This window comes from Melanostigma gelatinosum (assembly GCF_949748355.1).
Source record: "Melanostigma gelatinosum genome assembly, chromosome: 13".
Lineage (NCBI taxonomy): Eukaryota > Metazoa > Chordata > Actinopteri > Perciformes > Zoarcidae > Melanostigma > Melanostigma gelatinosum.
The window spans coordinates 3554976-3699154 of record NC_136646.1 but is presented as its reverse complement, the minus strand read 5'-3'; the positions used below and the strand labels follow the sequence as shown (position 1 = coordinate 3699154).

The 144179-nt window shown below is 43.6% G+C and overlaps 4 protein-coding genes across 7 annotated transcripts; 3 read left to right on the top strand and 1 right to left on the bottom strand.

The window, feature by feature from the left end:
* Positions 1–46458: 46458 nt before the first annotated feature.
* On the top strand, positions 46459–53205 carry LOC306787509 (fructose-bisphosphate aldolase A-like). 2 transcript variants are annotated; one of them, XM_079282664.1, is made up of 8 exons: positions 46459–46516; positions 47660–47773; positions 48158–48424; positions 48654–48814; positions 49027–49110; positions 50305–50479; positions 50571–50770; positions 52407–53205. In XM_079282664.1, exons 2-8 carry the CDS (start codon positions 47665–47667, stop codon positions 52497–52499), a joined length of 1089 nt encoding a protein of 362 aa, XP_079138790.1. In that variant the 5' UTR covers positions 46459–46516; positions 47660–47664; the 3' UTR covers positions 52500–53205. The 2 variants fall into 2 exon arrangements, with proteins under 2 accessions (XP_079138790.1, XP_079138791.1); XM_079282665.1 differs by lacking the exon at positions 46459–46516 and adding an exon at positions 47537–47555.
* An 11989-nt stretch (positions 53206–65194) lies between these two features.
* gps1 (G protein pathway suppressor 1) lies at positions 65195–76085 on the bottom strand. Of its 3 annotated transcripts, none has more exons than XM_079282069.1 (15): positions 75936–76074; positions 74706–74770; positions 73533–73625; positions 72599–72780; positions 71020–71184; positions 69562–69697; positions 69274–69351; positions 69070–69130; positions 68859–68944; positions 68410–68504; positions 67065–67170; positions 66868–66948; positions 66320–66457; positions 66076–66210; positions 65195–65583 (listed from the first exon to the last, which is right to left on the bottom strand). In XM_079282069.1, the coding sequence occupies exons 2-15, from the start codon at positions 74736–74738 to the stop codon at positions 65509–65511; spliced, it is 1464 nt and encodes a 487-aa protein (XP_079138195.1). In that variant the 5' UTR covers positions 74739–74770; positions 75936–76074; the 3' UTR covers positions 65195–65508. The 3 variants fall into 3 exon arrangements, with proteins under 3 accessions (XP_079138195.1, XP_079138196.1, XP_079138194.1); XM_079282070.1 differs by having other exon boundaries at positions 74709–74770; XM_079282068.1 differs by lacking the exon at positions 74706–74770 and having other exon boundaries at positions 75936–76085.
* Positions 76086–81396: 5311 nt separating this feature from the next.
* Positions 81397–96723, top strand: LOC306787419 (mitochondrial adenyl nucleotide antiporter SLC25A23-like; the record flags this gene model as incomplete). The annotated part of the gene is made up of 10 exons (XM_079282538.1): positions 81397–81558; positions 89776–89899; positions 90024–90111; positions 91162–91273; positions 91448–91606; positions 92647–92799; positions 92959–93072; positions 95680–95847; positions 96311–96461; positions 96542–96723. The coding sequence occupies exons 2-10, from the start codon at positions 89869–89871 to the stop codon at positions 96721–96723; spliced, it is 1158 nt and encodes a 385-aa protein (XP_079138664.1). The 5' UTR covers positions 81397–81558; positions 89776–89868.
* Positions 96724–111829: 15106 nt separating this feature from the next.
* Positions 111830–140961, top strand: pdxdc1 (pyridoxal-dependent decarboxylase domain containing 1). Its single transcript, XM_079282062.1, has 23 exons — positions 111830–111968; positions 113663–113756; positions 114035–114103; positions 122867–122950; positions 123298–123447; positions 123579–123768; positions 124147–124215; positions 124307–124385; positions 124508–124592; positions 125025–125073; positions 125715–125816; positions 126969–127094; positions 127303–127353; positions 129891–129951; positions 131116–131186; positions 132693–132798; positions 132923–133097; positions 134183–134301; positions 134383–134504; positions 136088–136180; positions 136341–136437; positions 136592–136690; positions 137858–140961. The coding sequence occupies exons 2-23, from the start codon at positions 113683–113685 to the stop codon at positions 138127–138129; spliced, it is 2343 nt and encodes a 780-aa protein (XP_079138188.1). The 5' UTR covers positions 111830–111968; positions 113663–113682; the 3' UTR covers positions 138130–140961.
* The last annotated feature ends 3218 nt before the right edge of the window (positions 140962–144179 follow it).

Below are 144179 nucleotides of genomic sequence, written 5' to 3'. Positions count from 1 at the left end.
GTCTATAGTTAGCCAACACCTCTGGATCAAGAGTGGGCTTCTTAAGACGAGGTTTAATTACAGCTCCTCTGAAGGACTGTGGGACATGGCCTGTTAGTAAAGACGTGCTAACGAACGGTAACACTTCTTTAAGCAGCCTAGTCGGTATAGGGTCTAAGAGGCAGGTAGAAGGTTCAGAGGTAGAAATTGTTGAAGTCAATTTGTCAAGGTTGATGGGAGTAAAGCCATCTACACATATATCAGGGTTTACAGCTGTTTCTAAGGTTACTGTATTTGAGGAAAGATCGGTACTGGTTGAGGGCAGGAGATTATTAATGTTCTCTCTAATAGTTGTAATCTTATCATTAAATAAGTTCATGAAGTTATTACTACTCAGGTCTATAGGAATACTTGGATTTATATTGACCTCTCAGCGAGTTTGTGTGACTGAACAAGTTGGCAGCAGGGCAGACTTAGACAGAAACTGCTCTCAATCTGAATTTCTACCAGTCTGCCAGACTGGAATGTGTCTGAAAAACTCTCATAATATCAACAGGTAACATTCAATACCTTGGTATTAATATTTCTACCAAGTGGTCAGAGCTTTTCTCTCTGAATTACTCGGAACACCTCATCCTACCTCACTACTACCAAAAATAGTTTTTGTTCTATTACACCAGTCTTATCTATATCACATCGGTTCAACACAAAAATTCAAAGACCATGGAGGACATATGCTATCATCAATTAATGAATTCCAGTATATTTTGTAGGAGCACCTTTAATTTGTTTACTACTTTTTCAACACTTTGCTTTGGAAGCATTTATGGAGAAACTAAGAGAGTGTGTTGATGAACTCATTTTATTTGTTTTTGTTTTTATGCAGATCCATGGGTTTTGGACCCACAGCCGGCAGTGTCTGGAGTCTTAAAGATTACCTCTCTCTCCCTCCCTCTTTCTCCCCAGTGTAAATGTCTTTTTGCTCTTTACCCTGACTAAGCTGCAGGGAGCCGCAAAAATAGCTTTGGCTGATTATATTTGGTCTTGTTTGTTTGATGTTTCTGAGTGTGTGTGTGTGTGGCCTGCAGTGTGAGAGAGAGGACTAGTAGAAGCAGAAGCTAAATGTTCTGAGAGAGGAGGGTTGTCAGCTGATTTAGCTCACCTGGGCTCAGGCTTCAAAAGCTGGTCCTTGTGCTTCGTCCTATCTTTCTCTTCCAGCAGCAGACATCCACCCTGCATCATCTTCTTTTCCTTTTGTACCACCCAGCGCCTTCTCATCACACATGTCACTCCCCAGTGAGCACCAACCGGGATTTCAACATTGGTTTCTGATTGAAAACTGGTTGAAATTGGGTCTGAATGTCTAAGACCTATTTTCTGGACGCACATGTCCCAGGTCATACGCAGAACAGCCAATCTGTAATGCTGGAGTCTCATGAGACGTCTGAGGCTCCCGGCTCGACTATATCTGCTGAGAGGATGCTAGAGAATGTGTGGGTGTTATAATATCCATGCTGAGCTTCCTGGCCTTGTCCTTGAGTGTGCACAAACACCCCAAGAGGGAGACAAAGCATCTCAGTAAATCTCAGAGTCAGCGAGCCCAGCTCCCACTATCCTGAGGATGCTTCGATAACCCTGGCTGTTACGATCAATAGGTCAACAGAATAGCGGAATGAATAATTACCCGACATCGCCCAGGTGTGCCAAATGGCCAGTCCACCCCTGCTCATACCTACAGTACAGGTAATTCAGACAAAAAAAACCATGCAATGACTCGAATGATACTCTGACTTACCCAACATCCTGCTGCTCTCACATCTAATCCTGGTATGTGTATGGCTGCTTAGAGGAGTTAAACAGCATGAAGGCTGGCTGCTGTAAAAATGGAGCAGCGAGGTTAGATCACATAGATACTGTACCAGCTCCCAGACAACGACAAACAGGCCTTCAGTCTCTGAGGATTGCAGATAAAAGGAATACAAAATGGAGATGGAAACTGGAGAGGAACCAGCCTTCAGGGCAGACAAACACCCAATCATGAGCACATTACACAGAGTCACAAGTGTGCAGCCATGCAGGCAATGGTCACACAAATAAACGAAAGCACATTACATTACAGTCATTTAGCAGACGCTGTTATCCAAAGCGACTCACAATTCAGATTCTATCACATTTCTACACTGTAGGCGCAGCTACGGGAACAATCTTTGGGGTTCAGTGTCTTGCTCAAGGACACATCGACATGCAACTAGCGGAGCCAGAGCCGGGGATCAAACCGCCGACCCTCTGATTGAAAGACGGCCTTGCTCTCCGCTTAGCCACAGTGGCCCACACACTCACATACAAATGCACAAATACATCCAGAAACACACACAAAGACTGCACCACTGTCCCACACCGAGATACTCACCGTCTCCGCACACAGTCACACAGATATGCATTCATACAATTACATGCACAAACACACACACACACACACACACACACACACAGAGGAGCGATTGATAGAAGTATGATGAGCCAATAAGGAGGCTTTATGGGGCATAAAGAGACTTATCACAGTGGGATGGTGTGGAGGGAAAAATCTCCCCACGATGAGAGTGAAGCGAGCCAGCACACGTGGACTGCTAGCTTTGCAGTCACACGGCGCTAAAAACGTTACCGAAACTGGTTTACCGTTAAAAGGAATTTAATCCTGCTGATGCAAGTACAGTTATACAATGGAGTACATTGCTCCTATGAAATATTACACTATTTTACCCACTTTGGAAAAAACTCTTCCCTGGTCCCATGAGACACAACCGTCGCTGGAAACTCAATCTAACAGAAGAGAAAAACACTTCCTATCCCGCCCTCATATCCGTTCAAAACTCCTCCCCTTCCGTCTATCCCAATTTCTATTGGCTAACTTCCAGGAGTGTATTCGCCTGTCTGCCTCTCTGTCCCTGAGTTCTCCAACACATTCAATGACTGTCAGTTATTGCTTAATCCCTTCTATGATAATCCTTCAGTATAAAAGTTAAGCCTCTGCAACTTTGGCCAAAGCTTCATGTCTTTAGTTCTACTTTTAGCTACTAATCCTAAAACACTTTATGCTTATCTTAATTATGCATTTCCTAAACACTTATGATTATGACTAAATATGAATTCTCAATTATGAATCATTAAACACTTTTATTATAACTACTAAACACACAGTTCTACACTCAAATGTCCTACAATGGTGTGCAACACACATAAAGGCACACACATACACAATGAGAAACCTACACATCAATGCTGTCATGCTAGAGGTCAGTTCCCTGTGTACTCATCCTTGGAGGGCAGCATACCTATCTCTCTTTCACAGTCACTCTTTATCTCTCCCCTTGCAGAGTCAGAGGTCATACTCCTCCACAGGAAGTAACATATCATTTTGAGAGTGTCATACAGATAAGGTTATATGTACCTTGACATGGCTGTGGGCTGCACTTATGTCAGAGCTGAACGATCAGTGGTCCATCACTAGAAGATTGCATCTTCACATTAGCTCTGTGCGGGACAGCAGAGAGGACATTTATTCAATGTGTGTTTTCTCAATTAAAAAACTTTGCAGCAGCACAATCAGAGCTATTAGCAATTTAGAGTCACCAAATAACCTAACCTGCATGTCTTTGAATGGTGGGAGGAGGTAACAGTGCTTGCTAACTACTGCACCACTGTGCCGCCAAAAGTAACGTCAAAATGTCAACAAGGTTAGGAACTATGTAACCACTTACTGAGGTTATTTGAGAGGGGATGTGCCACTTAAGCCCGAGCGCCCCCTTTTTTGGGGGCTGTGGAGAAAGTTTAGCATATACTGTCGGAAAAAATGAGACAGACACGACACCTCAAAATAAAGCAGACACTCCACAGATTCCGCACATATATATAAAATCCAGCTACAATACAGCATACGCGAGATATGAGCCAAGGAACACCAACAACAGAAATCGCTTCATCAAACGATAGTTATAAACTTTCTTACCTTTGCTGTTTTTCATCGATATATTTATTTTCCTGATAATTCCAGACAGAAATACGTTACAACTACATCCTGTGTTACACTAAATGCTTCAAATGAGGTGGCAATCACTGAAATCGACCAATGGGTTGCTGAGATAGAGCCCTGCGTACTACTCACATCGAGAAAATCTCCAGTACGCAGAGAGACACAGTCAGGACTCAGAGAGGATTCTGGCTTTTGTCGAGAAGAGTTGACCTCACGAGAGCTGCCTCGAAAACATGCATACACGATCAGGGGAAGGTCAGGATATAAAAAGCATAAAGCATATACTCAGAAATCAATAGTTAAAGTGTAATCGAAAGATAAAGTGTATGATCGTTACATAACAAATGTTTAATACATAGAGTGATTTAACAAATGTAAACCTGATAATAATAATAAGTGTATCTGAGTATAGTGCAGTCTGAGTGTAGAAAGTACGGCGAAAGAGGAAGTAAGCAGGGTGTTGGCTTCAAGGGATGGGGAAATAATGATGGTTGAGAAGAAAAGACACAAAGCACAATAGTGATGAAGGATGAGATCAATAATCATTTTATAAGCAAATGTGTACTAAGTAAACTGATTATAACAACTGTAACTGATTATAACAACTGTAAACTGTGATTATGATAACTAATCTGTGTTAGAAATGTGTGAGTGTAGGAAAAGGGGAAGTGCAACAGATGTTGAACACCCAGACACGCGCAGAGCTTGATTGAGTAAGCGCCCAGACAGGGAAGTTGGGGTGATTTCCTCATGCACACACACACACAAAAGTTAGGTACTTTTCGAAGCACTTGCACCAAATCAATGATGTCATGTTAATCACGGGCTGAGGGACCCCGTGTTGAGGAAGAGGGGGGAGAGACGCGAGAGGCAGCCCAAAAGTGTGAAGTAACTTGCAAACAGCAAGACGGGATTTCTACACGAGAGCCGTCCAAGTGCTCTGAGAAGAAGATACGGACGATCGTAACTGAAGTATTCGAGGACTTCGTCTGTTCACGGAAAGAAGACCGCAGTTCGTGGACAAAGAATTGAAAGACGGAGATTTTCCTCTCCCCACTGCTCGCCTTTAACAACTGAACAACGGAGAAGACTTTGTACTGAGTTTTGAGGACTGTTGAACGGACTCTGCTGCAAAGCAGGAGGACTGAGGGTCTGGCCAGACCTTCGATCCTAACAACTCCAAAAGAACCTTTTCATCGCACCTTTGGAAATCCAGCTCCAACCGAGCCGTCTCGGCATCTAAAACCAATGAGTATAACCTGAGAAGAAAATTAAAGTAACGAATCAAGTGTAGTGACATTTTATGTGAGCTGTAGCTTAACCCTTGCAAACTAACTAAATATAACCTGCAATAAATATCTAATCTGCATTTAAAGTAAAATTCTCAAGTGCATTTATTTGCTTAGGTAGTAAAAGTTCCTCGTGGCAGTAAAAAGTTAAATCCATTGTATGTCTAACACCTGAGTTCTGTAAGGTTATCCTAGAGACCGAATCCACTTAACAATCCCTTACGGTTTTAGAAAGAAGTAATCCTAGCCGTTAAAACCTAACCTGGCATTTACCAAGAGCACGGATCCAGAAGAGGGAAGCTGCCATAACCGACGCGACTGGTAGGAGCGCCCGGGGTCAGGGTGGCCCCTCGACCGAGTGCACTCAGACCGGAGGAAGCAGGGTAGACGTCAGGAGTAACGGCAGTTAGAAGAGCCAGGCGAGTTCCCTCGCAAGAACACCAGCTCGACAATCTTTTAATAGAGAGCTGAGTCAGTAAGTAGCCCCGTATCGGGCCAGAAGTACCCCAGGATCTAACACTTTCAAAATGAAGCCCAAACTACTGTATTTGGATGTATTGAACACCATTCGTGATAAAAGTGAAATATATAGTTTGGTCCATGAGAAAATTCAAATGGCACACATGGTGCCAAAATGACCATTTTGGAGACCTCGCCTGAACTCTCTGTACCATCTCTATCAACTGCCCAATCTTTCACATCAACGTCCATGAAACAGTATTTGTAGCCACACAAGGCCTGTACATTCAGAGAATGTTTCCCGTTTCTGTAGATGTAATCTTTAGATGTAGCATGTTTTTGTTTCACTTCGATATGTGTACAGTCAATGGCAACCAGGCATTGTGGCATACTGTGTGTTTGGTCGAAGTTGACAACAAGATCACTCACTTTGGGCTCTGTACTTGGTTTTTGGATGTACTCGGGACCCAGGAAGACGGTAATGGCCTTACAGACTTGTCAGATGATGACCGAAACACCTTGTTGAGATAGTCCAAATGCATTAGCTGCCCTCATCATTCAACTAATACAACGTACATGCTACCTTTGTTTGTGCATCCACGGGCGCCCTCATCATTGTTGTTGCTCCCTCCACATCCGGACGTAACATTTCGCAAATCAATGCTGTTGGGAATCTAATGGAGCGTGTTTGGGTTATCAGCATTTAAGAAACTGAATTCTTGACATCAACAGAATTATTAATGGAAGTAACAATTATTAATGATTGTTAATAACAACGGGGCACCACCCTGCGAACAGGGACCAATAACCAAACGATGAAACTAAGTCTCATAATTAGTAGTCACTCATAATGTCAATAGTGTGCGTATGACTATACATTCAGTGACAGTGAAGGTTTTAAGTTCGAGCACAGGCTCCTTAAAGTATAACATAGTTTATTAAATCAAAATAATAAATGATCAGATCAATTAATATTGCAACCAATAAACGTTATCACACAATCTTATATGCCTAATACCTAAAGTCAAATGAATAAAATGGATGAGGATGTGTGTGTGTGTGAGCAAAATGGGGGGGGGGGACCGAGGGAACAGCTCAGCGACGTGTGACGTAGTTAGGACGTGGTGACGTCTCTCATGCGTGCGACCCAAAATGGCGGTTAGCCAACAGGGGACCCGGCGTCTACATGTGGTGGCTGTTCAGCACGTAGCTAGATTAGCTCAAAGCTATATGTGTGTGTGAGGCACTCGAGGGCACGGGGTTACCCAAGGGCTGCTGACTATGTGTGTGCAGGTTAGTGAGAGAGAGGGAGCGAAGAGAGAGAGAGAGAGGAGGGGGGTCATGGATCAAACTCTGTGTGTGGGCCGCGTTGTAGTGAGAATGGAGAGCGCTGGCCGTATCGTTATGTACGATAGCCGAGATTCCACATTTCACTCACAGAGCTGATTTAATGAGGAGAGAATATCACACGGAGTGTGGTAAAACAAATCCCAAATAAAACGGACACTTATCACTGCGGTGAGATGAGAGCATTGTTTCCTATCACCCCGAAACTCGGTCGGCGAGACAAAGGTCTGGCCACCATAGGTTCAGTCTTTCAGTGATAATACACAAACTCCCATTCACTAGCAGTGACGGATCTAAATGCAGGCAGTTACAGCAGGCAATACACAATATAGCGGGGGTCCGTGGTCCGCATTGATTGCGCGATGGCGCGGTGTAACAAGACAGTGATTTAACACAACAGGATGCGGGAATAATAACACATAAATGAATAAACTATGCTAAGCTATGCTAAGCTAAGCTAAGCCCAGATGCAATGAATCTTACTGTGAGAAGCTTCGTTCGATGGGGCTCGTTCCCGTGATGGGAATCGATCAGTCCTCGAGTGTTGACTCGGGATAATTATCATAAATTATATAAATTGTCAATATTTGTGTTTTTGAACTATGGAATGTACCCAGTAATGTGTGTAAAGTATGATATCTGCGCAAAATATATGCCTTTCCTGCTCGTCCTCTCCGCCTGTCTGCTCTCTGCTCGTCCTCTCCACCTGTGTGCTCTCAGCCTGTGTGCACGACACTGAGAACGCGCAGCTTGGGGGGCCTGATCGTTTTGGCCCAAAAGAGACGGGGCTATGAAGCAGTTTAGCCAATTGCTGATTCAAGATATAAATGAGTGACATACAATTTAGCCAATCAGCGCCCTCAAATAGATTCAGCTTGGGGCCAGAACGATCAGGCCCCCCTCGCTGCGCGTTCTCGTCAGAGGAAGTCTCTACAGGCGCCCGCGCCAGCGCGAGCACTCCTCCTCCAACCCCAGTTTGAGAGGAGAACTTTGGCGGAGATCCTGCAGCCAAAGAGCTGATATCAGATCAGCCTGACCTCACAATCAGACAGCAGACTCGCGGGAAAGGGAAGCAGTACATGCGGAGCTTCTGTATAGCTGTACACCAGACAGGTTAGGCTAGCTGGATGACGTCATGTTAATAACGTATTCAGCTTTTTAAAACAACGGGGACGGATCCAGCACGGACAGTTACGGGAGTGAGGGATGAGGAGGTAAGGAAACATGAGAACACCAGGACACACATGAGAACTCTGTCAAGCTGCATATCAGACAAAGTGAACATCTTTTCTTCTACATAGCTGTCCTCAGTCTCATCTGCTTAACTTGGTCATGGAGACATCAACATGTAATAGAGATGTTAAATTAACAGTGAAAACTCATCATAGCTTAATTTAACATCAGTATTCATAATTACACTTCATGTTTACTTCTCCTGATCTTTACCTCCTATAACAAGGTCCATAGGGGCATCTCAATAAATGAACATGTTATATTATGTTATATAAGTGTTATTTACTGATTGTTTTCGTGTTGGAATACATGTTAAATATTTAACTGCCAAGTAATAATGCATGTTTGATACTTACATTTTTTTTGCATTAAATCATACTGGGATGTTTGCTGAAATTGATAGGATGGCCCTACCTAGAACATTTTCAACCAGCCGCCACTGGGTGTAACAATACACGTATTCGTATTAACCCGTTCGGTACGAGGCTTACGAACCGAACAATACATTTGAATAATACCAGTGCATTTGTAAAATGCAGAAGCTTAATTTGTGGGAAATATAATGTTTTCGGTGGACTGCACTCACGTAGGAGACAACGGGCTGTGTGACCTCTGAACCCGGAGCAAAAAAAACACAGCTGAGGCACTGCACGTGTGTTCTGGGAGGCTATGCTAAACTAGCTTAACGGGAAAACAACAACAGCACACAAGCTACGAAGCCCCGCAGAGTTTAGCTGTTCCCTACTGATTCAAACAGGGCTGAAGCAATTGCCACACAATCCCCATTTCTCCAGACCATCATTCTTACTTTGTAAAAGAAAACAGCCCAAACAGATTAAATTGTCCCGACAATAACTCCGTGCTTGACGGTATGCTTCGTAATTAACGGACAATGCATATAGTCCAAATCAATATAATTAACACAATGACAACAACAAACTCACAAGAACCAGTCACATATATTCATATGACAACAAAGCAACAAATCAATCCAGCAGACCTGCAGCGGAACACACATTCTGCTCCACACTCAAGGGCCATTCAGATATTAAATGTAAAAAAACAAACGCAGTTGACTTACCAAATGCTGTTCACTTACCAAATGCTGTTCACTCAAAGACAAACTCCATCCTCCTTTCTTTATTGACAAAGAGTTTAATCCCACGGTTAAATCCCAACTCACAAATCTGTTGTGTCTGTGTTAAAAAAAACAAAGCAGGTAAAAAAAAAAAGAAATCTACACCAAGCAAAATGCAAAAAATGTCATAATTTCTTCCATATCTTTCAATTTGAACTCTTACTACTCCGACTACGCTCTGCTAGCTACCTTAAGTTTCGTTTCACGTTAGTCACGTGCTCGCCCACTGACCAATCACAGCACACGCTGCACCTCACTGCAGAGCTGCACCTGGAAACTGAGCTGCACGTCAAAGAATACGCCCAACATGTCAAACTAAGGAACGAAGGAAGGAAGGGATCCAATGAGGGAGGGAAGGCAACACACTGAGATAATTACAAAATGGGAAAATACAAATTGAAAGGAAGAGAAAATTGAAGGAAGAAAGAAAGAAAGCACCCTAGAATGTAAAGAGAAAAGAGAGTGATGGAAGAGTGGAGTGAACCGAGGCGAGAGAGAAAACAAAGCTGCTGATAGATGCCTCTGTGGGGATGAGCGAGCAAACAAACACAGGAGGAAACGAGTGTTTCATGGAGCCCCCTGGTTGTTCTCTGCCCGGGTGGAAGGCAATGATAAGGGAAGGAGCCAGACGGAGGTGTGTGTGTGTGTGTGTGTGTGTGTGTGTGTGTGTGTGTGTGTGTGTGTGTGTGTGTGTGTGTGTGTGTGTGTGTGTGTGTGTGTGTGTGTGTGTGTGTGTGTGTGTGCAGAAAGGAGTAAGGAAGAGAAAAGAGAAGAAGGGAGGGATGACAGTGAGGAGGCTGAAAGCATGATAAAGAAATTCATATTCAGTCATATTTACACTCTGGCATGCTAGGAATACACACACACAAACACAGTCACACTGATCCAGGTGTTTTACCTTTATCACACTGGCTCCCTATCACTCCATAATATTATGGAGAGTGATAGGTTATTTGTGCACCTATATTTAACAATAAAAACACACAAAATGAATTTCTTCATATTTTTATGTCAATATCTAATCATCATTTCTTCTTGAAAAACTAAATTGTAGGTGTGCTGACGTAAGTTAGTATCAACCAATTTCAACCAATGATATTATGACATTTATCCATCAATCAATCTGCAATTTGCAGTGACACGGTAGATGTGTGTCCATATTGTTACTTTCTAAGCCCGCCCACTTTTCTAAAGCTCCAATCAAAAGCAAAGGATTTGATATAAATTCTCTTATAACTGTACCCTGCTCAAATATTTAGTTCATCGTGGGATACAGAGTACAGAAGTACAGAAGTTAAAGACACAGACTTCCATTTCACTGGAACTTTAAGGGTGTTATCCTTAAGATTTTCATTCAATAGAACCCCATATTTGATATGTATTTTGGTTCAGCATCTGTTTCTATGAATGTATATATATGTATTAATTACTTCTTTATATTCACACACTTCTTCGCAGAGCAGACACTGGGCGAGAGGCAGGGTACAACCCATCAATCCCAGGGCTGACACGAGACAGACAACCATTCACAATGTGGTGTTACTGTTTGTAATTGATTTCAGTCTCACTGTATACTGTTCATCCACTTTACAGCGAGTAAGAGCTGTATAAACCTACTGCTAATCAGTGGTGGAAGGTAACTCAGCTCATTTACTCGTGTACTGGGCTCAGGGCTGGAGCGGGTCGTCTTCCAATTGGAAGGCGGTTCAATACAGTCCATGTCGATGTGTCCTTTGGCAAGACGCTTAACCCCAAATTGCTCCTAAAGGCTGCGCCTGCGGTGTGTGAATGGGAATTTAGTTTACATGCTGATGTGCAGGTGACACCTGACATGGTAGCCCCTGTCATCAGTGTATGAATGGGTGAGGAAGGGTGAATGATGACATGTTAAAGAGCTTTGATTGGTCACTATAACGGTATTATGTAAATACAAGTCCATTTACCATTTAACTAACTCTCATGCTGCATCGAGGGGACGCTGGCGTGTTTTTCGCCGCTCTTCATGCCGACACTTAATTCTCATTTCCTACCACTCTCTGCCGTTAATCTATTCAATCCTGAACATAGTCTGAAGATTGTCCTGCCCTGGTTTTTGTGTTTCTACCATTTCCACTGCTCAGCTGATTACCTTTGGCTGGTGTTCGGCTCCTAGCCTCTGCCGACCTACCACTAGCATACAAGCTATCCGACGCCGCTCTTAGCTCTTAGTAAAACAAGCTATCCGACGTGCTCTGCCATCCGTGGAATCCCCGATCCGGAACACTCCGACTGGGCTCTTCTCTGCCACACTGCCAGGAACTTCCACGAACCCTCCCTCAGTCCTGCCAACGCGACTTCGCTGCTTTCCATCGCCGCTGCTGAAGGTCGAGGTCCGGTGTCTACCAGGCTAATGGTGCCGGCTGCTAGCTGGCTCTCTGTTCTCTTCATGGTGCTCCTACAATACTCTCCGCTGGAACTCCTAAACTTTTCCAGCCACACCATCCCTGACTGCCTCGCAGTTATCAAGTCTCTCGGACTACTGCGTCGTGCCCGCTACATACACCGGGCATCCCGACGCAAGTTTTTCTACTCCAAAACTCCTATTCCCGCAGTTGTATCCGACAGTCGGTCCGTCGCACTGCGATGTCGTCATCACAACAATCGACGTCATCCGACCAATCCTCACGTTCGCTCTATCTACCTGAGGTCCCTGGTCTGTGCTGACAGTGTGCTGGTTTCTCCCTCCTCGTCCTCCCCAGCATCTACGAACAACACTGCAACATTTATGCTGCTGAATACTCGCTCCCTCAACAACAAAGCATTACTCATTCACGACATTATCACTGACAGAAGCATTGACATTCTATGCCTAACAGAGACATGGCAAAATCAGCAGGACTTCGTGACACTCAACCAAGCCACACCCCCAGGCTATGTATACATCCAGAAGCCCCGCTTCCTGGGTCGTGGCGGTGGACTGGCTGTTATCCACCGAGCCGGCATCCTGGTCAAAGAGCTCCCAGTACCTACAACCTCCTCATTCGAGTGTGTTGTCTTCAAACTGGCTGGGTCTGCTCCGCTCCTGGTCGCCCTCATCTACCGCCCACCTAAAGCCTCCACTACCTTCCTGTCTGAGCTTTCTGAGTTGCTCACCTCTCTCTTCTCCATGTCTCCATCAATTTTCCTGCTTGGCGATTTCAACATTCATGTGGACTCCAGCAACTGCAAGTTTGCTACTGAATTCCTGTCACTCCTGGACTGTTTCAGCATCAAGCAACATGTCAAGGGTCCCACCCACAACAAAGGCCACACACTGGACCTGGTGTGCTGTACCGGCCCACCACCCCCCGACCTACAGCGTCTGGACCTGGCTGTATCTGACCATCACGCCATCCTCTTCACTGTTCCTGTCTCCCTGCCCAGGCAGCATCCTAAACGCACCATCATGTTTAGGAACATCAAGACTGTGAGTGCACCAGCCCTATCCAACCTGATAGCTACCCACATGGCCTCGGCTCCCTCCGACTCCACCGTGGACGGCCTGGTAGCCCACTACAACGCTGCCTTATCCCTCAGTCTCAACTCTCTCGCCCCCATCAAAACCCGGACTGTTTCCTTCACCCGCCCTGCCCCCTGGTTCACTTCCGAACTCCGCAGCATGAAGGCCTCTGGTCGCCAGCTGGAGAGGCTTTCTAAAAAAACTGGCCTCACGGTCCACCTCCTGGCCTTTCGTGACCATGTGGAAACCTACAAGGAAGCTCTCTCTCAGGCCAAAACAGTATACTACTCTCGTTTGATCGGTGCCCAGCAAAGCAACCCTCGATCATTGTTCTCCACCATCAACCGCCTACTCCGCCCCATTGACGCCCCCCATCCCTCTGGTGCTCCCGATCTCTGCTCCAAATTCCTCGACTTCTTCCAGGCGAAAGTCGACTCCATCCACCAGCAGCTCCTGACACCAGCCCCTCCCCCTCCACCCGCACTTCAGCCACCTGGCAACGACCCCTCAGCGCCGCACCTCTCCCTTTGTGACCTCTCCTCCTTCTCCCCTGTGGATGCTCCCCAACTGGCCAAGTTGGTCAGCTCGGCCAAGACGTCCACCTGCTCCCTGGACCCCATGCCTACAGCCCTGGTCTAGGACTGCTTACCCACCCTCTGCCCCTACATGGTGGACATCATCAATGCTTCTTTGGCATCTGGTATTGTCCCTACCAGCTTCAAAACTGCCTCAGTCACCCCCATCCTCAAAAGGCCTGGCCTGGACATTGATGACCTCCACAACCACCGGCCGATCTCCAACCTCCCCTTCCTCAGTAAGACTCTGGAAAGAGTAGTCGACGGCCAACTCCATCTCCACATGTCCAACCATGAGCTCTATGAGCCCCTCCAATCCGGCTTCAGACTCCAACACAGCACGGAGACCGCCCTCATTAAGATCATCAACGATCTCCTCATTGCTGCTGACTCTGGCCGCCTCAGCATCCTCATCCTCCTGGACCTCTCTGCAGCATTTGACACTGTCTACCATCCTCCTCAACCGCCTATCTGACCTTCTAGGGGTCACTGGCACCGCCCTCTCCTGGTTTTCATCCTACCTCCATAACAGGGAACAGTTTGTTTCCATCAACGGCTCTATTTCCCCCCTAGCCCCAGTCAATCATGGCGTGCCCCAAGGCTCTGTGCTTGGCCCCCTCCTCTTCACCATCTACATGCTCCCCCTCGGCAAGATCATCCGCCATCACGGACTGAACTTCCACTGCTATGCTGATGACACTCAAATCTATCTCAGTACTACTCCATCCTCCCAGTTCCCCCCTCAGTCCCTTGTCAACTGCCTGCATGAAATAAAAACCTGGATGTCATCAAATCTCCTCAAACTCAACACCAAGAAGACAGAGCTCATGGTTGTGGCACCCAAGGCGCTGCTCCGGAAGGTTGGTGACTTCATCCTCGAGGTTGACGGCTGCTCCATCTCCCCATCTCCTGAAGTCCGCAACCTGGGTGTCATCCTGGACTCCACCCTTTCCTTCGAGTCCCACATCAAGTCCGTCACCAAAACTGCCTTTTTCCATCTCCGGAACATTGCCAGACTCTGACCGTCACTCTCGGAGTCTGTTGCTGAAACCCTGGTCCATGCATTTGTCACCTCCCGCTTGGACTACTGCAATGGTGTCCTGTTCGGGGTACCCAACAAAACCCTGGACAGGCTCCAGTATGTACAAAACTCTGCCGCCAGGGTTCTCACGCACACAAAGCCCTGGCAGCACATCACCCCCACCCTCATCAACCTCCACTGGCTCCCGGTCAAGTCCCGCATCTCATACAAGATCCTCCTCCTCACCTACAAGTCCCTCCATGCCCATACCCCCCAGTACCTATCGGACCTCCTCCGCCCACATGCCCCTCCCCGGAACCTGCGGTCTTCAGACTCTGGCCTGCTTGCCACCACCCGCACCAAACTGCGAACCTTCGGGGACAGAGCTTTCAGTGTGGCAGCCCCCACCCTCTGGAACTCTCTCCCTGCGGTGATCCACAACATCTCCACTCTGGACGCCTTCAAAAGGGCCCTCAAGTCCCATCTGTTCGCCAAGGCTTTCGGCCCCTAGTTTACTTGTTCTGTTTTTCTGACTGTCTAAACTGTTTTTGTCTAAACTGTTACTCTTGTAAAGCGGCCTTGGGTCCCCTGAAAGGCGCTATATAAATTAAAGTTATTATTATTATTATTATTATTTAAAGGTGACCTGTGGAGTCTTCTTGTAAAAAAACAAAAGTTATGTGTACATCCATGTTACTAGCTTGTAATCTTCTCCCCTGCATTTCTTGGTGCATTCCCACCACATGATGATCAGTTAACATTGTGGTGTCATCAGCAGGTGTATTTCATCCTGATACTTTTGCTGTGAATAGGCTACTTCTGTACTTTTGCCTGAAATGTTACAAATATACAAATCCATAAGACTATAAGACTCAGGGCGATCTGAGGTGCTATTTCAGTGACTGGGGTTATGGCAGTAAGACTTACTGTCCAAGAGGTCGTTGATGTAGTCTTCCAAGATGAGCAAGCAGACAGTGATTTGGAGGAGGACTGTGATTACAACCCGTTAGATGATGATGACTTCAGGCAGCAAGGGAGACTTTTATGTACAAGTATGGTTGAGAATGAAAGACAATGGATGTGACTGACCTTCATGCCTACAAGGGCCTTCTACTACTGGCTGGTGTGTATTGGTCCTGAGGTGAGGTTGCTTCTTGTCTTTAGAATGCTGATATGGAAAGACCATTTTTCTTGCCAGCGTGTCTCTGGAAATGTTCCATACCATATTTGACTGTGAGTCGATGGATTTAGCAGGAGATTCCAACAGGGGACATGGTCCGGAACACTTGTTAAACTGCGACAGCAGGGATTTGAAACTGCGTTCCCCTCAACATATCTGGCGAACGCCCGCTCTCCGGCCAACAAGATGGCCGAGCAGCTGTTTCTCAACAACTTTTGCAGATTTACCGCGCTGTGCTTCACTGAAAGCTGGTTTGGTGAGCACATTACATTACATTACAGTCATTTAGCAGACGCTTTTATCCAAAGCGACTTACAATAAGTGTATTCAACATCGGTTTTCGAGAGAACAACTGGTCACCAAAAGTCATATGTGCAAACAAGCATCTAAGAGCATAAACCAGAGCCAACGTACAGTGCAGGAACAAACGAATGCAATAAGTGCCACAAGCTAGTATTAATAGAATAGATGCTAAGTAAGTGCTAAGTGGAAGGCTAAGGGCAGGCCTTCTTGAAGAGGTGAGTTTTCAGCCTGCGCCGAAAGATGGTCAGTGACTCTGACGTCAGTGGGGAGTTCATTCCACCACTGTGGGGCCAGGACAGAAAACAGCCGCGACCGGGTCCATCGGCCGTAGGGACCTCTGAGCGACGGGGCAACCAGTCGCCCCGAGGTAGCAGAGCGAGGAGGTCGGGCGGGTGTGTAAGGCTTGACCATGGTCTGGAGATAGGAAGGAGCGGTTCCTTTCACTGCCCTGTAGGCTATCACCAGTGTCTTACACTGGATGTGAGCTCTTACAGGGAGCCAGTGTAGAGAACGGAGAAGGGAAGTTGTGTGGGAGAACTTGGTGCGATTGAACACCAGGCGAGCTGCAGCTTTCTGGACAAGCTCCAAAGGTCTGATGGCCGACGCCGGGGTCCGGCAAGTAGTGAGTTGCAGTAGTCCAGGCGAGAGATGACAAGAGGCTGGATGAGCACCTCCTCAGTGAGGAAGGGGCAAATCCTCCTGATGTTGTAGAGCAAGAATCTGCAGACGCGTGTAACCGATGCAATGTTTGATGAGAACGACAGTTGGTCGTCCAGGGTCACACCCAGCTTTCTCGCAGTCCGAGTTGGAGTCACCACGGTATTGTCAATGGTGATGGACAGGTCTCTGTGCGGGCAACCCTTCCCTGGGATGAACAGTAGCTCGGTTTTGTCCAGGTTGAGCTTGAGGTGGTGTGTCGTCATCCACTCCGAGATGTCAGCCAAGCATGCAGCGATGCGTGCCTCCACTTGAGTGTCACCGGGGGGAAATGACAAGACCAGCTGGGTGTCCCGGACACTTCACTCCACCTGCTGGGCTTCAAAGTCCTCCAAAGCGTAACAGAACTATAATAATAATAATACATTGTATTTGTATAGCTCTTAAAAAAATTTACTCAAAAGCATTTTACATGGTAAAAAAAGAAACAATAAAATAATTACAATATAAACAAAATAAATGACGTAACAGTAAGAAACAAAAACATTCATAATAGCATCACAGGTTAAAAGCAGATTTAAATAGATGAGTTTTAAGTGCAGTTTGAAAGTGTTGAGTGACGGAGAATGTCTGAGATACTGGGGGAGAGAGTTCCAGAGGGAGGGGGCAGCAATAGAGAAGGCCCTGTCCCCCCAGGTCCGATGCTTGGACAGAGTAGGGGGGGTAAGGAGGTTGGCGTCTGCAGATCTGAGGTTGCGGTTGGGAGCGTGTAGGTGCAGGAGGTCTGAAAGGTATGAAGGGCGAGGTTATGAAGGGCTTTGTATGTGATGAGGAGAATCTTGAACTGGATTCTTTGCTGTATGGGGAGCCAGTGGAGGTTCTGAAGGACTGGGGTGATGTGGTCTCTGGTGTGGGAGTGGGAGAGCAGACGGGCAGCTGAGTTCTGGATGTATTGTAGTCTGTTGATGAGTTTGGTGGATGAGCCGTACAGGATGCTGTTGCAGTAGTCCAGTCGAGAGGTGATGAAGGCGAGGAGGAGAGGGAGGGGTGGAGACGGGCGATGTTTTTGAGATGAAAGAAAGATTGGGAAAATTAGGAAAGGCGGAATCTGCTTTTACATTGGTGGAGGTTGGTGTACAGATGGCACAGTTATGAAGAAAACAGACAGCCCTCACTTCGAAACCATTTTCATAAACTGCAAAACGTTTTATTCACAACAGGAGTTTTCCTCATTCATTCTGGTCTGTCAACCTTCAGTCCTGAGTTATTGAGGCGTTACAATACCTGGCTGACCAGACTACCAACGTGGAGCACAAACATTCAGGCTCCCTGCTCATTGTTCTTGGGGATTTTTAAGAGAGCAAACCTCAGTAAAAACTTAAAAAATACATCAAGCATATTAAGTGTTCCACCAGGGATAATAACACACTGGACCACTGGTACAGTAGATTAAAGCAGTGGTTCTCAACTGGTCTGGCTGCGGGACCCACCATCACCCCTTAATGACAAAACCCACGCCAAACCCACGACCCAAATTATATATCTACATTCAAGAATTTGAGTAGTAGTAACGTCTCTGTGTAGTAAACAACTGCCAAATCAAATAAAGAAATTACACATTACACATTCATCATTGAGATTCAATTCATTCCAAAACCACTTTATTGTCTCCCAAGGCAATTTGATTTTAGACAAGAAAAAACAGGCAGGAAACAGATCACCAAAGGAGCTGTTTAGGACTATGTTCAGCAGATGGTGCAGTTGCTTTAGAAAAACAAATGTGAAATACAAGTCACAATAAAATACTGATAGTAAATAAAAAAGGAGTAATAATAAATAAGGAAATAGTCCATATGGCAGATTTTTTCATTTCATTTTACAAGACATTTAAGTATTTCATGTTTCACTTGCTAAGCTCCAGAGAGCACAGAATTGTCCTTCAGTTCGTTGTTTACTAGGCAGATGGCATCTGGAATGATGCTCTGTGCCGGTTGGTAGAGCACCTGGGGTGCACCATGCATATTTAGTGAACCACACACATTGGGAACAAGGAAGTAGGAGGTGCTAAGGCCTACCCAGTCCTACAGTAGCCAAGGAGGGACATTTCATTACCGGCTACATATGCAAGGGCCACACACGCAAGGTTCCCAAACCGCTGCTTTCAATGCGAAGACTAGTTTGCAATAGTTAGTTAATGTTGAATTAATCGTTAAAAGTTAGAATTAGATAGTAGTTATGATGATTTATTGAATGATAAAATGTATTTAGATCATTATGGCTGTTGTGTTTTCAAGTCTTAGGTAGACTATGACATGATATTGTGTGATAGCATTTGTTTTCTTTACAGTTGTAAATAGAGCAGAGGGTAATGGAAGCAGATACAGTAAACTGTTACATGAAGCTTTACACCAGCAAGCCAACCAGCTCTGTTGTGTGGGAAATGACTCGCTTGTTTGCCGCATGACATAAAGATTATTCATGGTGAAAAGGTAACAATTACTGACTGCCCTCTTTGTTAAAACAATGTGAATTTGTTTGGCTGCACTGTAAACAGATACACCAGCTGCTCTTCTGCTGTAATTCTGGCAAAGTAATCATGTTCATTGTTTGCGTTGATTATGATCAGTTGAAGTGAGAGCTGGTGGTGCTCTGTCATGGACTCCAGCAGCAGTCAGGCAGTGTGTTCTCATGTGTTTTGGGAGAGTGGCTTTGGAGGGAGATCTGAAAGATCTGAACCTATAGTAATAGTATACTTCAGTCTACTATCTACTACTAATCTACTAATCGACAAATCTAAAGAAACAGCGTTCACTCTAAATCCCCGCACGCTTGTTTCCATAACAACACTGCGTACTGGCAGCTGCCCTAAATTGTGTTGTTTTAGCGTAAACTAGGTTAGAGAAAAAATATTTTCTGAAGGTGACATCATTATTTCTGCAATGTTTACAGAGCCTCTTTATTGTCTTCTGAAGCCTAATCACAGTTTAGTTTAGTCAACAACTTACTTAAGTAACTAAGTTCTTGAGCAACGTTCAGCTGCGGTTGATCCAAACGTTAGTTACGTCACTCTGTGTTGGACTGATTTGGCAGTGACACAGACAATAACCTACAGCAGAGTAGCAAAACATGTTGATGTCAACATTCATTAATTTTCCTTACATATATTTGCACGTCCGTTCACTTATTCGTCATACCAGCGCCAGGCAGAACAAAGTGCTGTCAAGGTGATGAGAGGACTTCAGTTTAGCTTTTTATGTGTTCAGATGTGCATTTTTAATAACATGAATTTAAGGTTGATGGAAAATAAAGAGATGTCTTTTTGCCGTGCTAATCAGCTCTTTGTCTTGAGATATGATCTCATTCAGCTGTGAGGAATTAGTTGTAAACTGATTGACAGGTAGCTCCAGTGTGTGTTGACTATTTCTGTTGAGTGAAATGATCATGGCAAGCTGCCTATTTATGAAGCTTAAGCGGAAGTTCAGTCAGGAAGACTCTGTCTACACTCCTTTTCATTCATAATCACTCCGTCTCTCTCTCCCTGTGATTACTCTGTCAGCTGATTGTGGGCGTTCACTTTAAATTAAGCCAATTACTGTCAAACTTAATAAATGTTTTCCTCTCTGCTGCTGTCAGTTGTCATTTCAGCTCAAATCAGATGCGACCCTCCTCCACCCCATCACCTCCAGTCAGCATCACAGTCATGCTCCTCATTCATCAGGAAATTATATTTACCATTCCCAAATATTAAATAAATGATTTAGTGATGATTTGTAGCAAAGGATATGCTTACAGCCTATATTTGAACTATAAGATAAAAAGCTGAATGTAAAAAACAATCTATACATTTTAGTAAATCCCCGAGCCATAAAGGGCCAAAACGATGTCATTTTTCATTTTTCAATCACTGTGACTATTTAAAAATAAAAGTATCATAAAGAGACACAAAATGACTAAAAAGAGACACAACTATAAAAGGGCAAAACAACCACAAAGATTCACAAAATGAACACAAAGAGCTACAATCTACAGAAGATGCGTTTTCCAAAGATAATAATCGAATCTGCTCCTTGTTCTGATTTGTTGCCGTTCTTACAACACAGCAGTTTTCCCGCCCTGTGTAGAAAGAGCAGAGGTAACACCAGACTGCTGATTTGCATCTGATGTCCTTTACAGATGTAGAATAGCACCACGCCACTGCTTTGCTCAAAGACACTTCAACACTGGCCGTTATGGAAACAGAACCTTTAAGTCCTTAGCAAATATGAATCATTGTAATCATGAATCCTAGAAACACAGACTGCACACAAACACATTTCAGAGTCATTATTGATCACATTTATTCAGTCATTTAAAAACATATTTTTGTCCTGGGATCTTATCCAGCAGTGCACATAAATACATCATCAGATAATTTGGGGATTACACAATTTTCATCATGAACTTTTCTGCCAATAGAGAGCCATAAACATACCAACATAGTAAATAAATAAACCCTTTTGATTTATGATGTATGGTGATGACAAATAATATCCAAATTTGCTGGTTTTTACATTTTCAAATAAATTAAGGATTAAATGCTCATGCATGTCAAGAAAAAATGTCTTAAAACTCTCTAGATTGAATGCGTAAAATTTGACATTTTGGAGAAAACAGTTTTCATCAGACAAAGATGACAATAACAGTGTAAAGTGCACTAAAGACATATGTACATTGTGTATTTCTTCATTATATCTAATTCTGGTTTTGAGTAATGTGCTTATTCACCTCATTATTCACCAAGTGGATGTTTGACAGGATTCAAATGAGCTGTAACTTAAAACCGGTGCTTATTCAAATCAAACACCTGTCTGTCTCTGTGTGTGTGTCGCTTCTTATTGACGGACCTAAACAGACTGTGAACCAGATCTTAGTCTTTTACAAATATATTTCTGTATTTTATAATTTATACCGCAATCTGTCAATCACCGTGACTGTTTGGTTAATATTGCTAATTTGGATTTGGATTGAGACATGTAGCAACCAGGAGACTCAAAATTACCACAAAGAAAATTGAATTCTATATAAAGAGACATAAAAGGACAAAGCAACTCAAAATGACTATGAGAAAGCAGCTACAGTGGAATGAAAAATGACTACAAGTGAAAAAACCACAATAGACTTGACTACAAGGAGACAAAACAACCACAAAGACGTGCAAAACGTCTGCAAAAAGAGGCAAAACAAATACAAAGAGACAGAAAACAGCTACAAAAAGATGCATAACTACTACAGAAAAGGGAAAAACAAGGACAGGCGGACACAAAACACTTCTGAGGGGACACAAAATAAATACAAAGAAATGTAAAACTACTACAAAGAGGGGAATAGCAACCTTGAAGAGCGGCAAAATCATTTTAAAAAGACACAAAACAAGTTAAAGGAGATTCTAAACTACAAAAAAAAATTGCCAAAACAACCACAGACTAAAATAACTATAAGAGACAGAAAAATTACCACAAAGAGATACACTATGCAGATGATGCATTTTCAAGGAAAAATAATCTAATCTGCTCCTTGTTCTGATTTGTTGCTGTTCTTACAACACAGCAGTTTTCCTGCCCTGTGTAGAAAGAGCAGAGGTAACACCAGACTGCTGGGCAAAGAGAACCACGGCGTTGACATCCACACATGACTACACTTTTCAGAATCCAACAGATGAGGTGAGACATAAAGAGCAGAGTGACCTACAGTCCCCCCAAACCTAAACATCAGCACTCCCAGCATGGCCATGATGGTGTAGAACGCTCTCATCTTTGATGGATCAACCCGTTGTCTGCCCTCACCCCCTGCCCCTGGCCCTGGACGAATCAGAACATAGAGAACAGAAAGGCTGCAGAAAGAGATGATGACAAAGATGAAGGCTAAGGTACAATACGAGAAGATGAAGATGAATTTGGTGTCCACGAATAGGAAGCCTATCAATGAAAAGGACAGCAGCCAAACACATCCGTTGGAGATATTTCTGATTCTGATCCCCTTCGCCGTCCTCAGGCCCAGGTAGGTGATGGGATGAACGACAGCCAGGTAGCGCTCCACACAGGTCAGAGTGTGAAAGAACTGCTGTCCAAATATGTTGATGGAAAAAAGGAACGTACCCACCGTCATCACTTCTGGGAGACGAGTGAGAACACCACAACAGGATAAAGTGGACCCTACAATGTTCATCAGCTCTAGAACGACCATGTGGTAGGTAAAGATGTCGGAGTGCCTCATCGCCGCGCCGGAGCGCTGTTGCCGCCATTGTTGGACACCCAGGTAGATGACGTGGAATCAGAGAGGGAGGACGAGGAGGATGCTGGTGACGGTGAAAGCGGTGACGCTGAAGGCACCGGCTGTGCTGTTGATGCAGTTCTGCAGAAAAAATTGGACATTGAAGGAGGAAGAGTTGGAAGAAGGAAAAGAGAAGTTGACTGACATGACTTTGGACGAGAGGAAGGGATGGAGAGAAAAATATAGAAAAAGATGGGAGAGTGAAAAACAAGTGGAATTAGTGAAATTAGGTAGATCATGACTGAGAATCTTAGCATCTCTTTGAGGCTAAGTGGTGAGGCTAGCATGCTAAATGCACACAATGACAATACTAACACGCGGATGTTTAGCAGGATATGCTGGAATCTTGGAAATAAAAATAGGAGTAGAACGTACATTCCCAATCAAGTCAACGTAGCAGGATGGTCAGAGTGGCAGCCATTTGTCTGGATCTGTAGTAACGACTAAAACAAACTGTGTAGTAGTCACGTAATGAAGAATAGATAGCCAGAGTAAATTAGTAAAACTTAACTTAATGCTTCATTCACCCACTCTTGTCACAGTGTAGGAAAGCACATTGCTATCACCAGATGTGTGACAACTTTGTTTGGCTCATTTTCTGTAACCAGTGTAGCATTAAAGCATGGTGGAATTAGCCAGCAGGCTAACTGTTAGTTATTAAGACGCTAGCTCGATAGATAGCTGGCTATTTAGCTAGTTTGCTAATTCCAGCATGCTTTAATGCTACACCGGTTTTAGAGGATGAGCAGAACAGCAGGCTGGTGGCTCTGCCTCACTGCCCACCGACGCTCTGGAGGACAAGCTATGTAGCTAACTAGCTAGCCATCTGTCTCGGCAGCTGACATTTGCTAATTAGAACTAAATATAAAGCAGGTACAAATTGAAACTTTGACCTAAGTGGCACTAAAACTGAAAAGTCAGAGGATCACTTAAGTTATTACAATTCATCATTAATTTCATGTTATTTCCATCCAAAGCAGGATGGACTAACATTGCCAACCCTAGAGGTATGCCGAGTGTGAATAAAGGTTAAACCTTCTCGCACTCATGTGTATGAGAATAACTTTCCAACCTTGTCTCCAAGAAAGTACATTTAATATATTATTGTTCCAGTTGTGCTTCATGTCAATTTTAACTTTTTTCTATTTAGCAATGATCTTTCCCTATAACTTAACCAAGAGCTACCGGTGTCTGAACATATCATTAAACATGACTTTAATATTTGCTATCAGCATATATAGTTGTGTAGAATCGGATATTTTGGTTGAAAATATTTCAAATACACTGTCAGTACATATTTTACAAAATCTAAAGTACAAAAGAACTTATGCAACTTGCCAGATACATTATCAACACATTGTGAGTATGTTTCCTCTAAAACATAGATTTTTTCATGTTAATAAAAATTAATGTTTTGCTTTTTATGTGCCACCAAAGCAGTCAAATAACAGCCAGCCAGCTATATTTGACAATGAAATACATCAACATGTCAGGTATGTCTTTGGAAAGATCAGTATTGAAGAGGCCTAGTGGGCACAGTCCCAGGGTCCAAAGGGGTCAGGGGGCCCGACTTACAAAATGTTGCTGAAAAAAACACAAAATGATTTGAATTGAATGCAAAACAATCACAAAGAGAGGCAAACTTATTGAAAATAGATGCAAAAAGTCTACAAAGGATGTAAAAAGTAAAAAATAGTCTGACACTCTTAAGTCTGGGACCCTCTTATACTGTCTCATCATCTGTCCATGGGTACACTGTGTAGGTTAAAAGGGTTATTAAAAAAATGTGGACATGAAAGCATCTTCTTTAAGATTACCTTCAAAAGCCTTTTTCAGATCAAACAAGGATATTATCTGACAAATCTAATCTATTGAAGATTAAAACAGGAAATGAAGCAGTGTTTTTAAAAAAGTAAGAAAAACCACATTGAATAAAATTCACCATCACATGAAGAGTGTTAAGTAACCCCCATCATTTTTATTATGTTATTTTAAGGACTCAAAATGACAAAAATGATTAGATTACATCCATCGTAAACTCATTAAAATACACTCACTTTGTCCGTAGGTCTTAGATTCTGATCTTTCTGTTCTTCTGTCTGCTGTGTCTCTGGACTGTGAATGGGTGTGTTGTCCATAAATACAATAGAAATGTTCATCTGTTTGTGTGTGTAGGTGTTTTGCATATTATATAACCCCAAGAACTGCTCATTCACTTTGCATTGCTTTTGATTTGCAGCTTTTGGTGGCAGTTTATCATCTGTCTCCTTCACAGATGCAGAACAGCACCACGCCACTGCCTTGCTCATTGGAACAGGAACTATAGGACCTCACGAAGTAAACATCACAGTAATCATAAACAGAGATAGCACACATCAAATTTGAGTCAATATTGATTACATTTATTCAGTAATATAAATATATATATATATATATCAGGAATGTATTCATCAGTGCACAAAAATGTCTTAAAACTAGGTTTTTTAAAATGCCGTAACGTTGACATTTTGGAGAAAAATGGTTTCCATCAAACAGAGGAACCAACCACTGGCTAAAGTGCATTAAAGGCAGATATACATTGTGTAATTCTTTATTGTAAAACATTCAGATGTCGAGAAATTTGCTTATTTACCTCATCATTCACCAAGTGGATGTTTGACAGGATTCAAACAAGCTGTAACTTAAAACCGGTGCTTATTCAAATCAAATCAGTCTCTGTGTGTGTCGCTTGCTATTTTGATACCTAAACAGGCTGTAAACAAGACCTTAGTCTGGTCTTTTGCTAATATATTATTGTATTTTACAGAATTAACAGGACAAGTATTATGTCACTTGACTTGGAAGGCATGGTTCCATGAACCAGAAAGAACAACTTTTCTTTTTTTTTTTTTAAGCCAATGTAGCTGGATGACTGGCATGAACTCTTTCTAGGTCTTCTTCCAAAGTATTAAAGTGTGAGTATTAGTGCTGTAATGGTGCTATTCTAATTATTAGCATTACAGAAACATATGTGTTTAAATCTGATACCTTTTATTTATTATTAGGCTGAATCTAAAAATAATGTTGTTCAGGTGTCACTCACAGAAACATTGGTGTTGTTCTGTTTGTTGGCTAACCCTAACCCAGCAGTACTTTTACCGTAGACTGCAGGAATGCTGGGTTGGCTTTCTCTCGTAGCTGCTGTCTTCACTTACTGTACTGCTGCATTCTGGACTGCTCATCTGTGCCGCATGGTGGTTGGTTTAACGTAAGCCTTTTCGTGTTAGGATTTTACTTGTCTTATGTTTTAGGGAGCATGCCTTCAGTCACACTCAGACATACAGACACACCCCATCTGTCACACACACACACACACACACACACACACACACACACACACACACACACACACACACACACACACACACACACACACACACACACACACGAGGAAATTCAATTCTCAGCTGAATAATACCAGCAGGGTGGAGAAGAAGAAAATTAGACAGAGAGGAGGGGAAAGTGAGAGAGAAGCGTCTGGAACGATGAAAAACAAGGAAATGAGTAGGAAGACATGAAAAGACAAAAAGGAAAAGATCCCCGAACAGAGGTTAGTTGAGACAATGCCCTAAAAATAAATGTAGTCTTTACATTACATCTCTATTCAGTAGGTTGTAATGGATTTAGAGTAGGCCTGGAAGAGCATTGTCACTGTTATAACAGAGACTCTCCTGCCCGCTAATGAAGAAAAATTAATTTAAATTATCCATATCTACAGTTTAGTAAAGGAACTCAAAGTGTGGGTGTTTTTCAACTTTTTGATCAAAGAAGGAATTAGGAAAAGAGAGGTGAGGCAAGGACACACGAGTGCACACACACACACACACACACACACACACACACACACACACACACACACACACACACACACACACACAAATGAAATGAATGCACCACAAGTGAAAGAGAAAATAATAACAACTCAGGTATTTGTAGTTTACAGAGCATGGGAATTTTCATTGAAAAAAAAACATTTAATCATTTAATAATTTGTGCTTTCAATTTAATTTCGTTTTTGTCATGAGAAAGCTGCTCTCAGGAGCTGTCGCACAAAGCCACAAAGTCGCTCCATGACAAACGTACAGTCACTGCACCATTAACTAGGCTGCCTCCTCACACAGGACCACATCTAAACGTCACGCTTTTCTCCTCATTCCAGCTCCAAGACAAACGCCACCATTAGTGCAGCTTTGGTAAGCGCACACACAGACCTCTCAGAAATCTCTACAGATGTCATATATTGTGCTCAGCCTCTTTCACTTGCTCTACAGTTTCACAGTCTGAACGGCTGATCGGTACGATTTATTAATGAATAAATCGTACCGATTTATTTCACATGTAGCTGAATAATCCGTTTTAATGCCTCCGCACCGACGATGGCATCATGTGTTCAGGTCGTCTGTCCTACCTTCCATCCCATTCTTGTTAATAATTCATTTTTTTAACTTAACACTTCCTGTCTCGATTTTAAATTAAACGCCCCCTCGCGTTTTTGTGGATGGAATCCCTTCATTTGTTAACAATGCTTTTACTGATGGTCATTATCATATCTTGTGGCTTCTGATTGTATTGTGTTCCTTGTGGCTGGTCTTTTCATGATTAATGCTCCTTAATTGTTCTTATGTGTGTACAGGCTGTGGATACAACTTTCCTCTAACAGAGGACAATAGATTCTATCAATCTTAAAGATAATGAAAGACAAGTGAGTCACTCTGCCATGCTTAAGACAGAGCGTCAGACACCTGACTCACTTTGACTGTCACTCCAGTCTATTGTTTGACATCATTGCAGTCATTTCACTTGTCTCTCTTTCTCTGTCCTCCTCTGCCAGTCCTTTTCTTTTTCTCCCTATCTGTTGTCAGTCAGTCTTTCTTTTCCAATCTGTGACACTGAAAGCATTTGACAGAAGCTGGCATGACATCATTCCCCTGTTTCCTTGTGTTTCCTCTCTTGGAACATGGATTTGAGTGCTCTTGCTCAGCCAGGAACTTGACTGTTCACTTTTTGATATGCTTGAACTCTGATTTTGGTTGTTTCCAGAAGAGGTGCATCTACGTGAGCCATGCCACTTCAACCACTTAGCTATGACTTTTTGATCATGGCCATGCTAGAGGTGAGACCAGTAGTTTAGCATATACAATCTCAATACTGAGAGCGCAGGAACAAATACCTTCTCTTCCCAACCTGACACATACTTGTCGTCACTGTTTAACACATTGGATGCTGAATTCTCCTCCACAATAATTCACTACATACTTAGAATCAGGCAGGCAAACTCATTCAAATATGCATTCATTTAGATCAGTGTATATCAGCTGTGGCTCAGGTAGAGTCCCGAACCCCGAACCCGTCCACTAGTTGGTGGATCAGCGCTTCCCACCAGCTTGCATGTTGAAGTGTCCTTGGGCAAGATACTGAACCCCAGATTGCTCCTGAAGGCTGTCCCACCAGTGTGTGAGTGAATGAGCATTAGTTTAGATCCTGATGAGCATTTGGCACCTTGCAAGTGTGGCGAGAGGTGAACGGGCTGTCGTTCAAAGTTACGTGAACAGCCAATAGTTTAGAGAGCACAACAACGCCACCCTAGGAGTTGCACCTAAGGATTCACTTTTCCCCACACAGTATCAGGTTTCCTAAGACACTCAGGTTCATGATACAAATTAGCATGAGACGTGGTTCCAATACAAAATAATCTTTATTCTATTAAAAATTTACCGTTACGGTTTATACACAAAATACTAAAAGAGCCATTGTATATTTATTTAAAAGAGGACTGCGGCTTACCAGTGGCGAGGTGGACCAGTGCAGGGGAGGATCCCGAAAGAGGAGGCACCCCGATCACACGTGTACTGCACTGCCTGTTACAATACAGTGTAGACTTCAACTTTTTGGTGTCATATTTGTGAAAATTAAAGATGGTTTAGAATTTTTCAAAAACACCTTCACGGAGGTGCTGTGGCTTAGTTGGTCAAAGTGCCTGTCTTGTAAACAGGAGATCCTGGGTTCAAATCCCATCAGTGCCTCAAAGACAAAAATTAGCTGAGCACTAAAGGATGAGACTGAATCTTTTTGGTGACTCACTGCCTGTTACAATACAGTGTAGACTTCAACTTCTTGGTTTCATGTTTGTGAAAATTAAAGATGGTTTCGAATTTTTCAAAATGACCTACACGGAGGTGTTGTGGCTTAGTTGGTTAAAGTGCCTGTCTTGTAAACAGGAGATCCTGGGTTCAAATCCCAGCAGTGCCTCATAGAGAAAAATTAGATGACCACTAAATGAGGAGACTGAATCTTTTTGGTGACGCACTGCCTGTTACAATACAGTGTAGACTTCAACTTTTTGGTTTCATATTTGTGAAAATTAAAGATGGTTTAGAATTTTTCAAAAAGACCTACACGGAGGTGCTGTGGCTTAGTTGGTCAAAGTGCCTGTCTTGTAAACAGGAGATCCTTGGTTCAAATCCCAGCAGTACCTCAAGGAGAAAAATTTGTTTAGCACCATATGAGAAAGGATGAGACTGAATATTTTTGGTGATGGTGTACACAACACTCACACACACACAACCACACGTGAGGGTCTTAACCAGGGGCACACCAAACAACACAGCACACAAAGGGAGACACCACTACCTGGAAGCACCAACCCCACCACCTTGGCTTGGCAGCTCCTACAGGGACAAAGAACACAAAAAGGCTGTGGTTCTCAGGAAAGGAAATCAAACAAAAGGGAAAAATAAGCAAAAGACAAACCAACAAAAATAGCTCGGGTTGGCTGATCAGCCAGGGGGGGTGATCAGTAACCCAATTTATACAAACTAAAGGCCAGAGTGGGCCTTAACATCCCTTGGTCAGAATACACAGAATGAATGGCTCAGGCTAAAAAGAGGTTGTTCTCATTAAAACAAGGGTGCTGCTAACAACAGCACAAGACAGGGGCGCAGTGCTGACAATAGCAGAGTCAGACCCTGTCAGACAGCGCAGGTCAGAGTACACGAACCCCATAGGCCAAAGCCGTTAGTTGAGCAAGGCCGTAGGCAAAACACCGGTAAACAAAACAGCAGCGTCCTTCATGTATGCCGAGTTATCTGTAGCCACTTTCTGGCGGTGTTCCGCTCGCACCCAACCAAAAGTCCCCGATGAGGCAATATGCGTCGGCTCCAGAAGGGGGGAGGAGGGCATGTAGCATACCTAGCGACAGATCAGCAGGTGAATCACCTGTGCAGGAGGGGAGACCCAGAGATAGTCTGTACCCCGGCGGATGCCCGGCAAACCGGAAGCGGGACACGCGTTTGACGTCAGGAGGGGCAAAAGGAGGAGCAAAGGGAATCCCCGGCGTATTTATATGATGCCCTCCCACTGTTATTGGCCTTGTAATTAAAGGGACACCGAGGCCCTGCGAATGGTAACGCTCCCTTCTGCTACACAAGGCAGCCACTGCCATGTGTGTGAATGGGTGAATGATGAAATGGGAAAAGTGTTTTCCAAGGGACCAGAATTCACTCACAAGGGTCAAACTAGTAGATTAGAGATTAAAAAGACTGATTCTTCATTAAGATAAGCAGCATGATAACAATAAGCCATTAAAACTTGTAAAACCAGCAGAATGTATCAAATTAAAGGGATGATTTAGGCCTAGGCCAGTCATTGTCCTTCTGGTAAACTAAAGATTCTTCCGGAAAAGGCATAATTGTAATTGGTAGGTGTGTTAAAGTCAGTAAACATCCAGCAACTGACAAACAAAACAAAGTGGAGGGCAGCCAGAGACATCAGACTATTCCTTTTCTACGATCTATACCATGGTTACGCCCCTGTTTGTTACGATGTGAGGAGCTGCAGCTCTATCAGCAATTTGAAAACCAACCGGAAAAGTCTTATAATGTATATTTTAAATTCTCCTTAGAACCGAATGAAGCTCGAGCGTAAATTCAGACAGGAAGACTATACTCTCCCATGCCTAAGCCCATAGCTTATTGACCATACATCTGCCATCACTCCTCATGCAGGCACACTCATTATTTCCCGGCTGTTATTGTTCGGGGCTGTCAATCATGATATCAGCTGTCTAGATCAGCTGGTCTCTCTAGCCAATAGCACAACGACACAGGACATCTTTAGCCTATCATCTTGCTGCTGTCTCTTTTTAAATATAATTGTCTCTCTACCTTCAGTTCGTTCAAGCTGCTGTTGCGCAACCCTCCACCTCCCCATCTCAGCCCAATCTTCGCAGATTCATCAACTTCATCAACTCATCATTCTATCAACCTCATCAGCACCATCACCACCAGTGTCTGGACTCCACGGGGGATTTATATTGTTGACGCTCAGGGCAATCACAACTCGATCACAAATCTCCTCGTGGAGTTCAAGTGCCAAAGGATTTCTGTGTAACTCATTCACGCATCATCTGTCATAATAAATGTTAACTACTATCACAATTTGCCTCCTTTTTTACTGACAAAATTCAGAAAATTAGACAAGCAGTCAGTGCCTCCACATCAACCACAGGATATGTGTTGTCCCGATCTCTGAATAACATCCATTCAAATATCATGACACAATTTCATTCAATCGACCATAGAAGCCTAGAAGACATTATACAACATCTGAAGTCATCCTCCTGCTGCTTGGATATTCTACCAACACACTTTTTCAAAAATATTTCAAACTGCGTGACCACTGATCTCTTACTAATTGTAAACACATCCCTTCTCTCAGGTGTCTTCCCACAAGCCATAAAAACTGCAGTTATTAAACCACTCCTAAAGAAGGTTAGTTTAGACTCCGCAACGATGAAAAATTATAGGCCAATATCAAACCTCCCATTTTTGAGTAAAATAATTGAAAAAGCGGTTTTCCAACAGCTGACCAACTTCTTGACCGTAAATAACTGCTTTGATGTTTTCCAGTCAGGCTTTCGACAGCACCACAGCACTGAAACTGCTCTTGTTAAGGTTTTCAACGACATCCACTTTGTCAAGAAAAGTTGAGCCCACAGAGCTGCCTCGAAAACATGCATACACGATCAGGGGAAGGTCAGGATATAAAAAGCATAAAGCATATACTCAGAAATCAATAGTTAAAGTGTAATCGAAAGATAAAGTGTATGATCATTATATAACAAAATGTTTAATCAATATGTAACGAATGTTTAATACATAGAGTGATTTAACAAATGTAAACCTGATAATAAGTGTTTAAGTGTATCTGAGTATAGTGCAGTCTGAGTGTAGAAAGTACGGAGAAAGAGGAAGTAAGCAGGGTGTTTGCTTCAAGGGATGGGGAAATAATGATGGTTGAGAAGAAAAGACACAAAGCACAATAATGATGAAGGATGAGATCAATAATCATTTTATAAGCAAATGTGTACTAAGTAGAGTGATTTAACAATTGTAATAAGTGTTTAACAAATGTCCTGTGTAACCGGAGCTGCGATAAAAGTGTTTTGTCAGGATGACTTGGCAGAAAATAGGAAAAGACTGTCGCAAGAGATGAGTCATAGAGGCATGATACAGGATGAAGCCTGGACATGTCCGGACATGTTCGAACCCAACACCCTTTCCAGAGGGTGGGGGGGATGAGATCATGTATTGAACAGGAGGGGGCTGACAGCCCAAAAGTGTGATAAAAGAAGTAACTTGCAAACAGCAAGACGGGATTTCAACACGGATGCCGTCCAAGAGCACCGAGGGAAGATACGGACGATCGTAACTGATGTATTGAGGACTTCGTCTCTGTTCACGAAAAGAAGACCGCTGTTCGTGGACAATAAGATTTAAAGACGGAGGTTTTCCTCTCCCCACTGCTCGACTCTTAACATCTGGACCACGGAGAAGACGCAGCAGCCCGAGAAAGACTTTGTACTGAGTTTTGAGGACTGTTGAACGGACTCCGTTGCAGAGCAGGAGGACGGAGGGTCTGGCCAGACCTTCGCTCCTAACAACTCCAAAAGAACCTTTTCATCGCACCTTTGAAAATCCAGCTCCAACCGAGCCTTCTCGGCAACTAAAACTAATGAGTATAATCAGAGAAGAAAATTAACGTAACGAATCAAGTGTAGTGACATTTTATGTGAGCTGTAGCTTTAACCCTTGCAAACTAACCAAATATAACCTGCAATAAATATATAATCTGCATTTAAAGTAAATTTCTCAAGTGCATTCATTTGCTCAAGTAGTAAAAAGTTCCTTGTGGCAGTAAAAAGTTAAAGCCATTGTATGTCTAACAACTGAGTTCTGAAAGGTTATCCTAGAGACCGAATCCACTTAACAACCCCTTACGGTTTTAGAAAGAATTAATCCTAGCCGTTAAAACCTAACCTGGCATTTACCAAGAGCACGGATCCATAAGAGGGAAGCTGCCATAACCGACGCGACCGGAGGAAGCAGGGTAGACGTTGGGAGTAACGGCAGTTAGCGGAGCCAGGCGAGTTCCCTCGCCAGAACACCAGTTCGACAATCTTTTAATAGAGAGCTGAGTCAGTAAGTAGCCCCGTATCGGGCCAGAAGTACCCCAGGATCTAACAACTTAAACATAGACAATGGCAGAAGTTCAGTCTTATGCTGCGTTCACACCGGTCGCGTTGATTTTTTGACGCGCGTCGAGATTACATACAAAGTCTATGCACAGACGCGATGAGACTGGCGCGCCGCGATTTTGCGATGGCGCTGCACGTTGGACGCGTTATTGCAGTGCGGTGGACGCGTTGGACGCCGCAAAATCGCCAACGCGCGAGTTGAAATTTTTCAACTTCAGCGACATAATCGCGTGACGCTGTGGCGCGATAGCCTATCAGCGTTGAGTTGCTCCCCCTGTCATCACTGGCTTCCTGCCGTTGTTGAATCAGGAAATAAATCCTGTAGCCGTCTGTGTTCACCTAGAGCTCTACGATACCTCATATCAACAGAGACCGGACCAAACTATGTCTATACATGTGTGTGTGTAAACCATACGGTACAAACAATGAATAGACGCTGCCGTATTTACGTCTACGTGACGTTATTGAGTGCTGGTGGAGCTGCTACGATGTTAGCATAGCCTAGCACCGATCCATCAGAGCTCCACTGAGAAGACCAGTAACCTACAAATCGGTATCATTACGTAGTTATTTCGGAGTCCCTTTTTGTCGGAGAAGACAAGTACAAATCGGCATCATTATGTAGTTATTTCGGAGTCCCTTTTTGTCGGTTTATTGCCGTTGAATCACAGCCAAATCAGTTTATTTTGTGTTCCTACAGCTGTAGTAAACAGCGACCGGTGGCTTGCTAGACAGTGAATACAGCTCGATACAATCCACGGAGCTCCTCTGAACAATATTATGAACCAGACATGACGGCGTTTGGCATTCCGATGTTTGAGGGACTTCCACAACACATACAAAGCAGCAATTGTCCTTATTCCTTTCACGGTTGAAAGCGGAAATAAATGGCGGCCAGGTGAACGGCTTCCAGGACGATAAACCACGCCCCCTCTCCGGCGCTACAAGATTTTGCGGCGTTTGGTGTGAACACGACCGGCGGCGCGTTGGACGCTTTTTTGCAGTGCGTCAAAAAATCAACGCGACCGGTGTGAACGCAGCATTAGTCTTACTTGATCTCAGTGCTGCATTCGACACGGTCGACCATGCCATACTCCTAGAAAGACTAAAAATCTGGGTGGGACTCTCTGGCACAGCACTTAACTGGTTTGAATCCTACTTGAACGGCCGAGAATACTTTGTGTCTGTGGCTCATTACACATCGGAGCTGACTAAAATGACATGTGGTGTTCCCCAAGGTTCAATACTGGGGCCTCTTCTGTTCAACATCTACATGCTTCCACTAGCTCAGATTATGGAAAACAACAAAGTGTGTTATCATAATTATGCAGACGACACACAAATCTACATAAATATGTCACCAGGGGACTATAATCCCATACAAGGGCTGGGTAACTGAATTGAACAAATCAACAACTGGATGTGCCAGAATTTTCTTCAATTAAACAAAGATAAAACAGAAGTAATTGTTTTCGGTACCAAGGACGAACAATTGAAAATCACCGCTCAGCTTCAGTTACTGATGTTAAAACCCACAAACCAAGCCAGAAATCTAGGTGTAGTTATGGATTCAGATCTCAACCTGAACAGCCATATCAAGACAATTACAAAATCAGCCTACTATCACCTGAAGAATATATCAAGGATTAGAGGACTTATGTCTCAACAGGATTTGGAAAAACTTGTCCACGCATTTATCTTCAGCAGACTGGACTACTGTAACGGTGTGTTTACAGGTCTCTGTAAAAAGTCCGTCAGAACGCTGCAGCTCGAGTCCTCACTAAGACCAGGAGGGTGAATCACATCACTCCAGTTCTGAGGACTTTGCACTGGCTTCCTGTCCAACAAAGAATTGACTTTAAAATCCTGCTGTTGGTTTACAAAGCACTGAATGGTTTAGGGCCAAAATACATCTCTGATCTGCTGCTACCTTATGAACCATCCCGACCCCTCAGGTCGTCTGGGACCGGTCTACTATCTGTTCCCAGAGTCAGAACTAAACATGGAGAAGCAGCGTTCAGTTTTTCTGCTCCACATATCTGGAACAAAGTCCCAGAAAGCTGCAGGTCTGCTGAGACCCTCAGCTCATTTAAAGCAAGATTGAAGACTTTTCTGTTTGCTGCTGCCTTTAATTGAACCACATTCAATTCATATATTAATCAATTTCCTGCATTTCTGCATTTTACGACTGCACTTTATTTTTTGCACTGTTTTTTAATGTTTTAATGAATGTTCTTAATTGTTTTTAAATCTCCTTTTCTTTTGCCTTGTGTTTTGATGCTTTTAATGGTTTTATGTGAAGCACTTTGAATTACCTTGTTGTTGAAATGTGCTATACAAATAAACTTGCCTTGCCTTGCCTTGCCTTACTAATCATTCACTTGTCTCTCCTGATTGAAATACAGAAAGGACAGCTGGCAAGAAACCGCAGACTGTGTGAATGTTTAAATGAATAGATTTAAAATACCACTGCTTCATCTAGAGCAGTGATTCTTAACCATAGGGCCGCGAAAAACTTTCAGTTTTGCACCTGTGGGCCGCGAGGGCCGCGGGACCGCATAGGTTATCAATTGACGACACCAGAGATATCACTGTTATCCATGAGACGCTCAGTTACAATACAGCTTCCCACCACCTGGTGGCGGTAATGCGTCAGTCAGTTGTTTAACAAGCTGCAATAAGCAGAAGAAGACACTCAGCTAGCCGCTAGCCTGTAGCAAAAGTTATGGATAAGTTATTAAAAATAAAAAATTAAGACGACAGTGGTGCCATACCCCCCAAAAGTCTAAATGTGTGTGCAAGTACAACCCTGACTTTCTTAAGTACGGCTTTGTGAACGGAGGCAACGAGGCAGAGCCGAGTGCTCAGTGTGTGGAATGTGGGCTAATGCTATCAAACGAAGCTCTGAAGCCTTCGAAAATAAAGCGACACCAAGCGACGAAACATCCAACGCTCGTGGGAAAGCCTGTTGGACTTCTTGTTGTGTATGCAGGTTTACACACACATGATAATAAATGTCTTTGTGATCATCACATTCTATCATCTCATTTATTTAACAAGGGTTTTGCCTGTTCAACACCGGCATCCTCGATCCCCTCCCCTTCCGTTCCTACGGCTTGTTTGCGCAAATACGTCACAAAACATGTCCGTGTATGGTATCCCAGCATGCCCAAAATCCTCATCTTTGCAAAGAAATCATCGATTTTCTTTCATTTCTTATGGTTTCTCCACAAAAGGAGCCCACACACACTGTCCAATGTCGCCATAACCGCTGCAAGTCGTATCTTGCAGCATTTCGACGGAAAAAGACACATTACAGACCCGACAACGTGCTCGCGGATGTTACCATGGAGCTACTGCCTTCAGAAAACACTAGTACTTATAGTACAAACCTTATCCTCCTCTTCCATAAGCCGTCAACCAACGTTTGCGTAACTGAGCTATTCTCATTCTCGTTCGTGCGCTCGGTCGCAGCCATTAAGCACAGCAAGTCCGCTACTCACACACCATGTCTTCGACCATATATACATAGTTTTTGCAATTTGCAAAGGCTAAAAATAAAAGGGAAATAATATAATATCAAAATATAAAGGGAGAAACACCTTTAGTGTGTCAGAATATCATGTGGTTACCATGTGTCCATTTGGGTCTCCAAATGTCCTTTTAGAGCTCCGCCTGGATCTCTTCATGAAGAAACTCTGTAGAATGGTCATACTTTGTCCAATCTTCTTCAAATTTGAGGCAGTTGTTCACTGATAGTGTAGTTACAGCCCTATACTGTCCTTTACCTGTACAGATACAGCCACCGGCAGTTATTTATACTGAAAGATACTTTTTTATTTTATGCAGACAAAAATCTTAAATTTGTACTGACTCCAAAGGCCCACTGCTCTGTTTCTGTATGACCTACAGGTTGTCTGACACTTTTGATGCATATAGTCAGAGTGGGCCCCGGGACACTTTGTACTTGAAAAGTTGGGCCCCGAGGTCAAAAAGGTTAAGAACCCCTGATCTAGAGCACCTATGGTGACTGTAAGTACACGTGTGTATTCTGGTCAATGAATGTGTTGCAGACGGGACGACTGTGCCTCAGTGGTAGAGCAGGTCGTGCTTCTATCAGAAGATCGGTGGTTTGATCCCGGCTCTGCTAGTCCATGTCCATGTGTCCTTGGGCAAGACACTTAACTGCAAGTTGCTCTCGTAGCTGTGCCTACTGTGTGTGAATGGTGTGTGAATGTTAGTTAGTCTTGATGGACAGGTGGTACCTTGCATGGTAGCTCCTGGCGTCAGTGTATGAATGGGTGAATGATGACATGTAGAGTTAAAGAGCTTTGAGTGGTCAGAAGACTAGAAAAGAGAGAAACAAATTCAGTCCACTTACTATTCACAGTGACCAGCTCATCTGCACAGAGCCAAACAGCTACAATCATGGAGGTTACAATGACTTGTATTATAATGCGTTCAACCTTCATGTAGTAAAAATGAGTAACGGTAAATTCTAACACTATTATGATGCAAGTATAACTTTGTACAGTCCATTTACCATTTCACCATGTATTCTAATGGCGTGTATGAATATATTTTTGCCTTTTTCTTTCAGCTGCAGTGTGATACAGACAGGTCATCCAGGTTTGTATGTCCTCAAGGCTGCTTGAAGTTTAGCAAACTGGTTGGTTTCGTGTGGTTTAATCAGTGGATATCATTGGGTATCATCTGGGTAACAATGATAGTTTCATTGATTAGCACAGAACCTTTATGGAACTCCATGACAACCTTTCACGTCCATATGGGACACATCCATAAAGGATATAATAAGACAATTTGCCACCATGTTTTTGGATAAAGAAGATGCAGGATTGTGGGTAATCCCTGGTAGTCATGGTCCACCAGCACAGCAGCCATTTATTCTTTTAATCTTACTGGGTAAATAACATGGATCATGACACAGTTAGTGTGTTAATTATGAGCACAGCAACAATGTGTATGACCATCTTCAGGTTTCTGAGCTTTAGTATTTATTATATTATATATTTATTATAATGATATTAATGCTCTAACCTGTAACTAAACTGAAAGTATGTGTGGTCATGGATCTATAACCAGTTATTTAAAGAACTGATTTACCAAGCGGTAGGCTACTTTGAAATAATAATAATGGAGATAATAAGCTGAATGTATGGAAGCTTCACCTCTGATATGATGAAATAAGCTTGTAAGACACTATTAATTATAATCAAAGTGTTGATTGTTGATTGTCATTCCAAACAAACCTAGGACCGATCAATAAACCACTTTAAACATATTCTCATGTGATCAGTCTCTGTGTTTGTTTGACCCATCCATTCTGCTGCAGAGGGGTTTACTTTGGACTGTTACTTGAAAGCCAGTGTGTCTCACAGACGGTAAAGGGTGCCTTGTGCATCGTATCAGATCCCGGGGTCCTGGGTATGACACCGGACTTTGTTCCAGTGAGAAGTTGTGTCCTGCTCTGATTCGATTAGAAAAACTTTATTAATCCCCAGTGGGGAAACTCTTTTGCCACCCAAAAACTCATACAGACGACACAGTCCACAGAGCACAACAACACAGTACACAGCAGACAAAAACATATTACAAAGGATCAATAACACCAGACAATGCCATATAAAACATGATCGACATCAGAAAGATAAAAACATCTAAAGGTGTGCCTTAAAAAATCGGACTGCTGCTGGAACGAAATACCTTCTTAGTCGTTCAATAGAACACTGAGGCATCCTAAGTCTCTCACTAAATGAGCTTCGGAGTCCATTGAAGACACAGTGTAGTGGACGGCCTTCATACAAGACAATTGTTTTTAACTTGGCCCTTGTTCGCTTTTCAACAGTGATTTCTAGTGAGTCTGGGATAAGACCAATCACTGAGCCAGCCTTTTTGATCATCTTATTGATCCTGTTTTTATCATCCACAGTGATGCCGCCCCCCCCCCCCCCCCCCAGCAGAGCACAGCATAAAAAGGAACACTAGCAAGATCCCCTGATAGGAAACATGAAGAAGCTTCCTGCTGATGTCAAAGGATCTGAGCTTCCTCAGGAAGAAGAGTCTTGACTGAGCCTTTTTAAAAACAGCATCAGTGTTCTTCTTCCAGTTTAATTTACTGTCCAGATAGACCCCGAGATATTTATAGGACTGGACTATCTCTATCTGCTGACCTGCAATAGTCACTGGGGAGACCTCCTCCTTCTTCCTTCTAAAATCAATGACCAACTCTTTGGTCTTTCCAATATTTAGTTTTAAAAAGTTTTCATCACACCAGCTGACAAATGATTCAACCTCCCGTTTGTAGGCCAGGTCATTGCCTCGGGTAAGTAGACCAACCAGAGCAGTGTCATCTGAAAACTTCTGGATGTTACAGGACACATGGCTCTGCCTGTAGTCAGCTGTATAGAGTGAGAATAAAAAGGGGGATACAACTGTTCCCTGTGGTGCTCCAGTTTCAGTTAAGATGGTGTCAGACAGTTTGTTATCAAGCCTGACAAACTGTGGTCGAGACAGAAGGTAATCCAAAACCCAAGCAACAGTTGTATTGTGCTTTGTATTGTGCTTTGTGTATTTTCTTTGGGATTGGGACGAAACAAGATGTTTTCCACATTACTGGAATTTTCAATGAAGACAGAGACAAGGAAAAGATAAAATGAAGGACTGAGCACAGCTGGTCGGCGCAGACCTTAAGGGTGCATGGATGGACACCGTCAGGGCCTGCTGCCTTGTTCACCTTAAGGCGCTTTAGCTGCAGTCGAACCTCCTCAACATTTAGTACAATAGCTGGGCTACAGTCCTCAGGACTACTCAGTGCAAGAGAAGAGATGATGCTCTTGTGAGATGCAGAGAAATCAAATTCATCAAACCTTGTAAAGAACTGGTTTGCTTCATTTACATTGATCCCAGCACCAGGGACGCTGGCAGAGCTGGTCCCATAACCAGTAATATATTTCATGCCGTTCCAGAGGCCCCTTGTGTTACTGTTGGACATCTGTCCTTCAACCCTTTCCTTATATTTACGCGTACCCTGTTTGATAATTGCTTTTAATTCCTTTTGGGCAGTTTTAATCATGTCTTTGTTGCCGCTGAGAAAAGCAGTTTTCTTCCTATTAATAGCAGCTTTAATCTCCCTTGTCACCCAAGGTTTGTTATTCGGGAAAGTTTTTATTCGTTTACAGGGAATGATATTCTCGACACAGTCATTAATATAACTGGTGACTTTATCAGAGATGCTGTCTAGATCATTGTCATCCTCCAGAAACACAGTCCAGTCAGTGCACTCAAAGCACCCTCTTAACGTTTCACATGCATCCTCCGTCCACACACCAACAGACTTGGACATAACTGGCAGCTTCCGAATTAAAGGAGAGTAGCTGGGTGTCAATAATATCGGATTATGATCCGATTGTTCAAGAGGGGGGAGCATCTTTGAAATAAAAATGTCCTTAATGTTTACGTAAAACAAATCGATCGTTGTATCACCCCTCGTAGGGCATGACACCATTTGTTTAAAAGAGGGTAGGGTGGCAGAGAGAGAGCAGTGATTCAAATCCCCATTTATAATAACCAGCGCATCTGGAGAGGAGCGTTGCAGGTCATGGGTGACTCTTGATATAGTCTCTGTGGCCAGCTTCCCGTTACCCGATGGAGGAATGTAGACAACTTGAACGATCACATGGAGAACTCCCTGGGCAAATAGTAAGGTCGGCAACTTACCGCGAGCAGCTCAATGTTCGGGTCACAAACGCTCTCTTTCACCGTGACATGACCAGGATGACATCACCGGTCATTCACATAAAGGCAAACACCACCACCTTGTTTTTTTCCAGTCTTCGCTGGGTCTCTGTCCATCCTGTGTAGTGAAAATCCTCCATTTTCACATGGGACTCAGGTATCCTGTCAGACAGCCAGGTCTCCGTAAGACACAGCAGGCTGCTCTGTCGGAATTGGCGATCGTACCTCACGTAGGCTGACAACTCACCCGTCTTATTATGCTGCATTCACACTGGACGCGTCGATTTTTTGACGCGCGTTGAGATTACATACAAAGTCTATACACAGACGCCATGAGACTGGCCCGCCGCGATTTTGCGATGGCGCGGCGCATTGGACGCGTTATTGCGTTGGACGCCGCAAAATCGGCAACGTGCGAATTGAAATTTTTCAACTTCTGCGAAATAATCGCGTGACGCTGTGGCGCGATAGCCTATCAGCGTTGAGTTGCTCCCCCTGTCATCACTGGCTTCCTGCCGTTGTTGAATCAGGAAATAAATCCTGTAGCCGTCTGTGTTCACCCAGAGCTCTACGATACCTCATATCAACAGAGACCGGACCAAACTATGTGTATACATGTGTGTGTGTAAACCATACGGTACAAACAATGAATAGACGCTGCCGTATTTACGTCTACGTGACGTTATTGAGTGCTGGTGGAGCTGCTACGATGTTAGCATAGCCTAGCACCGATCCATCAGAGCTCCATTGAGAAGACCAGTAACTTACAAATCGGTATCATTACGTAGTTATTTCGGAGTCCCTTTTTGTCGGAGAAGACAAGTACAAATCGGCATCATTATGTAGTTATTTCGGAGTCCCTTTTTGTCGGTTTATTGCCGTTAAATCACAGCCAAATCAGTTTATTTTGTGTTCCTACAGCTGTAGTAAACAGCGACCGGTGGCTTGCTAGACAGTGAATACAGCTCGATACAATCCACGGAGCTCCTCTGAACAATATTATGAACCAGACATGACGGCGTTTGGCATTCCGATGTTTGAGGGACTTCCACAACACGTACAGAGCAGCAATTGTCCTTATTCCTTTCATGGTTGACAGCGGAAAGAAATGACGGCCAGGTGAACGGCTTCCAGTCGATAAACCACGCCCCCTCTCCGGCGCTACGAGATTTTGCCGCGTTTGGTGTGAACACGACCGGCGGCGCGTTGGACGCGTTTTTGCGGTGCGTCAAAAAATTGACGCGTCCGGTGTGAACGCAGCATAAGCCAAGGAGCGGACATTCCCCATAATAGCGGAGGGTAGCACAGGTTTGTACCCCCGCCGACTGTTCCTGACCCGGACCCCACCTCTACGGCCTGTCTTCCTGGTCCCGGGCTTGGTATCCGACAAATCGAAGTCACGCTTCTGTCCGCTTGATGCAGGAAGCCGCAGATGAAGAAGCTCCTGCCGACTGTAGGAGATAAAAAATGGGCCTGTTTCGCTCCTAACTTGAAGTGTTTGAGCGGCTTTCCAGAAAAGGATAAAACAAAGCCACAGAAGGCAAACTAAAGTGCCATTGTTAAGTGCAGCCATGGTCTCGTCGTCAAAGTTTGATCACGCTGATGATCATGAATCAGAAGGCATTTAAAAGATGTAAAAAACATAAAAACACAGACACACAGGTAACAGAGTCGCACAGGTGACAGAGCCGCCAGCAAAGGGGCGGCGCCTCAGCTCTGGTGCTTGCACCTGCCTGTGTTGTTGCAGAGAGTGGAGTTTCTTTACCTTAGAGGCAAAGCAGCATGGCATCAACCATACAGGCACAACCAAACATGCCTCAACAACTCTTTCCAATGAGAGTCTTCAGTGCTGCTCTTAGCTCTTCTTTCAATGCAGAAACACTGATACAAACTGATGCCATTGCAGCAGCTACGCTAATCACTAGGAGCAACCATAATTGTTCTGTCAAACAGTCACCTCTCTGTGTCGTCACACACACCAAAGTCACGCCCTTCGCTGCAACTAGCTCCACACAAGACGCTGATTGGTCCGGCCACTTGCTGCCTGGACACAAACTTGAAGCCTGAAAAGCTGAATATTCTTGTGACTTATTGTGTGATCCAGTGAGAAGCCAGCTGCCGTGCTCGGTAAGCATCATCCCTGCATTATCTTAATTTCCTTTTGCACCAGGCAGCCTTGACATCAGCACTGGACACAAGCACATCAATGCATTGCCGGCATGGCCAACACAACTGCTTTCCACAACCCAATGTTTATTTGTGTTCATTCATTTTCAGTGAATTCCATTTGTTGATGTATAATTTGCAGAGCTCCCTCCTTGTACCATTTCCTGAGTCAGTTGTGACTCAACTTATCAGCCAATGTATTTATCCACATGGCAAAATATGCCAAAACTACATTTAGTTGTGCAACCTTTTGTTGTACAGTGAGAATAAATGAGCCTTGAACCTTGAAATAACATTCCTGAACCCTTAAATCAAATAAAAATGATAACCAGCAATAAAGAAAATGTTACTCACCCCTGATACTCTTTGTCTGTTGGAGTCATTTCAGTACTGTACGAATACGGTTAGGACTGGACTGATGTCCTTCATGAGAACCGTTTATTTTCCAGAGTATGTTGCACATACAAGGAATGAGACTGTAGTAATAGTATTTCTAACTCACCTAGACCAAATTATTGTGAATGTACAGGGTTCATATTTGACGTCTTCCTACGTATATCTAGTTAATGATGCTGTGCAGTTCAATTGAGGATGTTTTTTAAAAGGTCCAAAACATATGTAGGAAATGATTTTAAGGGATCACTTCAAAGGTTTCAAACTAATCCGTGATGTAGTGAGGCCAGTTATTCTCCAAGATGTCAGTCCAGAAGGTGTTGTTAGTGCTTCCCAGAGTACAGTCAGGCACTGCCACCAAGTGGTACAGCTCTATAGCATCACACAGAGGATCCATCTGTCCACACACACACACACACACACACACACACACACACATTGTCTGAGGTATTTCTCTTGTTCAGGGTCTTGAGGTCTGCAGCAAATTACTGTGGATCAGATTGTGGGATGTCTTGTTCAGTAAAAATAAATGAGAAGCTAATAAAAGCATCGGTAACTTAAAGCTGAACAATATTGGATATATCAGCAATGAATCACATGACTATGTGTATAATATGTGCATAATGTGAAAGGTGTTGCTTGTAGTGGTGAACCCACAGATGATTGCTGCCGTTCCCCTCAGTTCTACGTGGCTTTTTAGTTTGTTTAGTACTCTGATACACACACACACACGCACACGCACACACACACATTAAAGGCATGTGAGGCCATTCATGCCACAGGCTCTGAAAGCTGGAGCTGAGGCTTCAATTTCAAAATAAAAGTTAATATTGTTTCTGATCATTATCCTATTCTTCTGATTTCCAACTAAATCTTCTTAATCAGCAGCAGTTAGGGGTTCAGTATCTTGCTCTCGGACACTTTGACACTCCCTCTGGAGGAGTCGCGGATCCAACCAGGAACCCTCTGATTGCAGTGCCACCCCATCAGATGACCATATCAACAGATCTATCAACTCAGATCTTCTCTAAACTGGACCGTCGTGGAGACCATGTTCAGAGAGACTTGAAAAATGAAATGATGAAGACAGACAACACTAGAATATTTCTTGCCTTGCTGGTACCTCTACGAGTCAGGTGGTCCAGGTAACCTTCTGCAAACAGTACCAGAGTTCTGCGTTCCTTCTGAGCAGTTTAAGGAGTTTGCAGGAGAATTTATTGACACTAACAGTGAGGAGAGCAGCCGTCTTTTTGGCCAGATGAGATGTGAATAAAAGTCAATAGAGAAAGTATCTGGTAGTATAAGGTTGCATTACAGTATTAAAATAAATAATACAAAAGAAAAACAAAAAAATAATTTTGTTTTCACGGTTCACGAATATTTTGTCCAGTTTTTGGAGGATGCAAAAGGGCATGTTCCAGCTTCATATTGGTTTGAACAATGGAGGACAAAAATCTTTCAATCTGACTAGCCTCCCATAGTATGCAGTGGGCTCTGTCGTAACGACCTCACTGCACTGAACCCTGGTCTCTTTCGCCTGAATAGAAAGAGCAGCACTGAGGTTGTGTAACTGAGTCCTTATCCAGCCAGTGATGCTCATATGACAGATGTGACTCTACTGAGACAGCTGGACACATCATCAGTATGGCAAAGCATGAGCCAATGAAGTTATTCTTTTTGCTTGAAGGCCAGAAGCACAACCTGTGATGGAGAGGTCACATATTTACATATTCACATCATACTGTACATCCAGCTTCACCTACAGCCGTGAGCTGGTGTCAGATCAAAGTAGCTGTATACGTGATTAGAGACATTATACTAGCTCTGCTCTGCAGCAGTGGGATTTCCTCAGTGTGATGATGCTCGAGTCACGTATCATCGTGCATGTGAGGATCCTCACGTACGCCCAAAGCTGCCTGTCAGGGGTTTGTAGGGCCTCAGCGCTGTCTCACAGGCAACAAGCCCTTCCTTTGTAATTTAGAATGCAGAAGAAAACACAAAGGCAGAAGTCAAAGCAACAACTGCAGTCTGTTAATTTAAAGTCTTCCATGTCAGCTTGTGAAATAAATCACAGCATGATTCTGGGTGATGTAACAGTACAAAACGTCTCCAGCTGGGAACCCTCACCTCAAAAGGCAACAACTGACAACATCTGATCATTAAATGTAGTTTTTTTTTCTAGAAGTGAACAAGACAAAAACCTCCGATGTATTTGTACCAAGCTGAGCTGCTCTTTCACCATACTTTCTGTAATCACCCCCAATGTTTGTATCGGGGTTATCTGAAACATGGATTTGGTTTGGTTTTGGTCATGGAGGTGGGTTACTGGAACAGCATACCTAAATCTGAGGACCTGGTTCAGTAATATGTGACTCAAGTAGAAGACGTCTGTAGAGCTGTGTAGCAGGATGTTTGATCAACCTGTGAACCGTAAGACAGCACTGAGGGTTAAGAAACCCCTCTCATTCAGCATAACCGGAGTCATTGCGGCATTCATGTTGCGAGCTGAGCTCTGATTGGACAATCTCCGCTGAGGTCCCGCCCCTGTACGGTCTCCAGCTGTGTCCTTTTTACGACAGCAGCTTCCTGCATCTCTCCGCTGTTTCCTAACGCTGCACGACCAACAAGCTGGTGAGTTTGATTTTCTCCATCCAATCATTTCAAACGTTTGCTCAGCAGATGACATCTCTGCTCGTATTTTCTCATATGGAGCTCATTAGTCCAGCGCGTTGCAGCTGTTTTAATGTTTCCACAATAGAGGATAAATACAAATGAAGGGTTTTCTGGAGGCCATTTGTGTTTGGGAACTCCAAGTAAAAGTCCTTCAGCTGGGTGGCAAGGACGCGGAAGTGTCGTCACGAGAAGCTACTGCATTCTATTGACGTTACTACTGTATTAATACTAATATTAATACTGTACCATATAACACAAGCCGGAAAATACCGTCGGGAAAATTGGTAAGAATTGCTGAAAGCCAGCAATGTGACTGCTAGCGTCGTGACACTATTCACTTTAAAGTATCCTTCTGAGATACTAATGCCAAGTACAAGTGGTAATACAAGGAAATACTCCACTTCATGCATTCACGACCCTTGAGACTGTGTCGCAGCTCGTTTAGAGAGATAGGGGGCTCAAACCTGGGCGCCGGGCCATTCAAAGGGTCGTGAGGTGATTCCTGAAGAGGAAGGTTTATATTCACGAAACTAATACTGGATTATGTAACAACTTTCATCCTCCAACAATAACTGAAACGAAACCATGTGAGGAAGTGTTTTTCCTTGTTGTATTTCTATTACTACTGTGATGATCATCAGTATTTTATTCAGATATGTTTGTGGGGTTCTGCTCTTCTGTTTTGGTTTTCATCATTAAACATATAGAGAGTGAAATACATAAATATATACTCGTGAATAAACCAGAGTGTACACAATAACAACTCTATTATATTTAGGGGAGAAAGATAAAGAAAGGTACTATGTAAATGAATAAATACAAGTTATTTCTCTCACTAGAATTAAACTCGTCATGGTAAATAGCTCGTAGAGCTTACAGAGAAACTTTGGGACACAACAAAAGTTTTTAAAGAAAGAAAGAAAGCGTCCTGGGCCTCTCTGAATACTTCCTTCTCAGATGTGGAGGAAATGGTGTCGACATGTTGGGGTTGGGTTGAGTAAGACTGCACAACATCCTTCTGTTTTCGTTAGACTGACTTCTGGAGTTATTAAGAAATAAGTCAATATTAATATCTCTCTTCCCTCCTGGTGTCCATCCCAGTCACCATGACTCACGCGTATCCCCTGAGCGCTGAGCAGAAGAAGGAGCTCAGTGGTATCGCTCAGAAGATCGTAGCGGCTGGAAAAGGCATCCTGGCAGCTGATGAGTCCACAGGTACGACTGCAGCGATGGATGACTCGGCATCCTGTTCCACACAGACCCCCCACAGTGACACACCACTCACACTAACAACAGTCTGCATGTCGCTCTGCTGGTGTGATATGAAAGACAGTCGGATGTTTCTGAAATATATAACTGCTAAAAATGCTAAAGTACAAACAATGTATTCTGTCCTCTACTTCTCTCCGCACTAACAGACACCTTATAGAACCTGATACCTGATTCACCAGCATGCTCATCAGTGGACTAGAGAGCACTGAGAGCTTTATTATTATAACAATCCCGGTATCATTCACACTCACTTACCAAAATGTAAGTTGAGAGTGTGTGCCTCCCTGACTGCTAAATGGCCATGTGTTCATGTGTTTTCAACTCCAGGCAGCATGGCCAAGCGCTTCCAGGGCATCAATGCTGAGAACACGGAGGAGAACAGGAGGCTCTACCGCCAGCTCCTCTTCACCGCCGACAACCAGGTCAACCCCTGCATCGGCGGAGTCATCTTCTTCCACGAGACGCTCTATCAGAAGACGGACGACAGCAAGCTCTTCCCCCAGCTGGTCAAAGAGAAGGGCATGGTGGTGGGCATCAAGGTGGACAAGGGCGTGGTTCCCCTCGCTGGCACCAATGGAGAGACCACCACTCAAGGTACAGAGAACCAATCAGAGCTGTGGTTCTGGAACACAAGCTCGCTGAGTAGTGCTGGGCGTCAGCATGTGAAGATGAGAATCAACATGAGCATGGACTCATGTATGACACACACAGAAGGGCGTATACAGCTCAGTGCTTAGTTTCTGCTAAATAGCTCAACATTAGAACAAGTGAGCAGATTGAATCAAGCTCATGTCTGAGTTCAGATCCTCTGTGTCTCTGTCAGGTCTGGACGGGCTCTACGAGCGCTGTGCTCAGTACAAGAAGGACGGCGCTGACTTTGCCAAGTGGCGATGTGTGTTGAAGATCACCTCCACCACCCCGTCCCAGCTGGCCATTATGGAGAACGCCAACGTGCTGGCCCGCTATGCCAGCATCTGCCAGATGGTGAGCGACCCTGACAGGACACACGTTTACATCAGACGAGCGCTTCTGTCAGCGCAGGGATGCAACACAAGCAGCTGTTACACAACTCGGTACACAGTTGGCCCATCAGGCTCCTGACAGTTGGTACACAAGTCACCAGCCCAGGACAGGAAGTGCTATTGTCTCTGTCGTCATGATGCTGGTTGTTCTGCTCTCTGCCCCTCCCCCCTCAGCATGGCATCGTGCCCATCGTGGAGCCTGAGATTCTTCCAGACGGTGACCACGACCTGCAGCGCTGCCAGTATGTGACTGAGAAGGTGGGTGATGGTGGTCAGCTGGAACAGATGGGTAACTGGTCTGAGATATTAGTCCGTCATAGAGGTACAGTGCAGGAACAAGTCAGCATCACCCTCAATTTGGCATTTTCTCAGAAAATAAAGAGAATCTGCTAACGTGGGGCATATTTTCACTTTGATCTGAGTTGTTTTGATCGTGTCTGATCATATCATGTCTTCTGCTTCTTCTGTGGCAGCATGAACCGACTGACGGTAGAGAGACAGTCATATCTATTCTCCAATATTCATGGGAATCTCCAATAGCTGCTATTTGATATCTCATGTGGTCTCCAGCGGGGATCACCAAAGTCAGTCAGGGCACTTTTACGAGCCAACAGGGAGAGTGTTTGAATGTAACTCTGGTGAGGTTTGTTCAGGCTGTAGCTCACGTGGACACAGGTAAGGACAGGTCAACATAGGACAGAGGACTGACTGGATGAGGACAGACAGGATGTGCGGACTAAAGTTGATCAAGTCATTGGAGATGAACTGGAGGAGAAGGCTTGGTGTGCTCAGTAGATCAGTGCCGAGTCAAAGACAAGAAACTTGTGAAACCCAACCAGACCAGACTGCATATGAAATGATGCCGACATAGATCAGCTGCTATCAGATACCATTATGTTTATAAATAACAATTCAGCACATTTATGTCTATGTATTTATTTATGACATTTTGTCTTACAAAGTTAGGAAATCCTTTTTTTAGTCTCGTCTGATGTTGCCTTACACAGTCCCAGCTTATTGGTGTCTGATCTCTACACAGCAGTGGCCAATGCACAAAGTCCCGACTTCAGACTCGCCGAACGGACTAAAGCACCCTACTCATCCTCTGGGGAGCATGAATATCTGTGCTATATTTAACAGCAATCCATCCGACGCTTGTTGAGATATTTCTGTTCTCTCTTCAGCCAAATCTGCTCGGGTATAACGTAAATACAACATCGTAGAAACAGTACTGTTAGTCAACCTTTAAGAACCTGTATGTGTAGCTTTCAGTCCGTCCATCAGTTCCTTCAGGCAGTGAAGTGTGTGTGTGTGTGTGTGTGTGTGTGTGTGTGTGTGTGTGTGTGTGTGTGTGTGTGTGTGTGTGTGTGTGTGTGTGTGTGTGTGTGTGTGTGTGTGTGAGACACACCGTCCTGCTGTCACATCTCTGACTGTGCTTATGAACTGTGTCAGGTGTTGGCAGCGGTCTACAAAGCCCTGTCTGACCACCACGTCTACTTGGAGGGCACGCTGCTCAAACCCAACATGGTGACTGCCGGCCACTCCTGCCCGAAGAAGTTCGTCCCTCAGGAGATCGCCATGGCGACTGTCACCGCCCTGCGCCGCACTGTGCCCCCCACGGTGCCAGGTGAGCTGGACACGTAGCTACCTGCACACATGCTTATCACAAGTATACCTGGTTTCTACCTGGCCTTCCTCCTGTGCATTCTCCTCCCCAGGTGTGACCTTCCTGTCAGGCGGTCAGAGCGAGGCGGAGGCCACCATCAACCTGAACGCCATCAACCAGTGCCCCCTGCACAAGCCCTGGGCCCTCACCTTCTCCTTCGGCCGGGCCCTGCAGGCCTCTGCACTGAAGGCCTGGGGAGGCAAGAAGGAGAACGGCAAGGCCTGCCAGGAGGAGTACGTCAAGAGAGCCCTGGTGAGGAGGAGGAGGAGGAGGAAACAGAGTAGACAGGCCCAGGTGTGGTTTAGGGCAGTGATTCTTAACCATAGGGCCACCTAGAGGGCCGCGAAAAACTTTCAGTTTTGCACCTGTGGGCCGCGGGACCGCATAGGTTATCAATTGATGACACCAGAGATATTACTGTTATCCATGAGACGCTCAGTTACAATACAGCTTCCCACCACCTGGTGGTGGTAATGCGTCAGTCAGTTGTTTAACAAGCTGCAATAAGCAGAAGAAGACACTCAGCTAGCCGCTAGCCTGTAGCGAAAGTTATGGATAAGTTATTAAAAAGAAAAAATGAAGACGACAGTGGTGCCATACCCCCCAAAAGTCTAAATGTGTGCGCAAGTACAACCCTGACTTTCTGAAGTACGGCTTTGTGAACGGAGGCAACGAGGCAGAGCCGAGGGCTCAGTGTGTGGAATGTGAGCTAATGCTATCAAACGAAGCTCTGAAGCCTTCAAAAATAAAGCGACACCAAGCGACGAAACATCCAACGCTCGTGGGAAAGCCTGTTGGGCTTCTTGTTGTGTATGCAGGTTTACATACACATGATAATAAATGTCTTTGTGATCATCACATTGTATCATCTCATTTATTTAACAAGGGTTTTGCCTGTTCAACACCGGCATCCTCGATCCCCTCCCCTTCCGTTCCTACGGCTTGTTTGCGCAAATACGTCACAAAACATGTCCGTGTTTGGTATCCCAGCATGCCCAAAATCCTCATCCTTGCAAAGAAATCATCGATTTTCTTTCATTTCTTATGGTTTCTCCACAAAAGGAGCCCACACACACACTGTCCAAAGTCACCATAACCGCTGCAAGTCGTATCTTGCAGCATTTCGACAGAAAGACACATTACAGACCCGACAACGTGCTAGCGGATGTTACCATGGAGCTACTGCCTTCAGAAAATGCTAGTACTTATAGTACAAACCTTATCCTCCTCTTCCATAAGCCGTCAACCAACGTTTGCGTAACTGAGCTATTCTCATTCTCGTTCGTGCGCTCGGTCGCAGCCATTAAGCACAGCAAGTCCGCTACTCACACACCATGTCTTCGGCCATATATTCATAGTTTTTGCAATTTGCAAAGGCTAATAATAAAAGGGAAATAATATAATATCAAAACATAAAGGGAGAAACACCTTTAGTGTGTCAGAATATCATGTGGTTACCATGTGTCCATTTGGGTCTCCAAATGTCCTTTTAGAGCTCCGCCTGGATCTCTTCATGGAAGAAACACTGTAGAATGGTCATACTTTGTCCAATCTTCTTCAAATTTGAGTCAGTTGTTCACTGATAGTGTAGTTACAGCCCTATACTGTCCTTTACCTGTACAGATACAGCCACCGGCAGTTATTTATCCTGAAAGATACTTTTTTATTTTATGCGGCCAAAAATCTTAAATTTTTACTGACTCCAAAGGCCCACTGCTCTGTTTCTGTATGACCTACAGGTTGTCTGACACTTTTGATGCATATAGTCAGAGTGGGCCCCGGGACACTTTGTACTTGAAAAGTTGGGCCCCGAGGTCAAAAAGGTTAAGAACCCCTGGTTTAGGGGATGGTGGATACAAACCCATGTTTGCTTTGTGTTTCTCCACAGAATAACAGCAAGGCAGCTCTGGGGAAGTACGAGTCCTCTGGAGAGAAGGGAGCAGCTCAGGAGTCTCTGTTTGTGGCCGACCACGCCTACTGAAGTCAGCCAGTCACTCCACTCCTTTCCACCACATCCTCAGTCACACAGATTAACCGTTCAGTATCGTCCCGTTAGTGATCAGAGCCCAATGAGTTCCTAGATAGAAAACCATTCGAATACTACAATACCCAAAAGCCCAGTACGGATACTCCAGCTCTATCCTCCCTCTGAGCTTGACTTTGCACTTGTTACGGGTGTTGGGCCCAATCCTAATCCCCACACTCTCGGACCTTGAGGTGTGTGAGGGTTGAAGGCTGCCCAATGTTTGAGGGCTCTCTAGCAGACATTATTTTCTGCATCCCTGCTTACCGGGGGAACTAAACTCACTGAGAGCATTTCACTCAGAATATATAAATATAAAGTCTTCTACCCACAACTGTATGGAACATGTTCTCCGTCGCTGCAAAGTGTTGTCCCATTCCTCTTTATACATTTTGAGCCCTTGAAGCCTCTCAGTTAAGTCTGTGGGGGGTCCGGGTTTAGGACTAGGCCCTACTGTACTGCCTGACTTAGTGTGCTGTGCCACTTTATTTTGTGTTTGTGCACTTAAACCCCACACAGCGACAGAGCTGTCCTCAGTTGGTGAATCTGTCTTTCGTACATGTGCCTTCACTACTGAACTGCTGGAGGACACTCTGTAGAGGACGGTGTAATGAATATACAGTATTCGTGTAAACACTGGAAAGACATTCAAATTAAAATATTACATAACTAACTGTGTCCTGTCACTTTGTGTACATGTATTTTTCCACAGTGGAAGGAGACAGTGCAGCTCGACCCTGGACATTCTTTGCTGGATATTCAATTGTTTTTTCAGTTCAGCATCCATATCACACACACACACTGCTGAGGGAAGAGTTCAGAAACACCACTGGAATAATATACCTTGTGTATCCGGTCAACTATCGACAAAAGCACTTTATCAATCTCGCCCCTCGAATAATTCATGTCTTTTTACAACCAACTGCAGTGACGTTTCAAATAAATCCACCTCCAGTGACTGAAGAGTTCACATGTCACACCTGCCAGCTGTGCATTGTGGTGTTTGATTTTCTTTGAACAGACGAGACGGATGACGTTGGAGTCGAAGATCAATTTTTCAGAATTCTTAATTGGACATGAATCACGGGAAGAAAGCAGTTTGCTGGACTGCAGAATCTCCTCAACTCTCTGAGGAAACTGTACGGCCTTTACACCCTCCCGGCACATGGGAGTGGGGGGGTGGAACAGACAGGGGTGTCGAGCTTATGTCCATACATGGACGTTTAAACTTAGCTCCGAACCTGGAGGTCAGATATTTATTCTTCTGGAGAAAAATGCAGTCCATATATGGAGATGGTCAGAAGCAGGAGACACAGGTCCCTCTATAGATAAGAGCTGACCACACTGAGTCAACCAGATACACCTGTTCAACCAGTGTGTCCGGTCACACACAGCTCATCTGTGAATACTGTGTGTAGTTTTACAACAAAGTGGAGATTTATACTAATAGGTTGTGTTGAGACTGCTCATAAGCTGCTATATTATTACATAGTTATCAATCCTAACATGTATATACAGGAGATATTAAATATCTCCACAGTAGCCTTTCACATTATGTGAATTGACGATTCAATTTATATCTGCAGTCAAAAAGGAACTGAAGCAGGTGTGTGTGAGACATGTAATCACACAGTAACATTAGCGTGACACGTGACAGGGTGAGTGTGGCTCAGTGGTAGAGCAGGTCGTCAGAGGATCGGCAGTTCGATCCCCGGCTCCACTCGTCCATGTCGATGTGTCCTTGGGCAAGACACTCCACCTCAACTTGCTCCCGTAGCTGTGTGTGAGTGGTGTCTGAATGTTAGTTAGTCCTGATGGGCAGGTGGCACCTTAGCCCTGTCATCAGTGTGTGAATGACGACACGTAGAGAGCTTTGAGTGGTCGAGACACATTTTTTGAGCTGTAGAAATCTGTCCTAACGCCTCAGAACTTAATCAGGCTGATTGTCAGGTTCATACTTTTGAAGTATTTTGGTTTTGAACATGTTTTGCACTTATTGCTCAAAAAACACTTTGGCTTTAGTACATGTCTATTTAAGCCCCCTCCTGAAGAAAAGCCCAGTCTGCTCCGATTGGCTTGCGAGTTAAATACGGTGCACCTTTGTAAAGGTTGTTCTCACGCTGTAGGAGACATATTCTAAAGAGCTGCACATGACGGGGGAAGGGCCAACGTGTTCAGTCACGGTTACTGATCCAGGAAGCCAAATAAAAGAAGCGACTGGGACCCTGCACAACGAAGCAGCACTCGGGGTTAGTGAAGTAACCGCAGGGCTAACTCTGGGCGTTTAGTCCTGCATAGAGGTTCACTTCTTACTGGGGGAGATCACCATGGTTACTCAATGAACTGAACCCTGAAGGTATACAGATCAACACAAATAAAAACGACACCTACTGACCAATCAAAGCAGAGTATGTGGCTCATTAGATAATATTACACAGATCAATTAAAGTCATAATCCAGACTAAAGTAACAGTTTAAAGTGACGGATACAGAAAGGATTTACACGTCAGTCAGTGATTTCTTGCTGTCCTTCATGCATTTTTCAGTTTAAACTGTCAGCAGATATCCTATTCTCGCTTTGTTTGTGAAATATCCCGCTCTGCTGACAGACTTGTGCTGCTTTGTGATTGGTCAGATTCTGCAAACACCGCCCCTGTTATGCTAACACGCTGACAGCCAGAAGGAGAAACTCTGGTTGATTTACCGAGTTGATCACCAGCTTCGTAGGTCTCTTGAGGGGATCTGGTTGTTCGGGTTAGTTAAGCCAGATAACCCAGATATAACCTGGCTATGTTGAAGTGGCTTCGCAGCACTGGGCCTGGATTGTCATATTTCACTTTGTGGGTTGGGAGTCTTTCATCATATGTCCCCTTTAAATGTCTGTCAAACCTCTGATGCAGTGACCTCTAGATCAGTGATTCTTAACCAGTGGGCCGTGGCCCAATGGTGGGCCGCGAGCGCCACCTAGAGGGCCGCGAAACAATTTCAGTTTTTCACCTGTGGGCCGCGAGGGCCGTGGGACCGCATAGGTTATCAATTGAAGACACCAGAGATATCACTGTTATCCATGAGACGCTCAGTTACGATATAGCTTCCCACCACCGGGTGGCGGTAATGCGTCAGTCAGTTGTTTAACAAGCTACACTAAGCAGAAGAAGACACTCAGCTAGCCGCTAGCCTGTAGCGAAAGGTATGGATACGTTTTTAAAAAGAAAAAATGACGATGACAGTGGTGCCATACCCCCCCAAAAGTATAAATGTGTGCGCAAGTACAATCCTGACTTCATAAAGTACGGCTCTGTGAACGGAGGCAACGAGGCAGAGCCGAGGGCTCAGTGTGTGGAATGTGGGCTAATGATGTCAAACGAAGCTCTGAAGCCTTCGAAACTAAAGCGACACCAAGCGACGAAACATCCAACGCTCGTGGGAAAGCCGGTGGAATTTTTCAAGAGAAAGGAAAATGGGCTACAAATGCAGAAACTGTCTGTCGTGTCACTGACTGGTAACTCAAAATGTGCTTTGAAAGCCAGCTACCTCGTAGCCAGACGTGTGGCACAAAGTAAGAAAGCATTCACCATAGCGGAGGAGTTGGTTCTGCCTGCCGCTGTGGATATGTGCCGTGAGATGATTGGGGAGGCTGCTGCAAAGAAGCTGCTGACTATTGTAAATAAAAATATACATTCATTCAATGTTAAACACAGCTTATACGCGGATATGTGAGTTCTAGTACAAGAAGGTCAAAAACGCCAGGTGGGGCACTCCCGCACTCGCCTGAACAACGTGGAAATTACTAGAACTCTGAAGGATAGCTTTTGCCCCAGTTAAATGTCACATAGTCTTACAGAGAACCAGTCTCAACTGCCTGCTCCATCTTAGAGATAGAAAGAGGCGCCCTTGCATATCTAGCGCCTAGCTTATCTAGTTGGCCGAACATAACAATATGCGGCTCAATCAACATCTCACACACTGATGTTCCAGAGAAGGCGGATCCCGGACGTGAGCCAGTGTGGGCGGAGATGCTCAGTGCTCCATCAGGCTATTTGAATGCTAAAAACAAATCCGCCTCCTACTATTGCTTTGACCAATAGGCTCCAAAAGGAGGACCTAATATATGAACGCATGCGCACTCTGTTTAAGCGCCTTCTAGCTTTTCATTCACTCCTACAGAGTGAACTTTTTAGGTCCGTGCACGTTTAACTGCTGGACATAATACTTCTGTCACAAATAAACCTTATTGCTTGAATTGAGCTAAACGCCTCGACCTAAGTCTGTTCACCTGAGTTTTCTCCTCAACATGAGATTTATTCTCAACATGGTACCAGAGAATGGCTTTAACGATCAGTAGGAGAGACATCTCGTGACGGACTTTTTCTTCTGTCAACAGACAAAACAACAGGTGTTTTCCCGAGAGGCTGGGGATTCCGGAGGCCTGCCGGAACGATTCTTATCACCTCGGGAAACTGATCAAAGCAGCTGCAATCAAAAGGTAAGCGCAGAGCCTATTTAAATGAAATCTGCAGAATTGTATGTAGGAAAAACCAAATTGAATTGATCAGAAGTACCGGGTGTGAGTATGAATTGCTTTGACTAAATTTTTAAAGATAAATTGACGAAGCATTGTGACAGGATTGTTATGACAGCAGTGGGGGTTTTGTAGCATAGAATGTACATGTGTGTGAGTGGATCTAACAGAAATTAAGGATTGTAAGTTCTATAAACTGGCATCGTGTTCACCGTGTAAGTTTTGATAACTGTTCGGAGGTTACACAGCCGTGGCGAAAGCTTCGGTTCGCTGACCAATAACGGTCTGAAAGACTGAATTCCGGGCCACACTGTTGATTTATGCGAAGTTGCAAGCTGAGATTTGGATCGAGTATATAGAAATGTTGTTGAAATACGCTGATGTGACTGTAGTGTGTCTGGAGACTGCAAAACGCCATTTCCTAGAGGGGACCACATTCATGCAATGTTGTACACTGTAAAACGAAGATCCATCCAGAGAATTTTAATTGAAAAAATAAATTGATGAGGTCAAATTGAGGTAATTGATGAGGTTTGTGTACCAGTATTGCAGAAGTGGCAGTGTATGGGTTTGCATGCAGCATAGATGATCTCAGGGAGACATCGATTCAATTGTAGCACAAGAATTCGCCATTTCCTTAGGGACCGTGTTCGCACAAGGCGTACACTGTAAACAATAAGGTCAATAGACCTTTCCTGACGAGGTCTGTGTGCGATTATTTGTGGAATCACGGCAGTGTATGGTCGATTGAGTGTTGAGTAATGCCTATTAGGTATCCATCTCCTTCGGGACCGTGCTCGTGAAAACGCTATAAGAGCAGATCTATATGTGATTTGTGCGTATTTCAGTGACGGCAGTGTATGGTGTCAATCTGGTATGGATGTGAGTGACTGTGTGAAGCGTACAGGTGTTAGAGAGTACATGTGTAGTTGTAAAGTTGTAGTGTTTTTCACCAGGTTGGTGTGCTTTTCAGAGATTGACGGTCAGTGGAGCAGAGCACACGCATAAGACACAAACTTTGCACTCAAACACAGAACCACAAACACTAGAATAGAAGAGGAAAGCTGAGGGTTAATATATGTAATAGATATCCATAAGAACCGTGAACAGAGTTAGGAGCGAAGACACAGCAGGCAAAGGCACAGAGGCAAGGGAGTGAACATCTTAGATAAGAAAGACAGCTGCAGCCAAAGCAGGGAGAGATAACAACTAGGACAGAGGGCACAAGAACATTTGACAGGAGCTTTGGCTCCCTCTGGTGGTACTTCAGGAACTGCACAAGAACATTTGACAGGAGCTTTGGCTCCCTCTGTGGGTGCTTCAGGAACTCCAAGAAGAACATTTGAGAGGAGCTTTGGCTCCATCTGGTGGACATTCGGGAGTACTGCATCCAAACATTTTATATTGAAAATTTTGAAATTTGAAATTTGAAATTTGAAATTTGAAATTTGAAAAAAAAAAAAAGAATTTTGAGAAAAAAAAAGAAGATTGGAATTGATTAAAAAAAACAAAAAAAAAAAAAAAAAAACAACTTGAACTGAAAAAAAGAAGAAGAAGAACACAAGAAGACATGGCTGGAGCTGTGGCTCCATCTGGTGGCTACTCAGAAGTACTGCGTGCAAAACTGAAAGAAGCTGTAACAGACACAAGAGGCAAGACTGCATGGAAGAGAGACAAGATTCATTGGGATAACTGCATGAAACGATGGCAAGAGGAGGGATGGTGGAAGGCGGCCAGTCCACTACCTCCATCGATCAACGACCTCCTGCTCGTTACCAACGATTTGACAAAACGAGTGGCTCAAGCACAGACTGCAGAGAGAAATCAAACGACAAATCAAACCAAGCGATGGGGGTTCGCTAACCCACTGAAGCAAGCCCGCAAAGACAGAGAAGAGGAACAGCGAGTGGCAATGATGGCACTAGGAACGGCCATGACGGATCGGATACAGGTGGACATGCCGACCGGAAAAGAACAAACCAGGCCCCATCAGGCACTCGACATCACCCCCCTCGACATCACCCCTACCACTCAAGCCCCGGTAGGTCTGGAAAAGACTGCACAGGAACCGGGCCAGGCATCTCTGGCCTCGGCCCCTCCCCCGCCCTCAACTGGCCTGTCTCCAGCACTTCCTCTGGTTCCTCCCCCCCAGTATCACCTTCGGTCCCATGGCCCGCCCCCCAAAGCCAGAAAAAGAGGAGCACCTGGAAAAAGGGGAGCATCCTATTTCTGCTACAACTGTGGGAAACCGGGACACTTCGCAAGAGACTGCATGTCAGCACTGCAGCAAGCACAGAGAGGAAGAGGACAATACTCCAGAGGAGGAGGCGGACATGGCTATGACGGACAAAGACCACAGCAAGGGGCCCATCAGGCTCCTTGGGACGAGGGACATGGTCCCCAAGGCGGGGCCCATGCCACACAGACAAGTAGCCAACAACAATGGCCAGGAGGTTACAACAGTCCTCCCTATTGACACGCCCCTCAATCACTGGCGTCACACACTCTACATTTCGGCCTCACCAGCGAACCCTTAATCAGGTGCTCAGTAAATGGACAGGATCACACCTTCCTCGTCGATACTGGAGCCACCTGTTCGAGTGTGATGACTACGCAACCGTTGTCGGACCGGTTTGTGTCAGTGGTGGGAGTCTCTGGTACTCCAGTTCGACAATGTTACACCACCCCTCTCCCCATCACATTTCAAGATGCAACCTTCATGCACAGCTTTCTCTCTGCTCCAAACTGCCCTGTCAACCTGCTAGGACGCGATCTGATGACTCGCCTCAATCTGATCATCTGGATGAACCAAGACGGTGTCCATGTCTCGTCCAACCCACCAACTAGTACGTTGTCATGAAATCATTCAGCTTTTCCCATACAAAACTCCCCTGGACCACGTCCATTGCACTCTAAATGTCACACACGCACAGGGCCACCATCTTGCAACATCCCCAACCGCTCACTGTTGCCACTCTTCTCTCATTTCTGGGTTTAACAGGCTACTCACGAGCCCATATCCCAGACTACACCAACAACACCACCATTCTCAGAGAGATGTTGAAGGAAGTGGGCACCAGAAATCTTACTGCCACCCTCACATGGAGAAAAGAGGCTGAAGCAGCTTTCTCCCACTTGAAGCAAGCACTTGCACATGCCGCCGCACTCATTTCCCCAGACTACTCCCTACCGTTCCACCTTGATGTTTCCGAAAGAGACAGCCTACTCAATGCTGTACTCTTCCAGAAAAAGGGGGGTGAGAGACAGGTACTGATGTATCATTCTTCAAAACTTGACGCTGTGGAAAATGGTCAATCCATGTGCGCAAGATATGTTGCAGCAGTGGCAAAAGCGATTGAAAAGACTTCTCATATTGTCACATCCGCCCTGAGCTCACAATCGAGCACATCAAAGAACATCAAAAGAAAGCAGGACCTTAGGAATGGTCCGAATGGACACGAAGAGGAGCCTCAAAAGACAAAGAAGGTCTGTGGAGAGCCCACGACGGCAGAGTGGTTGCCTCAGCAGAACTGTGTGCAGCACTCCTACCAGGGGCCCACGGACCTACACACGAGGGAAAGAAACGGACATTGGACAATTTAAAACAACTATGGTGGCATCCGCACATGGAAGCGATATCTTTCCTCTTCTGCGATGAATGTCAAATTTGTGGAAATCACAACCCAAGAAAACCATTCAAGACACCGATGGGATCTTATCCCGTGCCCTCTGCCTGTTTCCAAGACATCAGCATAGATTATACAGATATGGGACTAGAGAACAGAGTGCAGGGAAAGAGGTACATCGTGGTAATGGTAGACAGATTTTCAAGATGGGTGGAAGCAATTCCCACCAAGAGAGAAGACGCGCAGACAGTTGTAAGGTGGCTGCAGACAGAACTGATTCCCCGTTACGGAGTGCCGAGATGCATCCGCTCTGATAACGGATCACACTTTAGCAACACCATGCTCGCACAGGTAGAGCAATCTCTGGGAATCACACACCGATTCGGGTCAGTCTGAATTTTATTTCTTACACTGTTTCTTTAATTGTTTTTAAATCTCCTTTTCTTTTGCCTCATGTTTTGATGCTTTTAATGGTTTTATGTGAAGCACTTTGAATTACCTTGTTGTTGGAATGTGCTATACAAATAAACTTGCCTTGCTTTAAGGCCAAAATTGCCAAAGTTTGCGCGGGCTCCAAATTAACATGGGTTGAGGCCCTGCCCCTGGCCCTTATGGCCATGAGGTCCGGAAAAGGGGGAGAAACACATCTCTCCCCACACGAGATCATGACTGGCCGGCCGATGCCAGGTCCACCCAGAGATGGAGGTCATATGCCACCTCTGGATGTACAGCAGATTGAAATGTCTGACTATATGAGTGCCCTAACTTCCCTTGCTGAAGCTCTCTCCAAACAGATCGAGAGGACTCGAGCAGTACCTGAAGCAGCGGCAGCTGGAAAGCAGATACAAGTAGGTGATTGGGTCAGGGTCAAGGTTCACAAGCGCAAGTGGACTGACCCCAGGTGGACTGGGCCGTACGAGGTGAAGGAGGTTACTTCACACTCGGTTCAGGTCAAGGGCAAATCAGGCGTCCCTTGGCACCACCTGACACATTGTGTCCCAGCACCGGTACCAACCAGAACACTAGGAGAAATTCGCACTAATTTGGAAAATGCATCAGGAACTTAGACGCTGTCTAGGGGACCCTTATGCAAACCCCGCCGACCGAGGTCGGCAGCGCTTCACCTGGGAAGGGGTGGGAATGTGGGAAGAAAACTATAATGGGGGTGGGAATGGGCATATTAGTTGCCTTACTGATCTGGGGATTAGAAACCAAGTATCAGACACAACAGCACCCATCTCATTCAACTGCCCCTCCTCCCTCACCACACCCGAACTAGACATAGCACCCCACCAGTTTCCGATCCAGACGATTCAGATGATAGGGACCTAAACATAGAGTTACAGCCATTGAATGAGTAGTTCCAAAACATAGAAGTTCACACCTAGCAGGTGTGAAAAGGGGGATTTGTAAATAAAAATATACATTCATTCAATGTTAAACACAGCTTATACGCGGATATGTGAGTTCTAGTACAAGAAGGTCAAAAACGCCAGGTGGGGCACTCCCGCACTCGCCTGAACAACGTGGAAATTACTAGAACTCTGAAGGATAGCTTTTGCCCCAGTTAAATGTCACATAGTCTTACAGAGAACCAGTCTCAACTGCCTGCTCCATCTTAGAGATAGAAAGAGGCGCCCTTGCATATCTAGCGCCTAGCTTATCTAGTTGGCCGAACATAACAATATGCGGCTCAATCAACATCTCACACACTGATGTTCCAGAGAAGGCGGATCCCGGACGTGAGCCAGTGTGGGCGGAGATGCTCAGTGCTCCATCAGGCTATTTGAATGCTAAAAACAAATCCGCCTCCTACTATTGCTTTGACCAATAGGCTCCAAAAGGAGGACCTAATATATGAACGCATGCGCACTCTGTTTAAGCGCCTTCTAGCTTTTCATTCACTCCTACAGAGTGAACTTTTTAGGTCCGTGCACGTTTAACTGCTGGACATAATACTTCTGTCACAAATAAACCTTATTGCTTGAATTGAGCTAAACGCCTCGACCTAAGTCTGTTCACCTGAGTTTTCTCCTCAACATGAGATTTATTCTCAACACTATCCCACTCTCAAACGACACCGTGAGTCACCGTATCGCGGACATGGCCTCAGACATAAAGCTTCAGCTTCTGGAAAGAATAAAAAGTAGCCCATTTTACTCTTTGCAACTAGACGAGTCCACTGATGTCACGAATGCCGCACTGCTGCTGGTTTTTGTTCGCTATCGCTGGGACAGTAGTTTGCACGAAGACATACTGTTTTGTGGAGAGCTACCAACACGAGCTACGGCTCAGGAATGTTTCGGCTGCATGGATAACTACTTCACTGAGAACGGCCTGGACTGGCAGAACTGTGTTGGGGTGTGCAGTGATGGTGCAGCGTCAATGACCGGCAGGCATAACGGCGTCGTCAAGCAGATACTTGATCGTGCACCAGAAGCTAAATGGACCCACTGCTTTCTCCACCGTGAAAGCCTTGCAGCTAAAAATATGTCCCCAGAGTTCCATGAGGTGATGGATGTGAGTGTGAAAACCATCAACTTCATTAAAAGTAGAGCTGTGAACTCCAGATGTTTTGCCAAGCTTTGTGAGGACATGGAAGCAGATCATGTCCAGCTGCTCTATCACAGTGAGGTGAGATGGCTCTCAAGAGGACTGGTCCTCAGTCGTTTGTTTGAGCTGAGGAATGAGGTCTTCTCTTTTCTCACTGAGAAAAAATCTCCTCTGGCACATCACTATGCTGACACAAAGTTCACAGCTAAACTTGCCTACCTCTGTGACATTTTTTCACTGCTGAACCAGCTGAACATCTCACTTCAAGGGAGAAATACCAACATATTTGTTGTTGCAGACAAAGTTCAAGCTTTCCAAAAAAAACTTGCTTTGTGGACAAAGAGGGCCCAGGAAAAGAGGATGGACATGTTTCCACTTTTGTCTGACATTTTGGAAAACTCTCCTCAGGTGCAGATCAGTGACTCAGTCTCTCAGCACCTCTCACAACTGGCAGAGAAATTCGATGACTACTTTCCTGAGGATCCCAGAGACGGACACATGTGGATTTTGGACCCATTTTCTGTGGATCCCACTGAAGAAGATGTTGCTTTGCCCTCACATCTGGAATCCCAGCTTATGGAAGTTTCCACCGACAGCACTTTAAAGTTGCAGTGGGGCAAACTGGACCTGGGCTCCTTCTGGATTGCTGTCTCAAAGGAGTACCCATGTCTAGCACTGAGGGCTGTGAAACACCTTCTCCCATTCACGACCACATACCTGTGTGAATCAGGATTCTCCAGTGTGGCCACAACTAAGACCAAAGCCCGAAACAGACTCAGAGCAACACTGGAGGCTACTCTGAGAGTGAGCCTTTCCCCCATTCCACCCAGACTGGATCTGATCGTGTCTGAGAGGCAGGCCCAAGTGTCTCATTAAGAGGTGGACACATATATGAGTTCACGTGAGGCTATATTTTCATTTGCACTTTATTCAAATTTTATTTATAGTTTTATTTAATTTGAAACTTATTATTTTGAATGTATTTGTTATTACCACATATTTATCAAATTTCCATTTTTTTCTCAGATGTTTTGAGAGTCCCTCATTTTTTCTTTAGTGAAATCTAATTATTGATTATTTTTGAGTTAATAAGCCTGACTTGAGCCTTTCAATTTGTTCTTGTATTGCTTGATTTGTTCCATGATTTGTTAGCCTGTTGGGCTTCTTGTTGTGTATGCAGGTTTACATACACTTGATGAATAAATGTCTTTGTGATCATCACATTGTATCATCTCATTTATTTGACAAGGGTTTTGCTTGTTAAACTGTAAGTGGATTTAATATAGTCATTGAATACAAATCAAACCATGTGAGATCAATTCGTTAAACTAATACAGTGTTAATATTTGAATGGGCCCCGGGCCACTTTGTGCTTGAAAAGTTGGGCCCCGAGGTCAAAAAGGTTAAGAATCCCTGCTCTAGATGGATGATTACTTTATTATCTCGTGACATGTAGGTGATTTCTACAAACACACTCCAGGGTTTAACAGTTTAAACCTTAAAGGGCCAGTGTGTAGGTTTCTGTGAATCAATCAGCAGAAATTAAATATAATATTAATCTATGCTTTCATTCGTGTATGATGATCTGAAACCAACAATTGTGTTTTCGTTATCTTACAATGAGCCCTTCATATCTAAATAGGGACTCTTTACAGAGTCCATGTTTCTACAGTAGCCCAGAACGGACAAACCAAACACTGACTCTAGAGAGATTTTCACGCTGTTACCTTACCTGAAGGCCACCGTAGTGAGGTTGGCTGTGATCTGCAGCCTCACCACTAGATCCTACATGGTGTCATTTTAAACCTGCAGCTAATAGAGGCTGACGGAGAAACCACTCCTTTCAGTTTACGCACACATCACATCCAAACAGTGGACCCTTTGTTCTTCTGACTCGGTACGGTCCAGCCACTGGAAGACAACAGAGCTGCTGCATAGAAACCACCAGTGAGTGTATGTCAGGTAGGTGTTTTTATTTTAAAATCTGGTTTCTGTTAATGAGGCCTCCATCATGTGTAAGCAGAGCAAAAAGCATCTCCTCCCAGTAACGTACAGCTGAAGTGCTGAGCGTTCATCAAAACATCCACATCATCACACGAACAGAGGAGCTTCCCATTTCACCTGAGGGGGGCTTCAGAACATTAAAGTCTTTATATGGTGGGCTGTTTCTGTCCTTAGCAGATAAACAGGAAGTGGGCGGGGCTGGATGACATGGTGACCCTACCCTCCAGTCTGCGGCTGCTGTCAGACCCTGAAGAGGCCGTCCTCACATGTTGGTGCTCATCCTGGTCTGGCTGTTGGCTGGTGTCAGCTCCCCCTGGCTGCCTTCTCTGGGTGGAGACTGAGACGAGGACACAACATGAGTGAGGCACCGTGTGAGAAACAAAATAACCTTCACTTCTTGGATTCTGTGTATTTTGTGTACAAATGACAGCATGTGGAGAAGACCGGCAACCTGTGTTCCAATATCTGTAAATGAGTCCAACTGGTCCAGTTATTTCTTCTGCTGGTTTATTATCGAATCATTGCAACATGGAGGGGTGTTCATAGAGAACCAGTCCAGACTTTTCATGACTAGGTTTAAACAAGTCCAAACTAAGGCGTCGTCATGTCCAAATACACCAGAGTACTGCTTGGACTTCACTGCGTCTGAATGTCTGAGGTATACTCCAGTGTAATATCTCAGTATTGACGCAGTGAGTCATGTAGTGCAACACCTGCAGACACCGTGTGAGCATTCTAACATGACAGTGAGCTGGCAGGCTGGTTTCATTAACAGCTTCATATTTAGCTCCTGCTAAGCTGAATGCACCAGAAGACACACGTTTCTTACCTTGACGTGGATCTGGTTGCGCAGCACAGCAGCTCGGAGGATCATGGCTTTGGCTCGTCTCTGGAACTCTTTGCCCATGTGGATAGACTTCTCAAACGTGGTGCTCCTCTGGTCCACATCCCTCGCATACAGGATCTATCAACAAGTCAGAGCCCGTTCAGAATGTTCCAAATGACATTGCTCGCTTCAACATTTTCTTGTGCGTGCGTGTGTGTGTGCGCGTGTGCATGCGTGTGTGTTCCACCTTGCTGTGGGAGTCGATGCGAGCGTTGATGAGCCCCTCCAGTATGAGCTGGGTGAGCTCGTCCTCCAGAGCTGCTACTGTGGTGTTGAAGGCCTGAGCCATCTTAGTCATGTCTGCTGACACGTAGGGGCTGAAATACTGAACACATGCACACACAGTGTCAGACATGCCACGGTCAGACACCAGTTACTTTCTCACCTTGGGATTTAAAGGCTCTCTATTTGACATTCAGAGCATGAATATCAAACGACTATCATCTCTGAAGATCTAGAGGAGGAATGTCTCCCTGACCACAGGATCAAGTCTCTCTCACTCAGTGTGTTCTCTGTGCTCCGTCTACATTGCCTTATAGTGCACGTTAGTGCATGTGAGCGTGCCCCACTGGTTAGCTCACAGCTGCCGCTCTGCAGTGCTCTCATATAGCCGTTACAGGTTTTGAGTCTAAGACCATGTTGGTGCCAAATTTAAACCAAAAACAAAACCTCCAGATGTTCCTGAGACATGGACAGACAACATCACGCCTGAATCCATGAACAGTGTACACTCACCTGGATGAGGGCTCTGTTCCTGATCTGGCTGTACAGCGTCTTGACGTGTGGGGCCAGGTACATGTCCAACAGCAGGTTATCCTGGAGGACACACCACAGCACACGCACTCTAAATCATCACACAATATGTTGCCAGAGAACCTCAGCGCAGTCTCACACTGAGGCCGTTTCAGTGACAGTTAGTCACCTTCTCTCACCTTCATTTCATCCAGCAGCTTGAGACAGGACGCGTACTTGGACTCGTAGAACTTGAAGATTATGTCACGGATCTGAGGTTCCAACTCTAGAAATAACTTAAAGGAGCTGAGGACAGAAAAGAGTATTACCGTCGCCTGCTAGTCATTAATGTACCAAGATACAGTACTGTGCAAAGGTTTTAGGCAGGTGTGAAAAATGCTTTAAACTAAGAACGCTTTGGAAAATGTAAATAATTGTTTATTTTTATCAACTTACAAAATGAGCGAAGAAAAGAAAAATCTAAATCAAATCAATATTTGGTCTTTGCCTTCAAACCAGCATCAATTCCTATCGGTACACTTGGACAAAGGCAGGGATTTTGGAGGATTATAGTCAGGTGTATAATCAACCAATTATACCAAACAGGTGCTAATGATCATCAATTCCACATGGAGGTTGAAACAGTCAGTAACTGACACAGCTGTGTGGGAGGCTGAAAACTGGGTTAGGAACAGCCAAACTCTGCCACCGAGGTGAGGTTGTGGAAGACTGTTTCATGTCACAGGTCATACACCACGGCAAGACTGAGCACAGCAACAAGACACAAGGTAGTTATAGTGCATCAGCAAGGTCTCCCAGACAAAGACTTCAAAGCAGACTGGGGCTCTTTTGAAGAAGCACAAAAAACGGGAAACGTTGAGGATCGTAGTGGTCGGCCAAGGAAACTTAGTGCCGCAGATGAAAAACACATCAAGCTTATTTCCCTTCGAAATCAGGAGATGTCCAGCAGTGCCATCAGCTCAGAGCTGTCAGAGACCAGTGGGACCCAGGTACACCCATCTACTGTCCAGAGAAGTCTGGTCAGAAGTAGTCTTCATGGAAGGCCAAAAGGCCAAACCTCCGACATGGAAACAAGGCCAAGCGCCTCAACTATGAAACATACAGCCAGCGTCATTAAGAACCATCTTCAGCGTAAAGAAGAACAAGTAGTCCTGAGGGCGATGGTACGGCCCCCGCAGAGCCCTGATCTCAACATCATCCAGTCTGTCTGGGATTACATGAAGAGACAGAAGCAGTTGAGGAAGCCTACACCCACAGGAGATCTGTGGTTAGTTCTCCAGGATGTTTGGAACAACCTACCATCAGAGTTCCTTCAAAAACTGTGTGCAAGTGTACCCACAAGAACTGATGCTGTTTTGAAGGCAAAGGGTAGTCACACCAAATTTAGATTTAGATTTATCTTCTGTTCATTCACTGCATTTTGTTAATTGATGAAAATAAACTGTCCATAAACACTTCTTGGTTTACAGAATTGTTTCACACAGCGCTGTATGTTTCAGTCGTCATTCACTAAACTCCTCCTACCTGCTGGAGATGACGTTACGTTGGAGCTCCTGTCTGTCAAACGTGGCCAAAGCACACATTCCTCCATACACAGCTACGTTACTGGGCGACAGGAGCTGCAGGGAACACGCACACGTATTACACAGCTTTTTGTTAGTGGTTTCAAACTTCAGCCTGCGGTAGTGAGAGGCAGCAGTCAGAACAATACCCCGTCCAATTCTCTACGTCAAAGTAGCCAGAGCTGTCCACAATCAATAAACAGCTAGGGTGCTTTATTATATTTTTTCATTGTAATAAAATAGTTTTTATTCACAGGTTGCTATCTGCCGTGCGCGTACATACAGTCTCCGGATCTTAATAAGCCTGTCTGTCTGTATCAGCCCCCCCCCCCCCACCCACTGACACGCATCATTTCAGCTTCAGCTGAACTGACCGTGTGGGTCAAGTTGCAGTGCCATGGCACCGCTCACCTCTGGACAGTCACAGTGGTCAAAGGAAGCCTGCAGGAAGCACTTGGCAGCTGGTTTATATTTCCGAGAGGCCAACTCTGCCAGGCCTGAAACAGCAACAAAGCATCTCAGACCCTCCACAAATGACAGAGAACAGCTCTCTACAGCCGCTACTGTCTTTTATTCATATCACGGTAGAAGCTTCTTCCAAACGAGCATAATGCAGACTTACCTGCAGCACACTTTAATTTGGTGAGGACTGCTTGATTTTGGCTATCTCGCTCTCCTCTTTGCTAAACAAGCAGAAACAGAAACATCATCATCAAAGGCATTTGTCATCTTAGTGATGAACTTCTGTTTACAACAATGGGTGCAAGACTACTTCTCTGCGTCATTGTACGGCGAACAGAGTGCAGACACTGGGACCTCTGCTCACCTCGGCTATCTCTGGTGTGGATTCTGCTTTGTTGACGTAGCTCAGTACATGGGACCAGTTCTGGAGGTAAACGCTAACCTGTGGGAACAGAGGACAGGGTTTACTCCTTCATAGTCAAATTGTTGAAAGCCCGCCCCCAGTAGTTTCTACCCCACGCTGCTTTCCCGTTATGAGAGACAAAGCGGAAATGTAAAAGTACATGAAAGCAAAACATAGCAAGCATCTCAAACTCCCAGCAGCAGCTGTTACAATGGTTACTGCCACATGCTGTGGGACATGGTGCTGTACCTTGATGACATTCAGACACATGTTAATGACGTGCTTAGCACTGGTGCAGTAGTCTCTGGCTCGGGAGTAGCACTTGAGGGCGTTACTGAGGTCTCCACAGTCCAGGTAATGATCCCCCAAGTCATCATGCCCTCTCCTGGGGAGGTAAAGATAAAGAGGTGGTAGATGTAGGGACGAGGGTCTCGTAAAGAAAACACTGGCAGTAGTCAGCTCGCCTCTCCAAGCAATTCAAATAAAGCAGCTGGTAAAATGTATCAGCATGAACCTTCTTGTTACAAACCAGCTGTGTTTGATGGTGTCTTTAACGGCGTGATCTTAAGGGCCAGGTGCTGTGTGGTGTTGAAATGGTAATTTGCTAGAGATGCCCTGATCATGATTTAGCCAGACCTGGGTCTGTCTACGGTGTACCGGTCTCTGCTGGAGGACCTGGGTCTGTCCACGGTGGACCGGTCTCTGCTGGAGGACCTGGGTCTGTCCACGGTGGACCGGTCTCTGCTGGAGGACCTGGGTCTGTCCACGGTGGACCGGTCTCTGCTGGAGGATCTGGGTCTGTCCACGGTGGACCGGTCTCTGCTGGAGGACCTGGGTCTGTCCACGGTGGACCGATCTCTGCTGGAGGACCTGGGTCTGTCCACGGTGGACCGGTCTCTGCTGGAGTCTGAGCTGAAGGAGGTTCTGGTGAACCTGCATGAGTTCATCTGGTTTCACCAGAATCCCGACCCGGTGGCGCCGATGACGAGCATCAAGAACAACTCTACAGAAACAGACCATCTTCTCTCTGATGGTCTCTTTACTGATGGAGGTCTGATAGAAGATCAGGACTAGACAGACTGGTTCACAACCAGTTAAAGGTTCCTCACTGTCACTTTAAATACTTGCTTTGATATACAAAATCTTGGCGTTGGTAGTTTTAATGATGTAATCGAAGCTGCTTAGAGCTAGTGTTAGGTATTTAAACAGGTCATAATTCTGCCTTTGATAACTACTTTATATTGTTGTGAAAACAAAGTTACACTAGAATTACTATTGTTAGAATTTACCGTCACCCAACACTCATTTTTACTTCATGGAGGTTGAACGCATTATAATACAAGTTATTGGAACCTCCATAATTGTAGCTGTTTGGGCTATCATGTAGCTGTTTGGGCTATCATGTAGCTGTTTGGGCTCTCATGTAGCTGTTTGGGCTATCATGTAAGGTACCACGGTTAAGTGTGTTCTAAGGACACATGGACATGGACTAATTTGTTGTGAGCTTTATGTCTCCTTCACTCACTGACGCATGTCTGTGTGTGGCTGTGACGTTACCGTCTGTGTCGCTCAGGCGGCGGCGTCACATACAATACGAGATGGACAGTCCAGTCACCTGTCATGGCCCATCAGCTGAAAAACGGCCGAGTTCGATCGGTGCAACTCGAGTAACAACATTGATGCGAACAACGGCGCGTGCCTTCATACCTGATGCTCTCTTTAATGGAGTTTCCCTTGTAGTTCTTGAGATCGGTGTCCAGTTTCTCCAGTTTGAGCAGAGCCTTCTTCCTCGTGGACTCGGCCCAGGCAGAGTCCAGGGGAGGAGGAACAACACCACCTTCAGGTACCGTGTCCGGCACACCCTGCACCTCCCTAAACAAAACAACAACAAACAGCTGTTACATTAGATGTTGACAAGATGAGTGAATGGGTGACATATTCACCATAGTACACTGTGGCTTCTCCAGCACACACGGCTACCTTCCTCATGATTGAACCGTTTTCACAGTGCCGAGCTAGGGCCTTGTTAACAGCACTTGATATTGCTACAGACCAGTTCAGGACTAGGACGTGACACTAAGGCTGGGTGTCATTTAAGAAATGACCAATAGCTGCTGGCCGCTAGACAAACAAGTCCTGCGTTACCTGCCGTAGTGCTAATGAGCTTTTGCATCCCTGAACTCTGATGTAGTACCACCTCCTGAGCAGGTTCAGGAGGGCAAAGTGCTTCCTGATATCAGACACAATCGTCAACTGGTTTCACGCCGTTTCCATTACCTCCACTCTCATCCATTTCGGGTTGATTTTTGCTAACCAATCACCAGAGACTAACCTATCCGCCTGTATCTAATGTCACTTTAAGTCCACAGGTGATGTGTTGCCATGACAACACACTTGCGTCAGTGTTTTCAGAGTGGAGCGAATTAAAAGAGAACATTAATAAACAGAACCAGCCTACGATGTCGGGCGATACTGACAGGACTTGCTGTATATGTAAAATGTATTTGTTAACCAAGGATGTCACATCAAACTCAAAACTAGTATTCAGCACCAAACGCCAAAGAGAGGCCATGATTGGGGCAGTTCTCCCTCAGAGAGTCTGGAGGATTGGTGGAAATGTTTTGGATTGCTTTAAGGTTGAAGATTGACGATTGACTGATTAATTGAAGATTCACAACATTTTGTAAGGAGGTGGAAGCCAGAGCTGAATGTTACGGTTACAGATACAAATGAGGAAGACTGGAGAAGAGTAGAGGAGAGGGACCGTGATACACTAACAAAGGAAAAAGAAGCGGAGTCTCAACCCGGCATCTGGTAGCAGAGCGACACAGTGATGAAGCAGCGTCAGTCTCCATTGTTGTTATTATCCCTCAGTTCTGGGCAAAGCTGACAATGCTTGAAAACGGCTTGACATCGGCATTGGTCCCCCTCCTGGCTCTGATTGGCTGATCGCTGCACATATTCGTTGATTACTTTTTAATCAAGAAACTGCTGTTTCATGTCCTGATGTCAGAGGAATCAGTCCACTTGAATTAGGTAGATTCAAATGTCTGGAACCAGGCACACACAGAACAGGGAACACAAAAGCAGGGCTACACAACGAACTACAGGATGTTAAGCTCCTGTGGTGGCAAGAATGAAGGCAAGAATGTTCATTTTGGGTTCACAGGGTGCTAAGAAACCTCTTTGGTAAGAGTACACTACTCGCTAATATGATCCGTTTTCAAATCAGGTTTGCACTCTCTCCAAAAGAGTTCTTATGCCACAGGGTCATTGAGTAGAATACCGTGAGGCCTCTGTGAGTTTGCGGTGGATCTCTTCATAAGTGTCGACGTTGAAGGTCCTCTGGACGAAGGTGAGGGCCATCTTCAGGGCTTCCACCCGGAGCTGAGGGCAATGCTCAGCGATGAACTGAAGCCTCTCAATGCGCATTAATCCACTGTAGCTGGTGGCATACTGCTCCAGGTCCTACACACAGGGAGAGGTCTTATTAACAGTGTGAAACCTGCTGCTCTCAAATGATCATGCCACATTGAAGTGATGTCATAGTAGCTCCATTGTATTTAGCATATTTGAGTTAGGCGCTCCATTAGACTTACGGTTGTTTTCATGTACTAGGCGGTCGTTCAAAAGTTTTACCTCTGCAAGGCCTGAGCCTGGAGAGAGGTTATGCGTTTGGTCTGTGTGTGTCCGTGACTGAGTGAGTGTGAACCTCTGTGTCTGTCCAAAGCTAATCAGCAAACTGCAGAATATATTCGATGTCCCTTTAGAGCTGCATGCTCAAGGAGCGCTCATAGTTAGTGCCTTTCTGTTTTATTCTGCCGCTGACTCGTCCCTCACTCCTCAGCTCGTGACTCTTAACAGGCCCCCTCGTGGTCTCAGCTGTGTCTCAGCTAGTGTTACACAGCTGAGACCAGAGAAACACTTTGCACTATTTTGGTTCTTGTGATTGGCTAACCGCTAACAGAACTACTTGTACACACACTGCTGCACAACAGCGTGGTCAGTTTACCTTTGTGTATGAAGTGTCGTGTACGACTAACCCTTACCTACAATTATGAGAAATACGTATGGCCAGTACAGTAAAGTGAAACTAAACAACAGCTTCATGCAAATAATTATTGTATTTGGCAAACAGTTACATTGTATGCCACCATCATAGTGTGCGTGCGTGTGCGTGCGTGCGTGCGTGAGTGTATGAGAGTCTGTCAGGTCAGTACCAGCGTTGGGTTCTCCACTATGTAATTGGTGTCCGGAGCATTCTGCTGGTCCTCCTGGGGGTCTGCGTCTATCTGCATGGGCTCCACAGACCCCTGAGAGAAACACACCAGACACAGAGGTTAGCAGAAATCACAATGCAACACATGATCCACATTATAGCGGAAATACATTTAAAAAATACTATAACTGCAATAGAAATGTTTCATGACGACTAGTGTCAGATTTCCAGATTAGGACTGTCCTCGACCAAAGGAATCCTTAGTCAACAGTGAACAACATTTTATCGACTCGTTGATTTAATCGGCAGATCTGAAAAAACGGAGTTTATCCACAAAGAATCACACCAAAGCACCACTTTAAATCTTGTGTTTAACAGATTTGTGCTTATTAGTATCTTGGAATACCCAGTCAGCATGAAAAAGCATTAAAAACCACAACAAGCACAGCAAACTGCGTGCTGCAGCGCGATCCAGCAGCTGAGCTACAGCTCAACCTCTGTAGCTAATGTTGGTGCTGGCTTGTGAACCTCAACAACAAACTTCATTTGAGAGCCAGGAGCTGATCATAGAGTGAGCTTGCATGGCACAGTAGCACTTTGCTCTCCACAGGGATTTTAATCATTGGATGGTAAATCACAATGTTCACTGGGCTTTAAACTCAAAGCAATGAGATGTGCTTTACCGTTACTGAATAACTACAATCATAAAACAGAGCTGATTCACATTGCTAATGGTAGATCGGGGAATGGATGTGTGAGAATTGATTGTATTGTAAATGTTCTACACAATTGGATTTTTATGATGATTTCAACAGTGGCAAAAGTGATTCACAATGGGATGCATGGTTGGCAACAAGCAAGGCAAAACGAGCATACAGGATTCTTAAGAGGTAGTGTGGCGTTGCCACAGATGCAACAATAGCTATGTTATCATTTGCTTTGTTAGCTTTTCAACACGCTACCAGGCTGATGTTGAGTGAACACTACCTTTGGGAAGATAAACGTCTTGCAAAAGTCGTACAGTTAGTAATAGTTAGTACTGTATGTGTTATCACATGTAAAGCCACGTGTGTAAGGCTCATTAGAGATGGGCGTGATACCGAAGCTTCTTTCACTCTGGTGAAGTGCACTGTATCAATACATTGTGTCCAAGCTTGTGTTAAATGAAGAATACCACGAGACTGACGGCGTCCGAAGCTTCAGACATCACTGGTACTTCAGAAAGCGCTTCAGTCAGTTCTACAGTTTTTACAGTTTAGCAGAGATTAGAATAACAAAAAAATGGCAAAGTATACAACAAAGACATAATCATGAGTATGATAACATCCCCCTTACCAAGTCATAATGTAATCAAAGTGATAGGCTTCATTTAATGAATGTGACATCGCCACTCATTTGAAATGTAAATAACAGCCATTAAGTTAAAACGCATACGCCCAGTGACTCTGGGCCAAAAAAGATATTTAACAAAAAGAAAAGATATTTTAGATCCAACAAGAGTCTTAAGTACAACGCATAATTCAATATTTTCCTGTAACATAATACACAACCACGTCTACATTTGATGCAGCACTTCTGATTTAACGTTAGCATGTAGGCTACTTGGACTTTTATTGCGCATTTGTGACTAAAACCATTAAAATCGTCGTCGTTATAGGACTTCAGCTCAGGTCTTCTTGAGCGTTGTGCTAGCTACGATGTGGAGCGAATGGGACAAACTGCTAATAACAGGAAGTTGGCTTGCAGTGCTAGGTTATGATGCAATGATAAACACAAGCTGTTCTTCAGTCTATGTTGTGCTTTGTTTTGGTGAAGAATCGAACTTAAGATGTCTCTGCATCAGTAAGAGCTATACGGACTGCTGGTTAGCGTTGTTGTTGAGCCAGTGTACCGTTAACACTGATATCGTCTCCACGTTAAGTCAATGGAGGCCTTCAATCAGTGGTTAGCCTGCACTTCCCAACTCGATTAAAGCAATCTCTCGAATTCAACTGTTTTACTGGCAAGCGTGCATACATTTACAACTTTACATTTAATAGGTCAGCTTCCGGCAGTAACGGTGATTGCGTCTTTTTCTTGCGGTTGTCTTCACTTCGCACTGAAACGTTAGGGAATGACAGTAACGCTGCCTTTGACAACAAATGCCAAACGCTAGCTAGTTAGTGATTTAATTAAACAAAATATTGCTTCGTCGATGATTCATACGCATTATCAAACATAACGAACGCATGATGCTGGTCTTGCGTAGTCTTAAATTGTGATATTTAATCATGAACTGAGCCGGAGCTAAGTTTATTTAGCTAAAACTAGCAAGCTAACATTAGCTAAGGTTACGCCACTTACGCCAGATTTCAGAAAAATTGACAGGTTAGAAATTACAAAAATAGCGATGGTTAAGACTTACCTGAAAGTTAAACACTTGCAGAGGCAAAGGCATGTTATGTATTTCTTACTTCAGGGTAGGTTTTGTTAGAGGAGAATTTAACACAAAGATATTGATGTGCGGCGTGCACTCTAGCAACCGCGTCTCTAGTGGGCTGGGCCTAACCTGCTCCTCGCTACGGCTCGCGGGAAGGCGCAGTTTGACGTTTGACTTATTTTTCCTTCTTCTTATTTTTTCAGTTAATTGGCAGACTATAAACCAACGTTTAAGGTGCATGCCGCCACCTACTGTACCGGAGTGTGTAACAGCAGGACATTATGACAGTTACACAATAATAATGTTATTATTCATAAATTTCATCTTTTTACCTGAACTTGTTTGTCCGCTATCTCTAACAGTCCTTTGATGCTGCACTCCCTTCCTAAACCTACCACCCTTCAGTCTCTTTCCACACTGAACTTCCGCCACTCTATCAGCACATGTTCAACACTTTCTTCACAGTTGCATGTCGCACATTTATCCCACTCTGTCTTTTTCATGATGTATAACGTGTCATTGAGTCCTGTATGTCCTAACCGTAATCTACAGAAAGTAACATCTTCTTTCTTACATTTACTTCCATCACTTCTCACTCTGACTGACGGCGTCTGACTTTTGTTGTAATTTCTACCTTTATTGTCATTATTCCAAATTCCTGCCAAGATGTAATCATTTCGTGCTGTCTTACTGATTTTGCTTCTGACCTCCCAAAACAAATTTCGAAAATATAATTTTTGTTTAATGCTCTTTTGTCAAGTTTATCTGCAACCTCCCTCTATTCCAACATGAACCGAAATGTACATCTATTCCTAATTGTTGTAAGTTCAATCATGAAATAAACTTCAGTTAGAATATCCTCTCAAACAGTTTGACCAGATTGTATACTTTGTATTGCAGCTGCAGAATCTGAATTTAAAACTACTTTTATTGGTTTAACCTCCTCCACCCACCTCCACCAGTTTGAAATGATTTGAACTATTCCTTTGTTGAATTCTGGAATGTATATGCCCACTCCTACATGATTATTATCTGAGTGTTTTGATCCATCTGTACAAATATTGAGATAATTACAATAGCTTTTCTTCAGGTAATCTTGAACCAAGTATCCAATGTTATAATTCCTCTCAGTCCATTATCTTCTCTTTTGTAATATCTATAGATTTACCTTGGGTTGTGGAAGTATCCATGGAGGAATGCTGCTACTAATAACTGCCGGACTATGCTGTATGGTATCTCATTGAAACTCTTTCATATTCCTGTTAATGTCCCATCCAAAGCTTTTACCAGAGAATGTCGAGTACTCCCAACAATTGTACAGGACAGTCGATGCTATATTTATGTTAAGTCCACCCTGAATTCTAATCCAGTGTGATAGTGCTAATTTAGTTCTCCTCAGATGTAACGCCAGTTCCCTGGATTCCACCAGCAATGCATTATGGGTGTGGTTTAGACTGCTCCCAAGCTAAATATATCAAATTATTCAAGATTACTTTTTGTTGCTGCTTCGTACACCATTCTTCTTCTTCTTCTCCTTTTTTCTTCTTCTTCCCCCTTTTCTTCTTCTTCTTCTTCTCCTTTTTTATTCGTCTTCTCCCTTTTCTTGTTGTTCTTCTTCTTCTCCTTTTTCTTGTTCTCCTTCTTCATTTTAACGTGAGCTATAAAGCTTTAAAGGTATGTCCCCATCCAGGGTACACTTCCCCAACAGTTTATAATGTGGCGACTAGACCTGTTTCCTGTTTCCTGTTTCCCTACACCACTGTGTTTTTCCCCTTTGTAACAACCTCACAACCCTTTAGGAGCCTGTAGGTCTGCATGGGGATGGTACGGACATGCCTACCAATGTTTTCCCTGTCAATATTTGAGCCAACTCCTTTGCATAATCCTTGGAGTGAACACACACACACAGACACACACACACACACACACACACACATACACACACACACAGGGAGAGAGGACCGGCATGGCTGTAGATGTCCCAGAGGTCCGGGGCCTTCCGTGTTGGGTGAAGAACCGGCCGTGGTGATTCAGATTGCCACATATGAACTAGACCTGTAAACCAAACAAATATATTCAATATGTTGAATTACAATGGCACCATTTATATGATCCCTCAGGCAAACTCATCTCCATCTTTGTTTTCTTTTTCCTTTCACAAAAGTATCTTTATATGTATAAATTACTCTATAAATACATATATATAAATGTAAACACAATCCATGTATAACATTTTTTTTTTTTACAAATATTGTGACGAAGGACGACCTCTATAGACGGGTTTCGGAGAAGCAGCCGAGCAGGAACCGCACTACGCCCCTTGCAGAAGAGGACAGCAGTCAGCTGCTCGCGGATTAATATCACCGGCATTAAGTTGGTCTTCCACAGATGTCTGAGCCCCCTCAGCAGCAGCACGTAGTGCAGGCCGACGACACGTACCGCCCTCTCTCATTCCCCTCACCTGTGCAAGCTAGTGGTCACACTCTGCCTCCAGTCGATAATGATGACTGGCCACCGCCACAGAGCAGTCTCTCTGTGGCCTAGAGCCAGTTTGTCCTGTTTCCCGGATGCATACACCAGAGTATTATGAACGTTATACCCCACCAAGGAGGGAGTCACTGCCCAGCAGGCCGCTACTCTCCCACCACCAAGAGACTGTGTACCGCGGTCCTAAGCCCAAAATCCCTGCATTCACTAAAGGGGATCCTAGGCAGTTTGCTCGGCTTAAGGTTGCCCTGGAGAACCTGCTGCCTGAGGATGCTACAGAGCGCTTTAAATATCAGATCCTGGTGGACCACCTGAAGTATGAGGAGGCGCTGCTCATAGCGGACTCCTACACCAACTCGTTGCAGCCCTACACTGACACGATGGCTAGCCTCATTGAACACTATGGCCAGCCTCACCAGTTAGCTCTCAGAAAAATCGCTGACCTAATGGATGCCCCGAACATCGCACATGGAGACACCTGTGGGTTCAAGCAGTTCGCACTGCGATTGAGAGCACTGGTTGGTATGTTAGATCAGCTTGGGGACAGTGGACATACTGAGCTCCACTGTGGGTCACATGTGACACGGCTGTTGTCCAAGCTGCCTCAGGATATGCGGGCTGAGTTCAAGAGGTTCATGTACCCCATGCGTGTTACCATCCCCAACCTCTTGCACTTTTCAGACTGGCTCGACTATGAGCTGAAGATTCAAGAGACACTAGCTGTGTCTCAATTCAGGGGATGCATCCTTCGGAGGACCCAGCCTTCGCGGTCTACGTGGGCCGCGTCCTTTGAGGACCGCGAAGGCTGGACAGTGCGGCCTATGAAATGAGACGGCCTACGCTACAGAGGACTTCCTGGTTGCTAATAACTTGGTTGCCTCGACTCTGTGGCACAGACTCATCGCTCTGACGCCACCAGGAGGCCTCACAGCAGAGATACAGAGGTCTGTCGTGGACTTCTTCTGGTATGGCCGGCACTGGATTCGTGCAACAGCTCTCTATCTGCCTGTGGCAGAGGGGGGGGGGGGCCCAGCTTGATGGACACTGCTCGACTGCTGCTGGGCGGTTGGGATATGATAAGCAGCTCTTTCTCCTACAACCTGAGAAAGTGGACTTGGCCGGGCTGACGCCGTTCTACGGCTCTGTTCTGCAGGCGTGGCCGGTTTTTAACATCTCATGTGACGTTGATGAGACTCCGGGCGTGTGGCTGCTGGACGAACCTTTGTTTTTCAACAGCTTCATAAGGACTCAAACGCTGCAGTCTGCTAGCATGCGAACGTGTCTGAGAGAAGCCGGCTGCACTAAACTGGGACATTTGGTGAAGATGTATCATCCATGGTCACCTTCAGGCAGAACACTAACATCATGTCTGTCAGGTTGACCAACAGAATAGTAGAGGAGGTCTGTGCCGCCCTGCCACAACACCTGAGAGCATTAGCAGGAAACTGTACTCTGTTTGACCAGTGGGTTGACAACGGACAGCAGACCTCCAGGGTTGTACATGGGGCAATAGCCACAAATAGATACCGAGCACACCTGGATCCACACATTAGGGAGGAGTGTTATTTCTGCTGTCAGACTGAGACCCTGGAACACTTGTTTGTTCAGTGTCCTCGGCTCTCAGCACTCTTTGAATGCTTAAGGGGATGGTTTCAGGGTCTTGGAGAGGACTTTTCTTGCATTTTATTTATTTTCGGTCCAAAATACTGCACAAAAAAGAAGGATGTCCACACACTGGTGAACTTTTGTCTGGTTCTGCCAAGTTGGCCATCTGGCTGACATGGAAGAATCGGGCTTAGGGTGCCGGTAGTGAGGATCCGGTGAAAGTTCTGGAGGGACTGTTGAAAGCCCGACTCAGGGTGGAACACGTATACTACCAGACGGTGGACAATGTACAGGCTTTCAGGGACAGATGGACTACTGGGAGCATTGTATGCTCAGTGGGTGCTGGTGGAGAGCTGCTGGTGAACTTTTGAACATATTGATCATTGTGATTGATTGTTTATTTGTTCGTTGGTGCTTTTCATTTTATTTGATTCATTTTTTGCTGTTCAAGCTGTGTTTTAGAGTGTTTTCTGTTTTCACTGCAATAGTGAAATAAAGGGACTTCTAAACCTCAAACCTCTCTCTCTCTCTCTCTCTCTCTCTCTCGCTCTCTCTGTCCTATCCCGTGAATGCTGACGGGCACCTTACTATCCTTTGCTGCACGTCACCTCTCACAATCCCCATAATCAATGCTATTAATAGCCAATAAGCGAAGCCAATAAGTAGAGGATACGTGTGAAATCGTGTGCACGCAGAATGGTGAACGATGAGACTACTAGTCACTCCTAACAGCTGAATTCAGCACGCCTAAAGAAAAGCTCATATCACGTCTTCTAGTAAACCGTTTGACCTGCTTCTCTGGCGCCGTTCCTGCTCTCGAGCGTAGACTGCCGTGAGCGCGCGCTGAAGATTCAATTAGCGTGACGTATCAGAACAGCGTCAGAGAGAGAGGTGGATTACATGTGTTTTGGTTTGAATGTTTGAACCTTACTCATTGTAAAATACAAATAACACATCATACACATTGACATTATTGAGGCGCTTCGCGCGCGCACAGTTGTGTCATCACTGGTTTGAGACACTGCGGTAAAGCCGGCTGCTCGTTCGCGAGCTATGATGGAAACTTTAATTCATCTGAATGAGTTTATGGATTTGTGTGAGCCGGTGTGACAGAGGGACCCGGGTAACCGATACATCTCACTATAGCCGGTCTAAGCCACATCTTCCATCCACCCGTCCGTCTCGGGGAAGGAGAAGCGCAGCCTCTTGTTATGCTGTCTCTCTGGAAACAAGGACACTTCGTCCAGTGTTATGCACGGCTGTGAAACGACCAGTCGAACATAGAAGCCTCTCTTTCTTTCACATGGGCGAAGACGAGGAGGGGTCCTGCACCCAGACTCACCGCAGAGGAAACGAAGCAAACGGAGACACCGGAGCGTCTCTGGACCCGGACGGAGAGAGAAGATATGCAGAGCTGTTCAAGCAGCTGGATTTGAATGAAGATGGCAGGGTTGACATCAATGAACTCAGGACCGGACTGGCAGCTCGTGGTTTACACCGGGGAGAGGCTGAGGAGGTGAGGCGACAACCGGTGTTAGCGCGTGAGACATGCTGACAGGAGCAACACACTCACGGTCACTCACAGCTGCTTTATTGCTGAATTCATGTTCCATATATAAAACATATGAACTATTTTGTATAGGCCTATAGGAGTAACACAGAGGCAGATGCCACATTTTATCCTCTTTGCTAATGATGAAGGATGATTAAGAGGCACCCGTGTTTGCTTATATAACATATCATCTGTTAGAGTCAGTGAAGTATCAGTGTGCTACACAAATATATACAGTCGCCTTTACTGTCAGCACACAAAAGTTGTAGTCGTAGTAATACTAGAAATATTAGCAGCAGTAGTAGTTGTCGCAGTATTCGTAAGAGCATTCATTATTTCAACAAAAAAGCCTAATTTTGAGCTAAACGTTTGGATACAGTTAATCCATGAGGCTTTTATTTTGAAAGGGTGGGACTGGGTGGGGGAGGGAGGGAGGGGGAGAGGAGACATAATCATCATGTTTGACACATAAACAGAGGTTATTAAATGGCAGGCTTCATCACAAGCAGTTCAGTTAGAATTCACTCTCTGGGGCTTTTATTTTGAAATGGGGTGTGGGGGGTGGGGGAGAAGGGGAGAAGGGGAGAGGAGACAGAATCATAATGTTAGATAAACACAAACCAGTTATTAAATGACAGGCTCATCACAAGCATTTCAGTTAGGATTCATTCTGTGGGGCTTTTATTAAAAAACGGCGTGTGTGTGTGTGGGGGGCGGGGGGGGGGGGTGGAGGAGGGGGGAAAGACCTCTAAAGAGCCCTAAGACCTGAAAGACTGTATGAGAGAGAGAGACACACACAGAGAGAGAGAGAAGAAAGAATGAGTGAGAGAGAGAGCGAGAAGAAAGAATGAGAGAGCGAGAAGAAAGAAGAAAGAATGAGTGAGAGAGAGCGAGAAGAAAGAATGAGTGAGTGAGTGAGTGAGTGAGTGAGAGAGAAGAAAGAGAGAGAGAGCGAGAAGAAAGAATGAATGAGAGAGAGCGAGAAGAAAGAATGAATGAGTGAGTGAGTGAGTGAGTGAGAGAGAGAGAGAGCGAGAGAGAGAGAGAAGAATGAGTGAGTGAGAGAGAGAGAGCGAGAGAGAGAGAGAAGAATGAGTGAGTGAGAGAGAGAGAGAGAGAAGAAAGAATTAGTGAGAGAGAGAGAGAGCGAGAAGAAAGAATTAGTGAGAGAGAGAGAGAGAGAGAGAGAGAAGAAAGAATTAGTGAGAGAGAGAGAGAAGAATGAGTGAGTGAGTGAGAGAGAGAGAGAGAGAGATAGAAGAATGAGTGAGTGAGTGAGTGAGTGAGAGAGAGAGAGAAGAATGAGTGAGTGAGAGAGAGAGAGAAGAAAGAATTAGTGAGAGAGAGAGAGCGAGAAGAAAGAATTAGTGCGAGAGAGAGAGAGAAGAAAGAATTAGTGAGAGAGAGAGAGAGAGAGAGAGAGAAGAAAGAATTAGTGAGAGAGAGAGAGAAGAATGAGTGAGTGCGAGAGAGAGAGAGAAGAAAGAATTAGTGAGAGAGAGAGAGAGAGAGAGAGAGAGAGAGAAGAAAGAATTAGTGAGAGAGAGAGAGAGAGAGAGAGAGAAGAAAGAATTAGTGAGAGAGAGAGAGAGAGAGAAGAAAGAATTAGTGAGAGAGAGAGAGAGAGAGAGAGAGAGAGAGAGAGAAGAAAGAATTAGTGAGAGAGAGAGAAGAATGAGTGAGTGAGTGAGTGAGTGAGAGAGAGAGCGAGAGAGAGAGAGAAGAATGAGTGAGTGAGAGAGAAGAAATAATTAGTGAGAGAGAGAGAGAGAAGAAAGAATTAGTGAGAGAGAGAGCGAGAAGAAAGAATGAGTGAGAGAGAGATAGAGAAGAAAGAATTAGTGAGAGAGAGAGAGAGAGAAGAAAGAATTAGTGAGAGAGAGAGAGAGAGAAGAAATAATTAGTGAGAGAGAGAGAAGAAAGAATTAGTGAGAGAGAGAGAGAAGAAAGAATTAGTGAGAGAGAGAGAGAGAGAGAGAGAGAGAGAGAGAGAGAGAGAGAGAGAGAGAGAGAGAGAGAGAGAAGAAAGAATGAGTGAGTGAGAGAGTGAGTGAGAGAGAGAGAGAGAGAGAGAGAAGAAAGAATTAGTGAGAGAGAGCGAGAGAGAGAGAGAGAGAGAGAGAGAGAGAGAGAGAGAGAGAGAAGAAAGAATTTGTGAGAGAGAGAGAGAGAGAGAGAGAGAGAAGAAAGAATTCGTGAGACAGAGATAGAGAGACAAGAAAGAATTTGTGAGAGAGAGAGAAGAAAGAATGAGTGAGAGAGAGAGAGAGGAATGAATGAGTGAGAGAGAGAGAGAATAAAGAATGAGTGAGAGAGAGAGAGAGGGGAAAGTGAGTGAGAGAGAGAGAAGAAAGAATGAGTGAGAGAGAAGAAAGAATGAGTGAGAGAGAGAATAAAGAATGAGTGAGAGAGAGAATAAAGAATGAGTGAGAGAGAGAGAGAGAGAGGAAAGAATGAGTGAGAGAGAGAGCGAGAGAAGAAAGAATGAGTGAGAGAGAGAGGGGAAAGAATGAGTGAGAGAGAGAGAGAGAAGAAAGAACGAGTGAGAGAGAGAGAGAAGAATGAATGAGTGAGTGAGTGAGAGAGAGAGACACCTCTAAAGATCCCTAATGCTGTGTTCACACCGGTCGCGTTGATTTTTTGATGCGCGTCGAGATTACATACAAAGTCTATGCACAGACGCGATGAGACTGGCGCGCCGCGATTTTGCGATGGCACGGCGCGTTGGACGCGTTATTGCAGTGCGGTGGACGCGGTGGACACGTTGGACGCCGCAAAATCGCCAACGCGCGAGTTGAAATTTTTCAACTCCAGCGACATAATCGTGTGACGCTGTGGCGCGATAGCCTATCAGCGTTGAGTTGCTCCCCCTGTCATCACTGGCTTCCTGCCGTTGTTGAATCAGGAAATAAATCCTGTAGCCGTCTGTGTTCACCCAGAGCTCTACGATACCTCATATCAATAGAGACCGGACCAAACTATGCGTATACATGTGTGTGTGTAAACCATACGGTACAAACAATGAATAGACGCTGCCGTATTTACGTCTACGTGACGTTATTGAGTGCTGGTGGAGCTGCTACGATGTTAGCATAGCCTAGCACCGATCCATCAGAGCTCCATTGAGAAGACCAGTAACCTACAAATCTGTATCATTACGTAGTTATTTCGGAGTCCCTTTTTGTCGGAGAAGACAAGTACAAATCGGCATCATTACGTAGTTATTTCGGAGTCCCTTTTTGTCGGTTTATTGCCGTTGAATCACAGCCAAATCAGTTTATTTTGTGTTCCTACAGCTGTAGTAAACAGCGACCGGTGGCTTGCTAGACACAGTGAATACAGCTCGATACAATCCACGGAGCTCCTCTGAACAATATTATGAACTAGACATGACGGCGTTTGGCATTCCGATGTTTGAGGGACTTCCACAACACGTACAAAGCAGCAATTGTCCTTATTCCTTTCATGGTTGACAGCGGAAAGAAATGGCGGCCAGGTGAACGGCTTCCAGTCGATAAACCACGCCCCCTCTCCGGCGCTACTACCAGTACTAATTCTACTACAGCTATTAGTACGACTGCTGATACTACTACTTCTACTACTTCTTCTAATTACAAATACTTCGACGACAACTACTACTGCTACTACAAATATCACTACTGCTACAACTAGTACTTATTCAAATGCTACTCATACTTATACTGCGAATAATACTTCTACTACTACTACAACAAATATCACTACTGATGGAATTCTTTTAAGCTACAGAAACCGTTCGAATATCAAAATGTTCAGCTCCTTCAGCTCATCTCTGCTATGACTTTTTCTATTTCTAACCTTTCAACTTTTTGAATTATTAAGCTTTTTATTTTCAACGGGATCTCTATGGAGAATATTTTGATGAATGAAATGGCTTCAGGCACACAGGTGTTTGCATACACTCCTCTCCCTCTCTCTCTCTGTGTCTCTCTCATACAGTCATTCAGGTCTTCGGGATATTTAGAGGTCTTTCCCCCCTACTCCACCCCCCCCCCCACACACACACACATACACGCCATTTTAAAATAAAAGCCCCACAGAATGAATCCTAACTGAAATGCTTGTGATGAGCCTGTCATTTAATAACCGGTTTGTGTTTATCTAACATTATGATTCTGTCTCCTCTCCCCTTCTCCCCCACACCCCACACCCCATTTCAAAATAAAAGCCCCAGAGAGTGAATTCTAACTGAACTGCTTGTGATGAAGCCTGTCATTTAATAACCTCTGTTTATGTGTGTCAAACATTATGATTATGTCTCCTCTCCCCCTCCCTCCCCCACCCAGCCCCACCCTTTCAAAATAAAAGCCCCATGGATTCACTGTATGTAAACATTAAGCTCAAAATTAGGCTTTTTTGTTGAAAGAATGAATGCTCTTACTAATTCTGCGACAACTACTACTGCTGCTAATATTTCTAGTATTACTGCTACTACTGCTGCTACTACTTCTACTACAACTTTTGCTGTTGCTACGATTACTACTACTGCTACTGCTATTACTGCTACCATAAATATTATTCCTCCCACTACTGCTATTACTACCACTGCCACTACTATTATTACTTATACCACAACTGCTAATACTGCTATTCCTGCTACTACCGGTGCTAATAACCAGTACTAATACTACTACAGCTATTAGTACGACTGCTACTAGTACTACTACTACTGCTCCTTCAAAAACTGACTTTACTATTACTACTACTACGACTACTTATTATACTACTACTACTGTTACATAAAATACTACGACCACTACTACAGCTATTACTACGACTACTGATACTACTACTTCTACTACTTCTTCTAATTACTAATACTTCGACTCCAACTTCTACTACTACTGCTACTACAAATATCACTACTGCTACAGCTAGTACTTATTCAAATGCTACTAATACTTATACTGCTAATAATACTTCTACTACAACTTCTACTACTACTACAACAAATATCACTCCCGCTGGAATTCTTTTAAGCTAAAGAAACCGTTCGAATATCAAAATGTTCAGCTCTTTCAGGAGAGGGGTGATATAACTTCATATTTGTAATCTTTCAACTTTTTGAATTATTCAGCTTTTTGCAATTTTTTAAAAAAATTTAAAAAATTGGATATTGGATATTATGATGACTTCCTATCTCATATTTTCTACCTTCTAAAACTTTGGACTAGAGTCGTATACTTAAAGAACTATTTCTTTTGAAGTGTTACTGTCTCAGACAAGAGTTCGACCTCATCATTTTGATCTGAAAAGCTCTACATTTTGACTTATAGTATTTTATATTATCAGTACATGGTATGACAGAACACCCCCTACAGAAGGTAACTCTTCTGCCTTTAAATAGTAATAGTACCATAAAACAGTGTCATTTCATGTCATTAATCAACCTCTTGCAGTTCAATCACTACTTTGTGTGGCCCAGTTATGACACCATATGAAGACAACCTGTGCAGTTTGCAGTGGAATCTAAGCCTTTGTGGATGAATGTTTTAACAGTGTCTCTGCTACACCTCTGGCTCTCACGTCACTTTACTGTGATCTTCTTGTTTTCGTCGTCCAGTCCAAAGCAGAAAGTTATTTGAAAGGTTATGAAGATTGATGCATAATTCTTTCAAGCACAAAGTCTTACACACACCACCCAGAAGAGAGACAATCAGGACCTGTAGACCTCACCGCCTGTAATCTGGAGTTTACCACATAGGTGTAGGTTCCACTGGGTTTTACAAACCAAGACCTTTCATCATTAAAGTGTAACTTCACCCCCAGGTCTCCGGCTAAGTCCACCCACTGCATCATTTTGAAAAATGCAAAAAAGTGGGCGAGGGACTGGGAGATGAAACCACGGCCAACTCCATATGACGACAGCCTCCAAGCGGCGTCGACAAACATGACAGCTGCAGTAGAGATGGGGGGGGGGGGTGACTCTTTTTACTGACTCAGTAAGTTTGTACCAGTCCCTCACTAAAGAGAGTCATCCAGTGAACTGCCCAAAACACTGCAGCATGAAACAACTTCAACCAACTCTGAGGTAAAGAAAATAACTGTTGGATTTCATCATTGACCAATAAACCACCAAAAAGTGACATTTAAATTCATTGACGGTTAATGGCTCTGTCATGGACCTGTGGCTGAGTGAATGAATGATTTGTACAACCTTCAGCTCAGGGAGTGCGAGTACTGAGTTGAAACAAGCGCTATAGTGACTGCTTTTCTCACAGCCGGGCTATAGAAGGTATTGGAGAGTCGAGGGTGACCATATATTCAAACCCTCAAACCGGGAGCCTTACGTGTACTGCAGGTTCATGCATGTGCATAGAAGTGCTATGAAAACCAAAAACGTAGTCTTGCAGTGTGTGTAGAACGCAGTATTCCATTGCCGGGTACTTTACAAAGGATGGATTAAGCCTCCGTTTTGTTTTTTTTAGAAAAGACAGACTCTCTCTCTGGCTGGGGGGGCCTTCTGGTTGAATGTTCTCCCCGTGTCAGCCTTTGGTTCTCTTCGGGCTCTCCAGCTTCCTCCCACAATTCAAAGACATGCAGCTTCGGTTCATTGATGAATGTAAATTGCCCGTAGGTGTGGATGTGATTGGTTTTCTCTATCTAGCCCTATGATAGTCTGGAGCCCTGTGATAGTCTGGAGCCCTGTGATAGTCTGGAGCCCTGTGATAGTCTGGAGCCCTGTGATAGTCTGGAGCCCTGTGATAGTCTGGAACCCTGTCCTAGGTGAACCCTGCCTTCGCCCAGTGTCAGCCCTCCTCCCCCGTGACCCTGAACAGGATAAGTGGTTAAAGAAAATGGATGGATGGCTTCCAAAATAACCCATATGAGCATTTTTTGATCTACCAACACTTTGAATACAGATGCAATGCAAGCAGGTTTTCTTTGCATCTCTTCAGGTAGCCTGCAAGTCCTTAAAGAGAAACTAGCAGAACTACACAAAACTGTGGAGATGAATATGAGGGGGTTATTAGACATGAACACCCTGGAAAAATAAGGGCTAGCCAATCTTAATTCACTTCACAGAAGGGTCCTCATTCCAATGTCTAAAAATCCAACTGGTTCTCACTAGTTTAGAGGTACAAAGAGCATACACAGTGGCGTAAAGAGTCATGAGCTGAGAAAAGTCCTTTGACTGTTGAGGGCTCTTGTGTTCAAAAGTGCTTAGTGGCCAACAAGTGTTGCCAGCAATCCAGCAATCTGGTAATGCTTTATATTATGCTTCCATAATTTCCAAGACATTTTACATTTCGTCAGAAGTGACTGGAGAACAGGAAACTAAAAAAATGGATTCACTAAGTAAGTTTCGCAAAATTTTTTAAATAAAAACAATTACAAAGATGGATGACAATAGAAACATAAAATTTAGAAAATTAAAAATATGTATCTACTGATGTCATGTTACATATTTTGTGGGTGATGAAGACTGTTAACTAGTTAAACGTTACGTCACAAGTAACTTCACTCGAAGCATAGAGTAACAGTATGCGAGTGTGTTTTTCCACTAGAACTAGTTGTAACGGGTGTGGGATGGACCCAGAAGCAGTACAACGGACACACGGAATAATTGGAACGAAACTTTATTCCAGGCACAACACACAGCAGGCAAACAGTCTCGGATCGGCACACGTGTAGAAATCCACTCGGTGGAACACCAAGCCGTCAGGGGAGAAGGCAGACAGAAACCAGAGGAAGCAGAGGCAGAATCTCGTGGTCAGGGACAGAAGGCTGAGTCCTTTACCGGGGCAGAGGCAAGGCGGAGACCAGTCGAAGGGTAAACGCGGGAAAGTCTGTCATAATGCAGAGAACGATTTGGCCGTGAGTGTGTGTGAGACTGGGGTCTAAATAGTAGGTGCTGCAGAGTGAGCAGGTGAGAGTGATGAGCTGATGAGGTGGGTGAGAGATGAAGGGGCAGAGCTGTGACACTAGTCTTCTTACTTATTGACTTTCACAGGGAGTACCTCTGTCCTCTTCTTCTCACTTGTGTCTCTGTTACACTCTCTATACACCCCGTCACCTCTGTGCTGTCTACATTACCGACACACTCTCACCTGCCCACCTCTACCTCCACCATCTCCACCTGCTCCACCCTGTCTGTACCCGCCTGTGCTCCCTGCTGAGAGTCTCCCTCTGCCCCCACAGATTGTCCTCGAGAGCGACATCAACCACGATGGTTTGCTGGACTTCCAGGAGTTCTCCCAGTACCTGTGGACTCACGAGAAGAGGCTGTGGCTCATGTTCCGCAGTCTAGACCGCAACAATGATGGTGTGACACCCACAACACACACACACACACACCTATGATGCACATACAATACATTTATTTATTTATTTATTATCTGATATCATCGACTGAACAAAGGAGTTGACTCTATCTGTTCTGTTTTCAGGTTGGATTGATGTGGGGGAGATCCAGCTCTCCCTGCACAGGCTTGGTGTGGAGGTCACCATGGAGCAGGCATCCAGAATACTGCAGAGGTACAGTGTGTGTGAGAGAGAGCACAATAAAGGACAAGGACATGTTACAGTCTCTTCAACAGCTCAAAAAGCATTATTTTGTTTTTTCTTATATGCATATCTGTGATTGGTGTCAGCACCACCCCTTACCTCCTAGATCCCATGACTCTTAAGAAGACATCTAACGGGGAGTGGGACCCTTCTGGAGTCTACTTGATCCCTAACAGAAGTAACGTCACTCTGTAGGATAACTAACTGCACATTTCTTTATCTGGGAATTACTTTTTGGCAAAGGAAAGGAAAACATATTTCTTCGTCCATAAAACATTTGGTGTAATGCTTGAAGGTAATTGCTGTCTCTGTACAGGCAACATATCACAAATATAAAATACAAATGTTACTTTGGAACTATTACTATTAGTTTTGCTCTGAGAACAGTGGCACCTCAAACAATGAGGGAGTAAAGTTAATGCCAACTACACACAAAAGAGGAGTAAGATGTGACCACATGTATGTGTTATTGTGGGCCACAAAGTCGGTGTCACGCAGGTGTTTTCATCGATTAGCCTGATTAGCCTCTTTTGTCCACTCTGTGGCCGTGTACAGACTGTGCTTGGTGAACATCTGTCTGACCCTCTTAGTTGTGTTGCATCTTTTAGGGTGGGAGGGGTTCGACCTTTATCTGCCCCACTGGTTCATGAAGTCTAGTGACCTCACATGATTTGAACCTGATCCAGAATAAGACTAACTGACAGGAGCATCAAAGACTACATTTGTTAGCCTATTCCTTTTATTATGGTGTTGGACACACAATGAAAGATAGACAAAAATAAATAACCTGGAACATGACTTAAGGTTTAAACAGGTTCAAGCAGGTTTAAACTGATGAGCTGTTTTGAATGAAGCCTGAGAGAGAAGCTGCTCTCTGGTCCACACCAACCATCAGCTGTCAGAGACACAGGACTTACATTGTGATGCTAGAAGCAGTATGTTATCTGCTGATGGCACTGCACTGGAGGAGATCTCATTCTCTGGAGGAACTCTCTCTCTCTCTCTCTCTCTCTCTCTCAGTATGGACAGGGACGGCACAAAGACAATTGACTGGAATGAATGGCGTGATCACTTCCTGTTCAACCATTTCCACAACATGGAGGAGATCGTCCACCACTGGAAACACTCCCATGTGAGTCATCAGGTTCCAGTTGATAATAATGACCATATGTGAGGTGGTGTTTATGGTAGGAGGCAGAAGATGAAGCAATATCCTTCTTCAAATGAACTTGTTCATTTCACAATATTGAGGCTTCAGGTTAAAAAACAAATACAGATGTCCCTCTCATTTCTGATGTGGTTATAGATGTTTGAAATTGGGGAACATCTGACGGTACCAGATGAGTTCTCAGAGCGGGAGCGGAGGTCCGGTCTGGTGTGGAGGCAGCTGGTTGCTGGAGCGATGGCAGGGGCTGTGTCCCGGACAGGAACTGCTCCTCTGGACCGCGTCAAAGTCTTCCTGCAGGTGGGTCAGTGCACGTCCACTCTGACTGAGACGCAAAGTTCAGTGATGGAGGAACTTTTTAAGGATTGCAATTTAAACTATATATTATACATTGTGGGTAATAGAGCCTGAAGAAATATATTATGAAATAACAATAGGAAAAGTTGGACGAACCAAGGTGAGTTACCACATTACCAGCAGGAAATGCTCTTTAGTATATCCTTCACTCACAGATTATGGGTTTTAATTCCTGTGGAAAGCAGGTATCAACTGTTGGTGAATGCAATGCTGCAGCTCATTCTATCCCTCAAATGCTGCTCTGACATTCACTTACACTCACTTACAGAAACGAAACAAAGCACATGGTGGGTAGTTCAGGTGGGTGGTTGGGGCATTAGCAGTAAAACACAGAGCAAAGTCAGCTCTGCCTGTGTTCACAGCTTGAAATGTCAGCATCCATTTAGATAGCAGAGGAATGACGGGAAGCACTGAAACCTCCTACTCATTTATTGTGTCATTTTCTACAGAGAGCCAATGGAATATTACTAATTGATTAATGATTAAAGGGTTGAACCCACATATCCAATACTAGCCAGTATAATGATTATAATATTGAATGTGTCTTCACACTGCCATTATAGGTGTGGTTGTATTGAAGTTGAAGAGTTACTGTTAAATGAAGCGGTCACTGGTTTTCGGAGTTGTAACTTTATTGTTCTGGTTCATGCTCACCTGCTCAGCACAGCTAGAGACCAGCTGGTGAACATAGTGGAGCATGTAGCAGCTGAAGAGACAGATGTTTTTAAAAACTGAAAGCTAAAAGAGAGTGAAGTTTGGACTTCCATTCATCAGCTGGACACAAACCCTATATGAATGAGAATGCTCTGTTTGTGTAAATAACAAACTGTTGGCCAACATGTTAGCATACTGCGTAACCTTTCTACCTACAAAGTCTTCACCCACGGCAGTGGGGTTGGATGTGCACACTAGCCTACAGTAACATGTCAAACTTAGCGCAGGTTGTAATAAAGATGACTGATGTGTAGTGTTTGTGTGTTTAGGTACATGGCTCTACGTCTCGGGCCATTAATCTGTGGTCCGGACTGAGGGGGATGGTCCAGGAGGGAGGCGTCTCCTCACTCTGGAGGGGAAATGGCATCAATGTCCTCAAGATTGCCCCTGAATCTGCCATTAAGTTTATGGCCTATGAACAGGTCAGTGCACTTCAATTAATCCACAACAAAGTGTCTAATTCTGTGTATACCTTTCCACTTCCTTTTTCTCATACTGCATTTTATCACGACCACTCCTTTGCTCTCTTCAAACATCTCCATCCATGGCTTCCCATCCTCCTGTTCCTTTTCTTACTCTAGATCAAGTGGCTGATCCGAGGAAGTAAAGAGGGGGCCGGTATAAGGGTTCGAGAGAGGTTCATTGCTGGCTCTCTGGCAGGAGCTACCGCCCAGACCATCATCTACCCCATGGAGGTTAGTTTGAAGTGTGTGTAGTTGAAGGGTTCATATTAAGATCGGGCAGACAGGCTCCACTGTTTCTGCTGTTTGTATTGTACTCTGTTTTAAATACATGCAAATGAAGTCATGGTTCAAAAGCTCCTTTAAAAGATCACTTTGTTGGGACCATGTGGATGTGGTTTCACCATCTGGTCTGAACAAAGAAAGTTAGGCCTGAGTTTAAGATAACACCAACCCCCGGGAACGTTTAGCTTAGTGTGTCTGGGGCATAATTTGGTCACATAGTGCAGTGATTCTTAACCATAGGGCCGCGGCCCATCATTGGGCCGCGAGCGCCACCTAGAGGGCCGCGAAAAACTTTCAGTTTTGCACCTGTGGGCCGCGAGGGCCGCGGGACCGCATAGGTTATCAATTGAAGACACCAGAGATATTACTGTTATCCATGAGACACTCAGTTACAATACAGCTTCCCACCACCTGGTGGCGGTAATGCGTCAGTCAGTTGTTTAACAAGCTGCAATAAGCAGAAGAAGACACTCAGCTAGCCGCTAGCCTGTAGCGAAAGTTATGGATAAGTTATTAAAAAGAAAAAATGAAGACGACAGTGGTGCCATACCCCCCAAAAGTCTAAATGTGTGCGCAAGTACAACCCTGACTTTCTGAAGTACGGCTTTGTGAACGGAGGCAACGAGGCAGAGCCGAGGGCTCAGTGTGTGGAATGTGAGCTAATGCTATCAAACGAAGCTCTGAAGCCTTCAAAAATAAAGCGACACCAAGCGACGAAACATCCAACGCTCGTGGGAAAGTCTGTTGGGCTTCTTGTTGTGTATGCAGGTTTACATACACATGATAATAAATGTCTTTGTGATCATCACATTGTATCATCTCATTTATTTAACAATTTTGCCTGTTCAACACCGGCATCCTCGATCCCCTCCCCTTCCGTTCCTACGGCTTGTTTGCGCAAATACGTCACAAAACATGTCCGTGTTTGGTATCCCAGCATGCCCAAAATCCTCATCTTTGCAAAGAAATCATCGATTTTCTTTCATTTCTTATGGTTTCTCCACAAAAGGAGCCCACACACACACTGTCCAAAGTCACCATAACCGCTGCAAGTCGTATCTTGCAGCATTTCGACGGAAAAAGACACATTACAGACCCGACAACGTGCTAGCGGATGTTACCATGGAGCTACTGCCTTCAGAAAATGCTAGTACTTATAATACAAACCTTATTCTACTCTTCCATAAGCCGTCAACCAACGTTTGCGTAACTGAGCTATTCTCATTCTCGTTCGTGCGCTCGGTCGCAGCCATTAAGCACAGCAAGTCCGCTACTCACACACCATGTCTTCGACCATATATACATAGTTTTTGCAATTTGCAAAGGCTAAAAATAAAAGGGAAATAATATAATATCAAAACATAAAGGGAGAAACACCTTTAGTGTGTCAGAATATCATGTGGTTACCATGTGTCCATTTGGGTCTCCAAATGTCCTTTTAGAGCTCCGCCTGGATCTCTTCATGAAGAAACTCTGTAGAATGGTCATACTTTGTCCAATCTTCTTCAAATTTGAGGCAGTTGTTCACTGATAGTGTAGTTACAGCCCTATACTGTCCTTTACCTGTACAGATACAGCCACCGGCAGTTATTTATACCGAAAGATACTTTTTTATTTTATGCGGACAAAAATCTTAAATTTTTACTGACTCCAAAGGCCCACTGCTCTGTTTCTGTATGACCTACAGGTTGTCTGACACTTTTGATGCATATAGTCAGAGTGGGCCCCGGGACACTTTGTACTTGAAAAGTTGGGCCCCGAGGTCAAAAAGGTTAAGAACCCCTGACATAGTGTGTTTATTACCTTGCTTTGTTTGTTTGCAACAGGTTCCTGTGTTGTTAACGTGTCATTGTGCATGTTCACGGGCCGCAGAGTTAGTGCTGTGAAGAAACTACTGTTGTGTCCCATCTGAGGATCTGCCTTGCCCCCCCACACACACTTTAATAAACAACTGCCTGCTCTCTGAGAACATGCAAGCATCATTTTACTTCTTCAGCTGTAAGACTTGTTGACCAAGGTTGACACCCAAACACCACTTAAGGATGTCCTGAATAGCTGATTCATTCCAGGCTGAACCGGCCGGTGGTCACAGTGTTTATTTTTCACTTTCTTACGTCAGTAGTTACTCTTTGGTCATCGGCCATAGCATGAGCCAGCCTGGCAATCGCAACCACAGACAGCTGCCTGTCAAACTGGGCCAATCTGATCCTTTCAACACTCAGGGGGGGTAGTCACTTTTATTGTGAACTTGACAAACTGTGACCAGTGTCTTGTTTAGATTCAATGTACAAACTGAGGAGGAGTATGTTTAAAGTCTTCAGCAGCATCAGATTCTCTTTCTCCCAAAAAAACTCTGACCCAATTTCAACCAGTTTTCAATCAGAAACCAACGTTGAGATCACGCTTGGTGCTCACTGGGTTTCTTTGTAAATATAAGAATACAAAAACTAGTTATTCCTCCTTGTCCAATGTCCAATTTCAGAAGAATCTCTTGTTCCTATATGTCCTCACTCTTCCATCGTCTTCAACCTTCCCCTGTCCCCCTCTGTTGGGTAGGTGCTGAAGACTCGTCTTACTTTAAGGACGACGGGACAATACTCAGGTATGGCTGATTGTGCCAGACAGATCCTGAAGAAGGAGGGAGTCCGGGCCTTCTACAGGGGCTACCTACCAAATACACTGGGCATCATCCCCTATGCTGGCATTGACTTGGCTGTGTATGAGGTGTGTGTACATTTGCCTATTTTTATTTTATAGGTAATGTAGCCACATTTCGACAATTAGTGAGGGGTGCTGGAAACTACACACAATAATGTAAGGTCTAATTGTATTTAAAGAAATAATAGAAGGTATTTGAATTGATAATTGGTAATTAGATGGTTTGGTGAAAAATATCAAGGTCCCAAGTAACAACTGACTATTCTATATTTTTTATTGTCAACAAATCCCATGAAAAACCAACAATCTATTAGTCCGTGTCTCAATACTTTTGGTCTCCCCGGCTAATGTCAGCGGCTCTCAGTCCCAAGTCAGTCGATTGGTTCCCACTGAAGTCGTGAATCTATAACTATACAGGTTCATTTCTTTAAATCTCAGTGGTTTCCTAAAACTCTCTTTTGCTCTTTCCTTTCGTTCCTCCACTCTTCTCTCTATTTTTTAAACTCTGTCTCACTGCTCATGATTTAAGACTCTGAAGAACGCCTGGCTCCAGAGGTACTGTGTAGGTTCAGCAGATCCAGGAGTGCTGGTGCTACTGGGCTGTGGTACCATCTCCAGCACCTGCGGCCAGCTGGCATCCTATCCCCTTGCTCTCATTCGGACACGTATGCAGGCACAAGGTGAGCCGTCCTGTCAGACATATTCTAAACATGCTGAGCATAAACAATGATCCAGCAATGACCTCCACCTCTTCTTTTAGCCATCACTGAGGGTAAACCCAAACTGACCATGGTGGGCCAGTTCAAATACATCATATCCAATGAAGGGGTACCAGGCCTGTATCGCGGCATCACCCCCAACTTCCTCAAAGTGATTCCAGCTGTCAGCATCTCCTACGTGGTGTACGAGCACATGAAGAAAGTTCTCGGCATGAGTTACTAGACTGCGACGAAGAAGATGGATTAATGACAACAAGGACAGAAAAGGCAAAGGCTTCATTATGCTTGGAAGAGGAAGAGGAGAGGTCATGATGCTGCTCCTCAGTCCTCAACGGAAAAGAAAAGTCTAGGACGAGGAGATGGGAAGAGTGAGAACAACTGAGAGAACAGTTTGAACTTTGGCAGAAAATATTGTGTGAGAATCCATCATTCAGAGAAGGAGCTGAGAGACGATATTCCACTGCTGCCTGTTTGATTCCAGTGTGAACTGAGGTTGGTGGGAGCAGCAGGGGGCATCAACAATGGTAAATGGTTTTGTATAGTGCTTTTCTGGTCTTTCCGACATACTCAGAAGGGCTTTAACACTACTTGTCATTCACTCATTCACACACCGATGGATACAATGCCACCTAACATCAGACTAACTAACATTCATACAGGGAGCAATTTTGGGGTTAAGTGTCTTGCTCAAGGACTTGCTCATGCAACTAGCAGAGCCGGGGATCGAACCACGGATCCTCTGATTGAAGGACGACCCTGCTCTCTACTTAGCCACAGTAGCCCACAGACCGTTTTTTAAATTACCTCCATGGTTCGCTATGTAACCATGGCAACAACAGAAACCACATCTAATTTTACTGGTTTAAGTTCCCTGAAGTCTTCACCTCTACTTGGAGCAGCACCAGCGTCGATGTGTGATTTTCCACACTGGGCCAGCAAACAATATTTATGATATTAGTTAGCTAAATGTAACATTAAGTTGTTGCTTACCCATCTACCCTATTTCAAACTACAACCCATCGTGTTTAGCTACGTGGTGAGACTAAAATCCAATCATGTGATCTACAGTCAAATATGAGCGCTGCTGTTCAAGGAAAGGAGCGTTCTATTTTCAAATGAAATAACCAACGGGTAAATTAAAATGGTTGAAAGAAGTATTTTACTATCCAACACTTTTTCATGTAATAATAATGCAAAATAACTCTTGTGTAAGAGCTAGTGGATAGTGACGATGACAAAATGATGTCGAGACTGAAAACAATTGTGTCTGACAATAAGTTAGAAAACGTCGGCTACTAGCTAATGCTCAGAGTTGGTAAAAACTAGCTGAGTTGAATTTCATATTAAATTGTATGGGAAATAATAAACCTTCACACATTCACTGCACTTGTTGCTCTGCTGCTCCAGAGTGTCCAGAGTACGCTGTGACTCTGAGAGTGCGGTGCTCTGAATAGCACACACATACCAACAGCCCTCTGATAGTTATCGATGGACTAGTTTGTGCCAGAGTGCGCTCCGGCACTATTCACGAACACACCCTGCACGTAGCAGATGGCGGAAACATGGAGGCTGTTGGTGGGGTTGACTCTAACCAGAGGCATCATTTAAAATAGAAAGTCATAGGTAGTCAATTGTATTACAATAGTTCCTGAATATTGCCTCGGGTACATGCACAACATATTCCCTTCTTCCTTTGTACTTTCATTGCAGTACACTGTATTTTTCTGCTCAACAGGAATGAAGCCCAGACAGTTCAGCTTTAGAAACTAAACCAGAAGGGACATTTATGTCCATGGAAGTTCTTTGACACAGTGATAGAAAGACATGGAATCTATCTACTCACTGGACTTTCTAGAAACAACTTCAATGTGCTGAGGACAGCGATTGTTTGGTGTGACAGTGCTCTTGGCCAACTATGTTCAGTTCAATTCAATTTGTTTTTGTATAGCCCAAAATCACAAATTCTCCTCAGAGAGCTTTACAATATGTACACATACAACGTCCTCTGTCCCGGGACCCTCACATCAGAACAGGAAGAACTCTCCAGAAAAACCTTTAACAGGGAGAAAAGAGGGAGAGCAACAGAGGAGGGATCCCTCTATCAGGATGGACAGAAGTGCAATAGATGTCATGTGTACAGAATGAACAGCATAACAGAGTTATAACACATTCAATGCATATGACAGAACCACGGCAGGAGGCAAGACCAGGGTCCAGATATAACCAGGATCCATGGAAACCTGTGAGGCGAGAAAGCACAGAGACTCCAGTGAAGAAGCAAAGTCAGTAATGTCTCTACGTCTGTTCTTAATGCAAACTGTGGTAAAACAAGGGATGCAAAATAGTACCTGTAGTCTGGGAGCAGATAAGTCTTTGAACAGGAATACACTGGTGTTTTGTTGTGCTCTCATCCTTTGGATAAAAGGACTCAGGGTATAGGGGGGTAATTGTTACCCATGGTTTGAGGTGTGAGTAAGTGGACTCTAGTTCCATGGCGGTGTACGGTGGTATCTGCAAAGAGGCTGAAAACTTCATTCAGAATAATGATCTTCATGGGTTGTTCTGCTCTCGGCTATCTCTACTGATATCATGAACCTCGTCATAGTTTATCGTTTCATTCACCACTAAGATCAGTCTCTGGACTAACTGAACTGTTGTCTTTGTCCAACTGAATCTTAGTTTGAACAAAAGTTCAGACCTTATCACCACGTCTTCATCAGCAGATGCAGTTTGCTCAGTTATCATAGAGATGGATCCGTTGACATCTGCGCTCAGCAGCTGTAATGATTTCCTCCTGAGCACCGTTAGAACTTCTCGTCCATTCTGGCTGACATGTAAAAGTTGCCCTCTGGAATTTTCTTGCAAATAAAGAAAAGTTATATTTACCTTTATTAACCATTAAGCATCAAAGTTAAGTTTAAAACTTGGTTTAAAGTTTAAAACTCCTATATTTTTCTAGAGCTTCCATTCATATGACAACTTGTACAACTGAGAAAACTGAATGCTCTGAAAAACCCACTTGTCAGCTTGTTGTATATCAGCTGTTCCCAGGACCACAAAGCTTTAGATCACATCTTCCAACGCTAATGCCAGAATAATTGGTTGAAGGTATTTTCATGAGGTGGAGAATTACTCTCAAATGATCAAAATAATAACCCTATCTGGAAGCTGACTAAGAGCCGAAGCCCATGCACCTTCATGTATTTCTGTGAGATCACATTGGCCAGGTGGACAGGCAGCTGATTGGTACAGTGCTGACTTACTGGGAAATTAGTCGGTTCTCTGGGCAGATTGTTAGGCACCTGAATGCAAGGCAGCGGCACTAATCATGTCAAACAATCAAAATCGGAGTTCGGGAATTTCTGTGCCAATTTCAAATTTGGCACAAACAAGGATGAGCTGATTAAAATTGACTTGTCAACGATCACTTTGACCTCACAAACACGCTTTTGGCTATTACTTTTTATAGTAATCATGACAATTTCACAAATTCCCTCCCCTGCCCACTCCAGTATTTTTCGTACACTCCCTAAGTAGACCTTGAGTTGGGATTATTTTGTCCAAACTAACATTTCTAAGATCAAGAACGAACGTTCATATTGAACTTTAGCTTAGCTGTAATGTATCAAACCAAATAGCATTTGTTCTGTTGTAGAAAGCAGTGAATGGATTGTTCTCATCATAGGGACTCATAGTGACTCAGTGTTCACCTGATCAAACATCCAGTATTAAACAGAGTGAACACATACTTCTGCTGGTTTATTGTCTGCCCATTTTCTGCCATGAAACTGGAGGCCAGTGTGTGGTTGGTGCATTACGGAACATTTATAATGAGATGATTTGTCATCCCAAATGTTCAAAACCATCTGATTTTCTGACTTGCAATATATTTTATAAACTCAAAATCTATTTTCTATATTCCCTGCACTGGAGCTTCAGCCAAACACCTAAACCTTAGCTGCAAGTGTCAGAATATTAACCGTTGAATCAACAGCAATTTTAATAAAAGAGAGAAGAGGGACATTATTGTTGGAATGCTGTTAAGCATTCCAACAACTATTGTTCTTCGAATCTTTATTCAACTTCTATTTCTTCCGTCCCACCTCTTCTTCTCCTTCATATTTTAAGCTACAGAAACCGTTCAACTATTAAAATGTTCAGCTCTTTCACCAGAGGGGTGCTATGACTTTTCATATTTCTAACCTTTAAACTTTTTGAATTATTAAGCTTTTTATTTTTTCAATAGGATCTCTATGGAGAATATTTTCAAATGGCTTCAGGCACACAGGTGTTCGCGATTGAGCCAATTAGTGATGTTGATAAACACACAGACTCACAGACACACGCGCACATACACTCCTCTCTCTCTCTCTTTGTGTCTCTCTCTCATACAGTCATTCAGGTCTTAGGGATCTTCAGAGGTCTTTCCCCCCTCCTCCACCCCCCCCCCCACACACACACACGCCATTTTAAAATAAAAGCCCCACAGAATGAATCCTAACTGAAATGCTTGTGATGAGCCTGTCATTTAACAACCGGTTTGTGTTTATCTAACATTATGATTCTGTCTCCTCTCCCCTTCTCCCCCACACCCCACACCCCATTTCAAAATAAAAGCCCCAGAGAGTGAATTCTAACTGAACTGCTTGTGATGAAGCCTGTCATTTAATAACCTCTGTTTGTGTCAAACATGATGATTATGTCTCCTCTCCCCCTCCCTCCCCTACCCAGTCCCACCCTTTCAAAATAAAAGCCTCATGGATTAACTGTATTTAAACGTTTAGCTCAAAATTAGGCTTTTTTGTTGAAATAATGAATGCTCTTACTAATACTGCAACAACTACTACTACTGCTAATATTTATAGTATTACTCCTACTACTACTACTACTACTTCAACTTTTGCTGTTGCTACTATTACTACTACTGCTACTGCTATTACTGCTCCCATAAATATTATTACTACCACTTCTGCTATTCCTACCACTACCACTACTATTATTACTTATACCACAACTGCTAATACTGCTATTCCTGCTACTACCAGTACTAATAACCAGTACTAATACTACTACAGCTATTAGTACGACTGCTACTAGTACTACTACTACTGCTACTTCAAAAACTGACTTTACTATTACTACTACTACAACTTATTATACTACTACTCTTGTTATATAAAATACTACGACCACTACTACAGCTATTACTACGACAACTGATACTACTATTTCTACTACTTCTTCTAATTACTAATACTTCGACGACAACTTCTACTACTACTGCTACTACAAATATCACTACTGCTACAGCTAGTACTTATTCAAATGCTTCTAATACTTATACTGCTAATAATACTTCTACTACAACTTCTACTACTACTACAACAAATATCACTACAGCTGGAATTCTTTTAAGCTAAAGAAACCGTTCGAATATCAAAATGTTCAGCTCTTTCAGGAGAGGGGTGATATGACTTCATATTTGTAATCTTTCAACTTTTTGAATTATTCAGTTTTTTGCAATTTTTTAAAAATTGGATATCTATTTTCAGCAATGTTTTTGAGATTCATTTCAGCTTTCAGCATTCCAACACATTTTCAGCAGGAAATGCATTTTCTAGTTGAGTCTGTAACTGTGCATGATTTATTTGAGCATATTTAGGTATAACTTCAATATGTGCACAGAAATGTTCAGTAGTTTGTTGGTCCTATTTTGAAGCAGCAAGTAAATGGGGCGTTGATACACTCCCATACACTTTGAATGTCATCTTTATTATTTTCATGAATGCTTAATTCTCTGATTTTCCTCCCTTGCAAGCGTACTTGAAATAATAAATGCTTGTTGCCACTGGGGCCTTGCAAGCATGACATACAATATTTGTATAAAGCATGAGTTCATGTTTCCAAGCCTGTTGTGAAAGTGTAGCTTCATTGTGTGCGGACTGTATTGTCTTTCTTCTGTGAGCTTTTTCCACCCAACAAACAGAGACGTTGTAATTTGAAATCATTTCCACAAAAATAACTTTCTAGTTTTGGTAAATCAGTTACGTCAGTAGAATGTGTACGTGCACTTTACATGCCTCAGTGGTAGAATCAATTCTGACATTGTACAAAGAAGAGGGCTGTAACTGTGGTCCATCTATGAAGTACAATTCATTTTCCATTGTTCATGTTGTATCATGAGCAATGTCAGTTTAGGGGCATTTCCTGATATCATTGTTTAGTTTAGTTTAGTTTTATTTGTTCGAGAGGGACAATGTACATTGATGAACACTTTAAATTAAAATGTAAATGCACCCAATTACAGCCACAAGGCTGATTTCCATTGTCTGTCCCCCTGCCAGAAGGTACAGGCGGAGTATCCTAAAGGAAATGGTCATGCCAAAGTGCAATAGTAATAAACTAAAATCAATTACAGTCTGTAGCTGACAACACACAATAGTTCGACAATAAAAAGTTAACAATGGATGAAAAAGGAATCGCATACATATATATATATATATATATATATATATATATATATATATATATATATATATATATATATATATATATAAATTAGTCTACTTGTGTTCATGTACATGTGTCTCACATGTGAGTTCGTTGTTCAATAGTCCACGGTGGACCGGTCTCTGCTGGAGGATCTGGGTCTGTCTACGGTGTACCGGTCTCTGCTGGAGGATCTGGGTCTGTCTACGGTGTACCGGTCTCTGCTGGAGGATCTGGGTCTGTCCACGGTGGACCGGTCTCTGCTGGAGGATCTGGGTCTGTCCACGGTGGACCGGTCTCTGCTGGAGGATCTGGGTCTGTCCACGGTGGACCGGTCTCTGCTGGAGGATCTGGGTCTGTCTACGGTGTACCGGTCTCTGCTGGAGGATCTGGGTCTGTCTACGGTGGACCGGTCTATGCTGGAGGATCTGGGTCTGTCCACGGTGGACCGGTCTCTGCTGGAGGATCTGGGTCTGTCTACGGTGGACCGGTCTCTGCTGGAGGATCTGGGTCTGTCTACGGTGTACCGGTCTCTGCTGGAGGATCTGGGTCTGTCCACGGTGGACCGGTCTCTGCTGGAGGATCTGGGTCTGTCCACGGTGGACCGGTCTCTGCTGGAGGATCTGGGTCTGTCTACGGTGTACCGGTCTCTGCTGGAGGACCTGGGTCTGTCCACGGTGGACCGGTCTCTGCTGGAGGATCTGGGTCTGTCCACGGTGGACCGGTCTCTGCTGGAGGATCTGGGTCTGTCCACGGTGGACCGGTCTCTGCTGGAGGATCTGGGTCTGTCCACGGTGGACCGGTCTCTGCTGGAGGATCTGGGTCTGTCCACGGTGGACCGGTCTCTGCTGGAGGATCTGGGTCTGTCTACGGTGGACCGGTCTCTGCTGGAGGATCTGGGTCTGTCTACGGTGGACCGGTCTCTGCTGGAGGACCTGGGTCCGTCCACGGTGGACCGGTCTCTGCTGGAGGATCTGGGTCTGTCCACGTTGTACCGGTCTCTGCTGGAGGATCTGGGTCTGTCCACGTTGTACCGGTCTCTGCTGGAGGATCTGGGTCTGTCCACGTTGTACCGGTCTCTGCTGGAGGATCTGGGTCTGTCCACGTTGTACCGGTCTCTGCTGGAGGATCTGGGTCTGTCTACGGTGGACCGGTCTCTGCTGGAGGATCTGGGTCTGTCTACGGTGGACCGGTCTCTGCTGGAGGCCCCGCTTGAGTCTGAGCTGAAGGAGTTTCTGGTGAACCTGCATGATTTCATCTGATTTCACCAGATTAATTATTAAGAATAAGTAAATAAAATATCTTCTCTCTGATGGTCTCGTTTACTGATGAAGTTCATATAGAGGATCAGGACTAGACTGAAACTGGTTAATATTCAGTTCAAAGTTTCTCACAGTCACTGAGGAATATTAAAAACACAACAATGTAAAAAGACACTACAACTAAAGGCCCTGCATTCAAATCACTGAAGTAAAACTCATGATCCGTATAAGTGTTGGCAACAAAATGTAATTAAAGTATCAAAAATACACATTCTAAAGAAAATGACTCCTGGAGTGATAGATTATAGATGACTTTAGATCATACTGATGTGTCAATGCATTAGCATCAGCATGAGTTGTGAAGCAGATTAACTATTTAATATTATAACAAAATCCAACAATTAAAAAATAAACAAGTCAAAATCCTGAATTTCGTGATTTAATCTATAACAATGAAGTATGTTCAGTACATTCATTTTGTGTTTTTATGCAAAATCTTTATCTGAAAAGTAAGCTGTCACATAAGTGCAGTGCTGTAAAAAGGTAAAAAGTGCAATCGATCCTTTTGAAATGTATGGAGCAGAAGTATAAGTAAATTGAAGTACTTAAGTAAAGTATAAGTATACCTGAACATTGTATTTGGGTAAGTGTTCGTTACTTTGTGTCACTGCTTTCCTGTCCTGTGGAGTTAGAGTTACATATCAGTTCCTTTTCAGTAAATAAATGATTTAAAGTCTTACCAGTCAGCCGTGTGACTCCAGATATCAAACAACAATATCTATCAGCTTTCAAAGCTCACATGTGTGAGATGTAACCTTCAACAGGTTAACTTGTGGATGAGTTATTAGTAACTGTTTTACAACACTTGCTGAATTGCAAGGGATTAATGTTAACAAATGGCCATAAACAAGGACATTGAGAGCTTGTGGATTATATCGTCAGCAACGTAGGCCTATGCTGATTTAGAGGATGACATCAGGCTTAACTAATCCAGAATGAATATAGTGATTGCGTTAGTCTGATTGGGGATCCAACTAACCCTAAACTCTCAAAAGTCAACAGAGACAGGGGACACGATGTTTAGCGTCTCCAACCACTGTGGGAATATATTCACGTATTACAGGAGCACATCTGCAGGTTGTGTTCACTGGCTATAAAATGAATCATTAAAAAAAATATAGCTAGACTATTCGACGACGTCATCAGTGTGCGACGAGACCAGAGAAAGAAAGTTTGTTGGAAAAGTGGTGGAGTACGAGAAGAGAACAGAATTGTGTGGTTGAGCAACAACTGTACCGTGAATGCAGAGATTCATGGGTGATAGTTCAGATGGTGAGAATGATAATGTGGCATGGCAAGAAGCTAACAGAAAGAGGCGAAAGGGGAGCGGCAGTCCAGGCCGCTCCGGAAGTGATTTTGGCGAGGAGAGTAAAAAAGTGAAGGCTACTGGATCAAGTGTGGGGAAGGAGGATGACTCAACTGAATGGAAAGTTGTGATTGCGTTTAAGAATGAAGGGGCTCATTAACACCCGTTAAAACTGACAAAGGCAATAGAGAAGGAAATAGGGAAGATTAAGTTTGCCAAGTTTTTAAGCAACAGGCGTCTTTTGATCTTTGCTACAGATCAAAGGCAACGAGAGAAGATCCTCGGAGCTGAAACTTTGAATGGAGAAAGGATCAGCTGTCATATTCCTGGGAGCGTTTCAAAGCTGAGAGGTGTTATACAGGATGTGCCATTGTCAGTGTCCAATCCATAGATGAGATAATTAAGGAAGTGAAAGGAGGAAAGGTAGTGAAAGCTTCCAGACTGCAAATAAATTGAAATGGAAAGAAAACTGATGGCCTATCAGTGCTGCTGGAGTTTGAAAAGATCTTGTCTAAGAAAATAAGAATAGGATATATGAGCTGTGATGTAAAAGAGTTTATTCCAGCTCCTTTAAGATGCTTCAAGTGTCAAAGAATGGGACATACTGCAGGGCAATGTAAGGGGAAGCAGAGATGTGCAAGATGTGGAGGCGAGCATGAATACGGAAAATGTGGTCAAGATGTAAAAATGAAATGTTGTAACTGCGGCGGTGAACACAGCGCTGCTTTTGGAGGATGCCCAGTTCAAATACAAGCAAAAGAAGTGCAGAAATATAAAATACTTAATCAAGTGTCTTGCAGTTAAAAAAGTGAAGGAAAATGATAAAGTTACACCCAGGGAAAACCACAGGAATGATATAAGAGAAACTGGGATTAGACAACCTCCTGTGGACCTTCCCCCTGTCCTAGATCAGAGTCTAACAGTTAAATCCATGCATAAAAGAGATAAATGAGGACACGCTAATTGTAGATAAAATCTGTTTCGTGGCCTTCATCTGAAAAACTATGAATTTGGCAATTCAACAAAAAAATAAAAAGTGACAGAATAAAGACAGTCGTAGAGACAGCCATAGAGATACTGGGGATTAAAGAAGTTAAGGCTGATCTGATTCACAAGATGTTGAACCCTCCCAACTATGATGTACAGGCTCAGGGTGATTAACCTCATAATGGTGTTGCATATTCTACAATAGAATGCCAGAAGTCGAATTGCAAATGGCCAAGAATTCAAGAAGGTTGTAGCTGATATGACAGTTACACCAGATGTTATTTGCATTCAAGAAACTTGGTTAAAACCTGTTGTGGAATATTTCTTAAACTATTCGGGAGAAGAGTGTCAAAGTGTTTTCAAATCAATGTCAAATGAAACAGAGTTCTTGATGAAGGATCAATGTTGCAATCGTCAATTTATTTGCTTGCAAGCAAAGAGAACACTGTCTCACAGACACATCACGTCATCTGCAGGAGGTGCTCTGAATAACACAGTCAGATGCATGGACATTTATACTGCTTCCTTTGATTGGGTCACTGTGACAAAGAGTTAAGTCACAAGAAATACAGAGTCTGAATAAGCCTGTTTTACCATCACACATCACATATGCTTACAGAGGGTCATGCTCTTCAGCTGATGCTCATCAGGAAGTACCGTAATCTAGACCTCTGTGTGTCGCCGTCTTTGAAGACAGAAACAATGCACAGGAAAACACAGATCACAAGACACCTGGATGCAGAACTGATAGAATCATCAACGAAAAAGTGTTTGAGGCCTGCACAGTTAAAGACTTACATTCTTTTAACCCTAAAGCATAAGACTATGACATATTTCCCCATCACAAACCTCAGTTGGACTTTGTCATTTCAGGATACAGCTCTGTCAGATGTGATAGAATTGGAAAACAAGGTGGAGGGTGTGTAACATTTATCAAGGATAACTTAGCATACAGAAAGATGTATGTTCCAGAACAGTATGAATGTATTATGATAGAAGTATGTAGTCCAAGAGGAGATATAAAGTTAGTGAACTTCTTTAATCCTTGTAAAAAGATATCTATGGAAATGTTTCACGAGATATCAGGAAATATTGGAAAAAGAGAAATTTGGTGTGGAGATTTTAATGCTCACAATACATTATGGGGAAGTGAGGTTACTGATACCAATGGAGGGGTAGTTGAAGAATTTATAGAGAAGAGATCATTAATTTGTCTTGATGATGGAAGCAGTACCAGGGTAGATGTTACTCGAAACTCAGTATCCTGCTTAGATCTTACATTAGTCTCAGGAAATATGAGTAATTTGTGTGACTGGAATACAATGAATGAATCGAATATAGGGAGTGATCACTGTCCTATATGGTGCTCATTAAATTGTGATGTCTTTACTCAGAAGGGTAATATAATAGAAAGATGGTGTTTTCCTAAAGCTAACTGGGGAAAATTTTAAGAATGTTGTAGGAAGTCACGTGAAGAAATATCTATTGAGAATGATGTGGACAGCTGTTCGAGAGCAGTGACCGCTATGATTATTGGTGCTGCATCAATATGCATTCATAAGAGTAAGGTGAATGGGAAAAAGAAAATGGTTCCATGGTGGAATGAGGAATGTAAAAATGCCATTAAAGAAAGAAATCGTGCCTACAGAAAGTTAAGAAGTCTTTTGACCCAACATAATCTGATCGATTATCAAAGACAGAGAGCGGTAGTACGGAAAGTTATCAAGTCATCAAAGAGGAATGCATGGAGGTAATTCTGTTCAGCTATTGGAAGAGAAATAGAGTTACGTGATGTTTGGGCGATGATCAAAAAGATGAGTGGGAAAATAAAATCAATTAAAATCCCCGTTTTGATAGACCGAGAATGTCGGGTAATTACAAATGAGGAGAAAGCTGCGTTATTGGGGAAGAAGTTTGCAAATGTTCATAGCGGAAGTCATTTACACGAGAGGCATAGACAGAGAAAAGAAGACATTTTAGAAGCACATACAGAAGTTAGAAAGAAAAAGGGCAATGAAGGAACACCCCTTGATGTGGAGTTTTCAATACAGGAGCTGAAAACAGCGTTGGAGGGAAGTGGGTATACTGCTCCAGGTCAAGACCAACTATGCTACGCTATGTTTAGACAATTACCAGAAGAAGCCTTGGAAATTATTTGTAAATTGTTTAATATGATTTGGAGGGAAGGTGTAATGCCAAGCAGCTGGAAGAGTGCTTTGATTCTACCTTTTGGTAAACCTGGTAAAGACCTAGCAAATGCTGGCAATTATAGACCAATAGCACTGACATCTCATTTGTGCAAGTGGATGGAAAAGATCATCACGAGCAGATTAACTTATTTTATAGAGCAAAGGGGCTTGCTAAATAAATCGCAGAATGGCTTTCGTAAAGGTAGATAGACACTTGACGCATTGATAAAAGTTAGCAACGAGGCAGAGAAAGCAATAAGTATGAAGGAGATTATGGCTATAGTCCCTATAGGGTCAAGTCCCGCATCTCATACAAGATCCTCCTCCTCACCTACAAGTCCCTCCATGCCCATGCCCCCCAGTACCTATCGGACCTCCTCCGCCCACATGCCCCTCCCCGGAACCTGCGGTCTTCAGACTCTGGCCTGCTTGCCACCGCCCGCACCAAACTGCGAACCTTCGGGGACAGAGCTTTCAGTGTGGCAGCCCCCACCCTCTGGAACTCTCTCCCTGCGGTGATCCGCAACATCTCCACTCTGGACGTCTTCAAAAGGGCCCTCAAGTCCCATCTGTTCGCCAAGGCTTTCGGCCCCTAGTTTACTTGTTTTGTTTTTCTGACTGTTTGTCTAAACTGTTTTTGTTACTCTTGTAAAGCGGCCTTGGGTCCCCTGAAAGGCGCTATATAAATTAAAGTTATTATTATTATTATTATAGTCTATTTTGATATAGAGAAAGCATATGACTCCATGTGGAGAGAGGGCCTATTGATTAAAATGCATAAAATAGGTATTAATGGAAGGATGAACAACTGGATATTGGATTTTTTGTCTGGTCGATCATTCAAGGTAAAAGTTGGAGATGCCGTGTCTGAAGAATTTACTACAGTAAATGGGATCCCCCAAGGTAGTGTTATTAGCCCTATATTATTTAATATTATGATAAATGACGTCTTTATGGACATTGACAGATATTGGCTCCTTGCTGTATGCTGATGATGGAGCAATTTGGAAAAGGGGAAGAAATATTAGACATGTGATCAGTAAAATTCAAAAGGCTATAATCAATGTTGAAAAATGGTCGTATGACTGGGGGTGTAAGATGTCTGTTGCTAAGTCTTGCTACATGCTATTTACCGGAAAGAGAAATATAAGCAATACTCATCTGAAATTATATGGACAAAGTATGGAGAGGGTGACAGAGTTTAAATATTTAGGCTTATGGTTTGATGAAAAATGTTTGTGGAGAACTCATATTAAGCATATTGAAACTAAATGTAAAAAGGTGCTCAATGTTATGAGAGCAGTTTCTGGACATCAATGGGGAGCAGATAAACGGTCACCAATGGACATCTATAGGGCTATTATACGAGCATGTATAGATTATGGATGTATGGTTTATGGAACAGCTGCCAAGAGTACATTACAAGCATGAGATAGAATTCAGTTCAGAGCTCAGACTTAGTATAGGTGCAATTAAATCTACCCCAAACAACGCACTTCTGGTAGAAGCTGACGAACTGCCATAAAGCCTAAGACGAGCAAAACTAGCTCTGGCATATTGGGTGAAGTTAAAGGGATCTGCAGAGGAACTTCCCGTAACAAATGTGCTGTATGAATGCTGGGAATACACCCAAAGTAAAGGCAAAGGGTTTGGTTGGACAATCAGTGCAATAGCCAAAGAATACGGGTTAACTGGGTTAGAGTATGGGCCCAATGTAATGAGGGGAAATGTTCCTCCGTGGATACTACCAGTGCACAATGTGGATTTAACACTTATAGAAGAGAGGAAAAAATGGATGAAAAGAAAATTGTATGACATTGGACATCATCCTCAAGTATACATCAATACTAATTATTATAACTATATGCAGATTTATACAGATGGATCTAAAGATAACGGGAATGGACACGTGGGATCAGGGGTATTCATACCAGAATTTACTGTGACAATATGTAAACGAATTAATGACAGATTGTCTGTCTTTACAGCGGAAATTATTGCAATAATCTTGGGACTGCAATGGGTAGAAGAGGTCAGGCCTGAGAGAGTGGTCATCTGTTCAGATTCTGCTGCAGTTTTAAACAGCCTGAAGACAAAACAAACAATTAGAGAGGATTTAGTGATGGAAATATCTCTGATAATGTTGAGACTTCAAAGACTGGGAATTGATGTTCAATTTTGCTGGGTTCCTGCTCATGTAGGGGTGGAGGGCAATGAGAGAGCAGATATGACTGCAAAGAGAGCACTAACACTAAAAGAAGAGGAGATATTGAAAATTCCTTTTGGAAAGGGGGAAGCTGAAGCATTAATAAGAGAGGCAGGACGGGAGTTATGGCAGAAGAAGTGGGACAACGATAACAAAGGAAGACATTATTATAACATTCAGAAATCCATAAATCTGAAGACATACAAAGGGAAGTATAGAAGAGAGGAGGTCATAATATCAAGGTTAAGGTTCGGACATACAGGACTTAACTCAACTCTGTATTTAATGGCACAAATGGACTCAGATAAGTGCACTATTTGTAATGTTACTGAAGACGTGGAGCATGTTATCCTGAAATGTCAAAGATACAATTCAGACAGGAACATCTTGAAGCAAAAAAGATGTCAGTTGGGACGGAAGTGGAGTTTGGAGGGAGTTCTGGCAGTGGACGGAGAATGGCGAGAGTGCTGCAGAGCACTGTTGCGATTTCTTAAAGAAACGGGATTAGACCGTAGGATTTAGTTGGAAGACAGTGAAGAAAAGGTTACCCTGAAACTGCACACTCCGGTACAGTAGGGGGCGGTATGCACCTATACAAGTTGGTTGCGACCCGCCAATCAAATTTAAAGAAGAAGAATATAGCGTCGTCATTGTAAGTATCCAAGGTACTACAGTCATCAGCCTCCACCTGACTGGCCAGTTCAGTGGCAGAGCGTGACGTCGGCGCTGCCAGCGTGGAACGCACGTCAGCGTCGCGCGCCTATCCAGGAAGTAAACTATCCGGTTCGGGCTTGAGTCTGCGGAATAGAGAAAGAAAACACAGCAGATGATACGTGTCCAAGTCAAAGATTCAGCGAGCTTTCTCGAAGACTTCTGAAGGGACAACGTGTGGTGGACCCGGACCCGGACCGTGTGCGTCCCGTCCCCCCCTTACAGACCCGGACAGGCTGACTGCTGTGTGCAGTGAAGGTAAGAGCTCGGTCAGCTGTGTGTGTTGCTAGCTAGCCCTGTGTGTCAGACGTGAGACGGGCCGTGAGACCGGCCGTGAGACGGGCAGCGAACACACTGCTTCCCCGCTGTCCTCCGGCTCTGGGTTCCACAGAGGAAGCAGCGTGAAGCGGGTGTTTTCAGTGTCATATGTCAGCGGCTCTCGGTAACGTGTCCGCTGACAATGCGGATGTGCAGTGGACTGCTGGTCATTCACCAGATCACAGATCCTCCTGTCGAGCGATACCTGCCATGTAGATCTGTATCATATCCATAATGTAAATAAGAAATTCTCAATATACAAAATAATGAAACAGACCTGATAAGTTGTTTATAACTTAATGTTTATTTTTGGTCCAACAGGGTACTGCGCTGCAATACCAGTAGTAGTAGTAGTAACAACAACTGTATTTTAATTTCAAAATTCCAATATGTGTGTCACTTTTCAAAGAGGTTTACGGTGTGCTTAAATGAAACTAATAAAATCAATAAACACAAACAATAGCAAAAGGTTCGTAAAAAACTAAATGTTAGCAGTTCATAACGTGACAACTGTGTTCTTAATATTGTTTGTCAATTTTTTTAAAAGTTGGAAAAAATACACAGCAGACCAAAGTTGTATTTTCTTGTTTTAGAGACAATTAAATGTCAGTTTTCTTAACATTAAGCTAAATGTTGTGTGTTTAAATATCTTTGGAAAGAACCTGCATTCACTCGTTTAATTTTTGCAGCCTATCTTCAAACTGTCGTTACTTTAAGCAGAACGTTTTTCTGTATTTATACACCACCAGATTTGAATAATTGTACGTCTCCAAATCTCCAAAGTTCAGCAGAGCGCTGAAACCCAATGAATGAATTAGTCGCTGATAAAATCAGAATCAGAACCGTGTATTGCCATGATATGTTGAACATACAAGGAATTTGGCGTGACGGGAGGTGCAAACATTTAACAATCAACAACAATCAGTGCATCTATGTTAATAGATAATTATAATTATAAGATCAATTATTGTAAGATAAATCATGATAAATATTTGAAGTTCAATGCTATCATGCCTTAAGGACGTTATTTTAGCAGCTGAACCAGTCGCATTGTAAATAGGCCTCGTAGGTAATGCTTCAATAAAACGCTGTTGTTGGTCCAAAGTAAACACAGTGAACGTGTCCACACCCATCTGCATGCGGCCTATCAAGAATAGATTGTTCAGCTTTTATTTGGTTTCTTTCCCACTGGCTACTGAACTTGTGACAACACTGGTGTTACCGTAATGTCAATGAAAATGCACAGTATTTACAGTGTTTTTTTACTCTCTGTCGTCTCTTTACAATGTCTGCAGGGAAACTGCAACACAAGGTACATCAAGGCAATGTAAAAAAAAGAAAATGGAGACAAAATGTAACATGTTACCGTTTGTATTAACAGAGAATATCATATTTTCAGCCTGTTTCCAGTCTTTTGGACATGATGGGCACACGTTTTACACATTGTTGCATGTGAAGGGATGCTGTGAATACATCAGTGTGTCTCAATGTATGCATGCTTGCACGCGGGGACAATTCTGCCTCACACACAGTTTTAGTGTTGCAGCATTTGTAATGACTGATTTAAAAATGTTTTTCCTCATATTCTTTTTGACTTGCTCCCAACACACACACACACGCTCACACACACACAGATCCACAAACACTTTAGACGATGGTGGACTCAACGTTTGCTCAAGTGGGCAAGAATCTGAGTGAAGCCATGAGAATCCTGGGAGACGGACAGAGGTGAGATTAGAGACTATTCTACTTTAATTTAGAAAACGAGTATCAAATATGACAGCTGGAAAAATGACGACAAGGTCCATCAATAACTTTCTGATGATGCTATGATGTTGGTGAAACTCTAAACCTCTTTAAGATTATGGAAACACAATTTTATCACAAGGACGTAACATCAAGCAAACTGAGGAAACATATCTGTCCATCTTAGGTTGAACTTCTAACCAATGAGCACAGAAAGCAGCATCATCCATTACAGTCTGTGTTGTTGTGCATCTGTTTAGAGAGCCAGAGACAGGACCAGAGAAGTGCCGCTTCAGCAGAGCCAGCATCCCTGGACCCCTGCAGGGAGAGTAAGACACACACACACACACACACACACACACACTATCCCTTTCTGGTTATGCAGGTCTTTAAGTCTCCTTTGACTATTCTTGTGTTAGAAAAACGATTTGACTCGATGTTTTTTTCTATTCTTGGTAAAAGGGCTCTGACCCACTCGTGACATTTTCTCTGAGCTAAGAGAAGAAGAAAATATTGGTCAATCACAGAAATCAGTGGGGACTAACAAAATACAAACAAATGATGAATACGTACACAGATAAGAGGACAATTGTTTGTATATTGCTCCTGCATGAGGCCCAATGAATCAATAAACAACAGTATCAACTTATGGTCCTATACGTTTTGTTATGGTAGAAGTTACCTCACAACAAAGAGGAGGCCGGAGCCATGTGGCCGGCTTTCTGCCGTCGACGCACACGCTGCAATAATAACGCTACCAAGACTGGTTTACAATTATAAGGAATTTAATTCCACTGATGTAAGTACGATTACAGTAACACATTGGAGTATATACTCCTATGACATATTAAAACAATATAACCCCATTTGCAAAAAACCTCAACTCAGCTTCTCAGGTGAAAAAACACGTCCGTCCTCCGAGAGCCATGGCACGAGAGAGGAAAAAGGCTTTAAATTAAACCTCCCACATCTGTTCGAAAACACCTCCTCCTCCGTTTATCCCGATTCCTATTGGCTAACTTCCAGGAGCGTATTCACTTGTCTGGCTCTGAGTTTATTATCACATTCAATGACTGTCAGTTACGTTTTAAACCCTTCTATAATAATCCTTCAAAATGAAAGTTATACTTCTGCAACTTGGCAGAAGTTTCATGCTTCTGCATGTTTATGTTTATCTTAATTATGCATTCTCAAAACCCTTATGATTATGACTAACTATGAATTATTAATTATGAATTATTAAACACTTTTATTATATCTACTAACTACAGTTTTTTACTCAAATTTCTTACAATTCCCCCCTAACTCACAGTTCACTGTGAGTTAGCTACTCAAATGTAGTTAGTTATTCAAATGTAGTTGGTTATTCAAATGTAGTTATTTACTCAATGTCCCTGGAGACCTCCCCCCTACTCAATCCAGGGAGAGGCTTCCTATCTATCTAAACAGAGGCAACCAATTCATGCACACAGATATCATTTCAAGTATTTCTGTTCAGTTCGTTTCAAAATAGTGCGTTGAAAATCACTGCCTTCCATGTCTTGGGGCTGGCAGGATCAGGATACAGCCTGTAGGCTAGAGAACACATACTGAGAAGCCTTGACTGTTCTTTTACACGACAAAATTACATTTCTTAATCTTTACACCTTAAAATCCCTTTATAACCCAATTAAACAAAAAATTTAATCTCCAAATACTCATCCAAAACAATCCGTCTATTTCCCAAATTTCCAACATCTCACTGGATGTTTTAGAAGTCCATCTGGGCCTTTCTCAGGTCCTTCAGGATCTCCGAGAGGATGGTCAGGAACCGCTTGTGAAGTTCTGCTATGGCACCGCTGGTGGCCTCATCTAGACTGTGGCCATCAGAAGCTCCAATTCGTCCTCATCCTCGTCACATAACTGGTTGCCTGGACTGGTGTCTGGCTCATCGGTGAAGCAATAAACCCCTGTAGAGGTCCACGGATGCAAGGGAACCCCCATCCACAGACAACTCGGCGGTCTATGACGACAGCACACAGAATAATTACGATTGCCAAAAATGTATGTTTTCACTGGCCAAGCATACTTCCCAACCAGTCGGTGAACGGATTCGTGACACCAGAGTTCTCTGCTAGCTCTTGGCTGAGTGCTGTCAGTCCCTCCAGAGCCCTGGTCACCGATCCATCAGGAGCTGTGTTATTTGGAATGAAAGTACAGCACGCAGACCCAAACATCTGGCACACGCCACTTTTCTCTGCTAAATCATATCTAATGCCATTCTGTTCTGCAAGGTCATTAAACTAGTCTTCGCCAGCTGTGCATGCAGTCCTGATATGGCGTCACTGGTGAAGTTTACAAAACGCTGTTGGTTATAGTAAATGTAGTTGATCCAATCGACATTTTTATTAATCGTCACCCTCTGAGAGAAAACAGATTCTAAATCTGCTGCTATTTGATTTCTGGCTTGAAAGTCATTAGACACCCCCCTTGGCAGTCTTATGACATCTTATGTACACTTGGTCATCAAAGGCTCCCTTCGGGCCACCGGCATCTCTTTTGGATCTTCTGTTAGCATGTGGGCGTGGAGAGATGAGTTCTCCATAAGGTGCATCAGTGACAGGCAGGATATAGAATGACAATATAAGTTGCATCAACGCACATCTACCGGTCCAATCTTTAGGCTGGATTGGATATATGGTTCTTCCTCCACACCACCATCATAAATCAGCTCTAGGTGCTGTCTGTCTTAACACACTGTTATATAGATAGTTGCTAGCATTGTGACTGTTGCTACAATTTGCAATAATTTGCAATAATACTACCTACATTGGGCCCTTAGCGGTATCTGAGACTATACAATCAAATGGACCCTCTGTAACCTTGAACAGAGGTGGGGTATTATATTATACAGGTGGGTAATCTCAGTGTAGCCTCTGACAAGTGTGATGGAGGGGCAGAGTGTCATCAGTAAACAGAGTTAAAATACAACTAAATTCAGGACTTATGAGTCTGAATCTTGAAGGAACTGGTGTTGCTAGGGGTTGCTAGGTCCTGAACACACAATACAATCTGTACTACTGACTCTTAAAGGATTACATCTACCCACCCCCTTTGTACACATCACAGGCATAATATGATAACAGCTTCCCATACTTATGTGTGGCAGGCCCACACTCGTCAGTTTATGATGCACAAGGTTTTGGACATCCACCCGTAGGTGTGTTCATACTTGGGACAGGAGACTACTTCACAGAAGTCGAACTGGACCGTTGATGTTGTACCTTCTTTGAACATAAGAGTGAGAGTTACATGTTCATAGGTGAGTGTCGTCAGAGAAGCCTCTCTACGTGGTCTGAGATCGGTTTGATTAGCTACTGAGGCTAAATGTCGAATCCTGATGTAGTCATGCATGTGATCTGGTTCCTGTCTGTGGTTAATTCCACATACTAAGAGGGAAGCTACTGAACTCAGGAATAAAATAATTACAGACTTCCATAACCCACTGACCCTAGAGTCTCCTACAGGACGCCCTCGCTTAAACTGTGGGGAAAACGTCATCTTCAGTACTGTCTAAACCCTCTTTTGAGGTGTCTTTGGCTTCAAATTTTCCTGTTTGATGTTCAATCCTGTCTCTGCGAGTGTCTCACTCGTTACCTTCGCTGCTGCACAGTGAGTGAGGTGGTGCCAAGTCGCTCCCATTTTATCTTTTCTGCATGTGAGGTTGCCAATACTACCTCCCATGGACCGGTCCACCTTGGTTCACTCCACCTGCGCTCGTGGACTCTTATCCACACCAGACTGCCTGGTGACACGTCAGCCTGCTTCCTTTCGTCAGCTGCTGCTTCTGCGTTTGTCACCTGAGAAAACAACACTCGGCTCATGTTAGTTAGAGCTCCCGTATATTTCTCAATTTCTAGAGTTAGCAAGTCTAGTTGTGGTTTATCATGACGTTATTAAATCTCAAAAATTGTGAGTAGCACCTTTACTGAAAACTATTCTAAATGTGGATCTACAAAAAATGTTTGACACCTTACCATAAATGTTTGACACCTTACCATATCCCCCCTTCACCTCGATATCTCTGCTGTAAGGGATCACATGGCAACCATCTATGTATCTTGGCTATACACTGAACCTCCCCATGGTCCTGGTGACAGCATGGGCATCTGTTGATGTCTCATGGGAGGAGGTCCAGCTGGACCTGGTCGTAGGTGCTGCTGATGTTGTGGTGGGAACGGAGCATGTTGTGGTGCTGCACTGATCGGTCCTCCTGCTCTTTTATGAGGGCAATCTCTCACCCAATGACCTTCTCTCCCACATACGTAGCACACTCCTTTACATACAAGACCCCCATGCCCCCCTTTATCGTTACCTCTCCCTCTGTTGGATGCACCACTTCTGCATCGTGGTGGGGGCTGATTGTACACCACCGTGGGGGCTGGTACTGCTGGATTTTGTTGCTGCTGGGCTTCTGCTGCTATCATCTGTTTCTTGGCCTGAACTTTTCTATTTAATTCTCTGTCGACCTCTGCTACTTGCAGTTTCAGCAGTCGCCGCTGCATTCTCTTTATAGCCTCGTCTTCTTTACTTTCTGCTCGTCTTTCCTCCATCTGCTGTTGCAAATCTTTTCTGATGCATTCTACTTCTCTTACTTCACATTTTAGTCTTCCCACCAGTTCTCCTACTTCCCTTACTCCACATCTTAGTTTTCTTACCAGTTCTCCTGCTTCCTTCCTCTGCTTCTTTAATGTGAACATTATGCAGCCTAGGAGTATTCAAATGTGTGTATTAAATGTGCACGCTTGTCATCACATGAATCAAAGTCAACTCACCCTCTGTGCTGTATGGCGTGTGGCCGTTGACTCCAAAACTGGGATCCACTGCTTCACTTCCCAGATCTGGACCCACTCAACCACGCACCTTGACTAAAACAAACACAGAACTGCCAAAAGTTCAGCAGTAAATGTTAGCATACGTCTGTAGTGTAAGAGAGGTCAACGATCTCTCAAATATGTTTGCGCCGTCCGTGTCAAAATTGATTCTTAGGAACGATGTAAAATAGTAAATGTACCAAAATTAGTCAATACTGGATATGTGAAGGAATCTCGAATCCAAAATTGAAGCTAGAATTCCGAAATCAAACTCAACATCTAAATCAGAATCACAATCACAATCCAGTTCCAAATCAGAATTCGAAAGGTTTAAAATTGGAAGTAAAATGAAATTAAAAAACAATGAATAATTAATCAATTAAATATTAAATTCAACTTTAAAATCAATAACTGTGTTCAAAGATATTCAATCAGAAATACCAATGCAAGTCAAACTGTTGAACTGCACTTACACTCTGGTCTGCACAATAATGAGTCACAATTAAGTTCAAGAATTGAAGAAACACAACTGAAACCATTAATCTTTGTTAAAATGCTGAATTAAAACCAAAGTCAACGACTAAAGTTATAATGCTTAATTAAAACTAAGGTCAGGATATAAGCTCACAGCTCTTAGACAATGAATCTCTGAAAAATTCAGATTCTAAACACTTCTTTACGGTTATCTGCAGTTACTCCTTCTTCTGTTTAATTGTTTTTAAATCTCCTTTTCTTTTGCCTTATGTTTTGATGCTTTTAATGGTTTTATGTGAAGCACTTTGAATTACCTTGTTGTTGAAATGTGCTATACAAATAAACTTGCCTTGCATTGCCTTCTGCGCCGAACCGGAAGTTGTCCTGCGCCGAACCGGAAGTTGTCCTGAAACTGGCTGTTATATACGGATATGCTAACCGCTATGCTAACGACAAAAAACGGAGCTTCTAATAAAGCATACGCACACACAAGTATCACCAAAATCCCACACTTTAATTCCACTGGTACGCTCTCTGTCTCCTCTCACACTCTACTGGTTATTTTATTTTATAAGCACTTATTTTACATACAGAGTACCGCAACACCGGAGCTACACGTAGCTAGCGTTAGCTCCCCACAGCGCGGTTTACAGATCATGCAATGTTAATCATTTTAAACGTATTTCCACGCTGCTAAAACACAGACTAGTCACACGTATTATTGGACTTATTTAGTCATCATTTTAAACGTATTTCCACGCTGCTAAAACACAGACTAGTCACACGTATTATTGGACTTATTGTCCGGTTTTATTACCTTAAATCCTCCGGTTAACAGGCTGATAGCTCCTCCAGACCTGAGTTCATCGTTACGTCTGATCACGAGTTATACACTGCCAGTGTCACCCACTCGCCCAGTCCGCCTAGCACCGCCAAAGCCTATTATGCTACGTCTTCTGAATCATCCACACGACCCCTCTATTTATACACGGCCAAAACCAGCAAGAGTGACTTCCAGGAACCGCAGCCTCAGAAGCTAACTCCCGCTAGCCTAGCTTTCTAAGCAGCGTATATTTCAAGACCTGAAACTCGTGGGCTAAACCCGCAAAGACTTGCACCCCTGAGCCGGAATGCCACGAAATCTCAGTCCGCCAAGTCACATACCTGCTATTTGAACTAGTTGTCAGCAAAAGCCCAAAATTTCACTCACCGAGCCAGAGGGTCTCCCAGTATGTGCAACCTCAGTCCGCTTTAGCTAAACAACTGCTTGATACCAATGTGATGATTTAATTACAGCGCTGTCTGCCTTTAATTTCTTTATTCTTAGGATCCTTATACTCTTGACTAATCCCTTAAGTTCATCATACTTCAGACAGTAAATCGTAGCTTACCTCAGTGGAACGTGGCCTCCTCCATGGAACGTACCCACCGGCAACGCAGCGTTAGCCGTTAGCAGCGCTTAGCCAAGCAGAAATACCTCTAACGTCCTAGAAGCTAACTCACAGATTTCATGAAACGGCTCTGCCTACCGATATGATGGGCCCAGGATGTCTGCTTGACCAACGCCGCCTTCAGCACACACAGCGAGGCCGGTAAGACTGTCCCTTCGTGGTCGCCAAATTTGTTATGGTAGAAGTTACCTCACAACAAAGAGGAGGCCGGAGCCATGTGGCCGGCTTTCTGCCGTCGACACACACGCTGCAATAATAACGCTACCAAGACTGGTTTACAATTATAAGGAATTTAATTCCACTGATGTAAGTACGATTACAGTAACACATTGGAGTATATACTCCTATGACATATTAAAACAATATAACCCCATTTGCAAAAAACCTCAACTCAGCTTCTCAGGTGAAAAAACACGTCCGTCCTCCGAGAGCCATGGCACGAGAGAGGAAAAAGGCTTTAAATGAAACCTCCCACATCTGTTCGAAAACACCTCCTCCTCCGTTTATCCCGATTCCTATTGGCTAACTTCCAGGAGCGTATTCACTTGTCTGGCTCTGAGTTTATTATCACATTCAATGACTGTCAGTTACGTTTTAAACCCTTCTATAATAATCCTTCAAAATGAAAGTTATACTTCTGCAACTTGGCAGAAGTTTCATGCTTCTGCATGTTTATGTTTATCTTAATTATGCATTCTCAAAACCCTTATGATTATGACTAACTATGAATTATTAATTATGAATTATTAAACACTTTTATTATATCTACTAACTACAGTTTTTTACTCAAATTTCTTACAGTTTCACATGCTAGCTTTTCCTAAACTTTCAACGGCATATCGTTTTCTTATCACAATTGGATGCAGCAGTGTGTTCTGAGTCACTTCTAGGTCAGTAACCTTCGACACAGCACTCTGTCTCCTGCTCATTATTTAGAGGATGCTCCACATTAGGGCTGGGCGGTATGACCAAAAATGCATATCACGGTATTTTGTAAGATTCTGGCGGTTTCACGGTATTCTTTTATTCACGTTAAAGCATTAATTAATTAACGCCGAAAAGAAGCGGCAGGCCAGTGAGCGGTGAACAGCTGTTTGTGTGGCGTGTCTTCCGTGGTCACTTCCTGTTTCCTTCACCTACATTCCCCTGGGTCCTAACCCTCCATGGAAAGAAACGGGATTAGACCGTAGGATTTAGTTGTTAATAGGTGTTGTTTAGGTTTATTTCTTTTGTTACATCGATATATATATATATATATATATATATAAATTTCTTTTATTTTATTATCAGAACAGTGAAGAAAAGGTTACCCTGAAAATACACACTCCGGTACAGTAGTTGGCGGTATACACCTATGCAAGTTGGTTGCGATCCGCCAATGGAATTTAAAGAAGAAGAAGAAGCCCCTCCATGTACAGCTTCTTATCACTCTATGTACCAACATACATTTCTAACAAATACCACACATATTACAGTAAATCAGCGTTGCATATGTGTCTGACCTAAATATCTTTTGTTGTTCAGTCTTTGTTCATCCTGCATTGTTCTTTTCTGTAATGTTACTGGAGCGACAGAGCCTCTCCCAGCGGTTAGCAGACTGTTAGCGAGCTTTACCCAGCATGCAGTTCGGCGGTGAAATTTTATAAATGTACAATTATTCGTGCTACAAATTGTTTATCTGTCACAAACTGTTGTCGTGGTGTTTTGCCCTGTTAAAGAGCATTAGTTGTGGGTTGTTAATTGTTGTTATGACCATGACTGGGGTTCCCTCTCAATACAGTTAAGTCAACTAGCTCCGACCGCAGCACTCTCAGCAGTGAACAATATATTTTGCTGCCTGTTGAAGTTGTTTCGGCTGTGCACTGGTATGACGGTATATGAAAAATTCATATAGTACGGGAAATTAAAACCGGTATACCGGTTGAACCGGTATACCGCCCAGCCCTACTTCACAGTCAGTGAGAGCAGACTCTTCTGAACACGCGTCTATGAAATATTTGTCACAATGTCGTACATGTGGGAAATACAGCAGTTTCTGCTGTATTAGGCTTCTGTTTTCCTTGTGACATGTTTTGGGGCAGTTACTATTGGAGTCAATGGAGAACTGGATGGCTCTCGGTCAGTTTGGAGCTCGTTGAGCAATATGTATAAGTCTGTTTATTGGATAGATGTATTTGGTGATGGAGGAGGAGTTGTCAGTGTGTTGAGGATGACATTTGATACCAAGTGTGGAAATTGTGTGCGTGGGAAGAGTTTAAAGTTATTTTGAGAAGTGCTGATGCTCATCACTTGTTCCTTTGTGTCTCCTGTGCAGCGGTCAGGATGTTTCCACTATACTGCACCTGGTTCACAACCTCATTCATGATGAGGAAGAGGAGGAGGACTTGCCCAGTCAACAGTAAGTAGAACTCATCAGTGAGCAACAATACATGAGGATAGTCTGTCAGCGTTTTGTACCGCAACTGTTTCAAATGAACCATGTAGTGTCATGTTGAATCCAAATCCATACCCGAATATGTAGCGATGAGTAAGATGGTCTTTTAAGGTGTCATGAATCTTGTCAGGCGTCTAGTTCCTCATAAAATCAGTACATGCATGGCTCAAGCTGATATGAACCAAAGCCAGACTGGCCCGATCGGTAGAAGGAAGAAGAACTGTTACAACTACAGCTAATGTAGTTACTCCTCCATGGAAATACCGGAATGGAGGAATACGGTGTGTGATGAAGCTGCTCTTTGTTTCCAGTAGGATGCAGCATGTGGGTGAACAGGGTCACATGGCCCTGCTGGGTCACAGCCTGGCCGCCTACATCTCCGTGTTGGACAGAGAGCGACTGAGGAAGCTGACCACTCGCATCCTGTCTGACACCACATTGTGGCTCTGCAGACTGTTCAGGTAGACCTGTGGCTACAAGCCCAGTACAGCTTAGGATCTAAACTGACCACTCATACTGTACTGTATTACAACTCAACATATTGGTGGAGCTTTCTGCTCTCAGTCCTCTCCATTCTCACTGTCCCTCTCAGGTACGAGAACGGTTCAGCCTACTTCCATGAGGATGACCGGGACGGCCTCGTCAAAGTGTGCCGGCTGGTCATTCACGCCCGTTATGAGGAATATGCCTCTGAGGGCTATTCAGTCCTCAGCTCCAGACAGCCCGTCATCTACCAGAGCGCCTCCGGCAGGTCTGGACTGGGGCAGCATCTGTGCAGCCAGGTAGGAGGGGCGGAACACAAACTCTCACATGATGAAGGTTAAAGGCTCTGTGTGTTCCTATGCTACCACTGGGATTTTAGAAATATTGGAATTGTACACTTGAAGGGGCTTTAAAAAGAAAAGATTCCACACGGGCTCCTTATTCACCTGCACACGGTCTCTGTTGAATGTCAGCAAAGTAAGGTATTTAACAGATATCCTTTTAGCAGCACGACTAGTATTGTTGAGACGTTTGCACACTACATCTATGACTGTAATAGTTTCAAAGTGTCTGATCTCAGTATTCAGTATTATATATACAGATTACACTGTCTGTTATCTAGCTGCATACACAATAGAACGTGAGCATTATTTTAATGCTAGTCTCTGTGTCATCAGCTCGGCCTGCCTCTCTCTAGTCTGTGTACAGTCCCATGCAACACCATCTTTGGATCCCAGCACCAAATGGTAAAAGCATCCAAATGAAAATCACTTTGAAAACAAACTGTCAGATAGTTGAAAATAATTAGTTTTGACTCGTATCCTGTTTGTGTGTCAGGACATTGCCCTGTTGGACAAACTAATCAAAGAGGACATAGAAACCGGAAAGCTCCCGTTGCTGTTGATCGCCAACGCAGGTGACGGATAAACACAGTTCAGACACTTTACGTTTCACTTTGTACACAGGTGGTACTGAATATATTCATTGAGAGGCAAATCAGTTACTTATGAGACTTTCTTACTGCTGATTTTTTCCCAGGTACCCCTGGGGCAGGACATACAGACAAGTTGGCTCGTCTGAAGGACCTGTGTGATCAGTACAACATGTGGCTCCATGCGGAGGGGTGGGTCAATTCTTTAACTCTCTGCACTGTATAGTTGTGATTTATGCACCTTATTTTTAACATGAACTCACAGAAATACTCAGTGTTTGTGCAGTAGACGTGTGCTGATCGTACATTGACGATTGAGGGCATGCACACCTCTGTTCTCCATCTGCCTGCTCACCAGAACTTTGCTATGTGCTCTATAAGAGTAGTTAACGTTGTGGGTTATGATGTTGAAGATAAGAGGATTATGTTAAATGGAACGTGATGCCGTGGTTTTCACTGTGGTTTCGCTCAAACACACAGACTGAGGGAGCTGTTGTGTGAAATATATTTGTATATATGTCGTAGTGCGGTATATGTTGTGGCGTACACAAGTCTACTGTCAGAAAACCTGCGGAAATCACTGCTGTAAGGTTCACTTCTAACATGCTGTTGTGTTTTCTTCAGGGTCAACCTGGCAACCCTGGCACTGGGTCAGGTCACCTCTGCTATCATGGTAAGCTAATGACAGACGCGTTCAATGTACAGTACGTCCTGTTCTTCACCATGCTCATTGATTCAAGGACAGCTTCACATTATAATAAGTATCTTAAAATGACAATGACATGCTATATGTCCATTGAAAGGATGAATGGTCCTAATTGTTCATCCTGATCCACAGACACAAACCAAGACTGTGGGCTTTGTCCTCCATTACTCACATTGGAATCACATTAGGAAACCAGTATGGATAGGTGGAACAGGGACCAAAACCTCTATTTACATACACATGGGCATGTGAATATTGTTTTAAGAGAAACCTGAAAAAATGTGAACATTTCCATCAAGTGTGAAGATGCTAAATTAATTTCAAAACCCAGCGCTGTGGCAGCTTATGACAGAACAAAAACTCATCACTTTTACAGATGAATGAAGCCAGCAATGTGACAAATAGCACATCTGAAAGGAGGTAAAAGCACATGTGCACAGTGTAAAAAACACCTGAAACCGAGAGATGGCAGTGTTGAAGAGTGTCCACTCTGAGCTACTGTCTCATGTCATTTTGACTGTAGGAGCCAGACACCCAGGAAAAGCCATCTTATGTTGACTGTCTCTTGTGACGTGTGTTTATCAGTGAACGTTGTTCTTTTCCCTCAGGCAGCCAGCAGGAGTGACAGTATGACACTGACACCAGGTCAGTGGTTGGGACTCCCTGCTGTTACTGCTGTCACCCTCTACAGACATGAAGACCCTGCACTGGTAGGCTCATCTCATTTCATACACATTGATTCAACACAGTGATGCGTGTTTTTGGAAGTTTGTGGCAGTTTTTGGTTGTCCAATCCTATTTTCCACTTACAGTCCAACTTTAACTTGAAGTACCCAAGTTAAGATTTGTTCTAAAGGTTTCATTCGTTGCATTGGGATTAGCTCTCAATGATACTGTCTTTGTCTTTCTCTAAACTAGTGCCGTGCCTGTTTGGGGTGTGGGCCGATTGCTTGGCCCCCAGAAGTATGCTTGCAGCGTTATCGAAAACCGTTCATCGGTCACAAGGCTATTAAATGAAGGCTGAGACACGGCCTCTGACCCCATAGGAGCTATGGGCTTTGACACATGCACAGTGTAACTGGGGCTGTGATGTTGGAGTGTTTCAGGAGATGACGCTAGAAATGAAGGGATGAGGTGCAAAGTGCTCTTTGGGTGCGCTCGGCCTGATGCAACGTTTTGGGCAAGAAGTACCTATGAGGATTGAAATAGAGTTTTGTTGCATATTACAGGTTCAGTAACTCCAGTCAACAAACAGAAAAGCGTGCTGGAACCCAAATGTTCTGATTTATGGTTGAGTTTGCTCCGGCCAGTGATGGTCACTAACTTTGTCATTTTACAGCTAAACAGTAACTAACATATGTTTCTGAAATCATGTAAGGCCAGAATAGGCAATGCATTGACAGAATCCTGATGTTTGATCAGCGCTGCCGAACTTGACCGTTTGATCTGAGTTTCGTGAGCCTGGTGCGTTGTGATGGATGGACCTCATTTGCATAAAGTTGAGGTTCAGTTGATTTGTTCAAATTCAGATACGGCGAATAGTCTGTCAACTCGCCGAGCTGTATCCTTCATGCAACGCGTGGCCGGATCAAGGATCCGTCGACTTCACATATGTCAACAGATCCAGTGCTGACCTTTAGTCAACAGAGCCCTGAAGCCCTGCCCCCACTGCTACACAGAGCGCGGCCTGTTGTTTATTAAGAGTTTATTCATATTGAACTTGTCACCTGTCCAAATTGCACCAACCGTAACACTTTTGTAACACGGTTGTCGAGCTATGCGAAGGACACCTACACACATACACACAGATTCCTTGCTTCATAGTTTGATGACTCACTGCTCCGCTATGTCTTGTGTCTCAGTCTCTGGCAGCAGGTTTGACCTCCAGCCAGCCGGTGGCCAAGCTGCGAGCGCTGCCTCTGTGGCTCTCGCTGCAGTACCTCGGTCACAGTGGAATTATCCAGAAGATCAGACATGCTACCGCTCTGGTGAGCATCTCTCCACTTAACCAAAAACTGACTTTTAACATTTCAATATGTAAGTCCCAACAACTCTTTTTTAATGTTTAACCAATTTAAACGTTCGTATGAATGAAATGTGGCAGACAGGTGTCATATTATGAAGTTGAGCAATAAAATCCTATTCTTTTCTTTGGTAGAAAGTCAGTCGTTTCACCTTTATCTCTCTCCCCTCCAGAGCCAGCAACTTCTGCAGAAACTAAAAGCTCTGGCCTCCATCAAAACATCGGTAGGTGTTCTTTCTATGTTCCATGAATAACAGCAGAATGTTTACCACAATAAAAGGTGAACAGAGTTTTTGTGAGAACCTGCACAAACAGGAAGATACCAAGTCAGCGATACCCCACTGTGAGGGAAGTGATAACAGTAAAGAAATCGCCAACAAATATCCACAAAGGGATATTTCTGTGTTCACCTTAGACTTTGCATCATGCCTCAGTGAAAATGGAGCCCCATTGTGTATGTGATGGCGCTGCAGTCACCTATCGCAGCACTGCCCTCTACATGCTGCTCTGCCTGGTTTTGGTTTCGGCTACATACCTGGGATTTGAAAAAGGCCAGTGTTCAGGAAACAGGACATTTTAGGTATGATGATCAAAGTATAGAATATATTTTGACATGACAGCCATCATAAAAAAGATTCTCAGATTTGTGCTGATATCTGACTTTGGTTGACATTTGGCACAACAATCTCTAAATCGGGAGAAGAGCGAGTTTGTTGCTGTCCGTTTTACTGCCATTTCCACATTCCCTTTTATTGTCTCGAGTCACTAAATCACAAGTTATGCATTTGTTACTGAAAACATATACACATGTTAAATAGTTTATACATAAGACCAAATAAAAGCATTTAGCCCTACCTTTTCAGCCCCACCACACCACCATGAAACTAGAGCCTTTGTCTCTGTGTAGACCTAAAAACATTCATCATCATAGTGTATTTACTGCCCCTAAATGCTAGAGGACCTGATTATATTTTGGCACAACTTGTGATCTGATCTTATGATATTATCACCACCCACATGAAATTCAAACACGCATATTGACATAGAAATGTTGGTGAATTAATAATGTTATTTGCATGATGGACAGCTGAGGTACAATGTTTCTGTTTGATACGAGGGTCGACACCTCTCCATGTATTCATAAATAACATGTATGACATGAAAAAATGACCTCAAGCTGTTCCATGTGTGTTGATAGGATGTGCTTCAGACAGAGATCTCTCTCGTCGAGGCTTTGACCACGGTAAAACCAGAGTTATTTTTACACTAAAGCACTCTCAGGGCTACAGACTTTGCTTCAAGGATTGTTCGCTGGGATACACTAAAGGCACATACTGCATCCATGCAGTCACTGAGATGTGATGTGAATACTCCCCAGCTGGGATGAGTAGCGTTGTACATCAACACAACTGTAATACATATGCAGTGAACAATCAGAGTGTTGGGGATCAGGATCATTACACAGTGGTACTCAAACTCACAGCTGCTCGTTAAAGGAAGGATGGAATTCAGTTTGGTCATGGTCAGCAGCATTCACTGTGAAGATGCTCCAGTTTGAGTTTAAAGTACCACTGTGTGAGTAAGATGTGACTGTATGAGCACAGGTCCATATGTGAATCTATTTCTGTATGTGTGTGTGTGTGTATAACTGTAGTTATAGTCAGTGTGGGTTGCCTTGATTCCAGCACATCCTGGGCTCTCTCATGCTCTCGATTGTAGGTGGGACCATTGTAGGTTCTTCAAACAAACATTTACATCATTTACATCACACTTGAACAATACGTCATAGAGAAGGGCAAGCTGGGATAAACGGCACACATTTCCAGATGGTTTCGTCTTGGAGGCATTCAAGGAATGTAGACCTTCACAGTAGTGGTAGTGTGAAGAGTGAAGAATGAAAAAGAGAGCAGTTCAAATTCTACCTACTTTTACAACTCCACACACCTGGCCAACCGATGCCTGGGTGGGATTCAGACAGCAGCAAGCACTGGGCCTGAAACATGTTGAAGCCTTGAAGCCTGTCCTGGGTGCAGAGCCATTTTCCTATTGATGGGTCAAACATACTGCACTCATTGTTCTGGTATTGTAACTTGACAACACCCCATATGCTCGTGGATTATTCATGACCCTCACATCCACACCCGAGACGCACTAGCCTTCATCTCAGCCCCACCCAGGCATGATGCTTTTCTTAACTTTTCACCTGAATGTCCTCAATAATGGGCTTCACTGTAGTTTGTTTCCTGTCTTAGTGGTTCAGAAATGCACCACATGCAACTTCACTGACATTTGTTTGCAGAGTTGTATTCTGGTTAAATGGCATAGCATAGCACAATTTGACCCAAAAAACAAAGTGATGCTTAACAGGTGACACCAACTCTGGGTGACGCAGTCAGAAACACAGACATGTCCAGGTGCTGCCTGCATCAGTGCCCTGGGTGCATGGTTCATAGACTTTCTTTTGAAATAGTGTACAGTCATAATGGAGTAGTTAGGTTTTAGCTGCTCCATACCACTGAGAGGCAAGGACTCGATCACTTCCACAGTGACCAGTTTGACAAATCAAACAACAAATATGTGTCGTACAGTTACAGTCACCACTGACATTACATGTAGTAGCTTCAGACACAAAGCAAATTCAACATCGCACCCTTTCAATGATGGTAATAGTTGTGCATGTCATTGAGCAGATCACTGGTTAAGTATGAGGAGAACGATCCCTGAGCATCAGATGTTCACAGTGTCTTTGTTTGTCCAACAGGTGGAGGATGAACTCAGCTCTCCTGTGGTGCTTTTCAGGTTTTCCCAGGAAATGAGTTCTGGTAAGGTTCACCCTCCCTGGACCCGAAATAATGAGCCAATGTTCATGAAGACTGTTTGTCAATCACACAGTGATGTACTACCGGACGTCGATGCTGACCTTATTTATTGTCATGTTAGCTGTTAAAACCTAAAGTAATACGATATTATTAGCTCAAAGGTCCATTTACTAGTTTTCAATCGGGTCTCATGGTCATCATTAGCTTTGTTGTCATCACATGACTTCAATATGGAACATCAGTCACATGATTCTGGTGGTCCTGTCTGTCCCGGTCTTCTTATATTTCTGTGGGGCAACTTTGGTTCAGAGGTAGAGCGGGTCTTTCACGAAGTGGGAAATCACTAGTTTGATCCCAGAGTCCTCCAGTCTGCATGTCGAAGTGTCCTGAAGCAAGATACCGAACTGTGTGAATGATTAGATTCGACCCTGGTGGGCAGGTGGTACCTTATATAGCAGCCTCTGCCATCGGTGTGTGAATGTGTGCAAATGTTGACATGTAGTGTACAGCGCTCTGAGTGGTTGGAAGACTAAAAAGGCCTCATACAAACTCCATTTACCACCTGTCATGTTGTAGGTGGTGATTAGGGTTAAAGGTCTGTGTGAGTGGGTTTTCCTGTGTCATGCCAACAGTAAAGCATCCGGAGACCATTCCTGTGTGGGGTTGCTTCTCAGCCAAGGGAGTGGGCTCACTCACAGACATGAATAAAGAATGGTACCAAAACATCCTCCGAGAGCAACTTCTTGTCAACACTGCAAATATTGACTCTTTGCATAAACTTAATGTAATTGTCAATAAAAGCCTTTGACACTTACGAAATGCTTGTAATTATACTTCAGTATATCATAGTAACATCGGACAAAAATATCTAAAAACGCTGAAGCAGCAAACGTTGTGAAAACCAATACTTGTCATTCTCAAAACTTTTGGCCACGGGTGTAGTCTTCAGCTTAGAAGACCACAAGACGCTTGAAAGCTCAGTTGAAGCTAAGTTGACCTTTTCAGCCTTTTCATTTTGTTACACATACTATTCCCAAATGCTCAGAAATGTACTTTAATGCCCAAAGATAAGAACGAAATTTAGAGGTTGTTGAGATATCAGGATAATAATCATAGTACATTGTTGTATTCTTACTTTAGTCACCATTTCCCTTTTTGTGTTCATAGCATCCAGTGGGGGCTCAGGGGAAGGTTACTGTGCTGGGGAGAAAGAGGTGCTTGATGCCTTCAACAGATGGGTGAGTAAACATGCACTGTAACTTGTGCCTATGCTAGTTAAAGCTGCAATCATTCATATTTTGATATAAAAGACGTGACTAGGGATAGGTATTGTTAGGATTTTATTGACAATAGTGCTCCACGATTCGGCTTTATTGGTTCGGTTCCTTATCGATACTCTTATCGGTTCTTTTTCATGATATTGTGAGAAAAAAAGACAATTAAGAAAAGAATCCACATTGCTTTATTATTCTTGTACTAAACAAATGGCCTTTCTTTAGCAGCAATACAAGAAGTTCCAAAATCATTCAAATACATTTGCAGATAAACAATTAGCTGAGTAATTATCTTTCATTCATTAGCCTGTTCTTACTACTCTGTATGGCATCACTGACGTTACCTGCAGTGGACGAGGATGGACGGCTGCTCCACAATCAGTAGAAAACTGAGCATTTCTGCAGATTTATGTTCTGCTTGTAAGCCAAACGTTGTAATATATTACTGCTATTACCTCCCTTTTTATTGCATTTGTATCAACGAGAGTTCTCAGCATCGACTGGAGTAAAATGTAGCCACACTTTGGAACCTTTTCTTCGCTCTGCCATGATGTGTGTCTCACACTGTACTGAGCCGGAGTCTGTGTGTCAGAGTAAAGCACAAAGATACAGAGAGAGGAGGTTTGAGACGAGGACTAAAGTACCGACAGCAGAACCGTGAACTCCGGACCGCAGCAATACTCTGAGTTTTTACTCACTTTGAACCGATTGCTGTCTAGAGCCAAGTTTCAGGGGGTCATCCCGAGACAGGACTATGCCTGAAGGTGCAACCTGTAAGATCTGACCAGAATGTGAGTCAAAACATGAACAAAAATAACTAAAATGTTCAAAAGAATGTGAAGAACAGTGTTCAAAGGTCGCTTTATTGTCAATTCCACAATACAGAGGAGTTGAAAAAACGTTTCTCTCCAGTCCAACATATGAAGTGAATACAGTGCAAATAGATAAAAAAAACATTGAGACAACATATATATTAAGAAAAAAACTATCATTTCTGTATTTAGCAGCAGTCCGACATAGGGAGTCTGAAAGAGAGGAGGGAGAGTGTTGACGTTGTGTCAAATAGGTCAATGTTTGTGCTGCAGCGATATCTCCTGCTAACCAGCGAGCCCCGGCCCGTCCTGAAGCATCTGCAGGCTGAAAGATCTGTTGAATCTTTCTGTGTTGCCAGAACAAAAACGAATGCACATAACTCACCAGGTGCTGCGGTGCTTAACTGTATCTTCATGTTGCAGTCAGAAATCCCATGCATGAGCCGATACGATTGAGAATAAGAACATGAATAAAGCATGGACTTTGAAGCTCACACCGGTCATTACTATGGATTTATGGATCTTAGCCCATAGCCGTTTGACATGAATATTTTGTGCTGTAACAAAAGGATAAAAAGTTAGAACTGAACCAATTTAGTTGAGTGTTGTCATCGACCACACAGCTGATGTTTTCATGTTTCTATTGTCCTGGGTGCAGCTGGGTGAACAGCTGCTTCAGCTGGTTCCCAGCAGTGGAGTAGATGTGGTGGAGCTTGAGGACGAGGGTACATGTGTTCGCTTCAGTCCCCTCCTGACTGCTGCAGGTAACATGAACACAGACACGCAAGCAAGATACTCTGCTTGATATACGTTTTAACAGATGTTAGATACTGTCGGTAACGTTTAATGAAAACATGACCATGACCTGATTTTCTCCCTCCTCTCCAGTTCTGGGGACCCAGGAGGAGAACATTGAGGACCTGATGGAGAAGCTGTCAGAGCTGGTGCCTGTGATGTGCTCCACCATGTGCCTGAGACAGGATTTCAGAGAGGAAACCCACCGACACTCTCCCTCACTCGCATACATAGAGGAGCTTAGCTGGCCCGGCCTTGGTGCTGTTCGGTAAGAGTGGATCGACATTACCTGTATTCATTTAAAGCAACCTCACGTAAGTGTATTCAATAATGTTAGTAGACTCATGTAAGCACATTGCCTTCACTGAATAAGCTGATCTACTGTAAATGCTACATTCAGAGACTGTAGGTATTTATGTTTCAATCTAAAGAGGGTCTTTGACTTCATTCACACCTTATATTTGGTTGCCTGCTCTTTGATATTTTCAATGCAGCAGCTACCACATGCTGCTTTACAAAGCAATTAGTCACATGGTAACCCCATATACAGTATGTGCACTATCAAAATAATGCTTTAAATAGTGCTGGTAATGAGTTTGATGTGTGACTTGTAATCAGGCAGCGCTGCATAAAGAAGTTTTAGTCTGGAATAAATGTGGATGGAATTGTCTGTCAATGCTTTCAAAGTATGGGACAATTTGGTGAATGGCCATTGGCTAAAACAAATCACTCACATTTGTGTTTTAGAGTATACCCAAAAAAACAGAATTTTCCTGCAGGATTTGTTCCTCTTGTCATTTCAAAAAGCTGACTGAACAAGAAACTCCAGTGTGCAAATGTCTGATAATCATTCACCAATGTCTTCCTCATCTTGGGTTTGGTGTGATGCCTCTGTGTTTACAGCTTCACGCTCAAGGATTCAAGGATCATTTATTGTCATTATGCAACACAGGGATGTACAACGAAATTCAGTTGTAACACAACAAACACACGACAAACTAAAGTAAAACAGTTTTACATTCCTGTGCTGCATTGTTTGTACGAGCATCATAAGGAATGTAAACAGCAGCAACAAAAACAATTCTCTGGGCAGATAATATGGCCGACATCTTCACATTAAATACCAACATGAGGAAAACATTGTCCATCAACTCTGACTGTTTGAGCACCAAGCATCATGATGAATGAAATGATATGGAACAGGTGTGTCTGAATGACAAGAGAGCGACATGGCTTTCACTGAAGGACGAAACCAGCAGCGTCATCGATGTCACTTGAACTTGCTGTCCTTGTAACAACGTTGGCATTTGCTGCAGTGCTCAGTGGGACTCAAACTTGAGTGTTGATGTTTAGGTACGAGCCTCGGGCTGACGGAATAGATGAGAGCAGGAGGAAGCAGGAGCTGGAGAAAATCAACAGTGAGCTGCTGAAGAAACTACAAGACCTTGACACTGACATCATCTTCTCCACTGGTGAGTAGCACCTCTTCACATTTGAGAAGCCTGTGAAAGATGTAACTCAGGATTTATCTTTTCCATCTCTTCTCTCCCCAGGCCCTGAGTTTGGGACGGAGGAGGACTGTATCTTTGTTGGCATGGTCGCCGAGGACGTTGATGTTTCAGAGTTGGTGGAGACAGTAGCTGCCCTCGGGAGGGACATAGAGGAGAATGGAAGGGTAACTGCTATATCAGAATCAGAATCAGCTTTATTGGACATGTGTGCTTACGCATTCATGGAATTTGACTCCGGTTTCCACTCCGCTCTCAATGTACAAACACAAATTTACAATAAACAACAAAAATATATATAAAGAATAAAAGAGGGCAGCAAAAAAAAGTTTATTTTCTAGGATACTTGAAGGTCAAAGATTTAATGAATGGTTTACATTCAATCAGTAACCTCCCACCAATACTGACAAAGTGGTTGCAATTCTGTAATTGGCTATAACTGGAATGGTGATGGTCATTGTGTAATTATACCCCGTCTTTAAAGAATGAATAATTCTCTCCCAGTTCAATTATTTGCACTCAGTTATGATTAAATAGCAGCTAAAATATTTGGAGAACTCCAGAAGTGTTTTGACATTTGACCTGAGCATGTTTCACTCGCTTCTATATGCACAAATTTTATTTAAATGCATCTCATATTAAAAACACATTCATTCTGAAACATGATTTAAAACCGTATGATTTGATGTTTTTCTGGTTCTATAGATGTAGTTATTGGTGCGCTTAGATTTCTGCTCGACCGCCCTGTTATTACAGGAGCATGCTGGCAAGTAGGACAGCAAAACATTTTTTACCTCATTTAAAATGTCGCTTCTGAAAAGTTAAACACCCACAAATCAAAACGTGTTGGGAATATAAAAATGATTTTTTAAAAATCGGACTTTTGGACTTAAACACGCTCTTGAGTGATTGGAAATGTTTTGGTCACATTAATCGGAAACAACGTAGCAAATCTAATTATGCAAAGAGTTATTTATTTATATATATATATATATATATATATATATATATATATAAATAAAAAATACTAATAATATTAGTTTAGCCTGACTAACAAAAGAAGCTGCACATCATTCAAATGTAAAGGTTATGAATAAAGTTTCTAACTACTCGGTACAGCCCTATTACGTTCATGAAATAAACTACCTCTGGGTGGAAGTCGCTTGCTGGATGTCCTCACTTTTACCCTCATTTCTGCCACTGGATTTTTGTCAAAGAATGGCGGCGAGTCTCTCATCTCGGGCTGTTTGGAGTCTGCCTGAACGCTGTCCCCTGGTAACCAACATGTCAGGACTCCTCTGGAGCTCTCCGACTCCGATACATTGGCAGAGATGGATAGCAGTCATTTCTTAAGTTAACAACGTTGATGAAATGCTCCTTGTCTTAACAGTAGCAGCAAATATGTGTCATATTGAGTGTGTGTCAGTTTGGATTGATAAATATAGGCCCTGGTTTTATTTTATGGGTAAAAGATGGATGCCAGGGGTCACATCTGCAACTACAGAGACTCAGACCCAGCACCTTTTCAAGTCAGAGCTGACTCACAAACTAGCCAACACTGGTCAGAACATGGAGATGACACGATGACGGCTTATTTTCTGTTCAAATCCCAAATCCAATGGAAAAATCCCATTTGCTATTTATGGAGCGAACCAGGGCGACGCTAACTTTCTGTAGGATCCAAACGTACATCATCTCTGCAGCACTCTATCCTGACATGTCTCAATGGTAATGACTCTTTCCTGTGTAGCTGCTGGAGAACATGACCGAGGTGGTGAGGAAAGGCATCCTGGAGGCAGAGCTGCAGCTGCAAAAGGCCAATGAGGAGAAACTCATAGAGGAGGTGTGTGTGCCTGCTTATGTTAGTTAGTACTTCGGGGTAAGGAGTTCTCAGCAGACTAACGTGTTTGTTTGCTCTTGTTTCATTGATTGTGAGGGTGTGTTTGGGTGTGTGAAGGTCGACATGCATTGAAGTGTTTGACTTCCTTTGTGTCCGTGTGTAGGGAATGCTGAGGCAGCTTCCTCTGGTTGGCTCTGTGTTGAACTGGTTCTCTCCATTTCAAAGTTCCATTAAGGGAAGGACCTTCAACTTGGCTGCAGGTACAGAGTCCTTGTATGGTGACAGTTAGAGATGATAATCCTGAGTCACGAAATGTCTCATCAGGTGTAACTGTTCTACCCAATGATGACCGTATTAGTATTATATCTTCTACACAGCATTGGTGTATAACATGTGAATGGTGTGTGCCCATAGGTTCCCTGGACTCCACAGAGACGACTTACTCCACCAAGGCCCAGCCAGGCAGGCCGTCCCTGCAAGAAAGTCCCACCTCCTCATCAAAGAAACATCCAGGTAGGTCGAGCAGTGTTAAGCTGCCGTCAGTGAGGCTGAGCTCCTCCTGCAGATCATTCAGATGAAAAGCCTTCCAGTATTATACGTATGCTGTGTGGATAAAAAAAACACTGCTCACACCAGACAGTGGCACAGAGAGAATAATCCACAATATGTGCTTCTATAAACTCGGTGGCGTTGTGACTACTTGCAGGGTTTTTTGGTGAACTGCTGTTGCTGGCCAGCTAATGACTAACATGCTAGCCGGCCCTACTCCCTCTTGACATGTTGTTCTCGGGACTATACATCAATTTAGTCAATACATTATAATTGGAATGGGAGAATCAGCTCCCTGAGCTTGCTAAGTGTCAATGAGCAAGCAAGCTAACTTTCAGTTCGTAAGCTCATTAGCCCAGTCACTCCCAGGACAATCAGTTCAAAAGACATTTGTACATGAAGTCCTATCTGAAACCACATGCTGTGAGTGAGCTGTGCAACACAGCTACTAAGCTATGATTGCTTCCTCCATGTTTGACTCTTCTGCTCCCTATTCCTTCAATGTTTGTTTCTATTTCGTTCATTTTTTTTACCCATTCCCCCATGTCAGTGCTCTAAAGCTGGGTTGCTATCGTTCAACAGTGTAAATCTGTCAAAGTTAAGGAGACTTCCATTTGATCAGTTGTTTGGATTGTGTCCACACCTCACTGAGGTCCCAACTCAATGCGAGCCAGGCCACCTCTGCACGTGGTCTGGCTGATCGGATCCTAATAGGAGTATAATCTTGGACCGTACAGAATTGACAGTTAATGCGTCCTGACATTATTGGATGACAAAAGTCCCATTGGAAAGACAAGACCACGGCTTGTTTTAATGAGCACCCATATATCCTCAAAATGTAGAAACATTTACCGTACCAGTTCCTGGGACGAAGGAAAGAACCTAATTTTTCTAATTCAAAGTAGTCGCATCTTTTTTCTTGTCCATTTCCATCTTCCAGAAAGTTTGACCCTCCGACTAGTTCATACTAGTTCAAGTTGATGAGAACATGAAAATAGTGGACAGTAATTTCTGTCAGCACGCTCTGAGCTCTCTCTTCTTGTTACCAGTGCTGTTCAGAGAATTCTCTACCTGTGGAAAATGACATCCCGCTCAGCTTGTGCACTTCCTGTCTTAACCTTGTCCTCACAGGTCAGAGGTTATTCCGGCGCTCAGGGGCGGGCTCCGACTCCTTTAGTGAAACCAGCTCCATTGCCCCAGCTGAGGAGAGTACCACTCCCAGCGGTAGCATCCACCCCCCCGACTCTCCTCCTGCGCCTGAGGAGGACTCGCGCACCGCAGAGGTTGTCGTACCAGAGAACATCCAGGAGTCGTCTGTGCAGGTGCACACACAGCTGGAGGATGAAGTGGCCTCAGAGGAGAGGCAGCCTGAAGGCCAAGAGGTGGAGCAGAGTGGGAGATAGGACACATGTCTGCAGGTGTCCTCAACCGTCCTCTAAATGGTACCAGCCTAACGGATGTTAAAAAGAAAGGTGTTATTACATTGTTAATCTGGCGAAGGGAAAGTGGTGATGGAGCTAGATTGGGCTGTTTGTCTCTGTCCTATGTCAAAGGAAGATCCACCGCTGATACTTCCATGCTGCGATGCTCACTTCAGTGCATTCTAGTTATTTACTGATGAGTAAAGTGTTCTGAGAGGTTGATGAAAACTCTTCTGCTGCACTCTAAATATCTTGACGGATCATTTCATCCCTGATTGGTCCTGTATTCACAGCTATACTAAGAATACAGTAAAGAACAGAAAGTGTTGAGGGTGGAGTTCTCCTTAAAGGTAGGATGGACATCCAGCCAGCATTGTGTTTTTACACTGATCTGTCCGTCCGTTGATGTCTTGTTGGATTCGAGCAGAGGAGTAGCCATATCACACACATCACTTCTTTAGCTTTAAAGAGAAATAAGATTGGTTCAGGACCAGAGTCCCCATTTAATCCTCCCTTTATCGCTGAACTGGATTTATAGCAGCATGATGTTAAAGCAATGAGTGTCACTGCGATTACAATGTTTAGATTCCTCACTGTAAATAGTCTACGCAGATGTTCGATATCTAACCCATGAAATGACTAACTAATTATTTAAAATGAATTCAATCTGTATAGAAGGAGTAGAGTATCATAATCTATTTAATTCAAATATAGCTACTGAAACACATCCTACAAAAAGAACCAGATTTAGAGAAAGAGGTCACATTTTTAGGAATAAAAAGTTGTAATTAATGAGAGAATCACAATCATATAATTATTAATTATGAGATAATTTTACATAATTAATCATATTATGAAAATATTTTGCAAGATGAAGTTTTAATGGTTCATGAAAACGTTAGTAATTACTCAATTATAATTTAAGATGACGTTGTAGTTCTATGAGGAAAAGTTGTGAATTTACAAACTGAAAGTCATGTTACGAGATATCATTTTAGTATCATTTTTGAGAACTATATTAACTTTTAAGAACAAGCTAAATGTTTCATTCTTGGATGAAGAGCGTGTCCATGGCTTAGTTCTGTTGTTCTTAAACATAATAATAATAAACGTGATGAGGTGCTTATTGGTGATCCTCATGTTGACCTGGAGATCGACGGACTGTTCTGTTCACTGCAGCGCAGTAAGACCGTATACATTTAGAACATAAGTCTCAAAATGTTCTCAAAAATGATGTCTTTGTTCCCACAATATGACCTTTCTAGTACAATCACAACTTCATTTTCATGTTTTTTTCTCAAAATTATGACTTCCCCAAAATACTATGACTTCATTCTCCTAATCTCAAAGTTCTGTAATTACAGGGGCCCTGATACTTTAACAATATCAACTTTGTGAATCAAAATCAGATTCCCTTCCTCATTGCACATGCAGGTTTTCTGCAAATATCTGTTTGTGTTTGTCAGTAATGCAACCTGAGCAGAAGGTGACTTTCTGTCACAGAGGAGCAGTGCTTCACAGGTACTCTCTGTAGGAAGATCTCCGTTCTTTGCCAAAAACATCCTGCCAGACCTGCGTCAAAGGTCTGCGTCTCTTTGATGACACTTGGTATAAATAATAACAGATAGTACCGGCTGATGATGAGCAAGTTATGTCCAATTTATTCTGTTTCTTTGAAGGATTTCTGTGTGTAGAAGGTCACACGGTCCAAACGCTTCTCACACCACCACTGTGCTAAATTTCAGAGAGCAGCTTTGTCCTGTCTGAGTTGCATTCCTTCCACACTCTATTTTATGCTGAGTGCGTTTGCCCCACCAGGACAATGTCACCGAAACCTTCAGGGTCGGTCCCAAAGGTCCCTGCTCACTGTGTGCGTCTGGCCTTCCCAGCCCGCCGTGAAAGAACTGTGGTCAAATCTGTGGTCGTCAATCCAAACTGGTCCTGGATGTCACTGTGAGACACCCCACTAAGGACCACTAAGTCATGAAAGGAAATGACCTGCTAACTGCTTGTAGACATGCCCTCAGATCTGATATCACACAGATGCCATCCGACCATCTCTCACAGTGTGACGTGGAACAAAGCAGAACTGTTATCACACCTGGTCTAGAGGCCTTGAAGGGTTTTGCTTCAGCAGGAAATGGAAGTGTGTTATAAATTCACACTTAATATGAAACTGCCATGAGAACTTCTGTTGCCTAATATTAAGCATTATGATGCAACTTTACACAACATGATGGCTTCTCATCAGTGAGTGATTTCATGCCTTTTGGAATTGAATTGGAGTGAACGAGCCTTAATTGGTCTGGCAGAATGGTTTATCTAAGTTAGATTTGCTCTCCTTGAGGTGCCTAAAACAACCTGTAGTACTGGTGTAAGATTTACTCTAACGAGCTGTAATATGTGGATTAATACGGTGGGTTGACACACAGTGAGACCGGAGATTACAGAAGAATCAATTTCAGCTCTATTGCACTTAATCTGTAGATAAGTTCTTGACTACTGATCTTTGTTGAGTTTTTGACCTGGTGTAAATGAAGCAGAATCTTGTCTGATTATTTCTGTTATTTGATCCTAATGCAAAGCTGAGTCAATAATGTCGCAACCTTCCGGAAACATGTTTGATGAAGAACTTTGATTTGATGTCCTGGGCCGTTCTGCCTGTCACTGTCTGAATGATTGATTGTATTTGATAAGCAGAATCTTTTCTCCTGAATGTTTTCTACAATTGGTTTACGGAAAAGAAACACTGACATTTTCTGTAAATTTTGTCTCTCAACAGAATAAATTCAAAGTTTTGTTGTCTTAATGTTAGGCCATGGCTGTATGTGGATCAGTTCTTATTCTACATGTACCTCTCTGTCTGATTCTTGTTCTTCCTCGGTCCTGTTGGGAAGTGTTCATTCAATGCAACTGGCATGTGTGTGTGGTTCAGTTGTTCACGGTGCATTCTTGATTGCATTTGTAATTGTACATAAGTTCTAGATTTCTGGCAAACAGTGTAATAAATCAATTAAAACAATTGCAGGCATAAATAACAAAGTACATTCACAGACAAAATGGAAAGGTATGCGTGTATAAATGTGTTATAAGACCTTGTAGCGCGCTGGACTAAAACTTGATCTACGTTTGTCAGATTGTTGTGCCGTCTGAGGCCTTTACAGCTACAACAAAAGCAAATAAAACAGCAGTCAGACCAATACAAATGATCAAACAACAATACTGATTACCGGTAACAGAGGTGTGGACTTGAGTCACATGACTTTGACTCAAGACTGACAAAATCAAAATGAACCTTGTAACTGGGACTTGTTGGTGTTGACTTGTGACTTGTGACAGGATGAATTACGCACCAGAATCGGGCCGAATACACCGGCCCGAGTCCGGCTGCCGACACTGTTATTGGGATTGCAGTGACGCTGCTGCTCGCACATCCACGAACGAGCTAATGTACCTACATAGAGATCAAAAACAGCAGCTGTCGCCTTCAAAATAAAAGCAAAGCAACTGTATTCTATGCATGATGTACAATAATTTACGTTTTATTCCTTTAGACTTTGGTGTCTGTTGACTGGTTTTGTGGTAGATTGTCTCTGAAGTAATCTGACTACTCAACACTGGTTGTGATAGGAATGAAGAAATGTATTTCGATCAGATACTAGATAAGGTTTTAAGTCCTAGCAGTGTGATGTCATGGATGATGTCACAGTTTAGCTCAGAATGACCTAAGTCTAAAATGAAGAGTAACTAACCATTATCATATTACGACTAATAATAAACAATAACCTCACTCTTTATATACTGCTAATCCAACAGCAAAGTTGACTAGTGGTGTCCTTTGAATTTGAGGGGCATCTTTCTATGAACAGGCTACTTCCTCTAGTTCAGGGATTCCCAAAGTGGGGTGCGCGAGAGGAAAAGTGTAATGGCGGTCTGATGGTGTAACAATATTAAATATTTAAAAAAAATGTAATTTTAATTTAAAAACTGTCAGGTGGGACATCTGAAGCTATCAGTCGTAAAAGAGGAGAGGGACAGAGAGAGAGAGAGGAATCGGAGGCGAGGGGAACGGAGAGGTGCAGCACAGACAAATCGGGAGCACATCGGCGCATCGCGGAGTCAAGGTGAAAAAGAGGAAACGAGAGTGAGCATCAGACTGGGAAAAAAAGAGGAAATATGATGAAAAGTATCTGTGTCTGGGCTTCACTTGGATTGGCAACGCAGATTGCCCAAAGCCACAGTGCGTGGTGTGCAGTGAGGTTCTGGCTAACAGTCTGAAGCTCTTATTTACGTCGCCACCTGAACACCAAGCATGCCAGTGCAAGTCAAAAGCCCCTTACATCGTTTATATCGAAATTGGAGGAGTTACAAAACAGCCCAAAACAACTGGAGTCTCATTCATGTGTTGGGTCTATAAATGACGCACTACGGGCTTCATATCTGGTTACAGAATAGCGAGAAAGGGGCTACCGCACACAATCGCCGAAGACGTGAGCTCGCCAGCTGCCAGAGAGATGATGGAATGTATGATTGGGGAGAAAGAAACAAAAAAGTTGGACATGATCCCGGTGTCCAACAACACTGTCGCGCCGCATCGATGCTTTGTCCGAAGACATCCTGGCTACATTAGTCGCTCATTAATTGTAAATTAAATGTGATAATCTGCCTCTGAGCCTGTGCGTGTGTCCTCGCCATCCGTATTGCTCTTTAAAAGTGACGCCTTGTGTCACTGAAAGATATTGAAACTTTGTTGCAGTGTTTCAGGGCGTTTTCACACCTTCAGTTCATTTGCTTTGTTCCGATTCAGGGATTAATATGATACAATGTTGCAGTTGCTCCTTTGTTCGGTTTGTGTAACACTGCAACATTTAACAGCGGACTAAATCTTGTAAACAAATGCCACGCGCTAGCAAACTGTTCTCTCATTGGTCCGATTCTTATGCGGCTATGAAGGCTTAAAAGGCTCTGTTGCTTCTTTTTTTTTTATTATTATTAGGGGGGGGGGGGGGGGGGGGGGGTGCGCGAACCCAGTCGGGATGTAGAAGGGGGTGCGCGGCCTAAAAAGTTTGGGAACCGCTGCTCTAGTTGAACTGGTAATTTAATGGTTGGACTACGTTCATGCCTGAGGGCATATCTACAAAATATTCCGAGATGATTCACGTTGTGTGTTCCAGTTCATTATATCAGACATGATTGTCCCAGAGGACTTTTTGCATAGGAAAAGGTGTTATTGTATTAGTGATGACCAGTGGCGGCTGGTGGAAAATGTTCTAGGTACACGTATTACTTCACGTATTATTAAATATGTAACGTTGATTCCAACATGAAAAAAAAAAGTAAATAACACTTTGATAAACACGTCAGGACCAGTGGCGGCTGGCCAATAGAGGGCCATGGGGCCTGGCCCCACCTTGAGCCACACAAAAAAAAAAGTGTATATGTGTATGTAATATAATACACTTGTAAAATAATATGTAATTTTTTATTTTAAATGAAACCGAAAAAAGCAGGGTTGTCATATTTAGTTTGATTGTAAAAATACTTTACAGTAAAAAAATGGATTAAACTATACCAGCTGAGGTGGTGATGTCATCAAGTAAGCTGCTGTTCCAATGTTCATTGTAGACTGAACAACAAAAGGACCACAAACAACTTTCTTCATTTATGAGAAAGATTTGTCTTTTCATAATCTGATGTTTCCCTCAATAACTTTTATTATGGAAAGAATTAGTCAGAGGGAGATGGACAGACTAAACCATTATATATATAGTTAGTTCGAGATATATGAATTTCAAAACGTACAGACGCAAATAATTGACGATCGCATTCCGCCGGTAGAAATCGATCCTGCGCTTATAAACAGAACACAGTTTGTTAACAGACTACAGAGAGAAACACATCTACAGTGGTGATTACTGTGCGTCTTTATTAGTTATTAGTATGATTAGTTGCTATTTGTACGTACAGTGATCATGTGCACAGACACAAACTCATCAAAAGTCTCTCCAGCTGTTAAAGCCGACTGACAGCTG

What these genes read in the sequence shown, in the direction of transcription:
- pdxdc1 (XM_079282062.1), top strand. Translation starts at nt 113,683, where the DNA reads ATGGTGGACTCAACGTTTGCTCAAGTGGGCAAGAATCTGAGTGAAGCC. An exon ending in TTGATGCCTTCAACAGATGG is followed by an intron (nt 131,187 to 132,692) that starts GTGAGTAAACAT and finishes TCCTGGGTGCAG; the next exon opens with CTGGGTGAACAGCTGCTTCA. An exon ending in ACATAGAGGAGAATGGAAGG is followed by an intron (nt 134,505 to 136,087) that starts GTAACTGCTATA and finishes TTTCCTGTGTAG; the next exon opens with CTGCTGGAGAACATGACCGA.
- LOC306787509 (XM_079282664.1), top strand. Translation starts at nt 47,665, where the DNA reads ATGACTCACGCGTATCCCCTGAGCGCTGAGCAGAAGAAGGAGCTCAGT. An exon ending in TGGAGAGACCACCACTCAAG is followed by an intron (nt 48,425 to 48,653) that starts GTACAGAGAACC and finishes TGTCTCTGTCAG; the next exon opens with GTCTGGACGGGCTCTACGAG. An exon ending in AGTACGTCAAGAGAGCCCTG is followed by an intron (nt 50,771 to 52,406) that starts GTGAGGAGGAGG and finishes GTTTCTCCACAG; the next exon opens with AATAACAGCAAGGCAGCTCT.
- gps1 (XM_079282068.1), bottom strand. Translation starts at nt 75,968, where the DNA reads ATGCCTTTGCCTCTGCAAGTGTTTAACTTTCAG. An exon ending in ACCACTGTGACTGTCCAGAG is followed by an intron (nt 68,505 to 68,858) that starts GTGAGCGGTGCC and finishes TGTTCCCTGCAG; the next exon opens with CTCCTGTCGCCCAGTAACGT. An exon ending in AGCTGCTGGATGAAATGAAG is followed by an intron (nt 66,949 to 67,064) that starts GTGAGAGAAGGT and finishes TGTGTCCTCCAG; the next exon opens with GATAACCTGCTGTTGGACAT.